General features: G+C 43.2%; 1 long non-coding RNA gene across 1 annotated transcript; it reads right to left on the bottom strand.

The window, feature by feature from the left end:
* Positions 1-39,001: 39,001 nt before the first annotated feature.
* On the bottom strand, positions 39,002-135,460 carry LOC132404901 (uncharacterized). Its single transcript, XR_009515701.1, has 3 exons — positions 135,428-135,460; positions 48,412-48,598; positions 39,002-41,600 (listed from the first exon to the last, which is right to left on the bottom strand). It is a non-coding gene; the product is annotated as an uncharacterized LOC132404901 (long non-coding RNA).
* Between the last annotated feature and the right edge of the window lie 8,719 nt (positions 135,461-144,179).

Below are 144,179 nucleotides of genomic sequence, written 5' to 3'. Positions count from 1 at the left end.
GGATGCAGCCAGCCATGGTGTAGTGTTTACAGCCAGCCAGAGTAGTGGATACAGCCAGCCAGTGTAGTGAATACAGCCAGCTGTGATGTAGTGGACACAACCAGCCGTGGTGTAGTGGATACAGCCAGCTGTGATGTACAGGGTACAACAAGCCATGATGTAGTGTATACAGCCAGCCATTGTAGGGGATACAGCCGGCCGTGGTATACTGGATACAACCAGCCGTGATGTAGTGGATACAACCAGCCGTGGTGTAATGGATACAGCCAGCCATGATGTAGTGTATACAGCCAGCCAGTGTAGTGAATACAGCCAGCCAGTGTAGTGGATACAACCAGCCGTGGTGTAGTATATACAGTCAGCCAGTGTAGAGGATACAGCCAGCCAGTATAGTGGAAACAGCCAGCCGTGGTGTAGTGGATACAACCAGCCATGGTGTAGTGGATACAACCAGCCGTGGTGTAGTGGATACAACCAGCCGTGGTGTAGTGGATACAGCCAGCCAGTGTAGTGGATACAACCAGCCGTGGTCTAGTGGATGCAGCCAGCCATGGTGTAGTGTTTACAGCCAGCCAGTGTAGTGGATACAGCCAGCCGTGATGTAGTGGATACAACCAGCCGTGATGTAGTGGATACAACCAGCTGTGATGTAGTGGATACAACCAGCCGGGGTGTAGTGCATACAACCTGCCGTGGAGTAGTGGATACAACCAGCCGTGGTGTAGTGCATACAACCAGCCGTGGAGTAAGTGGATACAACCAGCCGTGGTGTAATGGATACAGCCAGCCAGTGTAGTGGATACAGCCAGTCGTGATGTATTGGATACAACCAGCCATGGTGTAGTGTATACAGCCAGCCTGTGTAGTGAATACAGCCAGCCAGTGTAGTGGATACAGCCAGCCGTGATGTAGTGGACACAACCAGCCATGTTGTAATGGATACAGCCAGCCGTGATGTAGTGGATACAACAAGCCATGATGTAGTGTATAGAGCCAACCAGTGTAGTAGATACAGCCTGCCGTGGTATACTGGATACAACCAGCCATGATATAGTGGATACAACCAGCCGTGATGTAGTGTATACAGCCAGCCAGTGTAGTGGATACAGCTAGCCGTGATGTAGTGGATACAACCAGCCGTGGTGTAGTATATACAGCCAGCCAGTGTAGAGGATACAGCCAGCCAGTGTAGTGGAAACAGCCAGCTATGATGTAGTGGATACAACCAGCCGTGGTTTAGTGGATACAGCCAGCCGTGGTGTAGTGGATACACCCAGCCAGTGTAGTGGATACAGCCCGCCAGAGTAGTGGAAACAGCCAGCCGTGATGTAGTCGATACAGCCAGCCGTGATGTAGTCGATACAACCAGCCGTGGTGTAGTGGATACCGCCAGCCGTGGTGTAGTGGATACAGCCAAACGTGGTGTAGTGTATACAGCCAGCCAGTGTAGTGGATACAACCAGCCGTGGTGTAGTGGATGCAGCCAGCCATGGTGTAGTGTTTACAGCCAGCCAGAGTAGTGGATACAGCCAGCCAGTGTAGTCGATACAGCCAGCCTTGATGTAGTGGATATAACCAGCCGTGGTGTAGTGGATACAGCCAGCCGTGGTGTAGTGTATACAGCCAGCCTGTGTAGTGGATACAGCTAGCCGGCGTAGTGGATACAACCAGCCGTGATGTAGTGGATACAACCAGCTGTGATGTAGTGGATACAACCAGCCGTGGTGTAGTGCATACAACCAGCTGTGGAGTAGTGGATACAACCAGCCGTGGTGTAATGGATACAGCCAGCCACTGTAGTGGATACAACCAGCCGTGGTATAGTGTATACCGCCAGCCAGTGTAGTGGATACAGCCAGCCAGTGTATTGGATACGGCCAGCCGTGATGTAGTGGATACAACCAGCCGTGGTGTAGTGGATACAGCCAGCCGTGGTGTAGTGTATACAGCCAGCCAGTGTAGTGGATACAGCTAGCCGGTGTAGTGGATACAACCAGCCGTGATGTAGTGGATACAACCAGCTGTGATGTAGTGGATACAACCAGCCGTGGTGTAGTGCATACAACCAGCCGTGGAGTAGTGGATACAACCAGCCGTGGTGTAATGGATACAGCCAGCCACTGTAGTGGATACAACCAGCCGTGGTGTAGTGTATACCGCCAGCCAGTGTAGTGGATACAGCCAGCCAGTGTAGTGGATACAGCCAGCTGTGATGTAGTGGATACAACCAGCCGTGGTGTAGTGGATACAGCCAGCCGTGGTGTAGTGGATACAGTCAGCCAGTGATGTAGTGGATACAGCCAGCCGTGGTGTAGTGGATACAGCCAGCCGTGATGTAATTGATACGGGAAGCCAGTGTAGAGGATACAACAAGCCGTGGTGTACTGGATACAACCAGCCATGATGTAATGGATGCAGCCAGCCAGTGTAGTGGATACAGCCAACCGTGATGTAGTGGACACAACCAGCCGTGGTGAAATGGATACAGCCAGCCGTGATGTAGTGGATACAACCAGCCGTGATGTATTGTATACCGCCAGCCAGTTTAGTGGATACAGCCAGCCAGTGTATTGGATATGGCCAGCCGTGATGTAGTGGATACAACCAGCCGTGGTGTAGTGGATACAGCCAGCCGTGGTGTAGTGGATACAGTCAGCCAGTGTAGTGGATACAGACAGCCAATGTAGTGGATACAGCCAGCCGTGGTATACTGGATACAACCAGCCTTGATGTAGTGGATACAACCAGCCGTGGTGTAGTGGATACAACCAGCTGTGCTGTAGTGGATACAACCAGCCGTGGTGTAGTGCATACAACCTGCCGTGGAGTAGTGGATACAACAAGCCGTGGTGTAATGGATACAGCCCGCCAGTGTAGTGGATACAGCCAGCCGTGATGTAGTGGATACAACCAGCCGTGATGTAGTGTATACAGCCAGCCAGCGTAGTGGATACAGCCAGCCGTGGTATACTGGATACAACCAGCCTTGATGTAGTGGATACAGCCAGCCGTGGTGTAGTGGATACAACCAGCCGTGGTGCAGTGTATACTGCCAGCCAGTGTAGTGGATACAACCAGCCGTGGTGTAGTATATACAGTCAGCCAGTGTAGAGGATACAGTCAGCCAGTGTAGTGGAAACAGCCAGCCATGATGTAGTGGATACAACCAGCCGTGGTGTAGTGGATACAACCAGCCATGGTGTAGTGGATACAACCAGCCGTGGTGTAGTGGATACAGCCAGCCAGTGTAGTGGATACAACCAGCCGTGGTGTAGTGGATACAGCCAGCCGTGGTGCAGTGTATACAGCCAGCCAGAGTTGTGGATACAGCCAGCCAGTGTAGTGGATACAGCCAGCCATGATGTAGTGGATACAACCAGCTGTGCTGTAGTGGATACAGCCAGCCATGGTGTAGTGGATACAACCAGCCGTGGTGCATTGGATACAGCCAGCCAGTGTAGTGGATACAGCCATCCGTGGTGTCGTGGATACATCCAGCCAGTGTAGTGGATACAGCCAGCCGTGATGTAGTGTATATAGCCAGCCTTGGTGTAGTGGATACAGCCAGCCAGTGTAGTGGATACAGCCAGCCGTGATGTAGTGTATACAGCCAGCCGTGGTGTAGTGGATACAGCCAGCCGTGGTGTATTGGTACAGCCAGCCAGTGTAGTGGATACAGACAGCCAGTGATGTAGTGGATACAGCCAGCCGCGGTGTAGTGGATACAGCCAGCCGTGATGTAATGGATACAGCCAGCCGTGGTGTAGTGGATACAGCCAGCCATGATGTAATGGATACAGCTAGCCGTGATGTAATGGATACAGCCAGCCGTGGTGTAGTGGATACAGCCAGCCGTGGTGTAGTGGATACAACCAGCCATGGTGTAGTGGATACAACCAGCCGTGGTGTAGTGGATACAACCAGCCGTGGTGTAGTGGATACAGCCAGCCAGTGTAGTGGATACAACCAGCCGTGGTGTAGTGGATGCAGCCAGCCATGGTGTAGTGTTTACAGCCAGCCAGAGTAGTGGATACAGCCAGCCAGTGTAGTGGATACAACCAGCCGTGGTGTAGTATATACAGTCAGCCAGTGTAGAGGATACAGCCAGCCAGTGTAGTGGAAACAGCCAGCCGTGGTGTAGTGGATACAACCAGCCATGGTGTAGTGGATACAACCAGCCGTGGTGTAGTGGATACAACCAGCCGTGGTGTAGTGGATACAGCCAGCCAGTGTAGTGGATACAACCAGCCGTGGTGTAGTGGATGCAGCCAGCCATGGTGTAGTGTTTACAGCCAGCCAGAGTAGTGGATACAGCCAGCCAGTGTAGTGAATACAGCCAGCTGTGATGTAGTGGACACAACCAGCCGTGGTGTAGTGGATACAGCCAGCTGTGATGTACAGGGTACAACAAGCCATGATGTAGTGTATACAGCCAGCCATTGTAGGGGATACAGCCGGCCGTGGTATACTGGATACAACCAGCCGTGATGTAGTGGATACAACCAGCCGTGGTGTAATGGATACAGCCAGCCATGATGTAGTGTATACAGCCAGCCAGTGTAGTGAATACAGCCAGCCAGTGTAGTGGATACAACCAGCCGTGGTGTAGTATATACAGTCAGCCAGTGTAGAGGATACAGCCAGCCAGTGTAGTGGAAACAGCCAGCCAGTGTAGTGGATACAACCAGCCGTGGTGTAGTGGATGCAGCCAGCCATGGTGTAGTGTTTACAGCCAGCCAGAGTAGTGGATACAGCCAGCCAGTGTAGTGAATACAGCCAGCTGTGATGTAGTGGACACAACCAGCCGTGGTGTAGTGGATACAGCCAGCTGTGATGTACAGGGTACAACAAGCCATGATGTAGTGTATACAGCCAGCCATTGTAGGGGATACAGCCGGCCGTGGTATACTGGATACAACCAGCCGTGATGTAGTGGATACAACCAGCCGTGGTGTAATGGATACAGCCAGCCATGATGTAGTGTATACAGCCAGCCAGTGTAGTGAATACAGCCAGCCAGTGTAGTGGATACAACCAGCCGTGGTGTAGTATATACAGTCAGCCAGTGTAGAGGATACAGCCAGCCAGTATAGTGGAAACAGCCAGCCGTGGTGTAGTGGATACAACCAGCCATGGTGTAGTGGATACAACCAGCCGTGGTGTAGTGGATACAACCAGCCGTGGTGTAGTGGATACAGCCAGCCAGTGTAGTGGATACAACCAGCCGTGGTCTAGTGGATGCAGCCAGCCATGGTGTAGTGTTTACAGCCAGCCAGAGTAGTGGATACAGCCAGCCAGTGTAGTGGATACAGCCAGCCGTGATGTAGTGGATACAACCAGCCGTGATGTAGTGGATACAACCAGCTGTGATGTAGTGGATACAACCAGCCGGGGTGTAGTGCATACAACCTGCCGTGGAGTAGTGGATACAACCAGCCGTGGTGTAGTGCATACAACCAGCCGTGGAGTAAGTGGATACAACCAGCCGTGGTGTAATGGATACAGCCAGCCAGTGTAGTGGATACAGCCAGTCGTGATGTATTGGATACAACCAGCCATGGTGTAGTGTATACAGCCAGCCTGTGTAGTGAATACAGCCAGCCAGTGTAGTGGATACAGCCAGCCGTGATGTAGTGGACACAACCAGCCATGTTGTAATGGATACAGCCAGCCGTGATGCAGTGGATACAACAAGCCATGATGTAGTGTATAGAGCCAACCAGTGTAGTAGATACAGCCTACCGTGGTATACTGGATACCGCCAGCCGTGATGTAGTGGATACAACCAGCCGTGGTGTAGTATATACAGCCAGCCAGTGTAGAGGATACAGCCAGCCAGTGTAGTGGAAACAGCCAGCTATGATGTAGTGGATACAACCAGCCGTGGTTTAGTGGATACAGCCAGCCGTGGTGTAGTGGATACACCCAGCCAGTGTAGTGGATACAGCCCGCCAGAGTAGTGGAAACAGCCAGCCGTGATGTAGTCGATACAGCCAGCCGTGATGTAGTCGATACAACCAGCCGTGGTGTAGTGGATACCGCCAGCCGTGGTGTAGTGGATACAGCCAAACGTGGTGTAGTGTATACAGCCAGCCAGTGTAGTGGATACAACCAGCCGTGGTGTAGTGGATGCAGCCAGCCATGGTGTAGTGTTTACAGCCAGCCAGAGTAGTGGATACAGCCAGCCAGTGTAGTCGATACAGCCAGCCTTGATGTAGTGGATATAACCAGCCGTGGTGTAGTGGATACAGCCAGCCGTGGTGTAGTGTATACAGCCAGCCTGTGTAGTGGATACAGCTAGCCGGCGTAGTGGATACAACCAGCCGTGATGTAGTGGATACAACCAGCTGTGATGTAGTGGATACAACCAGCCGTGGTGTAGTGCATACAACCAGCTGTGGAGTAGTGGATACAACCAGCCGTGGTGTAATGGATACAGCCAGCCACTGTAGTGGATACAACCAGCCGTGGTATAGTGTATACCGCCAGCCAGTGTAGTGGATACAGCCAGCCAGTGTATTGGATATGGCCAGCCGTGATGTAGTGGATACAACCAGCCGTGGTGTAGTGGATACAGCCAGCCGTGGTGTAGTGTATACAGCCAGCCAGTGTAGTGGATACAGCTAGCCGGTGTAGTGGATACAACCAGCCGTGATGTAGTGGATACAACCAGCTGTGATGTAGTGGATACAACCAGCCGTGGTGTAGTGCATACAACCAGCCGTGGAGTAGTGGATACAACCAGCCGTGGTGTAATGGATACAGCCAGCCACTGTAGTGGATACAACCAGCCGTGGTGTAGTGTATACCGCCAGCCAGTGTAGTGGATACAGCCAGCCAGTGTAGTGGATACAGCCAGCTGTGATGTAGTGGATACAACCAGCCGTGGTGTAGTGGATACAGCCAGCCGTGGTGTAGTGGATACAGTCAGCCAGTGATGTAGTGGATACAGCCAGCCGTGGTGTAGTGGATACAGCCAGCCGTGATGTAATTGATACGGGAAGCCAGTGTAGAGGATACAACAAGCCGTGGTGTACTGGATACAACCAGCCATGATGTAATGGATGCAGCCAGCCAGTGTAGTGGATACAGCCAACCGTGATGTAGTGGACACAACCAGCCGTGGTGAAATGGATACAGCCAGCCGTGATGTAGTGGATACAACCAGCCGTGATGTATGGTATACCGCCAGCCAGTTTAGTGGATACAGCCAGCCAGTGTATTGGATATGGCCAGCCGTGATGTAGTGGATACAACCAGCCGTGGTGTAGTGGATACAGCCAGCCGTGGTGTAGTGGATACAGTCAGCCAGTGTAGTGGATACAGCCAGCCAGTGTAGTGGATACAGCCAGCCAGTGTAGTGGATACAGCCAGCCAGAGTAGTGGATACATCCAGCCGTGGTGTAGTGTATACAGCCAGCCTGTGTAGTGGATACAGCCAGCTGTGATGTAGTGGACACAACCAGCCGTGGTGTAATGGATACAGCCAGCTGTGATGTACAGGGTACAACAAGCCATGATGTAGTGTATACAGCCAACCAGTGTAGGGGATACAGCCAGCCGTGGTATACTGGATACAACCAGCCGTGATGTAGTGGATACAACCAGCCGTGGTGTAATGGATACAGCCAGCCATGATGTAGTGTATACAGCCAGCCAGTGTAGTGAATACAGCCAGCCAGTGTAGTGAATACAGCCAGCCAGTGTAGTGGATACAACCAGCCGTGGTGTAGTATATACAGTCAGCCAGTGTAGAGGATACAGCCAGCCAGTGTAGTGGAAATAGCCAGCCGTGATGTAGTGGATACAACCAGCCATGGTTAGTGGATACCACCAGCCGTGGTGTAGTGGATACAGCCAACCAGTGTAGTGGAAACAACCAGCCGTGGTGTAGTGGATACCGCCAGACGTGTTGTAGTGGATACAGCCAAACGTGGTGTAGTGTATACAGCCAGCCAGTGTAGAGGATACAGCCAGCCAGTGTCTTCGATACAGCCAGCCTTGATTTAGTGGATATAACCAGCCGTGGTGTAGTGGATACAGCCAACCGTGGTGTAGTGTATACAGCCAGCCAGTGTAGTGAATACAGCCAGCCAGTGTAGTGGATACAACTAGCCGTGGTGTAGTATATACAGTCAGCCAGTGTAGTGGATACAACCAGCCGTGGTGTAGTGGATACAACCAGCCCTGGTGTAGTGGATACAGCCAGCCAGTGTAGTGGATACAACCGGCCGTGGTGTAGTATATACAGTCAGCCAGTGTAGAGGATACAGCCAGCCAGTGTAGTGGAAACAGCCAGCCGTGATGTAGTGGATACATCCAGCCGTGGTGTAGTGGATACAACCAGCCCTGGTGTAGTGGATACAGCCAGCCAGTGTAGTGGATACAACCAGCCGTGATGTAGTGTATACAGCCAGCCAGTGCAGTGGATACAGCCAGCCGTGGTATACTTGATACAACCAGCCGTGGTGTAGTGGATACCACCAGCCGTGGTGTTGTGGATACAGCCATATAGTGTAGTGGATACAGACAGCCGTAATGTAATGGATACAGCCAGACGTGTTGTAGTGGATACAGCCAAACGTGGTGTAGTGTATACAGCCAGCCAGTGTAGTAAATACAGCCAGCCGTGATGTAGTGGATACAACCAGCCGTGGTGTAGTGCATACAACCAGCCGTGGAGTAGTGGATACAACCAGCCGTGGTGTAATGGATACAGCCAGCCACTGTAGTGGATACAACCAGCCGTGGTGTAGTGTATACAGCCAGCCAGAGTAGTGGATACAGCCAGCCAGTGTAGTGGATACAACCAGCCGTGGTGTAGTATATACAGTCAGCCAGTGTAGAGGATACAGCCAGCCAGTGTAGTGGAAACAGCCAGCCGTGGTGTAGTGGATACAACCAGCCATGGTGTAGTGGATACAACCAGCCGTTGTGTAGTGGATACAACCAGCCGTGGTGTAGTGGATACAGCCAGCCAGTGTAGTGGATACAACCAGCCGTGGTGTAGTGGATGCAGCCAGCCATGGTGTAGTGTTTACAGCCAGCCAGAGTAGTGGATACAGCCAGCCAGTGTAGTGAATACAGCCAGCTGTGATGTAGTGGACACAACCAGCCGTGGTGTAGTGGATACAGCCAGCTGTGATGTACAGGGTACAACAAGCCATGATGTAGTGTATACAGCCAGCCATGGAGTAGTGGATACCGCCAGCCGTGGTGTAGTGGATACAGCCAGCCAGTGTAGTGGATACAACCAGCCGTGGTGTAGTATATACAGTCAGCCAGTGTAGTGGATACAGCCAGCCGTGATGTAGTGGATACAACCAGCCATGGAGTAGTGGATACCGCCAGCCGTGGTGTAGTGGATTCAGCCAGCCAGTGTAGTGGATACAACCAGCCGTGGTGTAGTATATACAGTCAGCCAGTGTAGTGGATACAGCCAGTCGTGATGTAGTGGATACAACCAGCCGTGGTGTAGTATATACAGTCAGCCAGTGTAGTGGATACAGCCAGTCGTGATGTAGTGGATACAACCAGCCGTGGTGTAGTGTATACAGCCAGCCAGTGTAGTGGAAACAACCAGCCGTGGTGTAGTGGATACCGCCAGCCGTGGTGTAGTGGATACAGCCAGCCAGTGTAGTGGATACAGCCAGCCGTGATGTAGTGGATACAACCAGCCATGGAGTAGTGGATACAACCAGCCGTGGTGTAGTGGATACAGTCAGCCAGTGTAGTGGATACAGCCAGCCGCGGTGTAGTGGATACAGCCAGCCGTGATGTAATGGATACAGCCAGCCGTGGTGTAGTGGATACAGCCAGCCATGATGTAATGGATACAGCTAGCCGTGATGTAATGGATACAGCCAGCCGTGGTGTAGTGGATACAGCCAGCCGTGGTGTAGTGGATACAACCAGCCATGGTGTAGTGGATACAACCAGCCGTGGTGTAGTGGATACAACCAGCCGTGGTGTAGTGGATACAGCCAGCCAGTGTAGTGGATACAACCAGCCGTGGTGTAGTGGATGCAGCCAGCAATGGTGTAGTGTTTACAGCCAGCCAGAGTAGTGGATACAGCCAGCCAGTATAGTGGATACAACCAGCCGTGGTGTAGTATATACAGTCAGCCAGTGTAGAGGATACAGCCAGCCAGTGTAGTGGAAACAGCCAGCCGTGGTGTAGTGGATACAACCAGCCATGGTGTAGTGGATACAACCAGCCGTGGTGTAGTGGATACAACCAGCCGTGGTGTAGTGGATACAGCCAGCCAGTGTAGTGGATACAACCAGCCGTGGTGTAGTGGATGCAGCCAGCCATGGTGTAGTGTTTACAGCCAGCCAGAGTAGTGGATACAGCCAGCCAGTGTAGTGAATACAGCCAGCTGTGATGTAGTGGACACAACCAGCCGTGGTGTAGTGGATACAGCCAGCTGTGATGTACAGGGTACAACAAGCCATGATGTAGTGTATACAGCCAGCCATTGTAGGGGATACAGCCGGCCGTGGTATACTGGATACAACCAGCCGTGATGTAGTGGATACAACCAGCCGTGGTGTAATGGATACAGCCAGCCATGATGTAGTGTATACAGCCAGCCAGTGTAGTGAATACAGCCAGCCAGTGTAGTGGATACAACCAGCCGTGGTGTAGTATATACAGTCAGCCAGTGTAGAGGATACAGCCAGCCAGTGTAGTGGATACAACCAGCTGTGATGTAGTGGATACAACCAGCCGTGGTGTAGTGCGTACAACCAGCCGTGGAGTAGTGGATACAACCAGCCGTGGTGTAATGGATACAGCCAGCCACTGTAGTGGATACAACCAGCCGTGGTTTAGTGTATACCGCCAGCCAGTGTAGTGGATACAGCCAGCCAGTGTAGTGGATACAGCCAGCTGTGATGTAGTGGATACAACCAGCCGTGGTGTAGTGGATACAGCCAGCCGTGGTGTAGTGGATACAGTCAGCCAGTGTAGTGGATACAGCCAGCCGTGGTGTAGTGGATACAGTCAGCCAGTGTAGTGGATACAGCCAGCCAGTGTAGTGGATACAGCCAGCCAGTGTAGTGGATACAGCCAGCCGTGGTTTCGTGGATACATCCAGCCGTGGTGTAGTGTATACAGCCAGCCTGTGTAGTGCATACAACCAGCCGTGGTGTAGTGGATACAGCCAAACGTGGTGTAGTGTATACAGCCTGCCAGTGTAGTGGATACAGCAAGCCAGTGTAGTCGATACAGCCAGCCTTGATGTAGTGGATTTAACCAGCCGTGGTGTAGTGGATACAGCCAGCCGTGGTGTAGTATATACAGCCAGCCAGTGTAGTGGATACAGCTAGCCTGTGTAGTGGATACAGCCAGCCGTGATGTAGTGGATACAACCAGCTGTGATGTAGTGGATACAACCAGCTGTGGCGTAGTGCATACAACCAGCCGTGGAGTAGTGGATACAACCAGCCGTGGTGTAATGGATACAGCCAGCCACTGTAGTGGATACAAACAGCCGTGGTGTATTGTATACCGCCAGCCAGTTTAGTGGATACAGCCAGCCAGTGTATTGGATATGGCCAGCCGTGATGTAGTGGATACAACCAGCCGTGGTGTAGTGGATACAGCCAGCCGTGGTGTAGTGGATACAGTCAGCCAGTGTAGTGGATACAGCCAGCCAGTGTAGTGGATACAGCCAGCCAGTGTAGTGGATACAGCCAGCCAGAGTAGTGGATACATCCAGCCGTGGTGTAGTGTATACAGCCAGCCTGTGTAGTGGATACAGCCAGCTGTGATGTAGTGGACACAACCAGCCGTGGTGTAGTGGATACAGCCAGCCGTGATGTACAGGGTACAACAAGCCATGATGTAGTGTATACAGCCAACCAGTGTAGGGGATACAGCCAGCCGTGGTATACTGGATACAACCAGCCGTGATGTAGTGGATACAACCAGCCGTGGTGTAATGGATACAGCCAGCCATGATGTAGTGTATACAGCCAGCCAGTGTAGTGAATACAGCCAGCCAGTGTAGTGAATACAGCCAGCCAGTGTAGTGGATACAACCAGCCGTGGTGTAGTATATACAGTCAGCCAGTGTAGAGGATACAGCCAGCCAGTGTAGTGGAAATAGCCAGCCGTGATGTAGTGGATACAACCAGCCATGGTTAGTGGATACCACCAGCCGTGGTGTAGTGGATACAGCCAACCAGTGTAGTGGAAACAACCAGCCGTGGTGTAGTGGATACCGCCAGACGTGTTGTAGTGGATACAGCCAAACGTGGTGTAGTGTATACAGCCAGCCAGTGTAGAGGATACAGCCAGCCAGTGTCTTCGATACAGCCAGCCTTGATTTAGTGGATATAACCAGCCGTGGTGTAGTGGATACAGCCAACCGTGGTGTAGTGTATACAGCCAGCCAGTGTAGTGAATACAGCCAGCCAGTGTAGTGGATACAACTAGCCGTGGTGTAGTATATACAGTCAGCCAGTGTAGTGGATACAGCCAGCCAGTGTAGTGGATACAACCAGCCGTGGTGTAGTGGATACAACCAGCCCTGGTGTAGTGGATACAGCCAGCCAGTGTAGTGGATACAACCGGCCGTGGTGTAGTATATACAGTCAGCCAGTGTAGAGGATACAGCCAGCCAGTGTAGTGGAAACAGCCAGCCGTGATGTAGTGGATACATCCAGCCGTGGTGTAGTGGATACAACCAGCCCTGGTGTAGTGGATACAGCCAGCCAGTGTAGTGGATACAACCAGCCGTGATGTAGTGTATACAGCCAGCCAGTGCAGTGGATACAGCCAGCCGTGGTATACTTGATACAACCAGCCGTGGTGTAGTGGATACCACCAGCCGTGGTGTTGTGGATACAGCCATACAGTGTAGTGGATACAGACAGCCGTAATGTAATGGATACAGCCAGACGTGTTGTAGTGGATACAGCCAAACGTGGTGTAGTGTATACAGCCAGCCAGTGTAGTAAATACAGCCAGCCGTGATGTAGTGGATACAACCAGCCGTGATGTAGTGGATACAACCAGCTGTGATGTAGTGGATACAACCAGCCGTGGTGTAGTGGATACAACCAGCCGTGGTGTAGTGGATACAGCCAGCCAGTGTAGTGGATACAACCAGCCGTGGTGTAGTATATACAGTCAGCCAGTGTAGTGGATACAGCCAGTCGTGATGTAGTGGATACAACCAGCCGTGGTGTAGTGTATACAGCCAGCCAGTGTAGTGGAAACAACCAGCCGTGGTGTAGTGGATACCGCCAGCCGTGGTGTAGTGGATACAGCCAGCCAGTGTAGTGGATACAACCAGCCGTGATGTAGTATATACAGTCAGCCAGTGTAGTGGATACAGCCAGTCGTGATGTAGTGGATACAACCAGCCGTGGTGTAGTATATACAGTCAGCCAGTGTAGTGGAAACAACCAGCCGTGGTGTAGTGGATACCGCCAGCCGTGGTGTAGTGGATACAGCCAACCAGTGTAGTGGATACAGCCAGCCGTGATGTAGTGGATACAACCAGCCATGGAGTAGTGGATACAACCAGCCGTGGTGTAGTGGATACAGCCAGCCAGTGTAGTGGATACAACCAGCCGTGGTGTAGTATATACAGCCAGCCAGTGTAGTGGAAACAACCAGCCGTGGTGTAGTGGATACCGCCAGCCGTGGTGTAGTGGATACAGCCAGCCAGTGTAGTGGATACAACCAGCCGTGGTGTAGTATATACAGTCAGCCAGTGTAGTGGATACAGCCAGTCGTGATGTAGTGGATACAACCAGCCGTGGTGTAGTATATACAGTCAGCCAGTGTAGTGGATACAGCCAGTCGTGATGTAGTGGATACAACCAGCCGTGGTGTAGTGTATACAGCCAGCCAGTGTAGTGGAAACAACCAGCCGTGGTGTAGTGGATACCGCCAGCCGTGGTGTAGTGGATACAGCCAGCCAGTGTAGTGGATACAGCCAGCCGTGATGTAGTGGATACAACCAGCCATGGAGTAGTGGATACAACCAGCCGTGGTGTAGTGGATACAGCCAGCCAGTGTAGTGGATACAACCAGCCGTGGTGTAGTATATACAGTCAGCCAGTGTAGTGGATACAGCCAGTCGTGATGTAGTGGATACAACCAGCCGTGGTGTTGTTTATACAGCCAGCCAGTGTAGTGGAAACAACCAGCCGTGGTGTAGTGGATACCGCCAGCCGTGGTGTAGTGGATACAGCCAAACGTGGTGTAGTGTATACAGCCAGCCAGTGTAGTAGATACAGCCAGCCGTGATGTAGTGGATACAACCAGCCGTGATGTAGTGGATACAACCAGCTGTGATGTAGTGGATACAACCAGCCATGGAGAAGTGGATACAACCAGCCGTGGTGTAGTGGATACAGCCAGCCAGTGTAGTGGATACAGCCAGTCGTGATGTAGTGGATACAACCAGCCGTGGTATAGTGTATACAGCCAGCCAGTGTAGTGGAAACAACCAGCCATGGTGTAGTGGATACCGCCAGCCGTGGTGTAGTGGATACAGCCAGCCAGTGTAGTGGATACAGCCAGCCCTGATGTAGTGGATACAACCAGCCATGGAGTAGTGGATACAACCAGCTGTGGTGTAATGGATACAGCCAGCCAGTGTAGTGGATACAGCCAGTCGTAATGTAGTGGATACAACCAGCCGTGGTGTAGTGTATACAGTCAGCCAGTGTAGTGGATACAGCCAGCCAGTGTATTGGATACAGCCAGCCGTGATGTAGTGGATACAGCCAGCCAGTGATGTAGTGGATACAGCCAGCCGTGGTGTAGTGGATACAGCCAGCCATGATGTAATTGATACAGCCAGCCATGGTGTAGTGGATACAGCCAGCTGTGGTGTAGTGGATACAGCCAGCCATTATGTAGTGGATACAGGAAGCCAGTGTAGTGGAAACAACCATCCGTGGTGTAGTGGATACCGCCAGCCGTGGTGTAGTGGATACAGCCAGCCAGTGTAGTGGAAACAACCAGCCGTGGTGTAGTGGATACCGCCAGCCGTGGTGTAGTGGATACAGCCAACCAGTGTAGTGGATACAGCCAGCCGTGATGTAATGGATACAGCCAGCCATGATGTAATGGATACAGCCAGCCAGTGTAGTGGATACAACCAGCTGTGGTGTAGTGTATACAGCCAGCCTGTGTAGTGAATACAGCCAGCCGGTGTATTGGATACGGCCAGCCATGATGTAGTGGACACAACCAGCCGTGGTGTAATGGATACAGCCAGCCGTGATGTAGTGGATACAACAAGCCATGATGTAGTGTATAGAGCCAACCAGTGTAGTAGATACAGCCCGCCGTGGTATACTGGATACAACCAGCCATGATATAGTGGATACAACCAGCCGTGATGTAGTGTATACAGCCAGCCAGTGTAGTGGATACAGCTAGCCGTGATGTAGTGGATACAACCAGCCGTGGTGTAGTATATACAGCCAGCCAGTGTAGAGGATACAGCCAGCCAGTGTAGTGGAAACAGCCAGCCATGATGTAGTGGATACAACCTGCCATGGTTTAGTGGATACAGCGAGCCGTGGTGTAGTAGATACAACCAGCCGTGGTGTAATGGATACAGCCAGCCAATTTAGTGGATACAGCCAGTCGTGATGTAGTGGATACAACCAGCCGTGGTTTAGTGGATACAGCCAGCTGTGGTGTATTGGTGCAGCCAGCCAGTTTAGTGGATACAGCCAGCCAGTGTAGTGGATACAGCCAGCCGTGATGTAATGGATACAGCCAGCCGTGGTGTAGTGGATACAGCCAGCCATGATGTAATGGATACAGCTAGCCGTGATGTAATGGATACAGCTAGCCGTGATGTAGTGGATACAGCCAGCTGTGGTGTAGTGGATACAGCCAGCCATGATGTAATGGATACAGGAAGCCAGTGTAGTGGATACAACCAGCTGTGGTGTACTGGATACAACCAGCCATGATGTAATGGATACAGCCAGCCAGTGTAGTGGATACAACCATCCGTGGTGTAGTGTATACAGCCAGCCAGTGTAGTGGATACTGCCAGCCAGTGTAGTGGATACAGCCAGCTGTGATGTAGTGGACACAACCAGCCATGGTGTAGTGGATACAGCCAGCCGTGATGTACTGGGTACAACAAGCCATGATGTAGTGTATACAGCTAGCCAGTGTAGTGGATACAGCCAGCCATGATGTAGTGTATACAGCCAGCCGTGGTGTAGTGGATACAGCCAGCCAGTGTAGTGGATACAGCCAGCCAGTGTAGTGGATACAGCCAGCCGTGGTTTCATGGATACATCCAGCCAATGTAGTGGATACAGCCAGCCGTGATGTAGTGTATACAGCTCGCCGTGGTGTAGTGTATACAGCCAGCCAGTGTAGTGGATACAGCTAGCCAGTGTAGTGGATACAACCAGCCGTGGTGTATTGTATACAGCCAGCCAGTGTAGTGGATACAGCTAGCCAGTGTAGTGGATACAGCCAGCCGTGATGTAGTGTATACAGCCAGCCGTGGTGTAGTGTATACAGCCAGCCAGTGTAGTGGATACATCTAGCCAGTGTAGTGGATACAGCCAGCCGTGATGTAATGGATACAGCCAGCTGTGGTGTAGTGGATACAGCCAGCCAGTTTAGTGGATACAGCCAGCCAGTGTAGTGGATACAGCCAGCCGTGATGTAATGGATACAGACAGCCGTGGTGTAGTGGATACAGCCAGCCATGATGTAATGGATACAGCTAGCCGTGATGTAATGGATACAGCCAGCCGTGATGTAGTGGATACAGCCAGGTGTGGTGTAGTGGATACAGCCAGCCATGATGTAATGGATACAGGAAGCCAGTGTAGTGGATACAACCACCTGTGGTGTACTGGATACAACCAGCCATGATGTAATGGATACAGCCAGCAAGTGTAGTGGATACAACCATCCGTGGTGTAGTGTATACAGCCAGCCAGTGTAGTGGATACTGCCAGCCAGTGTAGTGGATACAGCCAGCTGTGATGTAGTGGACACAACCAGCCGTGGTGTAGTGGATACAGCCAGCCGTGATGTACTGGGTACAACAAGCCATGATGTAGTGTATACAGCTAGCCAGTGTAGTGGATACAGCCAGCCATGATGTAGTGTATACAGCCAGCCGTGGTGTAGTGGATACAGCCAGCCAGTGTAGTGGATTCAGCCAGCCAGTGTAGTGGATACAGCCAGCCGTGGTTTCTTGGATACATCCAGCCAATGTAATGGATACAGCCAGCCGTGATGTAGTGTATACAGCCAGCCGTGGTGTAGTGTATACAGCCAGCCAGTGTAGTGGATACAGCTAGCCAGTGTAGTGGATACAGCCAGCCATGGTGTAGTGTATACAGCCAGCCGTTGAGTAGTGAATACAGCCAGCCGTGATGTAATGGATACAGCCAGCCATGGAGTATTGGATACAGCCAACCTTGGTGTAGTGACATCAGCATCAGTCTTTGTGGTGAGTGGTCCCGAGTTTGAATCCAGCTGGCTCCTTACACACTTTCCACCCATGTTTGGTTGAGCATTGAGCTTGCAACTTGTCCTCATAAAAACCATTCAAATGCTGCAGAAGCACCAGTAGTGCCATCCGATGTACCGCAAGGCATGAAAAGGAACAACCCACAGAGTGGATGTGGAGAGGATGTTTCCTACAGTGGGGGAGTCTAGAATCAGAGGGCACAGCCTCAGAATAGAAGGATGCCACTTTCCAACAAAGATTAGGAGGATTTTCTTTGACCAGAGGATGTTGAATCTGTGGAATTCATTGTCACAGACAGAGATGGCGACCAATTCACTGGGATTATTTAAAGCAGAGTTTGATAGATTCTTGATTAGCAAGTAATTCAAATGTTACGGGGAGAAGGCAGGAGAATGATGCTTATGAAGGATAATAGATCAGCCATGATGGAATGGTGGGGCAGTTCAATGGCCAATTGGCCTAACTCTCCTACTCCTTATGATCTTGTAGTCCTATCATAAAGAATGAGCAGAAGAACCACTTAATTACCCATGTCTGGTTACAATAGAATTTATTTAAAATTTAAAGGTCAAACTGCAACATTTTCACTCCATGAGTTCTTCTGAAATAATTTTGTTCTTCAAATACCAAAGTGCCGTGCTTCCCTACAATCATTTCTCCGTCCTTTCAATGATGAGCAAACCCGCAAGTCATTACCAATCCTTTTCAAGAGCATGGTGGCTAATTCCAATCCTAAAATGCACTATGTAGACTTTCTGGAGTGAGCCCCGTTTCCAGCCTAGTTTTCATGAAGCATCCAAACAGCACAAAAGCTTAATTTCTTTGCCAATATCATTGCCATCCCTCAGAGGCACGAGAATCAGTCTACATTTTCAAAGGATATGAAGACAAACCTTCAGGTATAGAGTTAAATGGAAGCATTAAAACATATGAGTCAATTTAGTACATATGCCCAGTCATTTGCTTATTACAAAATACATCACTTTAAGCTTTAGTTTTCTAAAATAAGTGAACATTTTGAGACAAAAACAGTGAGGGTGCTAACTGTGGGAAAAGATGATAACCATCAACTTATAAAATAGTGCCACCTGCAGGAGTTATGAGTAATGCAGAAAATTAAAATGGAGATTTCAGTTCAATGGATCAAATTTGTCACATAATAGAGAGATATCAAGAGAGAGAGGTACTTACGTAGATCCCCCACTTTTATTGAGTTGATACTGATGTTCACACAGAATCCTTTCAAGTCTAATAATTGATGATTTAGGAGAAAATTACCATAGTATACTCAATTTTTGACTCATTCTTCAATACACATGCCTATATGGGCAAGCACTGCAGTTCATATTTGCAACCAGTATAAACTTGAGTTAATTTCCTCTCAGTATTAAGCCTAAACATAAAATTGACAGTGGAGGTAATGGGTTTATACACATTATAACTCTGAATTGCCAGTCTTCAAATAACATATTGGTTGACAACCAACATATTGAAACTATAATTGAGAGCAAGCAGGCATTACTAATGCATCATGCACTGATTATTATAATGCCCTGTGTCCTGTGAAGTGATTTTATTTTGCTCTGTGATGTTCTACTAAAGTAATATTTCTGCTGCATGCTTGAAAGAAATTGGGATCATTATAAATTTTGCAGATAGTCTCTAAAAAGGTCAAGTTGCAATTTGTCTCACAAAGAAAGGCATTATACGTAAGGAAGCTGTCATATTAAATAAGAGGGAGCAAAAAGAGAGCATTAGAAACATTAGGAACAGGAAAAGACCATTAAACCTACAGGGTTGTCCTCTTTTTGATAAATAATTCCATTTATTCAACATCTTATTACATTCGGCAATGACCTCACTTTAGAAACATATATTTTAGGAAAGATATCCCTCATATTATGAATATTCTTGGGTGAATATTTGAAGAAACTTCTAGTCATTTACTATAACTTAAACATGAGACTGGAAACCCTAGAGGAACAACATAAGCAGGATTTATTCTACCATTCCAGGGTCTCTTTGGTTTTGCTGCCTAAACTGAGAGTGTAACCCACATGGAAATTTGTCCCATCTTTCTTTGTAAGTAATCCAATCATAAGGATAGAATCTCTTTCAGTTTCTGACTCCATTCTGTGAGAATAGCTTGAAGTCCAATGGAGAAAAGACCTGGTGAAAGATCTCTTGTGTCCACAACTTTGCAATTTAGACTCGATCTCTTAGTAAATTCAGAACCTGATACTAAATTTCTCTGCATTTTAGTATATGGCTGGAAACTCTATCACACTTACCTGCCTTGCTAAACAGCCATTCGGGAAGAATTTACAAATCTACTTAAGGAGCTTCAAATTATTTTTGCCTTGGGGTGAGATGACTATTAAACATTTGGACTTCAACCCTGTTTCCCTGCCTTGTGTTTACAGAAGTCTTCAATTTTGCCAGCTCTGCCAATAAGAATCCATTTAAAATATAAATGCAATACTCTTAATACTCCAGCTCTTCTCAAAATATAAAGTATTGTACTGTTGGTCTAGGTCCTGTTCTACATTATTACACACTGCGAGGCTTAATCACAACATAGTTTTCGAGGCTGAAGTAAAGACAAAATTTCTGAATACATATTACAACATTTTGCAAATATTTTCAAAAACTTTACAAGTATTGAATGGTCCATCAACCCACGAACACAATCTCATTATTCTGCTTTTGCTCTAATTCTTTATTTGTTTAATTGTAACTTATAGTGTTGGCGCATGGTCTAGTAGACAAGGTCTAGTGATCTGAAGGTCACTGGTTCGAGCCTCAGCTGAGGCAGCATGTTGTGTCCTTGAGCAAGACACCTGACCACACATTGCTCTGCAACGACACCGGTTCCAAGCTGCTTGGGTCCTAGTGCCCTTCCCTTGGACAACATCGGTAGCATGGAGAGGGAAAGGCCTGCAGCTTGGGCAACTGCCGGTCTCCCATACAACCCTGCCCAGGCCTGCGCCCTGGAAACCTTCCAAGGTGCAAATCCATGGTCTCATGAGACTAATGAATGCCCATAAAATGTAACTTATAGTAATTTTTAATGTATTACACTGTACTGCTGCCACAAAATAACAAACTTCCCAATATGTAATATGTCAGTGATAATAAACCTGATTCTGATTGGGATTGTTATACAGGATGGTGTAAGATGCCAGCTGAGTTACAGGTAATTCTGCACCAACTTTGCAAATTACACCCTTCACAATGAACTCCCCATGACAGTGAGATTATATCCGCATTCCTAATGCTGCGTATTAAATACAGAGCATGCAGGCTGACATCAAACTGTAAAACCACTAGTAAAATATAACCACTATAACACTCACCAAGCCAGGAAAGTTCATAGCTCAAAGAGAATTTTATTATCGAAATATGTGTATGTCAACATATACAACCCTGAGATTGATTTTCTTGTTGGCATACTCAACAAATCTACAGAATAGTAACTATAACAGGATCAATGAAAGACCGTCCAACTAGGATGTTCAACTAGAGTGCAGAAGAGAAGAAACTGTGCAAATGTAAATAGAAATAAATAGCAATTAATAATAAGACCATGAAATGAAGATCCTTGAAAGTGAGTCCATTAGTTGTGGGAACAGTTCAATGATTGGGCAAGTGAAGAAGAGTGAAGTTATCCCCACTGGTTCATGAGCCTAGTAGTTGAGGGGTAGCAACTGTTCTTGAACCTGGTGGTACGAGTCCTGAGGCTCTTCTGCCTTCTACCTGATGGCAGCAATGAGAAGAGAGCATGTCCTGGGTGTTGGGGATCCCTCATGATGGATGCTGCTTTCCTACAACAGCATTTCATGTAGATATGACCAATGATTGGGAGGGCTTTATACATGGTGGACTCTGCCATATCTACTTCCCGTAGGATTTTCTGTTCAAAAGCATTGGAGTTTCCATACCAGGCTGTGATGCAGCCAGTCAATATCCTCTTCACTTCACATTTACAGAAGATTGTCAAAGTTTTAGATGTCATGCCGAATCTCCGTAAGCTCTAAGTAGAGGTGCTGCTGTGCTTTCTTCACAATTGCACTTACATGCTGGACCTAGAACAGGTCCACCTAAAAATCTGAAGTTGCTAACCCTCTTCACCTCTGATCCTTCAATTAGGACTGGCTTATGGACCTCTGGTTTCCCTCTCCCAAAGTCTATAATTATTTCCTTGTTCTTGCTGGCATTGAATGAGGTGGTGTTGTTATGACACCACTTAGACAGATTTTCAATCTTCCTGCTATTTGCTGATTTATTGCCACCTTTGATTCGTCCGACAACAGTGGTGTTATCGGCAAACTTGAATACTGCATTGGAACTGTGCTTAGCCACACAAACATAAGTGAAAAGTGAGTAGAACAGGGTGTTAACCACACAGCCTTGTGGGGCACCTGTGCTGATGAATATTGTGGAGGAGATGTTGTTACCAATCTGAATTGACTGAGGTCTACAAGTGAGGAAATCCAGGATCCCCAATTGCACTGGGAGGTATTGAGGCCAAGGTCTTGAAGGTTATTGAGTTATTTTGAGGGGATGACAATATTGAATAAAGCAATTGATAAAGAGAATCTTGATGTATGCATCTTTGCTATCCAGGTGTTCCAGGATTGAGTGAAGAGCCAAAGAGATTATGTCTGCTCTGGACCTATTGTGTCGGTAGGCAAACTGGAGTGGATCCAAGTCACCTCTCAGGCAGGAGCTGATATATTTCGTCACCAACCTCTCAAGCACTTTATCATTGTGGATGTAAGTGCAACTAGGTGATAGTCATTGAGGCAGGTCACTACACTCTTCTTGGGCACTGGTGTACTTGAAGCCTGCTTGAAGCAGGTACCACACACCTTTTCTACAACTACACCTTTTCCTATCCAACACGAGCATCCCACAAAGACAATGACTATTGCTCTCCCACATGCTGACACCAATACAAAACCAGTACTTCATGTCTGTTGTATTCTTTCTGCAAAAGACCTACCTCCCCCCCCCCCCACCCCCACAATAAGCTAAACAATTGTTTCAAAGCACATTTAACTTAAAATTTTGATTTTGGCTTTGATTCACTTTGTGAGCCAGTGGAAAGGCAGAATTATTCTACTTCCAACCACCTATGGCACCATCACTCTATAAATCTGAATTTCCTTTCTGGAATCTAAATTGTGTTGTCTGTTTGGATACCTAACATTAACGTGGAGGATGGTCAGATAACAATTTATCATCATATCATTGTAATCTTCTTTTCAGTTTATTTATGTAGAGAATTAGGGGCATAATATATAGGAAGATGGGGAAAGGAATGGGTTATTTAGTGCGCACACCTTCCCACCATGTCAATTCTGCCACGGTTAATCTATGATTATTGTCCATATAACAAATTCCTTTCATAAACAGAAATCAATCTACTTCAGACTTAAAATAAACAAATGGTATTGCAAAACTCCTTATCTGAGAAAATAAGTTTCATATTAATAGTTTTTCTTACATCTAACATTATTCCTAATTTCACTCCCGAAAAAAAGAATGCTGGAAATACTCAACAGTCAGGCAACATCTGCTGGAAGAAAAACAATTTGCAGAGAAATTAGAGGAATTGAAGGCTAACTAGTCTTCTCTCTAGGTCGTGTTGGATGTTAATTGATCTGAAGCACTAGCTCTGTTTCTCTTTCTCCAGATGCTGAGTGTTTCCAGCATTTTCGATTCTTATTTCAGACTCCCATCACATGCAGATCTTTTTGATGCCATGCACTCCTATAAAAACAGGATCGAATCTTGCACAGGATTATTATTTCCAGGCATTCCACTCGGTGGAAATAACACTTATTTATCCATCTTAACTATCCCCCCTTGTTAATGAACTCAAAGAATGGAGATGAGCTCCAGCCTGTTGCTCAGAACAACTGTGGGCTTTGGAAGAAGATTGTTTCTTGGCATCAAGAGGTTAATGTGTACACATTGTCTGAGGAGGTTGGACCTACACTGCTTGAAGTTGAGACAATAAAAAGAGGACATATTTAAGGAAAGAAGATATCATGGGGAATTGACAGATGGATGCTAAGTCAATATTTCCTTCAGTGGGAATGTTTGGAACTTCAGCACTTAAGAGGTTCCTTATTTTAAACAAGGGCAAAGAAGAATTTCTTCTCTCAGATGATGGTGAATCTTTGGAAATTTAAATTCCATGGGATCATCGAACATATCTAAGGCAGGGATGACAGATATTTAAACTACAAGGGGAGAGAGAGAGAGAGAGAGAGAGAGAGAGAGAGAGAGAGAGAGAGAGAGAGAGAGAGAGAGAGAGAGAGAGAATAGATGAATTTGAAACCAGGTTTCGACGAACAATGATTTTACTGAATGGTGGAGCAAGTTCAAGGGGCTATGTGACACAGCATTGTTGTCATTTCTTAGGTTCTTAGTTCCAGACCTGGCTCATGAATAAGTAGAAAATGTTGGTGAGATAAGAATGTTATGTATTGTTCATGCCAGATATTGGAGTACTGGGAGACCAGAGTCTCCCAAGAAACTACATCTGCATGAAGTACATCCAGCTGCAGCTACATGAACACTGTTTTAGGGATCTGGAGCAGCTGCTGGATGTCCTTCAGCTTGTAGGGCAGAGGGAGGACATCATCATTCAGTTACAAGGAAGTAGTCACCTTGAAATTGCAGGAGGTGAGTAGCTGGGCTATTGTCAGGGGAATTGGAAATGTGAATAGGCAGTTAGCACAGAGCACCATACCCCTCAAAAATAAGTAATCCACTTTGGATGCTGTTGTGGGGGATGACCTCCAAGTGGAATGTAATGGAGACTGGGTTACTGGCACTGAGTGTGGGTCCATGGTGGGGAAGGGAAAGAAGGAGAAAAGGGGAGTGGTAGTTGTGGTGATATTATGTGTAAGAACGTGATTGGACAGAGTTCGGAGCATGCACAGAAATGAAAGAATGATCGAGAAGCTTGTATGGTTAAAACGCAGTCGTTGTTTGCTGTTAAATAAAAGTTCTAGTTTTAATTCTTCCAGAATATGTTTCTTTGTGAGTAACTCACAGTATGTATAAAGAACACAACATGGTGTCAGTTCCAGAAGTCGGTCTGGAAGAATAATACAGAAACGGGAGAATCGAAAATAATTGAAAAAAAAGAGTGCGAACATTTTTCATTGTCTGCTAGCAGCTTTAAAAATGGAAGTTTTGCAAACCTCATCAACACTTCATCTGACTAGAAACATAGCTGAAAACTGGAAAAGATTTAAACAGCATTCTGAAATTTATTTATTGGCGATCGGAGCAGATAAAAAATCAGAAAAAACGAGAGCTGCCATTCTACTCCACGTGGTTGGGGATGATGCAGTTGAGCTGTATAACCATTTTACAATTGGGAATGGAGATAATTTGAATCTAAAAGCGATAATCAACAAGTTTGAAGTGTTTTGTATACCGAAGTGCAATGTGACGTATGAGAGATATAAATTCTTTACATAAAAGCAGAAAGCTGGTCAAACGATTGAATTGGAATTGAGAAACCACAGTAAAACATGTGAGTTTGCAGAGCTGATGGATTCTCTCATTAAAGACAGAGTTGTCTGCAGCATAAAAAAGAGATTACACAGTTAATGAATGATTTGCAATTTCTTTGCAAAGACCTCAAGAAAGAATCAATTTCAGAGTTTCAGTTGACCGATTCAGACCAGACAAAACATGAAAATTACAACAAAACACAAGAACTGTGTGAACCACTTAGAAGGTCTACTCGTGTTCATAAACCCTCAGAGAAACTGATAGAGGCGTTAAATTATGCATTTTTTTTTGATTAATGTTGCTAATTGTTTTTTCTTTTTAAGGAACGGAAGATGTGGTGATATCACGTGTCACATGAAAGAACGTGATTAGACAGAGTTTGGAGCATGCGCAGAAATGAAAGAATGATCGAGAAGCTTGTATGGTTAAAACATGGTTGCCGTTTGCTGTTAAATAAAAGTTCTAGTTTTAATTCTTCCAGAATATGTTTGTGAGTAACCCACAGTATATATAAAGAACACAACAGTAGTGCTAGGGGACTCAATAGTCAGAGCAACAGTCAGGAGATTCTGTGAACGTGACTGGGACACCCAGATTGTATGCTGCCTAGGTGTCAGGGTCAGGGACATTTTGGATCGTGTCCACATTTTGGAGAGGGATGCTGCCAGGTGTTTTGGTACATATTGGTACTAATGACATAGGAAGGAAAAGCAAAGGGGTCCTGAAAAGAGATTTTAGAGAGCTAGGTAGAAGCTGAGAAGCAGATCCTCCAGAGTAGTAATTTTTGGATTGTTGCCAAGCACCAGTGAAGGCAGAAATGGGACGATTTTGTAGATCAATGTGTGTTTGAGAAGCTGGTGCAAGGGGCAGGGCTTCAGGTTTTTGGATCATTAGGATCTCTTCTGGGGGACGTATGACCTGTACAAAAGTGACAGGTTGCACCTGAACCCGAGGGGGGCCAATATTGCTGTGAAAGGTTTGTTAGAGCTGTTGGGGAGGGTTCAAACTAATTTGGCACAGGTGGGAACCAGAGTGAAGGGATTCAGGTTAGGACAGATGGTAAAAAGGCAAAAATAGTGTGCAGTCAGACTGTTAGGAAGAGCAGGCAGATGATAGGACATAATTGCAGAATCAAAAAGGGGATCAAATACCTGTAATATTACATTCAGGCAGTTATTATGGATTGTCCTATCTGTAATAACGCATCAGTTGTAATATAATTTGTTGGACTCAGACTCTTAAAACTGGATCAGACTTGTATATATAGTAAGTTTGCAGATGATACTAAGATAGGTGGCGTTGTGGATAATGAAGTAGGTTTTCAAAGCTTGTAGAGAGATTTAGGCCAGTTAGAAGAGTGGGATGAACAATGGTGGATGGAGTTTAATACTTCAGAAGGCAGTGGAGGCCAATTCTCTGGATGCTTTCAAGAAGGAGCTAAATAGGTATCTTATGGATAGGGGAATCAAGGGATATGGGGACAAGGCAGGAACCGGGTATTGATAGTAGATGATCAGCCATGATCTCAAAATGGTGGTGCAGGCTCGAAGGGCCAAATGGTCTACTTCTGCACCTATTGTCTATTGTCTATTGATAAGTGTGAGGTGCTACATTTTGGTAGGAATAATCCAAATAGGACATACATGGTAAATGGTAGGGCATTGAAGAATGCGGTAGAACAGAGTGATCTAGGAATAATGGTGCATAGTTTCCTGAAGGTGGAATCTCATGTGGGGAAAAAGGGATAGGCCATGATTCAATGGTGGAGCAGACTCGATAGGCCAGATGGCCTAATTCTGCTCCCACGTCTTATGGTCTTATGGTCTTATTATGCAAAACTGAAATTTAGTGCTCTTGGGAATAGCAGTATGAAAGAAATTTGCACCTGTGATTCAGTGATTTGTGTATTTCTGGGATTTGTAACAAAGCAGAGATTCCTTGGTATATTGTATACAGTTGTGCATCAAGGAACATATTATTTCTATGAGATCATCTGTTTCAGCAAGCAGAGCAGGTACTCAGAGCGTCTGACTGAGCTGTGTTCCTGGTGAACTGCCCATTCAGCCAGGGTTTCACAGGCAGTAATAAACACCAAACTGGGAGGCCTCAGGTCTGTGGTCCCATCCAGACAGTTGTTGATTACTGTGAGTATCTGTTGCCTTGGCTATGTTGGCTCTTCTCATTTATCACTCTCTTTCAACTCTCCAACATCTGTACTCATATACCAAGCACAAATATTGATAAATCTACTCAGTGTGCAAATCGCCGCTGTAGTCCAATTATCTTTAATTAAGTTCAGGATAAAGACAAACAATAACTGAAGTCTTTAAGCATAAATCAATAAAGAGAAATGTGAGTGTGGTCAATTCTGCAATAGCAACTGTTAATTGGCCTTAACAAGTCTGAAACAAGCCAAAGACATGCTGTAAAAGATTTAAATGTAAGGTTGGGGATGTGATGATGAGCATTGTGTCTCTCTAGCCACAAATGGAGAAGCCAAATGAACCCTGAGCTCAGCTTCATAACATATTCACAGACATTCCCCCACGTGCAATCTATAGGTAGTCCTATTTAGGCCGTGAAAATTAGCACTGCTTCAGATCTTTATGAACCATTGGTGTCAGAGCATGGGCTTTATAGCAAAGTATTTGACGTAAAAAAAACATTTATCTGAGATCAATAAATGTGGGAATGGAGTGAAGAGAGCCAAATCCACTAACTTTCACTAATACTAAGTCAATAAATATTTCATTTAAACCAGTTACACCATGCTACAATGCTTTAAACATATATCTTTTATTCCTAGGGTGCAGGTTCCTACCTGAACATAGTTGATTCAAATGATTTAAGGCAATCAAGCTGTATTATGCATGTACAAAGAAATACCCCCAGCCTGGATAAAGATTTAAGAAAGATTAAAGATCAGAGTTATTTGTCACATGTACAACAAAACATGCACTGAAGTATTTCATCTGCATCAAATCAAACTAGTAACTAGTAAGACCGTTAATGGTTATGGAGAGAAGATGGGAAAAGTGTTGGTTGAGAAAATAAAACCGGCATGATAAAATGGTGAAACAGACTCATTGGGCCAAATACTGTTCTTATATACTGGAATGTTATGGTCTTATGGTCTCACACAGTTTGTTCGATGAGTCTTCATTGCTCACCAAAAAAAGTGGAAAATGTTAGCATTCTTTCATATCCTTAATGGAGAAATTCTCTGACATACCACACTCTAGATAATCCACTTTAGCCACCTTAGAAGGATCATCAAGCAATGATAAGACCATTAGAAGCATTAGATTAACTTCATCTTCACATTATTTGGACCATCTTCGGCAGGCTTCAGGGCTTACTTAATTCAAATTATTTGTGTTCTAAAGAACATCTCAGCATTTACTAAAATTCCGACTGCCTCAACAGTGATATCTGCTGAATCTTATGAACTTGCTGTACTTGCATGGTTGACAGTAGAAAACACACCAAAACAAGTTAAGCCCTGTTGTTCCAGACAAAAGGGCTATTTTACAGATATGACATACTCCTTAATGTCATTCAAACCTTCTGGTATCTCATATCATTATCAGTTATTTATTATTGATGGAGCTTCTAAAAATATCAAATTTAAATGTTCTTTTATTTTCAATCTCATCACATTCTTCTCATCTAACATTTCTTTTCCTTTTGCATCATCTACTCTGAGATTAAATGTATCCATTGCAATTTAATTTTCTTTCTTTGTCCTTCTGTTTCCATCTTAATCTTTTTTGATCTGATTAGTTAAGGAAGTACACAAATGATGGTATCATTTACTAACATATAGCATTTATCTGTTCAATGTGACAATTTACAGAGCACTAGATAATACGAGCTTTTATGTATGTTGTGCTTTTACGTCAAGTTGGTGGTTTGAGTGCGTGGCTGCATGCCATTATATTATTCTGAAGGAAGCAACAAGGTGTGCCATCAGTATACGCATGGAATCTGATCCTATGTATCAAGACGATGTCAATTGGAATATAGGAACAGCTGTAGGCTATTCACTACTTAAACTGATTCCTCTAATCAGATTAGGCACTTTTGATGGTATTTTAACTACTTTCCTTGACTTGTAACTCTTAACATTCTTGACCAACATTTTTATTGATCAGTTTCAACACTGAGAAACATCAACATAATTTGTCATGATATCTGTGACATACATTATCCAATATGTAGAAAGAATAGTTACTAATCTTCAACATGCAGGCTGAAACTTTAAGGTTATGGCCTCTCATTCTGCTCTTCACCGTCAGAGAAAATAATTTAATTCAGCAAAACTGAAGATATACAAAACTGCAGATGATGCCAACATGAAATAAGATTTTGAAATGGCCATTTCTGCCTGTCATCTTTCTGGCTCAGCTTTTCTTTCTCTATGCATTTAGTCTGATCTACTAGACATGTCTCACGGTGTTGGTTTTAACAGCACATTAGAAAGATAAAGAACTTCCAGTTCTACTCTAACTGGCCCCATTAGTCCATTGGGGCTCATCCTATCAGACATATTCTCTTTGTTCTACCCATCAGCCTCTACATTCTCTGCCACCGAAGACTAATTTGTTTTTCTCTCATTCCCAATTCAAAAGGAGGGCCCCCCATACCTGAAATGTTTATTCTCTCTTTCCACAGATGCTGACAGGCCTGCTGAGCATTTTTAGCATTTTCTGCTTTTATTATAAATGGCTAAATTCTTTATATTCCAGAACATTTTGGCCATGTTTAACACCTCAATCTATCAATTCATTGCTTCATATTCAAGACTAAACTGCCCAAATTATTTAATTATTTTGCAACATATGTCAGTGATAATAAAGCTGTTTCTAGATTCTGCACTCTAGTAACATTTATACATGTAGTTCTGATTATTTGTGTGACATCTTCTCCAATAAAAGCCTCATCATGCTCCATCTGGCAGTCATCCCTTCCCTAGCTCTATGGTCACGCCTACTTTTTGCAGCATACAACTCCTCATCCACAACAAACAGTGTTGTTATGGCTGTTCCACAACGCAGAGAGTTAGTAAGTTATTACTGAGCCTCAGAGAACACAAGCTAATGTCTGAATCAGGACCAAGATGGTCTTCAGAATGCCCTTATCCACTGCTTCAGAATCTTTCTAGTCATTGATGCAATTATATAGAACATAGAAAAATACAGCATAGGAACAGACTTCACCCTACCATGTCTGCCTCCAAATGATCTGTATCCCTATATTTTCTGCCTGTTCAAGTGTCTATTTAAATGCCTCCTAAATACTGCTATTGGATCTGCCACCTCTCTAGTAGTGTGATCTAGGCAGCCACCGCTGTCTTTATAAAAATTTTGCGTCATACTTCTCCTTGATACATACCCCTTCTCCATTTGAAACAGTTCAAAATATAATTAACAAACTCTTTTGAGCATTCAAGTGATATACATTAATGTATAAATGTTATCAGAATCCAGAATTTAGAAACAGCGTTATTATCACTGACATATGTTGTGAAATAATTAGAAGGTAAAAGGTACACTTACCTTCCCTAGCTTCAGTAATGAAGATTGATGACTTAATCCCAAGAACATAGCTGGTGTACAGATGAGACCCAGCTACAAGTGTATCCAGTCCTCAGTATTCCATGAGTTTTGGGAAGACAGAGGAAGAGCTCAAATGTGCTCCTATCTGACCGGCAGAACAGAAGTGCAAAAATCCAGAACGTGCTGAGACCTGCACTGCACTGTACCTGGGTCATGGTTCTCCAATCATTCAATGGGCATCTGTGTGATCTTCTTTCTGCTGTAGTTTCCAGAATGCACATCATCGTCAAAATGAAGTATACTGTAGTATTTAGTGTCATTTAGTTCTAAAACACAGAAACAGGCCCTTTGGCCCATCTAGTCCATGCTGACCTGGACTTCTGCCTACTCCCATCTACTTGCACCCAAACATTGCTCTCTATAACCTCTCAACCATGTACATCATTAATCAAATTCCCCGTAAATGTTGCAATTAGACCCTCATCCACCATTTTCACTGGCAGCTCATTCCAAATTTGCATGCTAGAGTGAAGAATTCCCTCTCAGGTTCCCCTTAAATATTTCACCTTTTACCCTTAACCTATGATTAATTGTTTCATAACTTACAATTCCAGCTTGCTCAAAGCATAGCTAATGTTCAATTCATTTTCAATCCCTATCCACAAGCAATTACTGAGTTCCTTACATGGATCTTCAAAGGTTCTTTGATCCTCCCTCTCATATAATACTCCTCGCTATTTATATTTCTCTAGCTTGGGGTTTATGGTCTCACACTGAAGACTGAACGCAGAAGAGGTTGAGTGGAATAACAAATCAGCCATGATGGAATATCAGAGCAGACTTGATGGCCAAATGGCCTAATTCTGCTCCTATGCCTTAACGATCTTATGGTTTTATGAACCCTACCTGGCACCATGTGTCATATCAGCACGAGGAGCCAGGATTTTCTTTGTGGAACAGTATCAGTGAATTGCCAATTTCTGACAGAGCTAAAGCATTGTTTTATTTTCCACAGATGCTACCTGACAACCAGGTGGGTTTAGCACTTTCTGTTTTTGCATCAGATTTCCAGCAGCTGGAGGTTTTTTTTATAACTTTAATATTCCCATGAAATTGAGTGCAGCTTTGAGATTTCAATATATGTGGATGAAGATATGAACACAGATACTGCAAGGTAGTTGCCAGTGGTTCACTACTGCTAGAAGACCATGCTGCAATATTGGTAATGATATTTGTTTATTATTGTCACATGTACCGAGATACAGTGAAAAGCTTGACTTGCATTCTCTTCATATAGATCAAATACAGATACTACTGGAATACAGTGACAGAGAGAGACAAACTGCAGCTCAATTTTGGTAACATTCCTGACTAGTAAATGCAACGATAACAGTATAGGAAGATAATATTTCTGTGAATAAGTTTATGTGTCTATTTATTTGTTTAAAGTGCTTTGGTTCCCAAACCTTTTTGGATTACCACCCCTTTGGCTCCCAGACACATCCCCAACTCTCCCTTTCCAGCCATTACATGAAAACTATAAAGAATTTTGATTTACGACGCACAGTGAAAGAAAGTAGGAACTACAAATTTAAAGCAGTGACAAATAATTGCAAAAATTATTCAAATCTACTTAAAGCTACAAATAAATTTATTTCCTATTTAATTACAGTAAAAAACTATTTTCATCAACAATTGTACAGTAGTAGTCCAACTATTCACTACTTCATTGTGCTTTTATCTTTCAATGAGATGGGAGGGCCTGGTTCAGTGATATCAGCGTCTCAACATCAGGCTGAATATCACTCAGAAGGAGTCTCAGATCTCCATGTTCAGTAATTCGCAGTTGCTTTGATTTGTTGCTTTGAAAGAAGTTGGGTGACTGCACTGAAACCATGCTCTATGACATATGAAATTGAAAAGAGAGTAAAGAACACCTTGACCTTTTTCCACCGTACAGGATAATGTTCAGAGATGTCTTTCTGCAACCAAAAGCCTTGATATGATTTTTTTTTTAACCTTAGCTTCAGCTTAAAGTCATTTTGTAGTAAAAATCAGTTCCTCCTCCATCCTTCCTGTTAATTCCTCATTGCAAGTGTTCAGGAATGGATTTTTTACCCAGTTGGATTGAGAGACTATCCTAAAATCACTCTAACATGTCTTTAAACAGCTCACCCAGGTGGGCATAGGATACTTGAAGATCATCATCTAGTATTCTTTTTTGTTCTTCCAACTTAGAGGATTGGAAATTGGAAAAGGTTGCTACGGCCAATGTTGCACTTAAGTAGAGTTACCTTAGACAGAAATGTGGAGATGACTAATTTGATTTTAATAAGATTCACATAATTTCCTTGCATTTGAAAGTTGACTTCGTTAAACTTTGCAAATAATTCTGATAAATAAGCAATGCAATCTCTAACATTCTTGATTTGATTACTGAATAAAACATTTAAGATTTTAGCAAAAAGATGTTGTTTGTGAATTCCACAGTGAATGGTAAATATGCTAGGTACAGATTTTTTCAAGAAAGTAATAATCCTATGGCGGGGTTCTGTCGTTGATGATGCCCCATCTGTTGCACAAGCAAGAACGCTGGTGAGCGGAATGTCCTTCTCTTTGAAAATTTCTCAACAACTCAAAATATTGACTCCCCCTTCATATCTGTTTGTAGTCCACTTGCAAATATCTCTTGAACCATGCTTTCATCCTATATGAAGCCAAGAAACAAAGATTTGATACCTGACAAAGTTGACTCATCTAACTGCACAGCAAATCTGTTGTCCCAAGTAAGTTGCAAAATGTGTCCTCCACACTCCCAGACATTTCATCCATTCATCTTTGAGTTAGCACTAAGTGGAATTATTTGCATTTATCTGGTGACTTATGCAAAACTGTACTCTAAAACTCTCTTACTACTGGCAAAATGTGTTCTTTTCCAGTTGTCTGGGGCTTTCTGGATTTAGCAATGAGCAATGAAATGTTGTACGAAGCAACAAACCATGACTGTTCTGTTGAACCTGGCCCATCATGAACTGCAGTCTGGCTCAGGATGAGCGAGATTTGGCCTTGGACCGAGTTTGCTGGTGCCACTTCTGCCTCATCCAGACATTTCCGTAATCTGAGCAATTGTTTCATAAAGAATGAGGAAATTCTTCCACCTTCGCCCTTCTTGTATAGCAACTTCTGGGGGAATGCAATATGGCATTTATGTTTGGTGCAGCAATGTTTAATCTCATTGGTGAGATGAAATGACCCAATCAGAGAATTTCCTTATTCACCAATCAGTAGTGCAATGGCAGAAGTGTGGAAAATAACTATCCAATCCCCTAAATATCCACTCCCCAGGGTTGTGTGCTCAGTCCACTGCTGTTCACTCTGCTGACCCACGACTGTGCTGCAACACACAGCTCAAACCACATCATCAAGTTCGCCGATGACACGACCGTGGTGGGTCTCAACAGCGAGAACGACGAGTCAGCTTACAGAGAGAAGGTGCAGCGGCTAACGGACTGGTGCAGAGCCAACAACCTGTCTCTGAATGTGAACAAAACAAAAGAGACGGTTGTTGACTTCAGGAGGGCACGGAGCGACCACTCCCCACTGAACATTGATGGCTCCTTGGTAAAGATCATAAAAAGCACCAAATTTCTTTGTGTTCACCTGACGGAGAATCTCACCTGGTCCCTCAACACCAGTTCCATAGCAAAGAAATCCCAGCAGCGTCTCTACTTTTCGCGAAGGCTGAGGAAAGTCCATCTCCCACCCCCCATCCTCATCATATTCTACAGGGGTTGTATTGAGAGCATCCTGAGCAGCTGCATCACTGCCTGGTTCAGAAATTGCACCATCTCGGATCACAAGACCCTGCAGCGGATAGTGAGGTCAGCTGAGAAGATCATCGGGGTCTCTGTTCCCGCCATCACGGACATTTACACTACACGCTGCATCAGCAAAGGAAACAGCATTATGAAGGACCCCATGCACCCCTCGTACAATCTCTTCTCCCTCCTGCCGTCTGGGAAAAAGCACCGAAGCATTCAGGCTCTCACGACCAGACTATGTAACAGTTTCTTCCCCCAAGCTATCAGACTCCTCAATACCCGAAGCCTAGACTGGCACCTTGCCCTACTGACCTGTTTAATGTTTGCACTGTTTTTGTGCACTTTATGCAGTCCAGTGTAGGTCTGTAGTCTAGTGTAGCTTTCTCTGTTGTGTATTTTTATTACGTAGTTCGGTCTAGTTTTTTGGACTGTGTCATGTAACACCATGGTCCTGAAAAACGTTGTCTCATTTTTACTATGTACTGTACCAGCAGTTATGGTTGAAATGACAATAAAAGTTGACTTGACTTGACTTGAAATACACAGAAATTTGAACAAAACTATCGAAAAATTCTTCTGTTGAAATCTAAAATCAAATCATTGCAGGCCTGTTTGTTGAGCTGGTGCCCTTCTTTGCTTCTGTTATTGATGCCTGACACACTTTATACAACTGTAGTTAAATACTGGAGAGTGTCAGCTTGTATCTGATAAGAACAAATCCAACTCTCAGCTTCTGCTTGCAGTCGGTCAGAGTAAAGTTTAACTTGGTGCAGGTATAAATCTATATTTCAGACACTTCTTTTCCATTTACTCTGCTTCTGCCATTTTCATTATGGAATATTGATCATAGTCAATTGCTTACTGAGCACCTGGGCCCAACCTTAAGTGCTACGATCAATAAAGAGGGGAGTTCTAATGTTGTCATAAATACAAGATATTCTGCAGATGCTGAAAATCCAGAATAACAGACAAAGAATGTTGAAGGAATTCAACATTAGGTCAGGCAGCATCCATGGAAATGAATAAACATTTGAAGTTTTTGACCAAAACCCTTCTTCAGGACTGGGAAGGAAAAGGGAAAGTTGCCAAAATAAAAACAGGGAAGGGAAAGAGGACTAGCGAGAAGGTGAAAGGTGATGGCAGGTGGGTGGGAAAAGTAAAGAACTGGAGAAGAAAGAATCTGATAGCAGAGGAGAGCGGACCATGGGAGAAAGGGGAAGGAGCAGCGGACCCAGGGGGAAGTGATAAGCAGGAAAAGAGGAGAGATAAGTGTCACGGTCCAGTCGGTTGACTCGTCAGGAAATTTCTGAGCGCGAGTCAAGCTCCAAGCCCGAGTCAAGTTCTGAGATGCCGAGAATAAGGGACCGTCTTCATGAGCTTCTCTGTGTCTAGATTCGTATTGTCAGTCATTAGTCGGTTTAGTCATCTTGTTCCCAGCTGAGAAGGTCTGGCCATTTGCCACTACTCCGAGTTGGGAATTCTGTCTCTTTGTATCTAGCTGAGGATTGCTGGCCATTTGCTGCTCCTCTGAGCCAAGATATGAATTGTCTGTCTTTGTTTGGTGTTGTTTCCGTGTTCCAAGTTCCATGCTCCATGTTCCAGTTTCTGGCTCAGAGTCCAAATCAAATCCAAGTCCAGGTTCAATCCAGGTCATCAGGCTCTGAGTCCAAGTTCAGTCCAGGTCCAGGCTCCGAGTTCCAGTCCAGTCAAGGCTTTGTGTTCCAGTCCAGTCCAAGTCATGTCCAAGTCCATCTTCGTCTCAAGTCTCCATGCCTGTGTCCTGAACTTGGGTCCGCTTCCTCAGCCGCCCATTGCACCAATAAGAGGCTAAAGTGGGGGCAAAGAAGAAGTGGGAAGGAGGAGGGGAAAAGTTGCCAGAAAGAGAAATGTTCATGCCATCGGGTTAGAAACCACCTAGACATTCTGGGAGTGTCCTCATCATCGGAAAAGAGGAGGCCATGGATGGACATGTCAGAACGGGAATGGGGATTAGAATTTAAGTGGATGGCCACCGGGAAATTCCACGTCTGGCAGATGGAGCAGAGGTGCTCAACAAAATAGTCCCCCAACTTATGTAACCAATGTAAAAAAAAGCCTCATTGGGAGCACCAAGTACAATAGACGACCACAGCAGATTTGCTTGTGCAGTGTTGCCTCGCCTGGACGGATTGTTTGGAGCCCTGAACAGAGATAAGGGTGGAAGTGAATGGGCAGGTGTAGCATTTTTGTCACTTGCAGGGATACATGCTAGGAGGGAGGTTAGAGGGGAAGGACAAGTGGACAAAGGAATCATATTGGCCAACCATTCTAATTCCTCTCCTATTCCCGTTCTGATATGTCAGTCCGTGGCTTCCTCCTTTGCCACGAGGTGGGAGCGGGAAATGATAACTCAGACTTTGGGAAACACTGGTTTCGAGATACAGCATGGCAACAGACCATTCTGGCCCACCAAGCCCACACCATCATAGTCCACCATCGTAGCTGATGACCTACTAACTATGTGCATTTCTGAAATGTGGGAGGAAACCCACGCAGTCACGGGGAGAACGTACGAAGTCCTTGCAGACAGCGGCGGAACTGAACCCAGTTCACTGGTGCTGTAATAGCGCTGTGCTACTGTACCCGATAGCATAATGGCTAGTTGTTACATAAAATCAGTGAGATGCAACCTGGATTGGGAAGTAAATAATTCTCCTTTCAGGACCTCTGATGTGCTAATGTACAGAGGTACCAGGAACTATACAATGACATCCAACAGTGTGCAAGCTGGGCACTTCCCGTTGTAAGCATACAGCTATCCCAAACTTTGCTAACGAGTCTCAGCTCTGACTGCCAAAGCTGAATTGCCTCCAGACTTAGCCATTCAAAATGTGAGAATCGAATCATTTTAAACACTGGTAAGAGAGTGCCAAACTTTGGTATAATTTGTGTAAATTATTCTGATGAGACTTCGGTGGAAAAAGTGAGAGCTTCCTTTTCAAGAGTAAGATGTTGAGGCATAAGCTGAGTAAAGGACAAGATTTCTTACAGCTTTTTTTTTTACCTCTCTCCCAAGGCGGAGAAAGCATCAGACTTGAAAATGTAATTGATTTGTCTGGGTGCAATTACCCTGTGATTCTTGCTTTTGGGTATTTCCTTCGACTGATTTGTGACATCTGTCACCTCTCAGGAAGCAGTAGGAAGAGCTCTTGGGAACTCCGGAGTATTCTACCAGATATCCAGGAACATCGGCTATTATTGTTGGGTCCCAGATGGAAGATACAACCAGCAGTGTTCACCTCTACTAATTGGGATCTTAGGCAATGATTAAACTGAGTAGAAATCTTAGTGTCACAGGCTCCACCCAAATGTGTTTCTTAGCAACCCCGAATGGAATATGTTAAGCATTATTGATAATTCAAAAAGCAATTTAATATAGTCTCGTTCTTAAAATTTCAAATATTCCCTGAGAGAAAATGCCTTATGACAAATAATATTTTGTCTACATATCAGAAGATTTTGGTTAAACTATTGACTCAGCAGCAAATCTCATTACTGCAGTTCATCAGACTAAATTCAATAAATCTGTTCATTTGTGGACTAACACCAGGACATGAGTTTTTAACTTCACAGCCTGAGCTGTAATCTTAAAATATAGATTGATTAATAAGGTGTGGGTTAATTTGAAATCATAATTTTGGCAGAAATGAATGAAGATCAGATGTGTTCTGGGGCAAGGAGAACCTTTTGTCTGTTTACAACCCAAGTTGCAAAGCTGAAAATTAACTGCAGGAAAAATGTTATTGAAATTGTATTGGATCATCATAATAAAAAACTATCTTTAGGCTCGCCTAAGTATATATTTGCAAAAGTAAATACGCTTGATGTAGAATCCACTAAATTGTCAGAGTATCTAAAAGTGTTAGTGATGCTAGTTTTCCAGCATCATTCTTATCATAAGAACAACAAGATCCTACAAGTCCTAGCAGGACACAATTTTATTTCATCATTGAACAATTGATCTACCGCAGATTATACATAATTGCCCAGAATTTGCAATCATCTGTGAGAAACTTCCACTTGCTGTTGACCACAGAGCGAAGGTCAGACTAATCTAGTGTGGTTACCCAGCAGGAACTTACAGCTCAGAGCCAGCACAATCACTCAAAGTGAAGCCTTGTGTGTTGGCACATTGTAATGGGATCAAATGGAGGGAGCAAAGCAAGCACTACCCACAAAGATGTCAGAATACATTTTGACAGCCAACTTAAACTACCCTTGGCTTAGCTGGCTTACAAAACTGAAAAGCACACTAAATATGTTTAAATGTTTCTGACAGTTAAAAATATTTGTAAACATTCACAAACTGTAAGAATTTAGAACTTAATTTAAGAATTTAGTGCTTAAAATAATCAAAATTCCTTAGAGAGCTTAACAGCAAACAAGCAGATAAAGGTACTTAATCACTTTAGCCCCATGCAATGCACACTTCTGCTCAAATCATGGTCTCAGCATCAAAATGCCGGGGAATTAACGTTGACTTCCTTGATACCAGGATGCCCATCGTCAAAGCATTTGGAAGAACAGGAGCAAATTATTAATCACAACTTTGAGACTTCCATATTTGCTTTTAAATCCTAAGGTTGTTTACACTTATTTGGGGAATGTAGTCAATTACACAATATAGCCAAGAGGAGGATGCTTAGGTTAAAAATAAAATTTTAATATATGAAAAAGGACAAAAGAGAGATCATTAAGCAGCCAAAATCCAAAGAACATGGTTCAATGTATTTAACACGATTGCATTTGGTGATCAAAAATTGAATGCATAGTTATTTCTTCATATCAAAGGTTTCAAAGGTACACTTAGCATCAGAGAAATGTATACAATATACAGTATATCCTGAAATTGTTCATATTCTCCATAATTCACCCCAAACATTGATCTATTGCTTCTGTTTTTGCTGTCCCCAAACAAGGTAATTCAAAATTGCCAGTCTCCCTTAAGAAAACCCTTTGAAATAAAAGATTTTTTTAAAAGAAATCAGTCATTCCATAAATTTAAGTTGTTTGAAAATACATCAGTGGCATTACATATGTGGTGATAAATTAACAGCAGATTTAGCCTCAGGCAAAGAAAATCCATGTGACTACAATATTAAAGCCAGTTTCTGAAGCATTCTATTTTCTGTGTAATAATTTTGGTAAATAATAAATGTGCACCCTCAGAAATTACACTACCATTTTAAAAATGTTGAAGTAATCTGAAAATCTTGAAATGAAACTGATTGCTAAAGCAAAACTATTTAGCAATAAAACTGTTATATGCCAGGTGGCTTGGAGAATCCTGGTATTGGAACTTGGTGGCAAAGCAGCTAAAGATCAAAAACAAACAAACTCAACCAAGTACCCACTTCTTCATTTTGAAAACAGTTGATCAATATGTATTAAAAAGTTATGAATAAATTGCAGTTAATTTTGTTTTATTAGAGTGTAAAATATTTGCAGGTTTCCATTTTCTAAGGTCTAGAACTTTCTCTCAAAACTGCTTTCACTTCCTTCACTAGGTTCCTTAAAACCAGCCTCTTTGATTGATTAAAGCTCCATCACTGACTTTGTGCCAATATATGATGATCATATTTGTGTTCTAGCTTTGGAATATTTGTTGTATTGAAGATGCTATAAAAATTCAAGTTCACCAAGTGAGTTAGAAGTGACACAATATTGGAACTGTCACATTCAGGTGTCAATTAGATGTGGATTTTTTTTCAAGACAATAGTCTTACTAGTCATGCTAAGACAAAATAAATCTGAGTCTATTAGAGAATAAAATATTCATATTGGACATTATTGATCGTTTAGAAGGCTTGTTTCCAATATGAACTGATTTACAGTCACTTTCTGTGTGTTAGCATGATATATGTCAGAGTTACTTTGCACAGATTTCCTCTTTCTTTCCCTTATCCCTTCATTCTTTCCTGACACAATAAGAATTAAATAATAGCTTACACAAATTAAAGAGTTTTAAAATTACTTTTAATGTTTACCAAAACAGAAGAAAATTGCAGCATTTCAGTTGAAAGTGCACAATAAAATTATGGCAAAAAATTTGTTGTATGAGTTTTAGCAGTAAATGATTCAGCTTCAACATGAGCAGACAAAAGTCCCAGTTACCTTTTTGATGTATGTTGCAGTAAAGTTGTACCCACTCATTATAGACAATGTTTATAGTATGGGGATAACATTAAATTACAACCATAAGTTGGGGCCAAGAAATTGTACAAGGCCATGTGTTTCTAATTAATACTTTTGAAGTACTGGAAATATTTATATGCTCTGGGTTGACTGCATAGAATGATTAAGGTTGGTCTTGTTAAGAGTTTTACATTTATTGATGCTACAAATGATGCCAGAATGTGTTTAAAACGAAAAGGTTATTCTTTATAAAGATTGGTTAACTTCCAAAAATGTCTTTGACTGCAATTTTGTTTATAGGAAATCCTGTATAATACTGTTTAGTGGTTCCATATGGAATTCTCAATAGATTTCTGGGTGGGTCCAAAGAAAGTACACTTACATTCCAAAGATTTGTAGTCATTCAAGATCAAATTCAGTAGGTTTTGGCGACAGTTTAAATACGCAGATGTTTTATACTCTCCCACTGTTTGGCCTCCAGCTGTGTGTCTGGCAAAAAGTCTTTGTAATAATTGGGAAGCCTATTAAATTCTTGAAACATGATATACTGTATTCTTGTATTAAATTCCTATTAATGTGCCTATGAAAGAATAATTGAGCTTGCTTTACGTCTTCAGTCTTTTATTCATTTTGCATGGTCGTCCACTGTGATTTTTCTCACACTCTGGCCTTTATTTTTGTACATGATGTGGATTGCTGTCTATACCAATTATCTGCAGATTTAAAAAGGAGGAATTTATACAATTTTACTTTTGTGTTTGTTTTTAGTGGGAATGTGAAGTATAAGTGGAATAATTAATTGTGAAAAGGTGGCATTCACATGTACATTTGTACTTCAATCACTCTATGACACAGAATATAGAGGTAGTATTTCCCACACCACACTTCTTTAAAGAACCAAGTGGCGAAATACTAATCCACCATGAATCCAGGGTACTAAGTTGTAGAACTCAAGTTTAGCAAGGTATTGTAGCAATGGGAAGTTCATGACTTCAATTAGGGAATTCGGAAAGAGTATCCTGAAGAAGAAAAGGATAATTAGAAAATAAGTCAATTTTCACCCCTTTATTGGTGAAATAAAGCATCTTTATTTCATAGCATCTTTATTGAACAGTGCTTGACATAACTTTTAGGGTGACATGATAGCATAGTAGTTAGCACAACACTTTACAGTATCAGCCACCTGGGATCAATTCCCACTGCTGCCTTTAAGGAGTTTGTACCTTCTTCCCATGAGCACTTGGGTTCCCTCTGAGTGCTCTGATTTCCTCCCACAAGCCAAAGATGTACCAGTTGGTAGGTTAATTAGTCATTGTATATTGTCCCATGTTTAGGCTAGGATTACATCAGGGGATTGTTGGGAAGCATGGCATATACACAACCTCAGAGTTGAGGAATGTCCATTTAGAAAGGAGATGAGGAAAAATTTCTTAAGCCAGTGGGTGATGAATCGGTGGAATTCATTGCCACAGATGGTTGTGCAGGCCAAGTCATTGGGTATATTTAAAGCAACACACTCTTTTCCATAAATGCTGCCTGGCCTGCTGAGTTGGGAAGCATGGCTGGAAGAGCTTATTCTCAAAGTTCAAAATACAAAGTAAATTTATCATTAAGGTCACGACATATAACTCTGAGATTCATCTCTTTCTGGGCATACTCAATAAATCTATAGAATAAAGTAATAACATAATCAATAAAAGACTGTCCAACTTCAACCAGAGTGTAGAAGACAACACACTGTGCAAATATAAAAAGAAATAAATAATAATAATAAATAAGTAAGCAATAAATATTGAGAATGTGAGATGAAGAGTCCTTGAAAGTGAGTCCATTAAATGTGAGAACATTTCAATGATGGGGCAAGTGAAGTTGAATGAAATTATCCTCTTTGCTTCAATAAATAAAGTAAGATCATAATAGTTTGGTAGTTTGTGATTTCATGTTTGCAAAATCCTCAAATAGTCTTTTAAAGCAGTGAATGAAAAAAGGCATATATTTCATCAATAATGCCAAATTTCCAACATAACACTGCTGTAAATCAATAAATACGAGAGAAGAGAAACAATTTAATGGTTTTCAATTGGAAATATCCACAATATAGTTTGGAAGGAAAGCAGCTAATGATCTGGCTTTTCATTTGTTATGAACCTAAGTTCGGACGTCTCTCTTTGTATTTAACTACTTAGAACTAAAGCTATAAGTCTCAAGAGGATGTCGATCAACCCCAGGAAGAGAATGATATTGTCCATGGTGCTGACACAGGCTATGGATATCCTTTTAGCTATTCCAGTCAATCCTCACTGTGCTGCCTATGGTGAAAAACTCTATCCAATTGTCTTTATTCTGTTAATTATCTGTAGAGAGCTACCTCAGCTAACTGTCTATAGATAAAGGGGATGGACCAATATTATTTAAATGCATCCATTTATAAATAGTATCAATGTATTCCAGTTGTATTTATTTGGACCAAACAACCTGCCATGAATTCAGATTTTTCTGCCATTACTTAACCCTAACATCCACTGGAATGACCAGAGAATTAAAAGGATATAAGCATGTCAAATTTCAGACTTTCACTACAGTTTAGAATTGTGTTTTTGGCCAGTGAAACCTCTACCTACTCTAACAAGACTACAGGAATCCAACAAACGAGGTTCCCAAAAGTAGGTGTTCAAATGAACAAACCATTAGGGCCCAGCATGGTGGCCAGAAATGACTAAAGCAGACACGCCTCCCAACTGCTCATCATTAAAGGGATCCAAAAGGCTGAGATTTAACTTAAATATTCTCTAAAAGTATTAGAAGCAACTCTTTGATACAAAGGGACAGAATCTTACATTTTAATGATGAAATCCAGGATGGGTAGTTCGAATAGAGTTACAGGTCTTCACAGCATATACAAAACTCATCAATGACCTATCCTTTAGGGTTAACATATGAGGAGCATTTAATAGCCTGGAGCCTGTACTCGCTGGAGTTTAGAAGAATGAAGGAGGATCTCATTGCAATCTATTGCGTATTGAAAGGTCTGGATAAAGTAGATGTGGAGTGTTTGTTTCCCATAGTGGGGGAGTCTGGGATCAAAGAACACAACCTCAGAGTTGAGGAATGTCCATTTAGAAAGGAGATGAGGAAAAATTTCTTAAGCCAGTGGGTGATGAATCGGTGGAATTCATTGCCACAGATGGTTGTGCAGGCCAAGTCATTGGGTATATTTAAAGCAACACACTCTTTTCCATAAATGCTGCCTGGCCTGCTGAGTTCCTCCAGCATTTTGTGTGTGTTGCTTGGACTTCCAGCATTTTGTCTTGCTTGGGTATATTTAATGTGGAGGTTGATAGGTTGTTGATTAATCAGGGCATCAAAGGATACGGGGAGAAGGCAGGAGAAAGGAGTTGAGGGAGATAATGAATCAGCTATTTTAGATTGGCAAAGCAGACTCAATGAACAGAAGGGCCTAATTCTGCTCCTATGGTTTATGGTCTTTAGTTGCCTCCTCTTAAGATCTTGAGCAATACAGTAGCCAATTTATTTTCTTCTAGCTGGCCTAGAAAAATGCTAAGAGTACTAAAGGCTGTGGCACTCAACAATTCAGTACTTAAACTTGGTGAGCAAACACGAGGAAATCTGCAGATGCTGGAAATTCACACAACACACACAAAATGCTGGTGGAACACAGCAGGCCAGGCAGCATCTATAGGGAGAAACACTGTCGACATTTCGGGCCGAGACCCTTCATCAGGACTCAAACTTAAACTTGGTGCTTGTGCTCCAAATGAGCCGCGCCTCTGGCTAAGCTGTTCCAGTACATCTGCTAAACTTGGATCTGCCAACAAAGTGGAAAGTTGCCCAAGGAAGCTGCTCAGTGGAAAGCTGTCCAGAAGAGCCTACATAAATCCAATTCAGTTATTTTTTGCCCCACCAATCTACTCTCAATCACGGGCAAAGTGATGGCAAGGTGTTGTCATTGGAGTTATCAGGCAGCATTAACTCACCAGTTTAAATTAGCAAATGATCGATGAACCCATTGAAATCGAGGTATACAATATTTTTCATCTGGCTTAAATCAGTTAATTGAAAATGAACTTAATTCTTAACTTTGCGCAAAGTATCTTAGTTTAAATTTCTATAAAAATAAAATAATTTGACATTTTTAAGAATTTCTAATGTCACTTGAGTGTTTTTAATATTCATATGATCAACATACAGTAAATATGTGGTGTAATTGTGTGATAAATGTGCATATACACTGTGGTAAGAGTGAAATAACCAATGAATTTTAATATTGCATAGAATTTTGGACAGTATATGCAACTGAAATAAAATTTCAAATGTATATTATAAATTGGCAATGAGAGTGTGAAGTGAGGATCTTGTGTAAAGAAATCAAAACAAACTTTGTAATGAGCTATGAAGACATGACAATAATGCAATGGGCAACACTTAAGTACCAGCAGTATAGCTGTGGTAGGTAAAAAATTGAATTATAATTTCTGTTAATCGGTTTTTTTGAAGAGATGACCAAGAATTTGACAAAGGAAGACTGGTAGATGATGCCTGCATGGACTTTAGCAAGATTTTAACATCTATCTGCACCTGGACCAGATCTTTCCAAATCCCCCTCATCCATGTACTTGTCCAAACTTCTCTTAAAAGCTACAATTGAACCCACATCTACCACTTCCACTGGTAGCTTGTTCCATACTTGCACCATCCTCTGAATGAAGATGTTCCCACTCAGGTTCCCCTTAAATATTTTACCGTTCACCCTCAATCTATTACCTCTAGTTCTAACCTCACCCAACCTGAGGGTGGGGAATCCCGCATGAATTCACTCCTCGTCATTTGATATACCTTTATAATTTCTCTCCTCATTCTCCAGCACTCAGGGAATACAGTCCTAACCTATTCAACCTTTTCCTATAACTCAGGTCCTCAAGTTCCCACAACATCTCTATAAAATTTCCCTGCACACCTTCAAGTTTATTGATATCTTTCCTGTAGATAGGTGACCAGAACTGCACACAAAACTCCAAATTTGGCCTCAACATCTTATACAACTTCAGCATAACATCCCAGCATTAGTATTTAGCACCCTAATTTATGACGGATAATGTCCCAAAAGCTCCCTTTATGACCCTATCTACCTGTGATGCTACTTTCAAGGAATTATGGATCTGTATTCCCAGGACTGTTTGTTCTGTCAAGCACCTGTTAGCCTTATCTCACAGTATAGATTCTATTCTGGTTTGTTCTCCCAAAGTGCGACACTTCACACTTGTCGACATTAAATTCCATCTGCCACTATACAGCCACTTTACACAGCTAGTCAAGATCATACTGGAAGTTTTGATAGCCTTCTTTGCTGTCCACAGCTCCCCAATCTTGATGTCAGCAGCAGAGGGTGTTAGTGAAGTGTTGTTTATCTGACTGGAGGCTTAAGACCAGGGGTGTGCCCTTTATTGTTTGTCACTTATCTTAATGATTTGGATGAAAATGTAAGTCTAGGATCTAGGAATAATGGTGCATAGTTCCCTGACGGTGGTATCTCATGTAGATAGGATGGTGAAGAAAGCTTTTGGTATGCTGGCCTTTATAAATCAGAGCATTGAGTATAGGAGTTGGAATGTAATGTTAAAATAGTACAAGGCATTGGTAAGGCCGAATTTGGAGTATTGTGTACAGTTCTGGTCACCGAATTATAGGAAGGATGTCAACAAAATAGAGAGAGTACAGAGAAGATTTACTAGAATGTTACCTGGGTTTCAGCACCCAAGTTACAGAGAAAGGTTGAACAAGTTAGGTCTTTATTCTTTGGAGCGTAGAAGGTTGAGGGGGGACTTGATAGAGGTATTTAAAATAATGAGGGATAAAATCGAGTTGACGTGGATAGGCTTTTTCCGTTGAGAGTAGGGGAGATTCAAGTAAGAGGCCATGAGTTGAGAGTTAGGGGGCAGAAGTTTAAGGGTAACACGAGGGGGAATTTCTTTACTCAGAGAGTGGTAGCTGTGTGGAATGAGCTTCCAGTAGAAGTGGTAGAGGCAGGTTCGGTATTGTCATTTAAAGTAAAATTGGATAGATATATGGATAGGAAAGGAATGGAGGGTTATGGGCTGAGTGCGGGACAGTGGGACTAGGTGAGTGTAAGCGTCAGCATGGACTAGAAGGGCCGAGATGACCTGTTTCCGTGCTGTATTTGTTATATGGTTATATGTTATATGGCTATAAGTAGCATAGCTCAGAAATTTTTGGACGACACTAAAATTAAATCAGAATCAGAATCATGTTTATCACTGACATGAAATTTGCTTCATGGCAGCAGTACGGTGCAAAATATTAAGCACCCTATAGGTTACCATAAATAAATACATATGTACATAGTGTAAGAAATAAGATCGTGGGTTGGCCATCAAGCCCTTTGAGCTGGTCTGACTAGTCAATACAAATCATGGTTGTTCTAACTCTGCTCTATCTACCTGCATTTTCCCCATGACCCTTAATTTCTCCAATATGTGAAGCTGCGTCTCAAATATATTTAACGAGGAAGCCTCTAACTGAGTTGAGGTGCCTGTCCTATGCTGCACTGCTCTGTGTTCTATGTTCTAATGCTAAAAAGGGATCTGCTTACAATGTAAAATCCAGAAAATGGCAAGGTTGTGCAGTTGAACTCGGAAAAGAAAAGCGGCATGACAGACTTATAACACCGTAAATCAGCGAGTTGTTTTGTTATGTCTCCCCTCTTGCTGTGAAAGGAGACACCTCTTTCCCCCTTTATTAGGGAGAGACAGAGAGCCTGTGGTATGTCGAATTGTTGGGTGAATGATTAGTTTTTGTTGTATCTCTCATCATGGTCTTTGTTGGGGCCTTGCTATTGCTTACTAGGTGGGTGGAGGGTGCTGATGCTTTTTTGTGGATGTGGGTGGGGGTGGGGGAGGGTTGAGGCTTTGCTGCTGCTTGTGTGTGGAGTGGGGAGTGGAGGGGCTTTGGGTTTCTAGTGTTTTTACTGTCACTCATTCTATGGGGCACTCTTTTTTGTGAAAAAAGTAATTCAGGATATATATTGTATATATTGCTCGGATATTAAATGGAACAATTGAACTATTGGTGTTCTTTCAGCCTCTTTAAAATGCGAGATTGGATGGTGCTGGATTTTCCACCCCTGAATCTGCAGGAAGTCCAGGATTTTTACACGTGTGCTGTGAAACTAGAAGTCTGTGGCTTTCTGATGGAATCAGGGTACTAGGTTTATCAGTCTGCTCCACCACCAGATTTCCCATTCTGTACGATGGTTGGCAATTTGCCAATGAGACCTGTCAATCTCTTCTAATTTTGATGGGGATTTTAAGTTAATATCAAAGTCAAAGAAGAAGACAAGTTACTTTTTCAAAAATTACTTTGCTTTATTTTAATTTTTTTTAATTATTGAGCATAATGAGCAGTTAGTCAACTTTATTTTTAATATTATTAATTATTTAAAATATTTATTTGAAATATCAGAGATATTTATACAATATTAAATGAAGATTTCTGTAGCTGATAAAGGTTTGTGTCCCCACCCCCCCCCCCCCCCAACAACACCTCCCCCAGATCATGCTGCTCCACTGAATGTAAATGACAAATGAGATAAATGATTTGCATCTAACCCAAATTATGCAGGTATGGTGAAGGATACAAACAGCAATTTGGAACAGGGGCTCCAGACCAGCTCTATCTATTCCATGATATCAACAGTCAGCAATCACCTTAAACAAGTTCAAACAATAGCCATTGCGAACTCACTTCCATTTTTGATGAAGGCTCTTCCCCTGAACTACCGACTCTGCAACTTACCCCACGGATACTGGCCATCCCGCTGGGTGTGTCCAGATTTCTCTGTTCTTTTCTTCCATTTACAGTGTCTTCAGGATTTTTATTTCTTGCTCCAACAAAATTAGATTGTGGTTGCCCATGAAGTAATTGTATCAAACCTAACTTGCATGCTGAGTCATTCCATTGCAATGATACGGGAAGTCCTTTTCTACAATAAAAAAGGTAGAAGCAGTCTGAATTTTCCATCAATATTGCATTAATAAGAAGCCAAGATAAACTTTTTAACTTCCAGACTTCTAACTAGATTGGTATTTCAAACAAAATTGCTAAATGCTGCTTACAGAACATATACTACTGGAATACTTCATTCCTTTAAATGACTAACATTGAAACACACGTAATTAAACCCTGCACAATATATTGTCTTTCATGTCAAGTGTGTATCACATACAGCTGACAAATTAATATTTACTTAATGCGCAGATCAACAGAAAATGATTGTGTGACATTTGAAAATTTGTATCAAGAATAAAACCAGGAAAGTATTGCAAAAATGAAGCAAGTTCATCAGCATCTGAAAATAGCAAGTAGATTAATATCTTAAGCAAGTGAGAGCAACAAAAATATCAATTTAGCTGTCTCTTACAGATTTATTAAGTAACTATTTAGACAATGAGAATTACAGGCCAATTTATCAAGCCTCAGGCCACAAAATGTACGTAACAAGTTTAAACAGCAAATGACTTGACAAACTGGAATCAAATAAGTTCTAATCAGATGGATCTCTCATGTGGTATTCTTTAAAATGTCAATTAGTAGAACAGGTCTTTCTTTTCTCTTCCATCTGTTTTTCAGCTTTCTAACAGCGCTGTGTTGCTCTTTCAAGTCATAGAATAGATTGAAATCAATGCTTTTAAGAAAAGGTAATTTTTCCTCCTCAGTAAATTAGGAACTGCTTCACAAACACTTGACCCAGTGAAGTACTTTACAATCTGACTTTCAAATTCTCAGTCTCTATACTTGTCATGACACCTCTGTGGCAGTTGATTAGACATTCCCTCGGTTTTATATTTGGTAGTTTTGTTTCCAGAAAATGAACCGTTAGTTTCCAAACCTATAAAGTATCATGCTTACAAACTGAAAAGTTTGAATATACATGTCAAACAATACCAAAGTTGATAGCTGTAAATGTGTGTATCTATTTACTTTAGAGCAATGACACCCCACCCCCAACACTAACTTTCGATCTGTTGTCTGCTCACTCTGTGTTGTCTATGCATGCACATTGTTCCAACTCTCTCTCACTGCAGTCTGAATACACCAGTTAAATTCATCACCTGCATGTGTGCCTTTATTTAATTGATAACGTGCACAGACTCAACAAGTTAGCAATGAGGACAAACCTGAATGTCAGTAACTCTCATAAACTTCACCAACACTTACAGCAACAATTATGGGACAAAACAGTGACAGTTAAACAGTACAGAGAAGGCCGTCACAGACACTAAGAAAGGCATGAGTAGTAGTGAAAAATGTGCTGAATTTAAACTGAAAATAATGTGCTGATGGCTTCAGTCGGGAAAGTTGATGAATTCAATAATGCTAATGAAGGCTGGGAGTCATATATTGAGAAGGTTGAACTGTATTGTAACGTGAACAATGTGGAGTACAAAAGAAAGCCCCTACACTTCTCAGCTTAATGGGTGCAAGGACAAACAGTTCCTTACGCAATATAGTACCCCCTGAAAAGTCATCAAGCAAGACTTTTGAAGGAATTTTTAAAATTTTACATAATCACTTGACCCCTAAACCACTGGTATTAGCTGAGAGTTTAGATTTTACAAAAGGAACCAGTCAAAAGATGAAACCATTTCTGAATACATTGAAGAACTGTACAAGCTTTTCCAGTACTGTAACTTTAGAGATGGACTTTTTGTCACACATTATGAAGGATAGATCGGAACGCCTGATTGCTTCCAAGATCAGTGTTGAGTGCAGAACACAACTAGGCACCAATCGACTGATAAGCCCTTAGTCTAGTATGGGAAATAAAGAAGTTCCACCACTACTTCTATGGACAAAAATTTACACTAGTGACAGATCACCAGCCCCTTGTGTCCATTTTCAATCCTAGGAAGGGAATCCCAGCCAGTGATGTCTGCTACAGGATTACAACATTGGGCACTATTCCTAGGAGCCCACTCCTATGACATAGAGTTCAGGGGAACCAAACAACACAGTAATGCTGTTGCTTGTCATGTCTTCCACTATTGGCAACTGAAGAAGAAAAGTCTTCATACTGTGACCCAGCGGAAGTGTTCCACACCGTATTGGTGGACCAGTTGCCAGTAATGAATTTGAAAATACAAAGGGAAGCAAGGAATGACCCAACATTGTCAAAAGTCTGTGAAATCCCCTTGCAAGGATGGCCAGCTTATTGTAACTCTATGAAGATGAGATGAAATGTCAAGTCAGATGTCAGTATATCAAACTATACTGATGTGTGGATCTCATGTCGTGGTTCCCTCTAAACCGTGTACCAGAATATTAGAAAATCTATATGAAGGACACCTGGGTACAGTTAAGATGAAGAGCCTCACCTGGAGCTACTTGTGGTGGCCAAGAATAGATAAGCAGATTGAAAAATTGGACAAAAGCTATTCCGGATGCCAGAAAGTTCAAAATGCACCCTCACAGGCACTGTTACACCCCTGGGAGTGGTAACCTTCACTATGGTAACGAGTACATATTGACGTTGTTGGGCCATTCATGGACTCCATGTTCCTGATTGATGCGGATGCTCATTCAAAATGCCTGGAGGTTATGCCAATAAAGACAATTACCTCAGCAAAGACTGTCTCTGTCCTGAGGATTATCTTCACCAGAAATGCCTTACTAGAACAAACTGTGAGTGACAGCAGACCACAATACATGTCAGAAGAATTCCAAAGTTCATGAAGATAAATGGCATCAGCTATTTCAAGACAGCTCCTCACCACCCAGAAACAAATGGATTAGCTGAGTGATTTACCCAAACCTTCAAGAACTCCATGAAAGTGTTGGCCAAGGAGGACATTTCTCTACAATACACGTGGACACCTTCGTTTTTGTGTTTTGGAAATCTGGTCATGTGATGATAAATCAAACACATGTAATGCTGTTCATGAGCAGGAATCTGAGATCTCACATAGACCTCCTGCAACCAGATCTTCGCAGGGAAGTGCAGAATAAACAGTTCACCCCGTTGCCAGGTGAAGCAGAAAGGAGCTTCGAGATTAGACAGGAAATCATGGAACATGATTGCTGAGAAGACAAGTGGACACCCAATGAGATAGCTCCAAGAATGACGAGTCAGCTTACAGAGAGGAGGTGCAGTGGCTAATGGACTGGTGCAGAGCCAACAACCTGTCTCTGAATGTGAACAAAACAAAAGAAATGGTTGTTGACTTCAGGAGGGCACAGAGCAACCACTCCCTGCTGAACATCGACGGCTCCTCAGTAGAGATCGTTAAGAGCACCAAATTTCTTGGTGTTCACCTGGCAGAGAATCTCACCTGGTCCCTCAACACCAGCTCCATAGCAAAGAAAGCCCAGCAGCGTCTCTACTTTCTGGGAAGACTGTGGAAAGTCCATCTCCCACCCTCCCCCATCCTCATCACATTCTACAGGGGTTGTATTGAGAGCATCCTGAGCAGCTGCATCACTGCCTGGTTCGGAAATTGCACTATCTCGGATCTAAAGACCCTGCAGAGGATAGTGAGGTCAGCTGAGAAGATCATCGGGGTCTCTCTTCCCGCCATCACGGACATTGACACTACACACTGCATCCGCAAAGCAAACAGCATTATGAAGGACCCCATGCACCCCTCATACAAACTCTTCTCCCTCCTGCCATCTGGGAAAAGGCACCGAAGCATTAGGGCTCTCATAACCAGACTAAGTAACAGTTTCTTCCCCCAGGCTATCAGAATCCTCAATACCCAGAGCCTGGACTGACACCTTACTGCCCTATTGTCCTGTTTATTATTTATTGTAATGCCTGCACTCTTCTGTGCACTTTTTGCAGTCCTGTGTAGGTCTGTAGTCTAGTGCAGTTGATTTTTTTTCTCTGTGTTGTTTTTTACGTAGTTCAGTCTAGTTTTTGTACTGTGTCATGTAACACCATGGTCCTGAAAAAAGTTGTCACATTTTTATGATGTACTGTACATAGCAGTTATGGTCAAAATGACAATAAAAGAACTTGACTTGTACACAGTGGATGTTGGAGATCAGACCAGGAGACATCATGTGAACCAGATATTGGATGCTCAATTGAAGAATGCACCTGAGATGATTGCATCCAATAAGATGGACACATTACAGTCACCAGACTTACCTCTCAATGATGATCATGTCACTGACAGCAACATGAGACAAGAGACTGAGAATATTGTCTTAGACAAGACACCTACCAAACCTGATGCCACTCCACAGGTCCAGAGGTGCGATGAGAACTTTACCATTGAGAGGACAATGGCCAAACGATGCCACTCCACAGGTCCAGAGGTGTAATGAGAACTTTACCATTGAGAAGACAATGACCAAACGATGCCGCTTCACAGGACCAGAGGTGCAATGAGAACTTTATCATTGAGAAGACAATGGCCAAACAATGCCACTCCACAGGACCAGAGGCACAATCCTGAAATAAACTGAGTCCCACCCAAAAGATTGAATCTTCAGAACTGTGAAACTAGTTATGGACTGTTATTATGAAAGCATGTTTATTTGGAATGTGGTTTTATGAAACAGAAATTGAATGTTTTTTACATGTACAGTATTATGTTGCATTAATCTAAAGGGGAGGAAGTGTAATGTATGGATCTATTTCTTTTAGTGCAATGACCACCCCACCCCCAGCACTACATATTGACCTGCTGTCTATGCTTGCATATTGCTCCAGCTCTCCCTCACTACAATGCAAATACACCATTTACATCCATCTCCCATGTACGTGCCTTTATTTAATTGATACGTAGTTGAATTCAGACACAACAATAGCCTCACTTGGCAATAGCTCCCCTCAGCCAAACTTATGGCCAGTCCATAACATATGCTGGGATGGACATTTGATTACTGCGGGGAGTGTGAGGAAGAGACACCCACAATGATATTTATGGGACACAGGGACTCGTAAAAAAAAGTTTGTACTTTAGTCTGGTGGCCTGAGAAACAATAAGGTGGATATACAAAATGTTTCAGGAACGCAGCAGGTCAGGCAGTATTTATGGAAATGAATAAATTTCCTGGGCCCTGATGAGATCTATCCCAAGACATTGGTGGAAACAAAGGAGGAGCTTCCAAGGGCACTGACAGAGTATCTTCATTATCCATCAGTGAGGAGCCAGGACATTATGGAACAACAACCAACATTGTTCTTTATAAAGAAGGGCAACAGAGGCAAACCAGGGCATTTTAGGCTATTATAGACAAGTGTCAGATCTGCAAGCTATGTTCTTGGAGTTGCACAGTATAATATGAAAGTGGCCTCATAAGCAAGCCTGCAGATGACACAGAAGTTATGTGTAGAGAGTGCAGCCAGATGTCTCAGTACCAATGACATAAGAAGGAAAAGCAAAAAGCACCTGAAAAGAGAATTTAGAGAGCTAGGTAGAAAGCTGAGAAGCAGGACCTCCAGGGTATTAATTTTTGGATTGCTGCCTGTGAGGGTAGAAACAGGATGATTTGGCAAATTAATGCATGGCTAAGTGGCTGGTGCAGGGGGCAGGGTTTCAGGTCCTTGGATCATTGGGATCTCTTCTGGGGGAGGTGTGACCTGTACAAATGTGACGGATTGCACCTGAACCCAAGGGGGACCAATATTCTCATGGACAGGTTTGTTAGAGCTGGTGGAGAGAGTTTAAACTAAATTGGCGGGGTTGAGGTGGTGAGAACCAGAGTGAAGGGACTCAGGATAGGACAGATGATTAAAAAACAAAGATAGCATGCAGTCAGACTGTCAGGAAAGACAGGCAGACGACAGGACAAAATTGCAGACAGCAAGGTGAGTATCAGTGCATTAGGGATGCAGAATCAAAAAGGTGGAAATACAGTACTCAAAGTGTTACGTCCCAGTCCAGTATAAGAAATAAGGTGGATGACCTTGCTACACTATTACAGATTTTCAGGTATGATGTTGTGGCCATCACTGAATCACGGCAGAAGGATGGTGCAATTGGGAGCTGAATCTCCAAGGTTACACATTGTATCAGAGGGACAGGAAGGTAGGCAGAAGGTGTGATGTGGTTCTGCTGGTAAAGAATGGCATCAAGTCATTAGAAAGATGTGACATAGATTCAGAAGATGTTGAATCATTGTGGATAGAGTTAAGAAACTGCAATGGTAGAAGGACCCTGATGGCAATTATTTACAAGCCTCCCAACAGTGGCTAGGATGTGGACTACAGATTACAACAGGAAATTTGGTGAGAAGCCAAGTGGTTAAGGCGTTCGCCTAGTTATCTGAAGGTCGTTAGTTCGAGCCTTGGCTGAGGCGTGCGTGTGTGTCCTTGAGCGAGGCACTTAACCACACATTGCCAAGCTGTATGGTTCCTAATGCCCTTCCCTTGGACATCATTGGTGGCGTGGAGAGGGAAGACTTGCCAGTCTTCCATAAAAAAAAACCTTGCCCAGGCTTGCGCCCTGGAAACTTTCCAAGGTGCAAATCCATGGTCTATCGAGACTAACGGAGGCCTACACACACTACACAACAGGAAAGAAAAGGCATGTCAAAAGGACAATGTTATGATAACATGCAGGGCAATGGGGAAAATCAAATTCATAATTGATCTCAAGAGTGTGAGTTTGCTGAATGCCTATGAGATGGATTTTTAAATCAGGTTGTCATTGAGCCTACTATACTCAGCTATACTGATCAGCTATACTGGATTGGATATTATGTACTGACCTAGAGGTGATTAGGGAGCTTCAGGTAAAATAATCTTTAGGGGGCAGTCATCTCAATATGATTGAGTTCAACTTGAAATTTGATAGGGAGAAAGTAAAGTCTGATGTAGCACTATTTCAGTGGAGTAAAGGAAATTACAGTGGTATGAGAGAGGAGTTGGCCGCAGTAACTTGGAAGGAGATGCTGGCAGGGATGACAACAGAGCAGAAATGGTGTGAGTTTCTGGGGAAAATGAGGAAGGTGCGGGATAGATATATTCCAAAAACAACAAGATACACAAATGGTAAAACAGTACAACAGTGGCTGACAAGAAAAGACAAAGCTCTGTAAAAGCAAAAGAGAGGGCATACAACAAAGAAAAAAATAGTGGGAAGACAGAAGATTGGGAAGCTTTTAAAAACCTACAGAGAGCAGAATCAGAATCATTAGGAGAGAAAAGATGAAATATGAAAGCCAGCTAACAAACACTATCAAAGTGGATAGTGAAAGCTTTTTCAAGTATGTAAAAAATAAAAGAGAGATGAGTGTGGATATAGGACCACTAGATAATGAGGCTAAAGAAATAATAATGGGGGACAGATTATGGAGAATAAAGGAGATGGCAGATTAACTAAATGAGCATTTTGCATCAGTCTTCACTGTTGAAGACACCAGCAGTGTGCCTGAGTTGAAGAGTGTGAGGGAAGAGAAGTGAGTGCAATTACTATTACAAGGGAGATGTGCTCAAAAAGTTGAAAGACCCAACGGTGCATAAGTCACCCAGGCCAAATGAACTGCACCCTAGTATTCTGAAAGAGGTAGTGATAGAGATTGTAGAGTCATTAGTAATGATCTTTCAAGAATCATTGGACCCTAGGCTGGAGCCAGAGGACTGGAAAATTGCAAATATCACTCCACTACACTCTTTAAGAAAGGAGGGAGACAACAGAAAAGAAATTATAGACAAGTTAGCCTGACCTCAGTGATTGGGAAGATGTTGGAGTCAATTGTTAAGGATGAGGCTATGGAGTACTTGGTGACACAGGGCAAGATAGGAAAAAGTCAGCATGGATTCCTTAAGGGGAAATCTTGCCTGACGAACTTGTTGGAATTCTTTGAGGAGATTACAAGTAAGATAGATAAAAGGGATGCAGTGGATGTTGTATATTTAGACTTTCAAAAGGCTTTTGACAAGGTGCCACACATGAGGCTTCTTACCAAGTTAAGAGCCCATCCTCCTATACAAAAGTTAAACTGGCATGGTTAGAGCAGTAACTGACTGGTAAGATGCAGCCCTTCATCTTCCCTACAGCAGCCACACTGTAGCTTAAAGCAAAATGACTTCAGAATTTGAAACTAAAGCACAGTGACCAGTCCTTTATTCCAGACCTGGCACTTAATAAGATCATTCAACCTTAGCACTACCTCCTGCATTGGAATTGGTGTATTATTATGTGCCGAGATACGATGAAAAGCTTGTCTTGGATTTGGTTCGTACAGATCAAATTGTTAAACAGCATATTGAAATAAAACAATGTAACAAAAATAAAAATGCAGAATAAACAGTAATAGCTACAGAGAAAGCTGTAGTTCAAGTAAACAAGATCATAACAAGATAGATTGTGAAGTCAAGACTCCATCTTAGTGTACTAGGAAACCAGGTAACAGTCTTATAGCAGCAGGGTAGAGCTGATGATAGGTGCTTCCAGGCTTTTGTAACATCTACCCAATGGCAGAGGGGTGAAGAGAAAATGTCTGGGTCTTTCACTGAGGCAGTGAGAAATATAGACATACTGCAGTCCATCGAGGGGAGGCTGGTATGTGCTGAGCTGTACCCACAATTCCCTGCAGTTTTTTGCAGTCACACGCTGAGCAGGTGACCGTACATCAATCCTATAACCTTATAGTCTTTTATGTCTAAAAATCTATTGACCTCTGACTTCAGTGAAGTTTAGATAGGTATGTGGATGAAGGTCAACAGGACCAGGCAGCTTAAGTGGTTTGGCACGGACTAGATTGGCCAAAGGCCTGTTTCTGTGCTGGAGTTTTCTATGACTATGACTCCAATATACTGAGCAAATTTCCACAGCTCTCTCTCTCTTGGGCGGAGAATTCCAAAGACCTGCCAGCCCCTGGCTGAGGCATTACTTTGGATCTCGGAGTGTACACAAGGCACACCCAGTCAAATCCCATGAGAAGTTTGAATACACAAATGATTCTTCAGCATGATGACATGTGCCATTCACATATTTTTGTATATATAAACTGTAGTGGATTATTTTAACAAACAAGAATACATAATCAACAACATACAAGATTACTCAAATATTACTTAAATATTAAACACACAACACTCCTCCCTCCTTAGCTATAAACTTCAACTCAATAGAGAATGCATCTCAACTACATACACAGTGTACTTTATAATACACAAGAGAAAACATACAGATGCTGGGAATCAAAGTTACGAACACAAAATGCTGGAGGAACTCAGCAGGCCAGGCAGCGTCTATGGAAAAGAATAGACAGTCAATGTTTCGGGCCGAGACCCTTTATCAGGACTGGAGAAAGAAATGAGAAGCCTGAGTAAGGAGGAGATGAAGAAGTACAAGATGGTAGGGAGAGGGGGGCGGGTGAAGTAAAGAGCTGTAAATTCACTTGGTGAAAGGGATAAAGTAATCTAATAGGAAAGGACAGAAAGCCGTGGAAGAAAGGGAAGGGGAAGGAAGACCTGAGGGAGATGATGGACAGTTAAGGAGATAAGGTGAGAGAGGGAAAAGGGAATGGTGAGAGGAGCAATTAGCAGAACTTTGAGAAATCGATTTTCATGCCATCCGGTTGGAAGCTACTCAGACAGAATACATAAGGTGTCATTCCTCCAACTTGAGTGTGGCCTCATTGTGGCAGTAAAGGTGGCTATAGACTGAGATGTCAGAATGAGAATGTGAAGTAGAATGGTAAATTACCCTCAAATTTACCTGGTCCATTTCCAACAACTCCCTCCCTTTTCTCAATCTCTCTCTGGAAACAGTCTACCTACTGATACCTTTTATAAACCCACTGATACTCACAGCTACCTGGACTGTACCTCTTCACACTCCATCACTTGTGAAAATGCCATCCTCTTCTCTCAGTTACTCCATTTTTACCGCATCTGCTCTCAGGATGAGGCTTTTCATTCCAGAACTGATGAGATGTATGAGATGCCCCCCTTCTTCAAAGAAAGGGGCTTTCCCTCCTCCACCATCAAAGCTGCCCTCACCCACATCTCTTCCAATTCACATATGTCTGTCCTAACCCATCCATCCACCACTCCAGCAAGGATAGGGTTCCTTTTGTCCTCACCTACTACCCCACCAGCCTCCTCATCCAGCACATAATTCTCCATAACTTCCACATCTCTAACGAGATTCCAACACCAAGCACATCTTTCCCTCCCCCACACTTTCCACTTTCCACAGGGATCACTCTCCTATGTGAGTAGCTTGTCCATTCGTCCCTCCCCACTGATCTCCCTCCCAGTACTTATCCTTGCAAGTGCTACACCTGCCCTAACACCTCCTCCCTCAATACCATTCAGGGTCCTAAACAGTCCTTCCAGATGAGGCGACACTTCACATGTGAGTCTGTCAGAGTCATAAACTGTGTCCGCTGCTCTTAACGTGGCTTCCTGTATACCAGTGAGATTGGGAGACCACTTCGCTAAGCACCTATGCTCTGTCTGCCAGAAAAAGCGTGATTGCCTGATGGTCACCCATTTTAATTCCACTTCCTACTCCCCTTCTGACATGTCAGCCTATGGCCTCCTCTAATGCCACGATGAGGACACACTCAAGTTGGAGGAACAAAACCTTATATAATCTGAGTAGCTTCCAACTTGATGGCATGAACATCAATTTCTCAAAACTCTGGTGATTGCTCACCCCCACCATCTCCCATTCCCTTTTCCCTCTCTCACCTTATCTCCTTAACTGTCCATCACCTCCCTCTGGTTTTCCTCCCTCTTCCCTTTCTCTCATGGCCTTTTGTCCTTTCCTATTAGATTCCCCCTTCTCCAGCCCTTGTTGATTGGTGAAAGTTGATTGGTGAAAGAGATAATCAACTTCCCAGCTCTTTACTTCACCCCTCTCCGTCTCCCAGTTTCACCCATCAGTTACACCGTTGTAATTCTTTCTCCCCGCCCCCACCTTTTCACTCAGACTTTTCATTTGTTTCTCCTGTCCTGATGAAGGATCTCGGCCCAAAACATTGACTGTTTACTCTTTTCCATAGATGCTGTCTGGCCTGTTGAGTTCCTCCACCATTTTGTGCTTATAATTTTGATTTCCAGCATCTGCATATTTTCTCTTGTGTATTATAAAGTACTCTGTGTATATAGCTGAGATGTATTCTCTATTGAGTTGGAGTTTATAGCTAAGCAGGGAGGAGTGTTGTGTATTTAATATTTCAGTAATATTTGAGTAATCTTGTATATATGTTGTTGATTAAGCATTCTTGTTTGTTTAAATAATTTACTACAGTTTATATATAAAAATATGTGAATGTCTTATGTCATCACGCTACCATAAGATATGGGGGTGCCTCGTTTAAAGTAAACATGAAGTTAGACTCACATTTGTGACTCCAATGTCTTCCTTGGAATTAGTTTAATGTTTTGAAGTTACAAACCATGGCAGCACCATTCTCTGTAAACTCTAGAGACTGCTGTATGTGAAAACTTCAGAAGATCAGCAGTTTCTGAGATACCCAGATCATCCTGTCTGGCACCAACAATCATTCCACAGTTAAAGCCACTTAGATCACATTTCTTCCTCATTCTGATGTTTGGTCTGAACAAAATCTTAACCTCCTGATCATGTCTGCATGCCTTACTATACATTGAGTTGCTGCCATATGATTAACTGTTTAGATATTTGCATTAATGAGCATGTGTACAGGTGTACCTAATAAAGTGGCCACTTAGTGTCCACTTCTTTTGATCTTAGATAAATAAGAGGTAATCTCACTGAAACATACAACATTCTTCAACCACCTACCTTCCCCTTACCTGTTTTCACTTACTCTGTTATGTGTGTTTGGAATGACTGTATCTAATCAGTAAGTTGTTTTTGATTGCTTATCCTATATTATTATGTCCAGATGGTTATAATAGATTGTCAGCTGTAATAATAGATCAGTCGTATTATAATTTGTGAGACTGACTCTAAAACTGGACCAGTTTATACTTATAGTAGGGTATAGTGTCTTTTATGAGTTTGTATTTTAAAGCAAGATTCTGATTAATGCTATTTCCACTTGATTTTGCCTGTGTAAATAATCAGATTGAGTTAAACTGCTACAGGATCCTGCAAGTGTAGGATTGTTTCTGGTTTCTTTTGGCATTTTCTGCATTTATTGTCTTGAATTTGTTGGTTTCTTGATGTATTTTTGATTATTTTTTGTGTTAACCACCTGGTCCTGTTTTGTGTCAAGGAACCGCTCTGTTTCTGGGAAGAGGGCTCCAATTCTGAGCCAGGCGTTCGATGCTTCCTTGTCAACATCTAGTGCGCACAGCTTGTTGGGACGTCTTCCATGGAGAATCATGCTCTTCTGTTGGTTAACTTTTTTCTTCCGTAGTGATAATTTCTTCATTTTTCTGAAGTTTAGTGGTGTGTACTTCTTCTTGCGTGGAGTGCTGAATTCTGTTTTCATTGATGAAAATATATCCTTAGAAGTTTTATCTGACTGTTATGCAAATTTTTCTGTCTGTTTTCCTCTTCCTCCTTTGGTCCTAGGTGGTATTAAGCTAAGTGCACTCATGTGCACATAATACTTCCTAAAATTTGTCATTTCATTTCTTAGTTTTCTTTGTAACTGTTCCAGATCAGTTTTGGACCAAGATATTATGCCAAAAAAAATGTTAAATATGGGTATAATGAAAGTTTTCATTGCTTTTGTAATGTTTTTACCATTGGGCTCTGATTGGCAGATTTTCTTAAGCCTTGAAGTAAATTCTGTCAAATGTTTTCCCTTTATCGCACAATGATCTATCTTCTTTGCTTGTTGATGCTTTCCCAGATGCTTATGTTTCATTTTCATCTATCAGTTGTGTTGTATCCTGCTGCTATTTTATAGTCCACTAGCTCTATTGCACCTTTCTTTATGTTTAATTTTCTGCACATTATCAAGTCCAAAGTTCATACTTGTAAATTTAGAAAATAGTTCTATGATATGAATTAATTGCTTTAACTTTACTGAAGACTATACTTGCAATGCAGTACAGAACAGTAAATGTTGGGTTGGATCTAAGATGACGTTCTAAATGCAATAGAGCCAGGATGTCCGAAGCAAGAGTGCAGGCTCTTTTCTAGTCTAACATACATGCACATAATGACTTCTCAATATTCTTTAAGTACACAATAGTTACATTTTCATTTTTAAAAGTGCAGAAACTACCAAGGAAACTCACAGAAAACAGTGATTTTATGGGGCTACAAACACCTCTGGAGACTTAACAACTAATAAGAAGTGAAGAGGATGTATTCCAATCAGTGATTAAAAAGGGCTGACACTTTGTGTGGTGCACTGCATGAGGCTCTGGGAAATGCTGAGTGAGTCATGGAATAAATAATTTACAAATTACTGCCTCCCAACACTGTGGAAGTGTCATAGGCGTAGGAATTTCAGGGAGTCGTGGAAACAGCACACCATTGCCATCTCAAGGTCAAGTAAGAACAGGTGCAACAAAGTCAGCTCCAGGGAAACATAAATCCTGTAAGTGAATCAACGATGGTAACATATGATACCCTCATTGCTTGCTTGATTTTATCTAGAGTATTTGTCCCGTCTTCATACTTACTGTGCTGTAAGATAAATGAGAACACCCAAACATTACAGTCTTGAAACAATGATAATTATTTGAGATAATCAGAGTCATATTCATCACTGCGCGTGTTTCATCCACAGGATGTGTATGCCAAATATTTTTTGCTTATTTATAGACCAGATATGCCCATGACAAGAACACTGCCACAAGAGAGCAGCACCTATCATCAAGAACCCCCACCAGCCAGGCCATGATCTCTTCTCACTGCTGCCATCAGGAAGGAGGTACAGGATCCTTGGGTTCCACACCACCAGGTTCAGGAACAGTTATTACTCTTCAATCAACAGGCTCCTGAACAGAGTGGATATCTTCACTCACATCAGCATAGAACTGATTCCACAACCTATGGACTCACTTTGAAGGACTCTACCATTCGTATTCTGAGTAGTATTTTTTTGTTGGTATTTTTCTTATTATTATTATTATTATTTGGATTTTTTGTATTTTTGGTTTGTTTTATTTTGCAATTTCATTGCTGTGAGCCTTTATATATAGTTTTCCATTGATTCCATTGTATTTCTTTGTTCATTCTGTGAGTTCTTGCAAGAAAACAAATGTTGACATAAATGTCCTTTTGTAATCAATTATCTTTGAACTTTGAGAGTTCTTTCTCTTCATTATCAGTCGAAATCAATTTAATCCTCAGCAAACCTGCAATTCAAACTGTGTTCATACATATTCACTGTGCAACTAAGAGACATTGCATTCTGAGAAACATCTTGTGAGGTAACGCTGAGCTATTCATGGATTTTAACTTGCAAGAGATGACACCAACATTTGCTTATGCAGTATATAAATATCTATATACAACTGGAATATCTTACCGCCTGCAAAGATACTCCACAGATGTCTCCTAATTTTGAGAATAGTTGGCAATGTCACTCTGAGAATTAAGAATGATAATGGATTAATTGATCCATTTGGATATTGACATTGACATTGAGGGATATTGACATTAGTGTATCCGGGAGGGATTAGTTTAATTAGACATTTAATTGCCAATTTAATTAGTCTGACACAACATTGTGGGCCGAATGACCGGTTCTATGCTCTACATTCTACATTAAGCTGTAGCAGCAGGGTAACAGGCTGTCCTCAGCAGAAGATCAAGCTCCTTTCAGGAGCAGATGACTGGAGAGTTTTCAACCCAATGTCTCGATACTCCCTGAGTTGGTAGTATAATGGATTGAATTTGATGGCCAAAAAATAAAGTTTTCTATTTGCAACACTGTCATCTTTCATGGTGATAAGTTTACTTTTGAAAGAAGATTTAACTGTACCAAATAAAACAATTATAGCTATTTGGGGATCAAATCATAATTGGTATTAAGGGAATGTAATCAGTAACTCATTACACAATCCATGTCACAGGAACATTAAATCAGCAATCCAATACACTCCTAGACAATCTTCTGTGATCTACTTTCGATAAACCTGAAGTCATCCTAAGCCATGTTGTTTGTGCACTAATGCATACCATCTCCTCGGTGTCATTTTTTTAAATTTACTGTGAAGTGATTATGTTGTCAGGTTAAAGATGCAATATATGTAATTTTTTTGTTCAAAGCAGAACTTATTTTAATCATTGTCCAAATATGCAATAAACTGTCATGTGATCTTAAACAGCTACCATCTGCTTTAATAAGCATTGTGACCTTTGAACTTTGGGTTTGATTTGGCTGTTATGAGTTCTACTGCACAGGATCGAAATAAGTTACAGAACCCCCACCACCCAAGACATGTCCTCTCTGTCACCTTCAGGAGGGAGGTACAGGAGCACGAAGGCACACACTCAACATTTCAGGAACAGCTTTTTCGCTTCTGCCATCCGATCTCTGAATGGACATTGAACCCATGAACACCACCTCAATACTTCATTCAAGTTTTATTTTTGCACTGCTTATTTTAAATATTTAATAAACATATATAATTACTGTAATTCAGTTTTTTTCTCTATAGTTATCAGGTATTGCATTGTACTGCTGCTACAAAGTTAACAAATTTCATGACACGTGCTGGTGTTATTAAACCTGATTCTGAACAGATACTGAACATTAAAATCATTCTCACGTCTCACATAACAAAATGCTGCAATTTTTGCAAGCTGTTAATCAGTAAATGTTGTAACAATGCAGGCTCTAAAATGAATTGTTATTGTTTGCATAGTTAAATAATGAGGTTGTTCCAGGAGCCACTTATATTGCGCACCACTATTTTTGTCGCAGCGAGACCCACACTACCATTCAAGGATAGATCAGTTCCATGACCTTAGAAGAAGAAATCAAAATACCGGTAATTCTAAAATATCTTTTTTTTTCTTTTTTTTTTACTTTTTTTTTCTTTAAAAAAACACTAAACTAAACTAACATGGGCAATAATAATAGTTTACAAGTATATGATAGTGTCAAAGAACTCCGGAACTCCATACCTGAACATGAATAAACAGAAAGAAGGTCTGGAAAAGGCCAAATTAATTCATATGAAAATGTCGAATGAATGGTCTCCAAGTTTCTTCAAATTTAATTGATGAGTCAAAAATAGTGCTTCTAATTTTTTCCAGGCTCAGATAAGAAATAGTTTGAGAAAACCACTGGAACGTGGTAGGAGGATTTACTTCTTTCCAGTTTTGTAATATAGACCTTCTGGCCATTAATGTTACAAAAGCAATCATTCGTCTGATTGAAGGGGAAAACTGATTACCATCCTCATTTGGTATGCCAAAAATTGCAGTAATAAAATGAGGTTGTAGATCGATATTCGAAATTGAGGAAATGGTAGTAAATATGTCCTTCCAATAGTTATGTAAAGTGGGACATGACCAAAACATGTGGGTCAATGAAGCCACTTCTGAATGACATCTGTCACATTGAGGGTTAATATGAGAATAGAATCGAGCAAGTTTATCTTTAGACATATGAGCTCTATGTACAATTTTAAATTGTATTAAAGCGTGTTTAGCACATATAGAAGAGGAATTGACCATTTGTAAAATTTTTTCCCATTTATCTGTTGATATGTTATATCGAAGTTCTTTTTCCCATTCTTGTTTAATTCTAACTGATATTTCTGGTTGTATCTTCATAATCATATTATAAATAAAAGCTACTAATCCCTTCTGACAAGGGCTTAAGGTAAAAATCAAATCTGCAAAATCCACTAAAGTTGAATTAGGAAAAGATGGTAAAACTTTATGTAAGAAATTTCTAATTTGTAAATATCTGAAAAAATTAGATTTAGGTAATTTAAATTTGTTGGAAAGTTGGTCAAAGGACATCAAAGTATCTTCAAAGAAAAGATCACGAAAACATTTTATACCTTTCCTTTTCCATATGTTAAAAGCTTGATCTGTCCAGGAAGGTTTGAAAAAAAAAATTAAGTAAGATAGGGCTATCAAGAACAAAGTTTTTCAGAGTAAAAAACTTACAAAATTGAAACCAAATTCGTAATGTATGTTTGATAACAGGATTAGATATTTGTTTATTAAATTTAACTAAATCAACAGGAAGACAAGAACCAAGAACAGAGAATAGAGAATATCCCTTTACCTCATTACATTCCAAATTTACCCACTGTGGGCACAATGGTGAATCCAAATCTAGTTTCCAATACATTAAGTTATGAATATTATTTGCCCAATAGTAAAATCTAAAGTTAGGTAAAGCTAAACCACCATCTTTTTTTAGATTTTTGTAATTGCCTTTTACTTAACCTAGGGTTTTTATTTTGCCACACAAATAAGGAAATTTTTGAATCAATGTTATCAAAAAAAGATTTAGGAATAAAAATTGGTAAGGCTTGAAATAAGTATAAAAATTTTGGTAAAATCATCATTTTAATAGCATTAATCCGACCAATTAATGATAAAAATAAAGGAGACCATCTTGTAGTAAGTTGTTGAATTTGATGAAGCATAGGTAAAAAATTCAGTCTAAGTAAATCTTTATATTTCTTGGTAATTTTTATACCTAAATAGGTAAAGTTATCAGTAACAACTTTAAATGGTATCTTATCATTCAATAAAGTTTGTGCATTTAAGGGAAATAATTCACTCTTATCCAAGTTTAGTTTATAACCAGAAAAATTACCAAATTGAACCAACAAGGATAAAATAGCGGGAATAGACCTGTCAGGGTCAGAAATATATAACAGCAAGTCATCAGCATTAAGTGATAATTTGTATAACTTCTCATTACGGGCAATACCAAAAATATTAGGAGATTCACGAATAGCAATGGCTAAAGGTTCTAATGCGATATTAAATAATAAAGGACTTACGGGACAGCCTTGTCTCGTACCACGAGATAATTGAAAAAAAGAGGATCTATAATTATTTGTAATTAATATATTATAAACCTGTTGCTTCTGTTCTAAAATATCTTAAAGCAGCAAGAAATATAATGAGCTCCCTACATAGCACCTGCAGGTTCATGTTGTGGAGCTTCTCACTCTAATAGAAGATGGAGAATAGCTAAGGTCAATTACTGAGATTATTTTATAATTCAAGATAAAGTGCTGGGAATGCTTGAGCAGCGAGGTTATGCTAGATAATTATGGCAAAATGTTCTGGTACTTACAATGCCTCAAGGTGGAGGACATTGGATAAAATTATTGGACAACTGTTTTTGCTTAATTATACAAATACTCCAATCACAGCATTGAGATTAAAATTATTTTTGGTCTTTACTCAGAACCTACACACAGATGCTATTAAAAGCATAGTTTCATTCATGATTGCAAATGAAATTATATTAATGCACCATCACAGAATTCCTCATTTTGCTATGAAACTATATTAGGCGAGGCCTGTCTCACCAGAGCTCACTTGTGGTTGCTTCCCAGAGAAATGCTAAATTGAATTTGGAAACTACTTTTAAAGTTATCATTCATCTGGGATCTCCATTACAATCATAAAATGCTAGAATGTGGTTGAGCAGTTTATGGACATCACTGAAATACTAAAATAAAAGAAACCAAAGTGAAATTAATTGGATAACTTATTATAAACGTTTCCAGGGAAAGGTGGGGTCATAACAGCTGCCCCACACCAACACCCCTTACCTCAATCTTTATCACCCTCTGGGAATTGCATCAGGGACTGGCCATTTATATTAAAGTTTTCATTGATTTTAGGAAACAAAGGAGAAAGTGATTTTCATTTCTTAACTTGCTTTAGTGTTGTGTTATTCATTAATTTTAAATATTTGTTTGTGTGCTATCTGTAGCATTATTTTTCCCACAAAAATCACAAGGTGGTGACCAAACAGCATATAGGAAGGAGACTGAGAATCTGGCTGAGTGGTGCCTTAACAACGATCTCTTGCTCAATGTCAGCAAGGCCAAGTGCTGATTATTGATTTCAGGAGGGAGAAGCTGGCAGTCCATGAGCCAGTCCTCATCATGGGATCAGAGTTGGAGAGGGTCAGCAATTTTGAATTTCTTCTTATCATTTTGAGGGCCTGCCCTAAAACTTTGACGAACTTTTACAGATGTGTGGTGGAGAGTATATGGACTGGTTGCATGCCAGCCTGGTGTGGAAACACCATGGCCTTGAATGGAAAATTCTACAAGAAGTACTGGATACAGCTCAGTTCATGATGGTTAAAGCCCTCCCCACCACTTAGCACATCTGTATGAAGCATTGTCACAAGGAAGTACCATTCATCATCAAGGACCCCCACTACCCATGTCATGCTCTCTGCTTGCTGCTATCATCAGGACGAAGGTGCAGGAACCTCAGGACTCTCACCACCAGGTTCAGGAACAGTTATTACCCCTCAACCATCAGCCTCTTGAACCAGTGGGGATAACTTCACTCAACTTTATTTGCTCCATCACTGAACTGTTCCCATAACCTACAGACTCACCTTCAAGGACGCTTCATCTCATGTTCTCAATATTTATAGTTAGTTTATTTATTTATTATTCTTATTTACACAATTTGTTGTATTTTGCACATTGGTTATTTGTCCATCTTGTTGGTACAATCTTTCATTGATTCTATCAACACACACAAAATGTTGGTGGAATGCAGCAGGCCAGGCAGCAGCTATAGGAAGAAGTACAGTTGATGTTTCGGGCCAAGATCTTTCATCCAGTTAGTCCTGACAAAGGGTCTTGGTCTGAAACATCGACTGTACTTCCTCCTATAGATGATGCTGCCTGGCCTGCTGTGTTCCACCAGCACTTTGTGTGTGTTGTTTGAATTTCCAGCATCTGCAGATTTCCTTGTGGTTGCATTTCATTGATTTTATTATGGTTCTTGGATTTACTGAGTATGCCCACAATAAAATGAATCACAGTGTAGCATACGATGACATATACTGTTTGTACTTTGATAATAAATTAACTTTGAGCTTGAAATTTAACTTCATTCAACCTTGAAAGTTAGAAGTTTTTGAAAACTATTCAAATAAACATTCAACAAAGCTCTTCTTAAGTTTTATTTGCTGTTCAAGGATATCAGAGGCATTTTGGAGGCAAGGCCCATGTATACACCCCAGTCAACATCCAAATCATGCTGCCGGCTGCCCAGGTTTCAGTGAAGGAATCTTTCCATATGGCCCCATGCAAGTGCAGGTATTGATGGATCATAGTGATGACTGTAGGCAGAAGACCAGGAAAGCACTACTCAGCCCAAAAAAAGCAGCCCAACAACGTATATCTGATAACAACACACACAAAATGCTGGTGGAACACAGCAGGCCAGGCAGCATCTATAGGGAGAAGTGCTGTCGACGTTTCGGGCCGAGACCCTTCGTCAGGACTAACCGAAAGGAAAGATAGTAAGAGATTTGAAAGTAGTGGGGGGAGGGGGAAATGCGAAATCATAGGAGAAGACCAGAGGGGGTGGGATGAAGCTAAGAGCTGGAAAGGTGATTGGCGAAAGTGACACAGAGCTGGAGAAGGGAAAGGACCATGGGACGGGAGGCCTCGGGAGAAAGGGAGAAAGAAGGGGGGGGGGGAGCACCAGAGGGAGATGGAGAACAGGCAAACAACTAAATATGTCAGTATGAAGGGGTAGGAAGGGGAGGAGGGGCATTAACTGAAGTTGATGGCATGAACATTGACTTCTCTAACTTCCGTTAATGCCCCTCCTCCCCTTCCTACCCCATCCCTGACATATTTAGTTGTTTGTCTGTTCTCCATCTCCCTCTGGTGCTCCCCCCCCCCCTTCTTTCTCCCTTTCTCCCGAGGCCTCCCGTCCCATGGTCCTTTCCCTTCTCCAGCTCTGTGTCACTTTCGCCAATCACCTTTCCAGCTCTTAGCTTCATCCCACCCCCTCTGGTCTTCTCCTATGATTTCGCATTTCCCCCTCCCCCCACTACTTTCAAATCTCTTACTATCTTTCCTTTCGGTTAGTCCTGACGAAGGGTCTCAGCCCGAAACGTCGACAGCGCTTCTCGTTATAGATGCTGCCTGGCCTGCTGCGTTCCATCAGCATTTTGTATGTGTTGTTGTTTGAATTTCCAACATCTGCAGATTTCCTCGTGAATGTATTTCTGATATTCATTTCACCATTACATCACGTTTTATGTATTTATCTTGTAGTTGATTAAATTAATTTTGAATTTGTAACATGGATGCACAAAGATCTTCTGCTTTTTGGTGTGTTTATGCTTACAAAACTAGCTTGGCCCTAAGGAAACAATGAATTTATATCAGAATTGAGGATCTGGAATATCATTGAAAATGTATATTACAAACATAGAATTAATTAGTATCTGTAAAAGCTGCCTCAATTATAAATAAATTGAGCTTTGCTGTGTAATATTAAGATTCAAGATTCAGATTTGTTTAATGCCATTTCCAGTACTCAAGTGCAAAGGAGAACAAAATAATTGTTAGCCTGCAGCACAAAAAAGCAACACAATAAAATAAAGAACACAATGCTGAAAAAAACACAATAGAGACAACTTGTATACTGTACATAGATTATTTGGATGTACTGTACATAGAGTGATGCTAGGCACGGATGAGTCTGTATATAAGATGACTCTAACAGGAAATTATAAAAAGTTGGTGGTGGGGATTATGGCGGGGTGGGTTAGTGGGTGAAGGTGTAGATCTGCTTGGAGAAAATAACTGTTTTTGAGTCTAATAATCCTGGCATGGATGCTACATAGTCTCCTCCCTTATGGGAGTGGGACTAACAGTCCATGAGCAATCAGGGTGGGATCCTTCATGATATGAACATATTCATGACATAACATTTTCCGGCGCTTTTCTGTATATGTGTTCTTGATGGTGGTTAGGCTGGTGTTGGTGATGCACTGGGGAGCTTCGACTACACATTGCAGAGTTTTCCCTTCTGCCATAGTGCAGTTTCCATTCACATGCATTGCAGCAGACAGGTGACATTAAAGGTTCTCTCTAAATTTATACTTTCAGTCAATATCACAATTTATTTCACCAAGAACAGGAACTTTCCAAATAAAAATACAGATTGTACTCTGTTAAGCAAATCAAAACAGGGGGAAATCGATATTGAACATGCACTTTCTTTCCTCGTCGAATTGTCAAAGTTACCAGTATTTTCTTCCAATAGTGCCATCTTCTGGTCACAAGGAAGTACTTCAGGAGAGCCACGAGTTTAAACTAATGTAAAAAGATTTAGATACCAATCCTTGAAGAAAGACAAAGCAAATGGCTGGAGGAACTCAGCATCTGTGAAGGTAACTGAGACAGATGATACATGAGCCCTGATGAAGGGTTTCAGCTGTTTATTCTCCTCTAGAGATGCTGTCTGACCTGCTGAGTTCCTGCAGCATTTTGACTATGTTGCTGCAGATTTCCAGCAACTGCAGAATCTCTTCTATTTATGGAAGGATAGTTGATGTTTTTCTTGAGCCCCTGCAACAGGATACAGAAAATGTAGAGGAGAGACCCAGGATAGGGTGGAGGGGTAGTGAAGTGAGAAGGAGCTCACAGAACAAAAGTAGATGCCATTTTAATGGTTCTTCACTCAGCCTTAGAATATCAGTACAGTGAAGATGCATACATCAGGATGCTCTTCATTGATTGCAGCTCTGTATTCAAAACGATCATCCCCTCAAAAATAATCAATAAGGTTCAAGACCTAGGCCTCGATACCAATATAATTGAATCCTTGATTTCCTCAGTTGCAGACCCCAGTCAGTTCAGATTGGCAACGTCTCCTCCACAATCTCCACCACCACAAGGCTGTATGGTTAGCCCTCTGCTCTACTCACATTATATGTGTGACTTTAAGGCTAAGTGGAGCTCCAATGCCATAATCAAGGTTGCTGATGACACCACTGTTGTTGACAAATTAGCATATAGGAGGGAGATTAAAAATCTGGTTCGGTGGTGCTATAACAGGCATGGGCAAACTACGGCCCGCGGGCCATATGCGGCCCGTTAAGCTTTTTAATCCGGCCCGCAGAACTTGATGAAATTATATTAATAAACCTTGTTAACGTTTTTTCCCCGCAATTCTGGTGTTTTCCCAATAGATGACGCACTCTATATACATTTGTGGCGACCCATTTCCTGGCACATCCGAACCGGCTCACAATTAGCCAGCATTCCGGCTAAGGGAGATAGCCTGCGGGGATTTGCGAGCACAGAGCTTTGGAGCCTCTGCGCCACGGGGGGCAGGTTGAGGGAGGCTTAAAAGTGAGGCTGGGGATTTCGAATAAAGTTTTTTTCTTCGACTGCAGTTACCGACTCCATGTCGTAATTTTAGCGCTGCATGTAGCACACTGCTATACATTGACCTTTGTTGAGGTGCAGCGTATTACTCCACATTTGCACTTTACTCTTTGTTTGGCTCGACCTACTTGTGTGAACAGGCGTTCAGCGTCATGAACATCAACAAAGCCAGCCACAGATCCAAGTTAACTGACCAACACCTCAGATCCATTCTGAGAATCGCCACAACAAAACTAAATCCAGACTTTGATGCACTGGCTAAAAAGGGAGACCAACAACACTGTTCCCACTGAAATTAAAAATAAGTTTCTTCGTTGTGTTATGTAAAAAATGCATTTGAAAATATTTTTTTCAATAAGCCTTACATGTTACATGTCATTTCTGTTAAGTGATGGACATGAGTAGTGCGCAGGTGCACGTACGTTCTCAAAATAAAAAATGTGCTCCAGATCAAATAACGCGCTCCGCATACTGGCGCACTCTCACTGTTCTGTCTTTGTGCTGGTCGTTGTTGAGTTTTGGCACAGGGGACAATTGAATAAGAAGGAGCAGGACAAGTAGACCTGCATCTCCTACCGTTTTTGAAATAAAGACAGTCAGGAGGAGAGTGATGATGATAATATCTTAAAGGATAACAGAATTTTCAGTGCTTTAAAATAACTGTTACTATTAAAAAAAGCTGTATTTTATTCATTTAATTTTCAGTGTTTTAAAAGTCATTTCAATAAATAGCTAAATACCATGGGACTTCAAAGACAGATATTTTGTTGTAATGCATTTGTTAATTTTCAATTGAAATTAAAGCACATGTTTTCTACATATCCCATGATATTTTATTTTCTCTTATGAGGTGTATTACCAAAACACTCTGTCCATCTGCTCCTGGTCCGGCCCCCCTGTCAAATTTTAGAACCCTTTGTGGCCCACAAGTCACAAAGTTTGCCCACCCCTGTGCTATAACAACAACCTCTCACTCAATATCAGCAAAACCAAAGAGTTGATTATTGACTACAGGAGGAGAAAAATTGACATCCATGAGCAAGTTCTCATCAGGAGATCAGAGGTGAAGAGAGTCAATAACTTTAAACTCCTTGGCATTATTTAGGAAGGAAAAGATGAATCATGAAAGGAAGCTGGTGACTAATATCAAAGAAGATACTAAAAGCTTTTTTAAGTATATAAAGGGTAAAAGAAAGTAAAGGGTAGATGTAGGACCATTAAAAAATGATGCTGGAGATATTGTAATGAGAAATGCAGAGATGGTAGAGATGCGTATTTTGCATCAGTCTTCATGGTAGAAGACATCTGTTGTATACCGGACATTCAAGAGTGTCAGGAAAGTGAAGTATGTGCAGTGAAAATTATGACTGAGAGGTGCTCAGGAAGCTTAATGGTCTGCGGGTGTATAAATCTCCTGGACCTGATGGAATGGACCCGTGGGTTCTAAAGTAAGTAGCTGGAGATATTGTGGAGGCATTAATGATGATCTTTCGAGAATCGATAGATTCTGGCATTGTACTGGAAAATTACAGATGTTACTCTGCTGTTTAGGAATGGTAGGAGTTAGCAAAAAGGAAACTATAGTCCTGTTAGTCTGATTTCAGTGTTTGGCAAGTTGATGGAATCGATTGTTAGGGATGAGATTACAAAATACCTGAGGCACATGACAAGATAGGCCAAAGCCAACATGGCTTCCTGGAAGGAAAATCCTGCCCAGCAAACCTACTGCAATTTTTTCAGGAAATTACAAGCAGGTTAGGCAAAGGAGATGCAGTGGATGTGATGTACTTGGATTTTCAGAAGGCCTTTGACAAGGTGCAGCACATGAGGCTGCTTAGCAAGATCACAGACTATGGAATTACAGGAAAATTACTAGTAAGGGTGGAGCATTGGCTGGTCAGCAGAAAACAGAGAGTGGGAATAAAGGGATCCAATCCTGGCTGCTGGTTACCAGTGGAGTTCCACAGGGGTTGGTTATGGGACTGCTGCTTTTTACAATGTATGTCAATGATATGGACTATGGGATTAATGGATCTGTGGCTAAATTTGCCAATGATACAAAGATAGGTGGAGGAGCAGGTAGTGTTGAGGAAACAGAGAGCCTGCAGAGACACTTGGATAGTTTAGCGAAATGGGCAAAGAAGTGGCAAATGAAATACAATGTTGGAAAGTGTATGGTCATGCACTTTGCTGGAAGAAATAAATGAGCAGACTATTATTTAGATGGGGAGAGAATTCAAAATACAGAGGTGTAAAGGGACTTGGGAGTCCTTGTGTAGGATACCTTAAAGGTTAACCTCCAGGTTGAGTTGGTGGTGAAGAAGGTAAATGCAATGTTGGCAGGGATGTGATGCTGGCAGGGATGTGATGTTGAGGCTCTATAAAGCACTCATGAGACCACAAGTCATTGGGTGTATTTAAGGCAGAGATAGATAGGTTCTTGCTTAGCCAGGGAATCAAAGGGTATGGGGAGTGGGGATGACTGGAAGAATTGGATCAGCCCATGATTGAATGGTGAAGCAAACATGATGAGCCAAATAGCCTACTTCTGCCCTTTTATCTCATGGTCTTATGACAATAGACAATAGACAGTAGGTGCAGGAGTAGGCCATTCAACCCTTCTAGCCAGCACCGCCATTCACTGTGATCATGGCTGATCATACACAATCAGTACCCCGTTCCTGCCCTCTCCCCATATCCCTTGACCCTGCTATCTATAAGAGCTCTGTCTAACTCTCTCTTGAATGCATCCAGAGTCTTGGCCTCCACTGCCTTCTGGGGCAGAGCATTCCACATATCCACCACTCTCTGGGTGAAAAAGTTTTTCTGCATCTCTGTTCTAAATGGCCTACCCCTTATTCTTAAACTGTGGCCTCTAGTTCTGGACTCACCCATCAGCGGGAACATCCTTCCTGCCTCCAGCGTGTCCAATCCCTTAATAATCTTATATGTTTCAATCAGATCCCCTCTCATCCTTCTAAATTCCGGTGTATACAAGCCCAGTTGCTCCAATCTTTCAACATATGACAGTCCCACCATTCCGGGAATTAACCTTGTGAACCTACGCTGCACTCCCTCGATAGCAAGAATGTCCTTCCTCAAATTTGGAGACCAAAACTGCACACAATACTCCAGGTGGGGTCTCACCAGGGCCCTGTACAGCTGCAGAAGAACCTCTTTACTCCTACACTCAATTCCTCTTGTTATAAAAGCCAGCATGCCATTAGCTTTCTTCACTGCCTGCTGTACCTGCATGCTTGCTTTCATTGACTGATGTACAAGAACACCTAGATCTCGTTGTACTTCCCCTTTTCCTAACTTGACTCCATTTAGATAGTAATCTGCCTTCCTGTTCTTGCCACCAAGTGGATAACTTCACATTTATCCACATCTGCCATACATTTGCCCACTCACCCAACCTGTCCAAGTCACCCTGCATTCTCATAACATCCTCCTGACATTTCACACTGCCACCCAGCTTTGTGTCATCAGCAAATTTGCTAATGTTACTTTTAATCCCTTCATCTAAATCATTAATGTATATTGTGAACAGCTGCAGTCCCAGCACCGAACCTTGCAGTACCCCACTGGTCACAGTCCGCCATTCCAAAAGGGACCTGTTAATCACTACTCTTTGTTTCCTGTCAGCCAGCCAATTTTCAATCCATGTCAGTACTCTGCCCCCAATACCGTGTGCCCTAATTTTGCCCACCTATCTCCTATGTGGGACTTTATCAAAAGCTTTCTGGAAGTCCGGGTACACTACTTCCACTGGCTCTCCCTCGTCCATTTTCATAGTTACATCCTCAAAAAAATCCAGAAGATTAGTCAAGCATGATTTTCCCTTCATAAATCCATGCTGACTTGGACTGACCCTTCTACTGCTATCCAAATGTGTCGTAATTTCCTCTTTTATAATTGACTCCAGCATCTTTCCCACCACTGACGTCAGGCTAACTGGTCTATAATTCCCTGATTTCTCTCTCCCTCCTTTCTTGAAAAGTGGGATAACATTAGCCACCCTCCAATCAGCAGGAACTGTTCCTGAATCTATAGAACATTGGAAAATGATTACCAATGTGTCCACGATTTCTAGAACCACCTCTTTAAGTACCCTGGGATGCAGACCATCAGGTCCCGGGGACTTATCAGCCTTCAGATTCAACAGTCTATCCAACACCGTTTCTTGCCTAATATAAATTTCCTTCAGTTCATCCTTCACCCTAGTTCCTTTGGTCTTATTATCATTTCAGAAGATGTGTCCTGGGACCAGTACGTAACTGCCATTACAAAGATAGTATGGCAGCACCTCTGCTTTCTTAGAAGTCTACACAGATTCAGCATGTCATGTCAAACATCTTTGTCAGCATCTCTGACAAACTCTACAGATGCACAGTAGAGAATATCCTGAATGAATGCATTCAAGATTCAAGATCGTTTAATGTCATTTCCTGTACACAAGTGTAAAGGAGAATGAAATAATTGTTACTCCAGATCCGATGCAGCACAAAAAAAACACAAAACATAAAGAACTGCTATGATCCCAGCCCCCTCCTTTGTGAGAATCGCAAGAGCATCCATCGAAAGGGGGGGGGGGGGAGTCAGTAGACCCAGTCGGAGAGAGAGAGAGAAATGTGCCAAATTGCATGTCCCACCAGGGATACAGAATAAAGAGGACAGCGACTATTGTCTCATGGAGACCACGTGAAAAGCCCTCGGGCAAGGTGGGCTGGTTGAGAGAGAGATTGCATCATCACAACCTGATTGACACCTGCGACCCCGTGAGGAAGTATAAAGGAGGGTCTCAGGGGGACAGCCCCCTCAGACGCACCCAGAAGACACGAGAGAGTGTCCCCGCAGCAGCGGGATGCCATTCTGAAGGAAGCCACGTGCGTTAGATTCCGGGATTGGAATTTGCGGCTGGAATCACAGAAAAACCACTTTTAACTAACATCGGGGAGAGGAAACCAACGCTCCCCCTGATTTCACAGAAGATTCATCGAGACTCGGCAAGTTCTTTCTCTTCTCCCCCAATCTCTCTCTCTCGGTCGCCCCACGGAAAACCCAGCGATTTTCAAAGGCCTGAGACTTTCTGAGTGACTTTTATATTTCCAACGGACAATCTATTAACCCCTAGACACCAGCAGAGCTCACTTCTTAATGATGATTATTACTATACCCACGCTTTAGATTGAGTGTTGACGATGTGCACTATTTGAATGTTTGTATTAACCCTACTTTTGTGTCCCTTTATCAATAAAAACGTTTGAAAATAGTGACATCAGACTGCAACGGACCTCTCTATCTTTGCTGGTAAGTTCTCCAGCTACCGGATTCATAACAGTTGGGGTTCTCGTCTCGGGATTTGACACCAAATTGGGAGGCCAGTGAATCGGGCTTGTAAATCAAAAACTTGAATCTGGTTACGCGGGTAGCCAGACGGGAAACCAGCAAAGATGGACGTGGGTGAATTTATGGAAAACCCGACGGTGAGGCCGCCACAAAATCAGACTTGTTAAATTTAGCGAAGGGGTTGAACCTCACAGAAGTGAGGTCGTCCATGAAAAAGCGGGAGGTACGAAGGGCCATAACTCAGTATTACATTGGGAAGAAGGTGTTTGAAGCTGAGGTATTGGGAGATATCCCTGAAGAGGTACCATCAAGTGGGACGGTTCAGTTAGAGGTGGAGAAATTGAAGTTGGAACGTGAAATTAAGTTAAAAGAGCTGGAAAGGCAGGAGAGAGAGGGGGAAAGGCAGCATGAAATTCACCTAAAGAAGCTAGAAGCAGAAGAGAAACAGAGGCAACATGACCGGGAAATTGAGAAGATGAGAAACGAGCGAAGAGATCAAGGGTTAGACCAAGCAGAGCGGTTTAATGTTAGTAGGGAATTGAGATTGGTGCTCCCGTTCAAGGAGGCTGATGTTGAAAAGGTGGCAGTAAATCAGGAATGGCCAAAAGAGCAGTGGGTGGCATTGTTACAAAGTGTGTTAAAGGGAAAGGCCCAACGAGCATATGCGGCCTTGTCCCTGGAGGAGGGAGAAGTGGAGAATTATGATGTAAAAAAGATCATTCTCTGGACTTACGAATTGGTACCTGAGGCCTATAGACAAAGGTTTAGAAATCTAAGGAAAGGATGGAATCAAACGTATACCGAGCTAGCCCATGAGAAGGGGGTGCTCTTGGACCGTTGGTGCACCGCAGAAAGAGTGGGCGAGGATTATGGGCGTCTCAGGGAGTTGTTTTTGATTGAGGAATTTAAAAGTTGTGTTCCGGAGGAGATCCGGGTGTATTTGAATGAAATCCGGATGTCCATTTCAGAATTTGCCAAGTTGGTGGACGAATATGCCCTAACCCACAAGACAAAGACTCCCTCGAATAAAGGTCCCCAGAGAGACCGTGGGAACGATCAAGAAAGTCCGACGAGTGAGGCAGAGGTCCCACCGGGAGCTAGCGGTAAGGTTGAGGGGGAAAGGCAAGACGGCCAGCGGGTTCCGGGTTTGACCTGTTTTAATTGTGGAAAGGAGGGGCACATTGCATCTCGATGCTTTGCTCTGAGGAAGGAGATAGGAAGAGGGAAAGCCGCAGTCCCTATCGGGTGTGCCGTGGTAATCAGCAAATCGACCAGAGAGCCGAGGGTAGACAGAGTACGAGAAGGCTCTGGGAGTTGTCTGTCACACGGTACGGTGTCTGTGATGGAGGGAGACACACCAGTTCCTGTACAAATCTGGAGGGACACGGGAGCTGAATTATCCCTGGTTAGCCGTAAGGTACTAGAATTTGGTCAGGAAACGGGCATGGTAAAGGTGGAAGGAATAAATAAACAGATAGAAATGGTGCCCTTATATCAGGTCATTCTGGATTGTGAGCTGGTGTATGGATCAGTTGAAATAGGGGTGCCCTCAGAATTCCCGAGAGCTGATGTGAACATCCTGCTGGGAAACGACTTAGCAGGGGGTAAGGTTTGGTCAGCCATGCTGCCGACCTGGGGACCGGTGAGTGTGGTGGCCCCGTCCCTAACGCCCAAGGACCATCTCGCCGGCGCGGTCACTCGCAGCCTGTCGAGAGAGAGAGCTGTGAACAAGAGCAGTTTAAATCTGACCAGTTTTGATTTGGCCGAGACATCTTTGCTGACCCTGTGCCATGAGGGTTTCGAGGGTGGTAAGACGAAGAGTAGTAAGGTGAAAGGGGGTAAGGGAGAGGAGATAGATCTGCCTTTAGCGAAGAGAAAGGTCCTAAAGGTAGGAAATAAAGATGAGAAACAGATAAAGCTATTAAAAGGTCCAGAGTTGGACATGGATGATCTGTCTAGTTTGGCAGAATTGTTTGAAGAACTTGAGAGTTCTAAAGGTGTTCCCGATAATGAGAGGAGGGCAGTCCTAGATGGAAAGGATACCCTTGCCTCGAAGGGGTCTGCTGAAAAGGCCGAGGAGGTTGTTTCAGCTCGCGGGGTTGCGCCTTCCCTGGGTGGGAGCTGCCCAGAGAGTAACTGGGAGGATCGGGGGAAGTTAGAATGTGAAAAAGGTACGGGTGTTGAAAGCCTGGAAGAGGCCAATGTCCCGTTGGAGTGTGTCCGAGATGGGGATGCACGAGGTGCTGAACCTGGTAACGGAGCTCAGAAGAAGTCTGAGGTATCTGATTCAGTGGAACGGGGTGGCCGTCCTTGTGGGTCAGATAGACTTGGTTCAGTGGGAAAAGGGTTAACCTTGGTAACCGGGGGAAGTGGGAGTGAGCCGGGGAATAGCGGGCTATTGTTATGCCAGGATGGGGTGTGAAAAGGCTGCCTTCGACAGGCTATTTGAGTGAAGAGTTCGAATCAAACACCAATAGGCTGAAGGGGACTGATAAAAGGGCCAGCCACCTGGGTAAAATCGAAGAATTGGGTGAAAAGGGTCTAAGTTTGGGGCATGGTGTTGCAAAAATAACCCCGATGAACGAGGCTGGCGGGAGTTCACCACGAAAAATTACTCAAGTTCCCCACGGGGGGGTGCTCGCCGAAAAAGAGGCGATGGTTAATGGAGATGCCATTGTTAGACAGCCAGGCAGGTTGAACGGGTTTGCGCCAAAGCCCGTGAATAATAAAGACAGCCCCTTTGGAGACCTGCCGGTTAAGTAAAATGACTGAAACGATTAGTATTCGCATAAACTTTTGTAAATGCACCTAAGCTAAGGTCACACCTCCTTAGTTTTGTTGCTTAAGAAAAAAAAGTAAATAGCTGGTTATTGAATTGAAGTCTGATGTACGGTTCCCAATGGTAAGATATTAAAGAAAAGGACACTGTAATCGTTAACTATTTAGATACTGACTTGAATGTATAATGGTAGTATTTTGTGAAAAGAAAAACTTGTGTATTGTGTTAGATTCAAAACTCCTGTAAAACTGTGGACCACTCCGTTTTAACTGCTGGTAAAAACGTTTTTTAAGAGGGGAGGTGTTATGATCCCAGCCCCCTCCTTTGTGAGAATCGCAAGAGCACCCGTCGAAAGGGGGGGGGGGTCAGTAGACCCAGTCGGAGAGAGAGAGAGAAATGTGCCAAATTGCACGTCCCACCAGGGATACAGAATAAAGACAACAGCGACTATTGTCTCATGGAGACCACGTGAAAAGCCCTCGGGCAAGGTGGGCTGGTTGAGAGAGAGATTGCATCATCACAACCTGATTGACACCTGCGACCCCGTGAGGAAGTATAAAGGAGAGTCTCAGGGGGACAGCCCCCTCAGACGCACCCAGAAGACACGAGAGAGTGTCCCCGCAGCAGCGGGATGCCATTCTGAAGGAAGCCACGTGCGTTAGATTCCGGGATTGGAATTTGCGGCTGGAATCACAGAAAAACCACTTTTAACTAACATCGGGGAGAGGAAACCAACGCTCCCCTGATTTCACAGAAGATTCATCGAGACTCGGCAAGTTCTTTCTCTTCTCCCCCAATCTCTCTCTCTCGGTCGCCCCACGGAAAACCCAGCGATTTTCAAAGGGCTGAGACTTTCAGAGTGACTTTTATATTTCCAACGGACAATCTATTAACCCCTAGACACCAGCAGAGCTCAATGATGATTATTACTATACCCGTGCTTTAGATTGAGTGTTGACAATGTGCACTATCTGAATGTATGTATTAACCCTACTTTTGTGTCCCTTTACGAATAAAACGTTTGAAAATAGTGACAACAGACTTCAACGGACCTCTCTATCTTTGCTGGTAAGTTCTCCAGTTACGGGATTCGTAACAGAACCGAATAATAATGAAAAAAATAAATATGTGTAAATATACATATACATAAATGGCATATATGCATAGATTAATGGCATTTAAAGTGACACTATGCTGTAACATAGGATGATTGACAGGAAATGATATAGTAGTGACGGAGTTAATGGCTGGAGTTGATCGGCCTTACTGCTTGGGGAAAGTAATTGATTTTAGTCTGGTGATTCTCTCATGGATGCTGCGTAGCCTCCTTCCTGGTTGGAGTGGACAGACACTTCATGAACAAGAGGGGTGTGATCCTTTATGATTTACTGGCCCTTTTCCAGCACCTTTCTGTGTCTATGTCCTTGATGGCAGGTAGACTGGTGCTGGTGATGTATTGGGCAGTTTTGACTACCCAGTGTAGAACCTTCCTGCCCACTGCAGTGCAGTTTCCGTACCAAGCAGTGATGCAGCTTGTAAGGAAGCTCTCTACCGCACAACTGTAGAAATGATGTGAGTATGAATGTGCAATGTCCAGCTCTTTTCTGTCTCCTCAGAAATTAGAGATGCTGGTGAGTGTTCTTGACTGTGCAGGATGTGTTCTGGGACCACGAGAGGTTGCGTGTGATGTGCACTCCCAGGAGTTTCAAACTGCTCACAGTTTTCACTGCTATGCTGCCGATGTGAAGAGGGGTGTGAGCGATGCTTGTTCTCCTGAATGTGATAACCATCTCCTTCGTCCTGTTGACATTGGGGAAGAGGTTATCTGCCTGGCATCAGGCCTCGAACTCCTCCACCTTCTCTCTGTAGGCCGTCTCGTCTTTGTTGCTGTTGAGTCCCACCACTGTCGTGTCATTGGCAAACCTGACAGCGTGATTGAAGGTGTCTGTCTGCCCAGTCAGGTGTAAGCAGTGTACAGTAATGAGCTCAGTACGCAGCCCTGGAGGCACCTGAGTTCAGGATGACAAGGAAGGAAAGGGGTCCTGCATCATGACCATCTGAGATCTGTTGGTTAGAAAGTCCAACACCTCGTAGCACAGTGCTGAATTTAGAACGAGGAGTAGGAGTTTGTTCACCAAGGCCTGTGAGACAATGGTGTGGAATGCCAAAATGAAATTCAAAAACAGCATTCTGGCATAAACGTCCTTGCTATGGCATCTGTCATGGTTCTGTCAGTAAGCTTATTGGTGATTGTCCAATGTGGCCCAAATTAAGTTTTTGATGTGTGCCATTATCAGTCGTTCAAAGCACTTCATGATGTTTGGCATCAGTTCAAACAGGTGGTAGTCATTTAGTTCTGAAGGTGCAGCGTTCTTTGGTACAGAGGTGATGATGGATGATTTGAAGCATGTGGGGACAGCAGCCTGGATAAGTGAAGTGTTGAAGACATCCTTGAAGGTGTCAGCGAGCTGATGTGCACACTCACTGAGTACTTCGCCTGGGTTATCGTCTGGCCCAGCCACTCCACAGAGTCCTTCTTACATCTACTGCTGCCACAGATGGTGGAAGCTCACTTGGGAGGGCGGTAGCCCTCATGGCCTGGGTTGAGTTGCATGCCTCGAAGCATGCATAAAAATTGTTTAGAGCATCAAGGAGGGGGAAGTCACTGGTACAGTCAACCCTGTTTTTCCTTGCATGCTCAGTAATGTACTTGATGCCCAGCCACGTACACTAGGGATCATTATTGGACAGGTTTTCCTGAATTTTTTGTGCATATGCCTGGTATGGATGCAGCAATGCCCATGAACAGAAAAGCCTACACAAAGCAGTGAATACAGCCCTGTCTGTTGTGTATTTAATATATCTGTCATACTTGAATAGTATTGTAAATATATTGTTTGATTAGCATCCTTTGTTGTTCACGTAATTCATTATAGGTTTTATGTAAAAGTATATGAATGGTGCATGTCTTTGCACCACTATGTCACATGCGCACCTGACTAGAGTGAAACTAAATGTACTCAAGTTATGCCCAGCTACTTTTATGTCTTGGAGTTATAAAACAAAAGTGACAATGAGTGAATTTTAACATAAACCCGAGATAACTACGGTACCTGACTGTTGAAGGTTTTTTTAATTATTTTTAGGGTGGAGACAGACATTTGAGTTTAAATAAAAAGCACAGCACATTTTTCTGTTCACCAAGTGAAAAAGACAGTCAAGTTAAAAAAAAGGCAGAAAACAGACAAAATTCACAGGTTTGTAAACAATGAGTACCAGGTGATAATAATAATAAATTAAGAACAGCAGATGTGGCTGGCTGCATCAGAAAAAGCTGTTCAGTTGCACAGCAGATAAGTGGATCATGTACACAGAATTAATTGAACAGTATTTTAAAGGAAATGCAAAAGCCCAGTTAGAAACAAGAAACAGTTTTGCTGAGAGTAATAGGTGGAAAAGCATTCAGTTTGGCCAGAAGTTTGACTGCTCCAACCAAACCAGCCAAAGTGAGCTTTGCAGATAACGTGAAAATAATGTAGCAACATTTAAAACTGAAACCACTGTTGTTTGCAGAACACTTTTGGGTTTCATAAGTAGAATCTAAAGGAAGGGGAGTCCACCTCACCTTATATGGCTGAATTGAAGAAATGGTCCAAGCATTGTCATCTCGGTGGTGGGCTTAACGATGTACTGAGAGATCATTTAGCTTGTGAAATCTCACAAGAAAGCATTCACAAAACAACTCCTACTGAAGTACAACCCGCACTTAAAAGAGCAGCTGAAGCCATTGTACCTATAGAAACAACAGCCAGAGACACATTTGAGTTGCAGTCAGGAATGAAAGTGAGTGTGAGCAAAATTGCAATGTCTACACAGAAACCTGACTGGCTAAACAAAGTGTGTTACTATTGATAAAGAGGGTCATGTACAGGTTTAAAGGAAAAAACGTATGGCAAACACAACAGAAGCAGGACACGTACAAAGAGCATGTGAGGCAGACAAAAGTAAATGTTCTGCAAAGGGAAGAGAAAGCGATAAAAAGTCAAGCTGCAGTTTCAAAAAGAGCACTAATCTGCAAGCCGTTGATATAAAATTGGATAATGATGAGAATGGCATATGATTGAGTAGCGTTGAGAAAACTAACAAGAGACAAGCAATGTGGCTTATACCAGAAGTAAATGGCAAATTAATTAACATAGAATTAGACACTATATAAGACCATAAGACACAGGAGAAGAATTAGGCCATTCAGCCCATTGTGTCCTCTCCACCATTTCCTCATGAAAACTCCTATGGGAATGACATTTGTAACAGTGAAAGACAACAAGCGGCAAGCCACATTGGGCTTGCATGTTGTTAAAACACTGCCACAGCAGTGTTCCAGGATAGCATTGGAATTCTCAAATATTTCAAGGGTAAAATAGTGCTAAATAAAAATGCCACACCCAAGTTTAGAAAAGCCCATCTGGTTCCTTATACCATCCGTGATAAAGTAGCCAGTGAGCTAGAACACATGGATATCTTTTCAAAGTTGAGTGGAGTTGAGTGGTCCCAGTAGCCAAGAAGAATGTATCTGTCAGGATCTGTGGTGATTTTAATGTTACCATCAACCCAATATGAAAGTAGATCGATACCTTCTGCCCAGGATAGAGGATATCTTTGTAAACCTTTGTGGAGGGAAATACTTCAGTAAAGGGGATTTGGCTGAAGCCTACCTACAGATGGAGATGGAAGAAGAGTTCAAAGTACTTCTCACCATAAGCACTCACAAAGGGCTTTATCACTATAGTAGACTTATGTTTCGAATAGCATCTGCACCTAGGAATATAAAACATGTAAAAAGAATCTTAAGAAATAAATTAGAAAAGCTAAAAGAAAATATGAGGCTGCTTTGGCAAGTAAGGTGAAAATAAATCCAAAGGTTTCTGCAGTTATATTAATAGCAAAAGGATATTGAGGGATAAAATTGGTCCCTTAGAGAATCAGAGTGGACAGTTATGTGTGGAGCTGAAAGAGATGGGGGAGGTTTTGAACAATTTCTTTTCTTCAGTATTCACTAAGGAGAAAGATATTGAATTGTGTAAGGTAAGGGAAACGAGTAGGGTAGTTATGGAAACTATGATGATTGAAGAAGAGGAAGTACTGGAGCTTTTAAAGAATATAAAAGTGGATAAATCTCCAGATCCTGACAGGATATTCCCTAGGACCTTGAGGGAAGTTAGTGTAGAAATAGCAGGGGCTCTGACAGAAATATTTCAAATGTCATTAGAGACAGGGATGGTGCTGGAGGATTGGCGTATTGCTCATGTGGTTCCATTGTTTAAAAAGGGTTCTAAGAGTAAACCTAGCAATTATCGGCCTGTAAGTTTGACGTCAGTGGTGGGTAAATTAATGGAAAGTATTCTTAGAGATGGTATATATAATTATATGGATAGACAGAACAGTCAACATGGATTTGTGCATGAAAGGTCATGTTCAACAAATCTTATTGAATTTTTTTAAGAGGTTACGAGGAAAGTTGACAAGGGTAAAGCAGTGGATGTTGTCTATTAAGCACAAATTGTGGAAGAGGCCTTGAGTCTGATTTGGGGTGTAAATGTTTCAAACAGTATCTTTATGGGAGAGAGTATACCCTCATTACTGATCATCAACCACTAGTATCCATTTTCAATCCATAGAAAAGTGTTACACTAACAGCAGCAGCACAAATGTTGAGATGGACCTTGTTTCTTGGAGAACACAATTACAAGACTGAAATCAAGAGAATGACTAGTCATGGAAATGTTGACAGATTGTCACATTTACCTTTGGAAAAGGAAATAACTGAAGCATTTACAAAAAGAGGACATTCCTCTTGACATGTTCTCCCTAATGCAAATCAAAGAACCAAAGGGAAACCAGCAAAGACCCACACTGTCTCAGGCCTACATGGCCACTCAAAATGGCTGCAACGTACAGCAGAAACTCCAGTTCCACTATTTTTAGGAGCACTGACCCCACCAGAATGAATTTGTCCCTGACAGGGATTAACTAATGCGGGGAGTGTTCTTGCACCAGCTAAGTAAAAGTTAAATCGGTGAAAGAGCTACCTGCTGGTCATCTGGCATGGTCAAAATGAAAGCACTGTCTCGAAACTATGTCTGGTGGCCTGGGACTGATCGGCAGATTGAGCAGCTTGCCATGCACTGTTTAGGATGCCAACATGTCCAGGAGAATGGTATCCAGAGCTGTCAGATCCACTTCCTGCGGTCCCAGAGTCAACTACTACAACCACCATGCAGGAGGCCCCAGGACCTGAGATTGATTTACAGCCACAAGCTTACCTGCCAGGCGGATTGACTTCACCGGTCAGGAAAGATGTTATCCCATAAGAGTAAAAAAGCTTCCACAGCAATTAAATCTTTTGGCTTGAATGGAACAATTTAAACTTTACTATGCAGTGGAGTCTATATAGCTGTTGTTTTATACTGTATATTATGTATATAGGTGAGATGCATTCTATATTGAGTTGGAATTTATAGCTAAGTGGAGAGGATTGTTGTGTATTTAATCCATCATAGGCAGCCATCGATCCCAGGGGATCATGGGTTTGCGCCTCTGGTGGACTGTGTCCTCTCCAGGGTGAACGTCTGGGCAGGAAGATTTGAAGAACCAGCTGTTGCCCATGCAGAGGGCTCCCCCTCTCCACGTCACTGATGTAGTCCAAGGGAAGGGCAAGTGCTGATACAGCTTGGCACCAGTGTCGTCACAGAGGTTGCCAGAGTGAAGTTGTAAACAACATCAAACTGCCTTGGGGACCCCGGCTCTGGATTTCTTCCTCAGGGTTTACTCCCGAAGCCTTTCCCATGGGTGGGTGTGGCCACAAGGCAGCAGAGGTTTAAAATCAGAGTTTTCCTTCTCCTCGGCGGGCTGCTGTCCAAGGCTGATGAGCTCCACCTGCCTGAAGCAGCTGGTTTTGAGACGCCAGAGGTCCACCTTTGCCCCTTCTCTTGTCAGTAGAAACAGATCTGCCGGGCCTAGTAGCTAAGCCACACGTGAAGGCCAAGAGTTGGATTTGGTTGTCAAAGGCTGTTAGAGTCGAACACTGTTTGCAGTACTTTAAAGGTAGTGGGAGCTTACCCCCACCACCATCCCTGGCTACGGCAACCTTAGGAATCTGTATTTAATATATCAGTAATATCTGAGCAATATTGTAAATAAATTGTTTAATTAAGCATCCTTAGTTGTTTACATAATTCATCATGGATTACATGTAAAAGTACATGAATGGCATCTGCCATTCAAATGTGCACTTCTCACTAAGGACAAACTAAGTGTACACAAGTTATCTCCTGGCTTCTGTGCTTTTCTTTCAATCAGTTTCATGTTTTTGGAGTTACAAAACATAATACAATCCATCACAGGAATAGCCCTCCCCACACCTATACTGAGCAATGCTAGAAGAAAGCAGCATTGATCCTCGAGGACCCCCACTATTCAGGCTGTGCTCTCCTCTTGCTATTGCCTACCAGTAGGAAGTGTAGCAGCCTTAGGCCCCACACCACCCAGTACGGGAACAGTTGTTCGCTTTCAACCATCAAGCTCCCGAACCAGCAAAGATAACTTCACTCACGTCAACGTTGAACTGACTCTACAATTCATGTTCTCAAATTATTTTTTAATTAATTTACATTGGTTATTATTTGTATTGCACAGCATTTTACACATTGGCTGTTTGACCATCTTTGTGTATCGTTTTCCATTCATTCATTGTATTTCTTTGTATTTTCTGCAGATGCCAACAGGAAAATGAATCTCATGTTAGTATATGTGACATATATGCACTTTGATAATGAACTTAATTTCAACTTTGAACTTTGAGATGATAGATGAGGGAAGGGAAGTGATGGGCAGATGGAGGGATGTAGGAAGAGATGAGAATGAGACAGGCTGGAAGTAGAGATAGCGTCCAAGGCTGGAAGGTAATAACAAAGGGTTGCGGATTGTGGAATCTCCAATGTGGGGGGGTGGTAAGCGGTAAAGGAGAGGCAAATGGAACCCATGGGTGAGCAAACAGGACACTAGGTGAGTTAAATGTATCAGTGATGGGCAGATGGGCCAAGTGAAATTAGTTAACGTGCACATCACCCCCACACTTAATTCATTTTGCCTCCTGCATACTCGCATCTGGTTCCATCTGCCCTGGTTCCTCCCTTATCTGACTCTATTTAACACTTTTGCTACTTATCTGATTCCGGCACCTTTGTCGTCTCCACTAATTAACTTCCAGCCTGAAGTTTACATTTGGTGTAATTGTTCAAAAATATTTAACTCCTCGGAATTGGGTTCTTCTACCTTTCCTTACCACATGATGGCGTAGTAACTGATGGTAGTTCAGAAATGAGTTCCATTGCATCGTAACCCAGTCCTTAAAGCATTCTATCATATTCACAGCTAGTGCATGTTTTTCAAGAAAAATATTTTAAGATTAGAAAAATGCGTCTGGTATTTATTAAGATGGCATAGTAACAGAAATGCTTAATACGTTTTTTACTTGGACAAGGTGCCATACATGAGGCGGCTTAACAAGATAAGAGCCCATGGTATTACTAGCATGGATAGAAGATTGGCTGACTGGCAGAAGACATAGAATGGGAATAAAGGCCTTTTCAGATTGGCTGCTGGTGACTGGTGGTGTTCTACAAGGTTCGGTGTTGGGACTGCTTCTTTTCAGTCATTTGGATAACAGAACTGATGGTTTTGCAGCTAAGTTTGTGGACAACACGAAGATAGGTGGAGGGGCAGGTAGTGGTGAGGAAGCACGGTGCCTGCAAAAGGACTAAAATAGATTAGGAGAATTAGCAAAGAATAGGAGATAGGATATAGTGTAGGGAAGTGTATGATCGTGCACTTGGTGGAAGAAATCAAGGGATTTTCGAAAGAGGGGTAAAATTCAAAAGTCAAAGGTGCAAAGGAACTTGGGAGTCCTTGTGCAGGATTCCCTAAAGGTTAACTTGCATGCTGATTCGATGGTAAGTAAAGCATATGCAATTTTAGCATTCTTTTCAAGAGGACTAGAATATAAATGTAAGGATGTAAATCCAAGGCTTTATAAGGCATTGCTCAGACCACACTTGCATTGTGAGCAGTTTTAGGTTCTTTGTCTATGAAAAGATGTGTTGGATTTGGAGACGGTCCAGAGGCGGTTGAAGAAAATGATACGTGAAATAAAAAGGTTAATGAGAGGAGCATTTGATGGCCTTGGGCCTATACTCACTGGAGATGAGATGAATGATGGGTGATCTCATTGAAACCTATCAAATATTGAAAGAACTAGACAGAATGGATATGAAAAAGCTGTTTTCTAGGCAGGGAGAATATAGAACCAAAGGGCCTCAGAATAGAGGAACATCCATTTTGAACAGAGATAAGGAGGAATTTCCTTTGTCAGTAGGTAGAGAATCTGTGAAATTCATTGCCACAGATGGCAGTGGAGACCACGTAATTGAGCATATTTAATGCAGAGGTTGATAGGTTCTTGATTAGTCAGGACGGCAAAGTTTATGGAGAGAAGGCAGGAGAATGAGGTTCAGAGGGATAATGAATCAGCATTGGTGGAATGGAGGCGAAGACTTGATGGGCCAAATGGCCTAAATGTCAATAGCGCTTCTCCCTATAGATGCTGCCTGACCTGCTGCGTTCCACCAGCATTTTGTGTGTGTTGCTTGAATCTCCAGCATCTGCAGATTTCCTCGTGTTTGCTTTTTCATTATGTTCCTATGTCATATGGTCTTATGGTCGTAAATGTAAATGGCAAAATAATCAAAGGGGAGTTGATGAGCACCTGAGGGGAAATCAGGACTACAGGGGTGAATGGGAACGATGGGAGCAAGCATAAATCTGATGGGCTGAATGGCCCCTTCTATACTGAATTTCTGGCAAAGAAGGATGTCCATTATATCTATTTCAGCTGAAGTATAAACTGTTTAGAATTTTTTCTCTTCCAACTCCCATTCTGTGACAAGTATACACAAAATGCTGTAGGAGCTTAGCAGATCTGGCTCCATTTGTGGAAAGAAATAGTCAACTTTTCAGGTTAAGGTTCTTCACCAGGTCTGTAAAGTATTGTGTATTTAATATTTCAGTAATATTTGAGTAATCTTGCATATGCATTGTTTGATTAAGCATTCTTGTTTGTTTAAATATTTCATTACAGGTTCAATGTAAAAATACGCGAATTGCAAACGTCATCACGGTACCACATGATATCTGCACACTTCCCTCAAAGTAAACACGAAGTTAGACTCACATTTCAACTCCTGTGTTTCCATTTGAATTAGGTTAATGTTTCAATGTTATCAAACATAGCAGAATGGAGTTTAATGCTGATAAGTGTGAGGTGCTACATTTTGATAGGAATAATCCAAATAGGACATACATGGTAAATGGTAGGTGTGCTGTCTTTACGACAGTTATTTAGTTTATAATATTTTCGCTTAGTAATTCATTCAATAGTATTTTCTAGTTAGAATTAGAAGTGTTTAAAGTATATTCATTGCATGTAAAATATATCGGCATGCGATGACGTCACATCCGGTTTCGCCGTGTCTTGTGGGAAAGTACCGGTTTGAAATTAGCGCGAGGGTGGGGGCTCACCACGAGGCTCACCTGAGCACAAGCAGTTTTGCAGGCATGAGAAATCACAGTGAGAGCAACGCTGTAAGTTAATAGATAATCGATATATTGAACTAAGATATTAATGCTGATCCTGTTAGAGGTAACGACGGTAGATAATGTTTATGCTTTCGTTAGTTAAAGAGTCGCGGATAGTTTGCATGGAAGTGTATTTAAAGTAGTCAATGGAGCAGGTAAACTCTCCCTGTATACTGCACCTTAGTGTAATGTAGTTATAGTCACCTTTGCAAGTATTTACACTTGAAATGTGATATTAAGGAAGGAACAAATACTGTATCAATCTTGTATTGTTTTATCAACAGTTTTCACCATATGTTAATGTGAAGAGTGAACAGTAAATGGTTAATCTTACTGCGATCTGGTTCTTATTAACTGTGGTTTATCCGGACGTTAAATTCGGCGTTTCATTACACCCGAAGGAGAACGTGACAGTAGGAATGCAGTAGAACAGAGTGATCTAGGAATAATGGTGCGTAGTTCCCTGAAGGTGGAATCTCATGTGGATAGGGTAGTGAAGGAAGCTTTTGGTACGCTGGCCTTTATAAATCAGAGCATTGAGTATAGGAGTTGAGATGTAATGTTAAAATAGTACAAGGCATTGGTAATACCAAATTTGGAGTACTGTGTACAGTTCTGGTCACCGAATTATAGGAAAGATGTCAACAAAATAGAGAGAGTACAGAGGAGATTTACTAGACCGTTACCTGGGTTTCAGCACTTAAGTTACAGAGAAAGGTTGAACAAGTTAGGTCTTTATCTTTGGAGCATTGAAGGTTAAGGGGGGGACTTGATAGAGGTATTTAAAATTATGAGGGGGATAGATAGAGTTGACATGGATAGGCTTTTTCCATTGAGAGTAGGGGAGATTCAAACAAGAGGACATGAGTTGAGAGTAAGGGGGCAAAAGTTTAAGGGTAACACGAGGGGGAATTTCTCTACTCAGAGAGTGGTAGCTGTGTGGAACGAGCTTCCAGCAGAAGTGGTAGAGGCAGATTCGATATTGTCATTTAAAGTAAAATTGCATAGGTATATGGACAGGAAAGGAATGGAAGGTTATAGGTTGAGTGCTGATCAGTGAGACTAGGTGAGAGTAAGCATTCGGCACGGACTAGAAGGTCCAAGATGGCCTGCTTCTGTGCTGTAATTGTTATATGGTTATTTGTTATATGGTTATAGAAAGGACAGGGGAAGAAGCTCTGTCTGTGATTGTGACTAGTCTGTGACTGTCTAAGTTTCTGCCGAGAGCAATCTGCCCCATTTTTAGGCACATCAGAATGTAGTTACAATAATAGTACAAATCAAACAGAAGTATCTACCTTAAATACAGTATACAAACAATATATACACATTTACACCTCCCCATTGACATCTTCCCTGTAAGTAGGTGACCAAAATTGCACATAATACTTCAAGTTAGTCTTCACCAATGTCTTATACAACTTCAACATAACATCGCATCTCTTGTCCTCAGCTCTTTGATTTATGAAGTAAATGTGAGATCCTAACAACCTGTGATGCCACTTCCAAGAAATGAATAGAGATTCCCAAATCCTTTTGTTCTACCACACTCCTGACTGCACTACTGCTCACCATGTAAGCCCTACCCTGATTTATCCTCCCAAGGTGCAACATGTCACACATATCTGCATTAAATTCCATCTACCATTTTTCAGTCCATTTTTCAGTCCATTTTCCCAGTTGGTCCAGATCTCACTGCAAGCTTTGATCTAATTAACCACATTAGCATCCAGATCAGTAATAGAGATGACAAATAACTATGGACTCACTACTGATCCCTGCGACACTCCACAAGTCACAGACCTCTAGTGAGCGAGGCAACCGTCTGCTACCACTCTACAGCTTCTCCCAATTTCCTACCTCATCTTGAATACTAAAAGTTCAAAGGAGATTTATTATCAAAGTACGTATATGTCACCATATAAAACAGTGGGAGTAATTTTTTGCAGGGCCATTCAATTAATCCATAATAGAATCAATGAAAGACGGCAACAACCTGGGCATTCAACCAGTGTGCAGAAGACAACAAACTGTGCAAACACAAAAGGAAATAAATCATAATAAAAAATATAATACAATATATATTGAGGACGTGATATAAAGAGTCCTTTGAAAATGAGTCCATAGGTTGGGGGAACATTTCAATACTAGGGCAAATGAAATTGAGTGAGGTTACTCCCTTTGGTTCAAGAGAATGATGATTGAGGGGTAATAACAGTTCCTGGACCTGGTGGTGTGAGTCCTGAGGCTCTTGTACCTTCTCCTGATGGCAGCAGTGAGAACAGACAAGGCCTGGGTGGCGGGGCCGGTGATATTGGATACTGCTTTCCTGCAACAGTGTTTTATTTAGATGTGCTCATTGTTGCGGAGGGCTTCACCTGTGATGGACTGTGCATATCCACAAATTTTTGTAGGATTTTCAGCTCAAGGGCATTGGTGTTTCCATATCAGACTGTGATCTCCATGTAGATAACACCCACTGCTTTGCCTTCATCAACTTTCCTGGTAACTTCCTCGAAAAACTAAGAGATTGGTCTACCATGACTTGCCATGCACAAAGCCATGTTGACTGCCTCTAATCAGTGCCTGTCTATCCAATACTTTTATATCTGGTCCCCTTGAATACTGTCAACTATTTTACACACTACTGATATCAGGCCCACCAAACAGCCTATAATTTTCTGGCTTATTTTTAGAGTCTTTTCTTAAACAACAGAATGTTCGCTATCCTCCAATCGTCCAGCATCTCACTCCTGGCTAAGCACATCTTAACTATCTCTGCTACGGCCCCTGCGATTTCAGCACTTGCCTACCACAGGGTCAAAGGGAACACCTTCTCTGGCCCTGGGGATTGATTCATCCCAATTTGCCTCAAGACATCAAACACCTCCTCTGTAATCTGAATGTAGTCCATAACCTCACTGCTGCTTTGCCTCACTTCTATAGACTCTGGGTCAGTCTCCCAAGTACATACAGATCCAAAAAAATCCATTTCAGATCACCCCATCTCTTTTGGTTCCATTCATAGATAACCACTCTGATCTTCCAGTGGACCAATTTTGTCCCTTGCCATCCTTTGCCCTAATACATCTGTAGAGACCCTTGGGATTCTCCTCCAACTTGACTACTAGAGCAACTTCATGCTTTGTTTTAGCCCTCCTGATCTCCTTCAGTGTTCTCTTGCATTTCTTATACTCCTCAAGCACCTCACTTGTTCCCAAGTGCCTATACCCGCTATGCATCTCCTCATTTTTCTTAACAAGGGCCTCACTATCTCTCAAAAACCTAGGTATCCTAAACCTGTTATGCTTGCCTTTTATTCTGACAGGGACATACAAACTTTGTACTCTCAACTTTTAATTTTCAAAGACCTCACACTTCCCAGGTACACCTTTGCCAGAAAACAACTCGCCCCAATCCATACTTCCCAGATCCTTTCCGATGCCATTTAAAATCTTAATCCACGAAACCAGCCCTGTCTTTCTCCATAATTATCTTGAATCTAATGGCATTATGATCACTGGATGCAAAGTATTCCCCTACACAAATGTCTGTCACCTCCCCTGTCTCATTCCCTTATAGGTGATTTAGTACCGTATTCTCTCGAGTTGGGACCTCCATGTAGTGATTACAGGAACTTTCCTGAACACATTTGATAATCTTTATCTCATCCAGCCTTTTTACAGTATGGGATTCCCAGTGAATATGCGGAAAGTTAAAATGACCTACTATCACAATCTTGTGTTTCTTGCAACAGTCAGCTATCTCTCAACAAATTTGCTCCTCTAAATCCTACAGATTGTCAGGTGGCCTATAAAATAATCCCATTAACATGGTCATCCTTTTCTTATTCCTCAGTTCCACCCAGTCTCTCCTGTCTGAGCACTGGCTGACAAGTAATGCCACCACTCCCCCTTTAATCACCTCCACTGTATCATGTCTAAAGCAATGAAACCCTGGAACATTGATGTGGACCACGACCTCTGGCTGCTCATCCTCCCACTAACGAATGTTGTGGACTCAATCAGAGACATCCCTGACCCTGGCACCCAGGAGACAAATCACCATCCATGAATCTCATTCTTGTCCACAGAACCTGAATCTCCCTCGAGTCAATTAATCCCCAATCACAACAGGAATTTTTTTTTCTCTCTTTCCTTTCTAAGCCATCGAGCCAGACCCAGTGCCAAAGACCTGAACCCTGGGGCTTTTCTCTGCTAAGTCATCACCCCCAACAGTATCCAAAGCAGCATACTTGTCATTGAGGAGAATGATCACTGGGGTATTCTGCACTGCCTGCATATCCTCTTTTCCCCTCCTGACTATCACTTGGTTACCTGTTGTGGTGAACTATGTGCCTGTCGGGACACACCCCTGCTGACTGCTCCTGTGGCTCCTCCCACAGGCCCCTGTATAAAGGAGACCTGCGGCCTGAAGATCGGCCTCAGTCTCCAGGACCTTGTATGATAGACACTCACTCCTGGTTCCTTCTTCCAGTCAATAAAAGCCGATATCTCGCCTACGTCTCAGTGTGAGTTATTGATGGTGCATCAATTTTATTGACTGGAAGTTTTAAAACATGGAACCCGTTTTGCGTCCGGACCGGTTGGATTTGGACCCTCAAGACCCTGACGCAGCTCTCGCTTTTGAACACTGGCTTGCATGCTTCCAATCGTACTTGGCGGAGCTTCGTGCGACTGAACCCGCCGTTATGCACAGAATCCTACTCTCGAGGGTCTCCTCCAAAGTTTACTCCTTTATCCGGGACCTGCCAACCTACGAAGGGGCACTGGACGCCCTCAAACGACAGTACCTGCGGCCGGTGAACACCGTCTACGCAAGACATCGCTTAGCTACCCGGCAACAGCGGCCTGGCGAATCGTGCGCTGAGTTTCTCCGAGCACTACAGACACTCGTCCGAGCTTGTGACTGCAAGACGCTCACGGCAGAACAGCATGCGGAGCTGCTGGTGCGAGACGCCTTTGTGACGGGACTGAGGTCAGTGTACATGCGCCAGCGGCTGCTGGAGAACTCGGATCTTACCTTAAGCTCGGCGATAGAGAAGGCCAACGCTCTAGAAGCTGCGCGGCATAACGCCGACGCTGTCCAGTCGCGCGATTCCCCGCCGGTTTCGTGGACGCCTCAGACCCCGCCACCGCCGGCTCCCGGGAGCGAATTCGCCAACGCCGCCGCCAGTCGCTATTCCACGAGCTCCCCGACCCAGACCACGGCTGTGGCCCGTAAGAAACTCGTGCCTTGTTATTTCTGTGGCCAAAAGAAACATCCTCGACAACGCTGTCCAGCGCGAGAAGCGACCTGCTCCAGCTGCGGAAAGCGGGGCCACTTCGCCAAGGTCTGTAAGTCTCAACCTCGAGCGGAGTGCAGCGCTGCGGGTGAAACGTGGGGGCCGCCATCTTGCATGCCGGGATGTGGGCGGCCATCTTTGTCGACGTCAGCACGCCCCGCCCCCGATCCTCGGATGCTGACCGGGTACCCCGGATGTGAGCGGCCATCTTTGTCGGCGTCAGCATGCCCCGCCCCCGACCCTCCGATGCTGACCGGGTATCCCGACGGCGATCCAACTCTGGCCACTGTGACTCTCGACCAAAGCGCCCCACACCAGCTTGCAAGATCCATGATGGACATCCAGGTGGAGGGGCATTGGACTGGATGCCTGTTTGACACGGGCAGCACTGGGAGTTTTATTCACCCGGACACAGTGCAACGCTGCGGACTTGCAACGCGGCCGGTCAGTCGGAGGTTCCATTTGGCCTCTGGGTCGCAGTCCGCAGACATCCGGGCGGGTTGTGTAGCGACTTTGGTGGTGCAAGGCACAGTATATCGGGACTTTGAACTGCTGGTCATGCCTAATCTGTGTGCACCTGTGCTATTGGGGCTGGACTTCCAGAGCCATCTCGAAAGTGTGACTATGGTATACGACGGGCCCCTCCCACCACTCACTGTCAAGAATCCTCAGTTTTGTGGGACTTCTTCACATACCCCGCTACTGACCACACACACACACGGACACACACATCCCATCCAGAACCAGGCCAACAGCTGCGCTACCGACACTTGCAGCCTCTCCACTCTCAAGATCCCTCCCCCACCGCTGTTCGCCAACCTGACCCCCGACTGTAAACCTGTGGCAACCAAAAGCAGGAGGTACAGCGCGGGGGACCGGGCCTTCATTCGGTCGGAGGTGCAGCGGCTGCTCAGGGAGGGGATCATTGAGCCGAGCACAAGCCCTTGGAGGGCCCAGGTGGTTGTTGTTCGGACTGGGCAGAAAAATAGGATGGTGGTGGACTATAGTCAAACCATCAATAGGTTTACGCAGCTTGACGCATACCCCCTACCCCGCATCGCGGATATGGTCAACCAGATTGCTCAGTATAAGGTGTACTCGACAATAGATCTGAAATCCGCTTATCACCAGCTCCCCATCTGCCCAGAGGACCGCCCCTACACCGCCTTCGAGGCGGGCGGCCGGCTCTATCACTTCCTGCGCGTCCCTTTCGGTGTCACGAATGGTGTCTCTGTCTTCCAGAGGGAAATGGACCGGATGGTGGACCAGTACCAACTGCAGGCCACATTTCCCTATCTGGATAACATCACCATCTGTGGTCATGACAGGCCAGATCACGACGCCAACCTCCAACGGTTTCTCCAAGTGGCCGCAGCTCTGAACCTTACTTATAACAGGGACAAGTGTGTTTTTGGTACCACCCACCTTGCTATACTTGGGTATGTCGTGGAAAACGGGGTTATTGGGCCTGATCCCGAACGTATGCGCCCCCTGTTAGAGCTCCCTCTTCCCACCACTCTCAAGGCCCTCAGACGGTGCCTGGGGTTTTTTTCCTATTACGCCCAATGGGTCCCCCATTACGCAGACAAGGCTCGCCCCCTGGTCAAGTCTACCTCGTTTCCCCTCTCTGCTGAGGCCTGCGCGGCCTTCAACTGCATTAAAGCGGACATTGCCAAAGCTACGATGCATGCAGTGGACGAGACCGCTCCCTTCCAAGTGGAGTGTGATGCCTCCGATTTCGCTCTGGCTGCTACCCTTAATCAGGAAGGCAGACCAGTAGCATTCTTTTCTCGCACCCTCCAAGGCTCTGAAATTCGGCACTCCGCGGTGGAGAAAGAAGCCCAGGCCATAGTGGAGGCTGTTAGGCACTGGAGGCACTATCTTGCTGGCAAAAGATTCACTGTGCTGACCGACCAGCGCTCGGTTGCGTTCCTGTTCAGCAACCAACAGCGGGGCAAGATCAAAAATGATAAGATTTTGTGGTGGAGGATAGAACTCTCCACCTACACCTATGATATCCTGTACCGGCCTGGCAGACTCAATGAGCCCCCTGATGCCCTATCCCGGGGAACATGTGCTAGCACACAGCTCGACCAGCTGTACGCCCTTCATGCACAACTTTGCCATCCGGGGGTCACCCGATTTTACCATTTTGTGAAAGCTCGGAACCTGCCGTACTCCCTGGAGGACATCAGGACGATGACCAGGGACTGCCAAATTTGTGCAAACCGCACTTCTACTGTCCTGACACGGCACAACTTGTCAAGGCCACCCGCCCTTTTGAACGCCTGAGTGTTGACTTTAAGGGCCCCCTTCCCTCCACTGACCGCAATGTCTATTTTCTCAGTGTTATTGACGAGTTCTCACGGTTCCCCTTTGCCATCCCCTGCCCCGACACCACTGCCACGTCCGTCATAAAAGCCCTGCGCCAGCTCTTCACTCTGTTCGGGTATCCCTGCTATATCCACAGTGATAGAGGGTCCTCCTTTATGAGTGAAGAGCTGCGCCAGTACTTGCTAGCTAGGGGCATTGCTACCAGTCGGACCACGAGTTATAATCCCCGGGGTAATGGCCAGGTAGAGCGGGAGAATGCCACAGTGTGGAAGGCCACACTTTTAGCCCTCAAGTCCAAAGGGTTGCCGGTCTCTCGATGGCAGGAGGTCCTCCCTGAGGCACTGCACTCTATCCGCTCTCTGTTATGTACGTCCACCAATGCCACCCCTCACGGACGCCTATTCTCTTTTCCCAGGAAGTCTGTCACTGGGACCACCCTACCAGTTTGGCTGACGTCCCCGGGGCCAGTGCTGCTCCGGAAACATGTGAGGAGCAATAAATACTCCCCGCTGGTGGAGAGGGTTCACCTTCTCCATGCGAACCCCCAGTATGCTTACGTGGTCTTACCTGATGGGCGGGAGGACACGGTCTCCATCCACGACCTGGCACCCGCAGGTGCAGCAGACCACTACCCTGAAGGCTCTCCGGTAACTGTGAACCCTGCACCAGAGGTGACACCGTACTCACCAGGCCCTACACAGACTCCTCACGACACTTGTATACCGGGCGTTTCGTACGCATTTATACCAGGCGCCTCGCACATGCATGAGGGATCACCGGCGCCTAGTGGGCAAGAACACGCGCAACCCCCGTCCCCTGTGCAATCGCCAATGTTGCCGGCACCTATGCGGTCACAGCCGGTGCTACGTAGATCGCAGCGACAGATTCGACCGCCTGATCGGCTTGACTTGTAAGAACCTTCGCTACATGAGGACTTTTTCAAACGAAGGGGGGGTGAATGTGGTGAACTATGTGCCTGTCGGGACACGCCCCTGCTGACTGCTCCTGTGGCTCCTCCCACAGGCCCCTGTATAAAGGAGACCTGCGGCCTGAAGATCGGCCTCAGTCTCCAGGACCTTGTATGATAGACACTCACTCCTGGTTCCTTCTTCCAGTCAATAAAAGCCGATATCTCGCCTACGTCTCAGTGTGAGTTATTGATGGTGCATCACCTGTGTCTTGCACCTTTGGTGTAATTACCTCCTTGCTTTGTTGTCAATCAATTCCATCATCCCCTTAAATGACCTAGAGTTCATCCAGCTCAGCTCCAATTCCTTTGCACAGCCTGAAAGAAGCTGCAGCTGGATGCACTTCTTGCACGCGCAGTTGTCAGGGGTGCCAGAGGCCCCCCTGCCTTGCCACATCCCGCAAGTGGAGCATTGCACTATCCTACCTAGCTTCCCCACCATTATAACCAAACAATAAGAAAGAAAGAACAATTAAAGTCTAGTGACGTGGATAGGTGACGAAGGAAATCTGGAAACCAGGCCTCACATCACAGGTCAAAGTGCACGTGGGGACTTCCAGAGTCGAGGCCACTGCTCCGCACTCAAAGGCTGGTGACGTGGATGGATGACAAAGGACATCTGTGGATGTCAGGTTGCCTCAAGATGCCTGTGCGAGCAGGAGGCATGAGGACCTGTAGATCTCACCTGGCAGTCAATACCAAATATTGAAACCCAAATGTCGATCAGAATTCTGAAAGTCGCATTTCACTGTATGTTTCCATGTCTGAATCTGTTGGCTGTTGGCGCAAATGTCGGATTGCACTATATGTTTTGATATTTCAATGTGCATGTGACAAATAAAGCTAATCTCTCTTTTTAAGCTCTGCCTGAAGATATTCATGGTTCTTATCACCAAAGATTCAGGAAAACCTAGCTTCCAGGTGCACTGTTTCTCAGAAATGTAAATCAGAATTTAGCTCTCTTGGACAACAGAAACAACGAACACAAGCCTTTCCTCCACACCCCCCACATTTCTTCCTTCTGAGATGTGACAGCCAATAACTTCTCCTGGAGCTCCAGTTTAAGAAAAACGCATAGGGAAACCACACAGATATACCCAGGAATAGCAACAGTGCTACTGATTTAAAGGAATGTTAACAAAGCAGTACTGGAAGCATTAACTATGAATGTTAAAATGAGAGATTGCATGGTTTATTATTGTAAATATTTTTATTATGAATAAACTTTATGATGATAACTAAAGAACTGTTAGAGTGCTCTACCCACAACATCAGAGAGTTTTCTGTAACCTCCTGACACAAAGCAGAGCTCACTGCAGTGAAAACTGTCTAAATAGCATAGCTACAAAAACTCTCCTTTATGATGATCCATTTCACTATAATTGCCACTTGATGCTTAGAAAGCAAAAAAAAACTCAATTTAATTTCAAACGCCAACGTTAAAAACGATATCTGCATGACTACTAATGTAGTTCTGATTTTACGTTGGCCTTGATAAAAATCCGTAAAACAGCTAACGGGAATGAATCAAGGACAGTGCAAGAAGACAAAACAACTGATGCACCATCAATAACTCACACTGAGACGTAAGGCGAGATATCGGCTTTTATTGACTGGAAGAAGGAACCAGGAGTGAGTGTCCATCATACTATGACCTGGAGACTGAGGCCGAGCGTCAGGCCTCAGATCGCCTTTATACAGGGGCCTGTGGGAGGAGCCACAGGAGCAGTCAGCAGGGGGCATGTCCAGACAGGCACATAGTTCACCACAACAACTATCTTAGCTGTTGCCGCATAGTGGAAGAAGTGAACATAACAAAGCCTCTACTGATAGCCTGCTGCAGACTTATGAAAGAACAGTCTGTTTCTGAACAGAAGAATCCTGAGCATTGTGTCTGACTTGAACTGGCTGCAGCTGGTTTGAAGTGGACTGACTCGGGGAAAAGTAGGAATGACATCGGAGGCAAGTCTTGACAGTGAGAAGAGCAATGAGGTAACGTTACCTGTAGCCTTGGGCCAGAGCCAATGAGAAGTGTACACAGGCTAGAGAGATAAGCTAGAATAATGATACAGAACTGACTGAAAGATAGAATAATTATGATGGATATGGGGTGCCCAGGAGTGAGGACTCCAGAGACTAACTATTGCCAGATGCAGGAGAAAGAACTGATAAGATCATCTTCATAGATGTAGACAAAGAAGATTCAAGATTGTTTATTGTCATTACATAAGTAGTCGTCAGAACATAAGTGTAAAGGATGACAAAATGATTGCTACTCCAGATCTGACGAACCATTAAAAAACACAATAAGCATAAGGAACACAATAACACAATAAAAAACTCAATAAATATAACTATAAAAACAATCATATAGAATACAATGCACTTGTGACTGTTTGAATGGGGCCATACGTACATAAGATTAGCTTACATACAGAGACGGACTTTATGTTTTGTACATAAAGTGACACTAAGTGCATAAGACATAGGAGCAGAATTAGGCCATTCAGCCCATTGAGTCCACTCCGCCATTTCATCATGGCTGATCCTGGATCCCACTCACCATACCCCTTGATGGCCAATCAGGAATCTATCAACTTCCGCTTTGAATGTACCCATGGACTTGGCCTTCACCAAAGTCTGTGGCAGAGCATTCCACAGATTCACCACTCTTTGGTTAAAAAAATCCCTCTATACTTCTGTTTTAAAAGGTCACCCCTGAATTTTGAGGCTGTACCCTCTAGTTCTGGATACCCCCACCAGAGGAAACATCCTCTCCACATCTACCTTATCTAGTCCTTTCAACATTCAGTAGGTTTCAATATGATCCTCACGCATTCTTCTTAAATTCCACTGAGTATAGGCCAAAAGCTGTCAAACACTTCTCATATGTTAACCCCTTCATTCCCAGAATCATGGACTCTCTCTTATGACAATATATCCTTTCTGAGATAAGGACTGCAAAACTGTTGACAATACTCAGTGCGACCGTACTAGTGTCTTTTAAAGCCTCAGCATTATCTCCTTGCATTTATGTTCTATTCCCCTTGAAATAAATGACATTACATTTGCCTTGTTTACCACAGATTCAACCTGTAAATTAACCTTCTGGGAGCCTTGCATGAGGATTTCTAAGTCCCTCTGTACCTCTGATGTTTGAATTTTCTCCCCATTTAGATAATAGTCTGCACTATTGTTCCTTTTACCAAAATACATTATCATACATTTCCCAAAACTGTACTCTACCTGCCACTTTTTTGCCCATTCTTCCAATTTGTCTAAGTCCTGCTGAAATCACATTGCTTCCTCAGGACAACCTACCCATCCTCTGTCTTCATATCATCCACAAACTTTGCCACAAAGCCATCAATTCCATTATCTAAATCACTGACAAACAATGTCAAAAGTAGCAGTCCCAGTACTGACCCCTGAGGAACTCCACTAGTCACTGGCAGCCAACCGGAAAAGGCCCCCTTTATTCCCACTCACAGCCTCCTGCCGGTCAGCTATTCCTCTATCCATGCCAGTATATTTCATGTAACACAATAGGATTTTAGAAACATAGAAAACTTACAGCACAATACAGGCCCTTCGGCCCACAAAACTGTGCCAAACATGTCCCTACCTTAGAAATTACTGGGCTTACTCATAGCCCTCTATTTTACTAAGCTCCATACACCTATCTAAAAATCTCTTAGAAGACCCTATCATATCCGCCTCCACCACTGTTGCTGGCAGCCCATTCCATGCACACACCACTCTCTGAGTAAAAACACTTACCCCTGACATCTCCTCTGTACCTACTCCCCAGCACCTTAACCCTGTGTCCTCTTGTGGCAACCATTTCAGCCCTGGGAAAAAGCCTCTGGCTATCCACACAACCAATGCCTCTCATCATCTTATACACCCCTATCAGGTCACTTCTCATCCTCCGTTACTCCAAGGAGAAAAGGCCGAGTTCATTCAACCTATTCTCATAAGGCATGCTCCCCAATCCAGGCAACATCCTTGTAAATCTCCTCTGCACCCTTTCTACGGCTCCCACATCCTTCCTGTAGTGAGGTGGCCAGAACTGAGCACAGTACTCCAAGTGGGGTCCAACCAGGTTCCTATATAGCTGCAACATTACCTCTCGTTAAGCAGCCTCATTGAGGCACCTCATCAAACGCTTTCTGAAAATCTAAGTAAATGATATCCATTACCTCTCCTTTGTCCACCCTGGTTGTTACCTCCTCAAACAATTCTAACAAACTTGGCAGGCAAGATTTCCTTTTACAGAAGCCATGCTGACTTCGACTTAGTTTATTATTAGTCTCATTTGTGTTATTGTGTTCTTTATGCCTATTGTGTTTTTTTATGGGTCTTCAAATCCTGAGTAATAATCATTTTGTGCATAAGGTGACTGAGAGAAAAATGTAAAGTTCTTGTCGAGACAAATTGTTCTAGGTAGGACAGTGGCTGTGTCAGAGTATGTATGAAGTATGGAACGCAAGCATGAAGTTACAGAGTATGGGGGAACAAAGAGTGCTGAGGGGCTGTGGAGCAGTGTGTCTGATGTGCTTGGTGGGTGGTGGGTGATGGGCCGAGTTAATGGGTGGTGAGCTGATCATCAGCTTGATGGTTTGGAGGAAGTAACTGTCTTTGAGTCTGGTGGTCCTGGCATGGATGCTGTGTAGCTTCTTTCCTGATGGCAGTGGGACAAACAATCCACGAGCAGGGTGGATGGGATCCTTTGATCTAGCCAGCAACGGTGGTGTCTTCAGCAAACTTAAATGTGGCATTGGAGCTGTCCTTAGCCAAACAGCCATAAGTATAAAGTGAGTAGATCAGGGGCGTAACAACACAGTCTTGTGGTGCACCTGCACTGATAGTGATTGTGGGGATGCTGTTGCCAGACGGAACCGATTGGGTTCTGTAAATGACGGTATCGTGGATCCAGTTGTACAGGGAGGTACAGGGATTACAGTTTGAGAAACCTTGGAAATCACTGGAATTTTTGTTGATATGCTCTCCACATGCTGAATATTTATACTTATTTATTTTATTTATTTAGCGATACAGTGTGGAATAACACCTCACAGCAACCACCACCCCCCCCCCCCACTGCCCCGATTTAACCCTAGCCTTATCAAGGGACTATTTACCAATTAACCCACCTGGTACGCCCTTGAACTGAGGGAGGAACCTGGAGGACATGGAGAAAACTCACGTGTTCCATGCGAAGGACGTTCAGGGATTCCTTACAGAGGACGCCAGGATTGAACTCCAAACTCTGAGGAGCTGTATTACTGCAGCACTAAGTGCTGTGCTACCACGGCATTGACATGTGCATAATGAATATCTTACAGCATTCCTGTGTCTAAGAGTCTTAATGTATAAATGTTTTCTTTAGGTATGTATGGTTGAACTTGTCTAAATCTTTAAATCTTAAAAGTTATTTTATGGAATTTCTTTAAGTGTGAATGGATTGCAAATTTAAAATGTTGCACAAGCTGTGGCCATGAAGGAAAGGCAGTGGATGTGGTCTACATGGACTTTAGCAAGGCCTTTGACTGAGTCCCACATGGAAGGCTGGCCAAGAAGTAGCTTAGCTTTCAGGATGAGACGGTAAATTGGATTCAACACTGACTTTGCAGAAGAAGCCAGAGAGCCGTATGAGGTGGTTGCCTCTCTGTCTGAAGGTCTGTGATTAGTGGTGTGCCACAGGGATCAGCACTGGGCCCGTTGCTGTTTGTCATCTATATTGATAATGTGTTAAACTGGGCCAGCAAATTTGCGGGTTACACCAAGACTTGGGGGGGAAGCAGTGTAGTGGACAGCAAGGAACATTATCTAAGCTTGCAGTGGTATCTGACCAGCTAGAAAAATGGGCTGGAAAATGGCAGATGAAATTTAATGCAGATAAGTGTGAGGTGTTGCACTTTGGGAGGACAAACCAGTGCAGGACTTACGCAGTGAATGGTGGGGAACTGAGGTGTGCAGTAAAACAAAGGGTCTTGGGAATACAGATCCATAGCGGTACCACAGGTAGACAGGATCATAAAGTGAACTTCTGGCATATTGGCCTTCATAGGTAAATCAGGGCATTGGGTGCAAGCTGGCCTTTTCCACTGGAGTTGAGGGAACACAAGAACTAGACTTCACAGGTGAAATGTCAGATACTTAAGGAGAAACTGAGGGTTAACCTCTACACTCAGGAGTGGTACAAGTGTAGAACAAGGTGCCTGCAGTGGTGCTGGATGCACCTTTGATTCAAGAGAAGTACATGCACAAACAAGAGAAAATCAGCAGGTGCTGGCAATCCAAGCAACACACGCACAAATGCTAGAAGAACTGAGATGCTTCATCAGGACTGGAGAAAAAAAGATGTAGGTGATCTTTTTTCCCTCCGGTCCTGCCAAAGGGTCTCAGTCCGAAATGTTGACTGTACTCCTTTCCACAGATGCTGCCTGACCTGCTGAGTTTCTCCAGCATTTTGTGTGTGTGTGTGTGTGTGTTGCAAAGTACATGGATTGGGAGGGGTTTGGGGGGCTACGGTCCATGGGACTGGATAGAGTAGTATTGGAGTATAAAAATATTATGGAGTATAAAAATTGTATTATTTGCTGTGTAACCAAAACTATGTAGTCAGCTTGCTATGCATGTAACCAAAATGAAATCCTAGGAAAGTAGAAGACAATGGTGTGTTAAAGGTATCTAAAGAGATGTAGCCAGCTTTGAAACTTGCTATTTGCTATGCATGTACCCAATTTAGCAGGAGAATGAGGTATTAAGAATGTAAATTTGCTATTTGCTAGAGAATGAAATCTTAAGAATGTAAAAGACAATGGTGTGTTAATGAGAGGTAGCTAAAGAGATGTAGATTAGAACATTGGTCAGTTCTGAGTTTGCTATTATTTTGCTCAGTTCTGAGATTGCTATTTGGAATGCATGTACCCAATTTAGTAGGAGAATGAAATCTTAAGAATGTGTGTTAATGAGAGGCAGCTAAGAGATGTAGATTAGAACATGATTAAGTCAATGGGACATGTGGTACGTGTGAAACTGGACCAGGAGATTGCTATAAAAAAATGCTGTGTCCTGGGATCGGTGGGCAATCAGCGACTAGCTCAATGACTGTCTCAGCTTTGATTTGCAAATTAAAGTTTAACCCTTCTTGAAGAATCTTCTGCGTCTCTTGGTCATTTCTGGGGCACGAGAAACCACGACAGTAGCAGTTTGGCTCCAACTAGATGGGCTGAATGTCCTGTTTCTGTGCTTGTAGTGCACCACAACTCTATCACTCTATAACTCCATTTTTAAATTTACTTGAGAAAAAGAGAAAATGTGTGTGTGAGTGAAAGGCTGTCATGTGCATTTTGCGGTTGTTTAAATTGATCATACTGATTACCTAACAAATTCTGCAGCCCCATTTGAGCCAAATTTGTAAGCCCTGAAAGTTCTGTGAATGCAAGTGTGTGAGTGTGCGAGGGTGCCAGTCATTCATCAGTTCTTTCCCTAAAATCTTTGGAAAATGTGTTATAAATTTTCCACTGTGTAAATTAACTGTTGATTTCAAGTATTCCAGTTATTTGCTAAAAGTTCTGATGGAAGAAAAGTGCAGGCACAGATTTTATACAATGTTGTGACTGACTAAGCTGTAACTGGAAAATATAAAAGACTTTATTCACAGCAAGCCTCCAGGAAAGAGAGTTAAGGAGTATCCAAGAGAATCTTACTCTCCTGACGATATACTTTATACTTTAACTCAAAGAGAACCATAAACAATTAACTATTGTTTCAATTGTTATGATCACCTACTGAACTTTTACAATAGTAAGGTAAATTTACAGAATTGCATATTTACAATGGTAGCACGTCCCAATTAGCAACTAGTGTCTGTTCCAAAAGCCTCTGAGTACAAACTGCAGATTAAAATATACCCCTTTTGTTGCAGTGTTGAAGATGACTGCATGAATATACTACTTAACCGGTGCTTAAGTGACCAAACAGAGTCTGCCCTGAACTGTGCCTTTAAGTGGCAAGGATACCCCCTTACTAATGTGCTGATAGCAGGAGCATTCATCGGTTGCCTTGTACTTGCAATGTATGTAGTACAATATGCAGTTGCAGTGGGACAGAGAATGTCCCACACCCAGATGATTATTTCACCAGCCACAAAGTATCAGTTGGAAGTTAACTTGTGTACAGGTTTCATCAGTCTTCCTGAAGACTGGTTCTCATATTAGTTAGTCCAAAATTATGCTATCCATAATGTCATAATTCCAGAATGATACTTCACAATTTTGTCTTTGTTGTTTGATTTATTTGGAATTGATTTTGGAGAGAAACCCAGATTGCAAACTAGCCAAGTAGAATCCAGACTAAGGTAATAGAAATGTGAGTGATTCTATTTCAGATATGAGATGCCCGCATTTCAGAGGGAAACAGGCATCTGGGAGCATGGATATATGCTTGAATTTGGAATTTGAAATTAGTAGTTTGGAGGTTGGAATATTAGGGGAACAATCCAAAAAGTTACTTCTGCCATCAAGAATGATTCAATTTTACATAGTCAAAGATTTTGCTGAAGATTTATGACATGCTGATTTTGAGTTCTGAGTTCCTTTGGGAAAGTTACTTTGATGTAATCACAGCGTTTGTTCCGTAAAATGCACACTGGAGCTCAGTTTAACTAATGGACTCTGTGTGAGGGAAGGTTGTATGAATTTATGAAGAAGTTAAATGAACTTCTCTAAAGCAATAAGATTCGAGGGCTGTTGATTGTCAGGACTGAGTAGCAGTCAGGGAAAAGGATGGAAGTGCCAGGATTACAGTGGGAACTCACTCTTTCACAGGTCCTACTGCAGGTAATCAAGGGCTCATCACTCATTACGAAAGCAATGGCAATGTTGGTGTAAGTATGAATTGATAAAATATGATCAAATGAAGACCTGGCAACACCATTCCTTTTGCTTTGTTTCCTGGAGACTTTACCCCAACGCCAAACCCCACAATAGAACTGACATCAGCTGATACCACAACCATTGCAGAACCAACAACTGCTCGTCATTTATCAGACTCTTGTTATTGAAACCAGAACACTGGGCAAGCCCAAGGGATTGAGTGTAGACTGGACTAAAAGATTGTGGTTTTGATTGTTATGATATGATTTTTGTTTATCTTGCCTGGCAGTTACAGGGCTTTCTGAAAAACATACATAAAATGATGAAGGAAGCTTGCAGGTGATAGATACCTTCCGGTAAGATGGCACCATTAAATGGTGACTCTATGTGCAATTCCAATGAGAATCATGAAATCTTCCTGTTAGGACTACTACAGCTGAAATCTACAGTCACAGCCTTGGATACTTCAGTAAGCAGAATCCTCTTAAGGTGTTTAAAAAACTTATCAATATTCAAAATGGTTGAATCTCAGACAGCAGACGCAGGTTGTAAGAAAACAGAAGCAGAGATGCTGTGCTGGTCTACAGGTACGATTGAAATGCAGGGGTCTTAGGCTTCCACTCCCAGCTATCCTGCTGGCAAATGTAATTACTGGTAAATAAAACTGAAGACCTCAGAGCAAGATTGCTGTATCAGAGGGACATCAGGAACTGCTGTGCATTCTGCTTTCTGGGTACATGGCTCACACTGGCAATTTTGGATATAATGCTGCAGCTCGATGGCTACACCATTCTCTGCAAAGACAGGACACCTCAGTCTTTTAAAGGCAGAGGAGGTGAAGCATGCTTTATCATTATCTCATCATGGTGCACAGACGTGGTGGTTCTGTCTCAGTCCTGCATATCCCACCTGGAACATCTAATGGTCAAATGTCATCCATTTTATCGTCCAAGGAAGTTTTTTGCCATCATCCTGGTAGCAGAATACACTCCACCCCAGGCCAATGTCAGACAGGCTTTAGAGGAGCAGTCAGCAGGCACAAAACGGTGCATCCAGATGCTTTCATTATCTTTGCAGGAGATTTGACCCAGGCCAGCTCGAAGAAGTCCCTGAACAAATACCACCAACATATCACCTGTGGAGCTACAGGAACCAAAACACTTTGACCACTGTTATACCACCATCAGGAACACTTACCCTGCCACCCCACACTCACACTTCGAAAAGTCCAATCACGTGCCTATACTTCTACTCCCAGAAGTACTGGGATATATAAAGGTTCAAAAGTTAGTTTTATTATCCAAGTATATATGCAGAATACAACCAAAATGCTGGAGGAACTCAGCAGGCCAGGCAGCATCTAGGGCAAAAAGTACAGTCGACATTCCAAGCCGAGACCCTTCTGCAGGACTGGAGAAAAAAAGCTGCGGAGTAGATTTAAAAGGTGCGGGGAGGGGAGAGAGAAACACCAGGTGATAGGTCAAACCTGAAACGGGAGAGAACGAAGCAAAGAGCTGGGAAGTTGATTGGTGAAAGAGACAGAAGGCCATGGAAGGAAGAAAAAGGGGGAGGAGCACCAGAGGGAGGTGATGAAAAGGCAAGGAGATAAGGTGAGGGAGGGAGGAGGGGATGGGAAAAGGTGAAGGGGGGGGTTATTACTGTAAGTTGGAGAAATTGATATTTATGCCATCAGGTTGAAGGCTACCCGGAGAGAATGTAAGATGTTACTCCTTCAACCTAAGTGTGGCCTCATCACAACAGTATCAGAATGGGAATGGGAAGTGGAATTAAAATGAGTGGCCACTGGGAGATCCTGCTTTTTCTAGCAGACAAAGCAAAGGTGCTCAGCAAAGCGATTTCCCAATCTACGTCGGGTCTCACCATTATGCAGGAGGCCACTCCGGGGCCACCAAGCACAGTGTATGACTCTATAAGACTCACAGATGAAGTGTTGCCCCACCTGGAAGGACTGCTTGGGGCCCTGAATGGTAGTGAGAGAGGAGGTGTAGTGGCAGATGAAGAAGTTGTTCTGCTTGCAAGGGTAAGTACCAGGAGGGAGATCAGTGGGGAGGGACAAATGGACAAGGGAGTCGGGTCAGGAATGATCCCTGCGGAAAGCAGAAAGTAAGGGGGAGGAAAAGATGTGCTTGGTAGTGGGATCACATTGGAGAAGGTGGAAGTTGTGGAGAATTATGTGCAGGATGCAAAGGCTGGTGGGGATTCCTAACCCTGGTAGGGTGGCAGGAGGATGGGGAGAGAGCAGACATGTGTGAAATGGAAGAGATGTGGTTGAGGTGTTACAATATGGCTGTGCAGCCTTTATGGCAGTTATTTAGTTTATAATATTTTCGCTTAGTAATTCGTTTGTTAGCATTCTAGTTAAAGTTAGGATTGTTTTAGGTTGTCTGTGAGATATCGCGGCATGTGATGACATCACATCTGGTTTCACCGCGTCCTGTGGGAAAATACCGGTTTGGAAAAACAGAAAGGTGGGGGCCGACATGTGCGAGCAAGCAGCAGTAACGTTTTCTCTCTACGCACCAGGAACATTGTGAAAGCAACGCTGTGAGTTATGAGATAATTGATATGTTGATTTAAAATGTTAACGCTGATCCTGTTAAAAGTAACGACGGTTGATAATGTTTATGTTTTCATTAGTTAAAGAGTTGCGGATAGTTTGCGTTGAAGTGTATTTAAAGCAGTCAATGGCGTAGGTAAATTCTGACTGTATGCTGCACTTTAATGTAATGTGGTTGTTGTAGTTTTACTTTTGCAAGTATTTACGATGTAATTGTAATATCAAGAAGGAAACAAATGCTATACAAATCTTGTATTGTTTTATCAACAATTTTCACCATACGTCAATGTGGAAGAGTGAACAGTAAATGGTTAATCTTACTGCAATCCTGTCGTTATTGACAAAGGTTTAACTCAGTGTTTAACACAGCGTTCTGTTACACCCGAGCAAGAACACTACAATGGCAACAATGAATATAGAATCGAGACTGATTTTTTATAAACAAAATAAAAAAATTATTTAAAACTCAGCTCAACGACAAATGAAAAGTAAACAAACGACTAACTTAACTGGAAGTTAACTGCTATACAGCAACTCGAACGGTTCTTATAGTGATAAATGCAAAAGTCCAAAAGCCTTACACAGACAATTAGGAGAGACTTTCCTGAAGTAACAAATCCCTCGATGATATGACATTACTGCTGATTCCAACCAAAATATGCCTTGCCTGAAGGATTTACGATGAAGGAAATAAAACGGCTTAAAGGCACTGACCTTTCCTTGGTGAAACACTGTATCCAACTCTTTCTGCTTTCACAATGCAGGAGCCATCTCAGATGCAGGTTACTAATTCCTTCTGAATGAGGATTCAATAAGGTTGATCATTAATTACCACTGACAACACCAACTTTACTCGATCCTTCAGATCACCACACTTAAATAAATTCTTCACTCTCCGACTGAAACTGGCAGCGTTGTAAAACTCTGCCAGTAATAACTTTTGAGACTTAAGATAGAAAATAAAACTCCACTCTAAAACAAAACTGCGTCATGAGACGAACACGCAGCACAATGGAGTCACTGATGAATTAAATCATGAACTGACCTGCGTCACAGCAAGGCTTTCCCCTTTTATACCTGTTGAAACAGGGCATCACATGACCTCTCACTGATGGAAAAATTACATCATGTGACCTCACATTGGCAGGAAATTACATGACCCCTCCATCACAAGACCATTACATCATGCTCACCAGATACTCAATTACATCATGGTCTTAAGACAGTCACAAGATGGGTATGTAACAGAGGGCAGCATTGACTGTGGAGAAGAAGGAGGACAGTTCTCTAATTCCAACCTCACTCCTTCCAAACGCTCTGCTCTCCATTCCATCCACACCAATCCCACCCCCACCATCAAAACCACAGATAAGGGAGATGCTGTAATAGTCTGGCGAACTGAACTCTACCTTGCCGAGGCCCAGCGACAATTTTCAGACACCTCCTCTTACCTACCCCTCGAAAAGGATCCCACTAAGGAGCATCAGGCCATTGTCTCCCACACCATCACTTACCTTATGGGCTCGGGGGATCTCCCATCCACTGCTACCAACCTCATAGTTCCCGCACCCCGCACCTCCCGTTCCTATCTCCTATCCTCCTAACAAGGCCTCAAAGCTCTCTGTTTCTCTCTGGACACCAGACACAACCAGTTCCCCTCCACCACCACTGCATAGTGGAACTTGTCCTCAATCTAAACAATTTCAACTTTGGCTCCTCCACTTCCTTCAAACCAAAGGTGTAGCCATAGACTCTCACACGGGTCTCAGCTATGCCTGCCTTTTTGTCGGCTGCACGGAACACTCTATGTTCCCATCTATGTGCCCATCTCACACTTTTCCTACACTACGTTGGTGTTGCTTCTTGCACCCATACAAAACTTGTTGATATCATTCACTTTTCCTCCATCTTCCACCTTGCCCTCAAATTTGCCTAGTCCATTTCCAACACATCCCTCCCCTTTCTCGATCTCTCTGATTCTATCTCAGGAGACAGCCTATCCACTGATGTCTATTACAAACCCATGGAATCTCGCAGCTACCTGGACTATACTTCCTTGTTGCTTATAAAAATGCCATTCCCTTCTCTCAATTCCTCCGTCTGCTGCATCTGCCCTCAGGATGAGGCTTTTCATTCCAGATGGGTGTCCTTCTTCCATTCCTCCACCATTAACGCTACCCTCAACTACATCTCTTCTATTTCACACACATCTGCTGTTAGCCCATCCTCCTGCCACCCTACCAGGGATAGGGTTCCTCTTGCCCTCAGCTACCACCCCACCAGCCTCCATGCCCAGCACATAATTCTCCACAACTTCCTCCATCTCCAACGGGATCACTCCCCTATGCGATTCCCTTGTCCATTCTTCCCTCCCCATTGATCTCCCTCCTTGCAAGAAGAACAAGCGCTACATCTGTCCCTACACCTCCTCCCTCACCACCATTCAGAGCCCCAAACAGTCCTTCTAGGTGAGTCGATACTTCACATGTGAGTCTGATGGGGTCATATACTGTGTTTGGTGCCCCTGGGTTGGTCTCCTGTATATTGGTGAGGCCCGACATAAATTGGAAGACTGCTTCGCCAAGCCCCTATGCTCTGTCTCCCAGTGGCCACTCATTTTAATTCCACTTCCCATTCCTATTCAGGTATGTCTATCCATGGCCTCCTCCACTGTCGTGATGAGGCCACAATTCAGTTCAAAGAACAACACCTTATATTCTGTTTGGGTAGCCTCCATCCTGATGGCATGAACATCGATTTCTCATACCTCCAGTAATGCCCCCACTTCACTTTCCCACATCCCCTTTTCCCTCTCTCTCCTTACCTCCTTGCCCCCCTATCACCTCACTCTGGTGCTCCTCCCCCCTTTTCTGGTCTTCTGTCTCTTTCACCAATCAACTTCCCAGCTCTTTACTTCATCTTCTCCCCTTTCAGGTTTCACCCATCACCTTATGCTTCTCTCTCCCTTCCCCCACCATTAAAATCTACTCCTCAGCTTTTTTATTCTCCAGTCCTGCCAAAGGGGCTTCGGCCCGAATCGTCAACTGTACTTTTTTCCTTAGATGCTGCCTGGCCTGCTGAGTTCCTCCGGCATTTTGTGTGTGTTGCCCGGATTCCAGCATCTGCAGACTTTCTCGTTTGTGATGCAGAATACATCTCTGAGATTTGTCTTCTCCAAATAGCCATAAAATAGAAAAAATAAACATTGAAGTAGTTGAAGGAAAAAACATCAACCACCACCCCCCCCCCCCACACCACAGGTAAAGAAAAAGATACATAAACTCGCCAATCCCAAGCCCTCCAACTCCTCCCTCACACAAAAACTAACAGATTGCCACTCGGAGAAACAACAAACAAGAGCATCAAACCCCAGCCTGCCAATCGGTAGCAAGAAGGAATGTGCAAGAATACAAAAAGAAGCTTAGAAATGAAAGAGGCCAATACGAACTAGAGTTAGTTTGAGCTGCAGTCTAATCCTTAAATCTTAGAACTTTGATACCATCCCCGAGAGCTACTGCCCAAACGCAGAGGCCTTTCTGAGGGAATGACTCAAAACCAACGGCCTCTGCAAGAAGAGCTACTCAAACCCGGTGGCCTGTTTGAGGTGAGCGGCTTGAACTGCGGACGTGATAGCCATTTGATAAGAAGAGAAGGAGTAGAGGGGACCCAGAAGGGAGAAGGATGATAAATTGCTGGAAATAAGAGAAATTGATGTTCATGCCATCAGTTTGAAGACTACCCAGATGGAGTATGAGGGGTTGCTCTTCCAACCTGAGTATGACCCCATCGTGACCATATAGGACCAACATGTCAGAATGAGAATGGTAGGATAAAGTAGAGGAGGCAGCAGTAGATTCAGTAGTTGATCCCAACAGACTCACAACTGAAGTGTCATTTCATCTGTCTGGACTGCTTGGGGACATGAATGGTGGTGAGGGAGGAGGTGTACAGGCAGGCGTAGCACTTGTCCCGCTTGCAAGGAAAAATTCCAGGAGAGGAATCAGTCAAGAGGAGCGAGCAGACAAGATTGTCATGTAGAGAGCATTCTCTGCAGAACGCAGAGAGTCAGGGAGAGGGATGGTGTGCTTAGCGCAGGGTCCTGTCATAGGTGGCAGACGTCAGGATGGGTGAGGGCAGATATGTGGGAAATGGAGGAGATGTGGGTAGTGGCAGCATTGACTGTGGTGGAAGGAAACCCCAATTTTTGAAGGAGCAGGAAATTTCAGCTGTTCTGGAACAGAGAGATTCCTCCTGAGAGCAGATGCAGTGGAGACTGAGAAACTGAAAAAGAGAAAAGCATTAATTAAAATTGCATTGGTGAATGACACTTTATTGTATTGTCACTCCAAGTACACATGATTAAAAAAAAAGGCTCTTTAAATTGCAGTTAAAATAGCCTTATCATTGCCATCTCCAATGTTTCAAGAGATTTAGTTTTGGCTGGACAATATTACTCAAACTTGTTGTAAAACCATACATTTGCTTTAGTGTCCGTACCAAGGATACTGCTGAAGACTTACTTTGATGTGTATCCCCTGTCTTCCCCCCATTCCTCATTTTACAGCAAATCGAGATAACGATAATCTATAATCATTATTAGTCAGCAGGATGAATAATTTAAGGCTATTCTATGTTGATTTAGTTAATATTTCACAGGATTCCTCCCTTTGGAATATGGTTTGAGTCTGAATTTTAACGTATACCCATGGATTTGAATTCTTTGGTTATTATTGTGCTACTCTTTATTCAACTGATTAGGCAATATATTTTAAGTGTTTTTCAGTGTCTTTAGACAATCGAGAGGCTAGCATTCTAAATGCCATCCTAATTTTTATTCCCAGTAATTTTATCTGATCTTTTACAATAATTTAATTATATTTTATTAATCATTAATGCATGATATGAAATGAGGTACTGTATACTTCATGATGTCTGGTCGCCTAGACCAGATGGTGTACACCCAAGGTTTCTGAAAGAGGCGGCTGAAGAGATCATGGAGGCCTTAGTAATGACCTTTCAAGAATCACTAGGCTTTGGAATGGTTCCAGAATACTGGAAAATACAGGCTCTGGGCCTGTATTCACTAGAATTCTGAAGAATGAGGGGTGGCGTTATTGAAATCTATCGATTGGTGAAAGGTCTTCATAGAGTAGATTTGGAGAGGATGTTTCCTAGGATGGGAGAGTCTAAGACCAGAGGACAGAACCTCAGAACAAAGGGGCATCCTTTTAGAAATAAGATGAGGAAGAATTTCTTTAACCAGAGAGTGGTGAATCAGTGGATTTCTTTGCCGCAGGCAGCTGTGGAGTATAAGTCTTTATGGATATTTAAAGCAGTGGTTCATAGATTCTTGATTGGCCAGGGCAAGAAGGGATGTGGGGAGAGGGCAGGAGACTGGGGCTGAGAGGAAAATTGGATCCGCTATGATGAAACAGCGGAGCAGACTCAATGGGCCAAACAGCTTAGTTTTGCTCCTATATCTATGGTCTTATGGTCTTATCTATCTCTTTGTTCTAATGTATTTATAGATACTAGTATAGTTTTAAACCTAGGTTTAATAACCAACAATATTTTATTAATATTTCTATTTTATCAAAATTGGTTGATGTAGTCCTGAATGCTTACGTTAGTATTATTCCGGAGTTTTATGTAAATTAACCGGGAGGAGAAGCTGACTGCAAAAACATTAAAAATCCCTAAAACGGCAAACCAGAATGAGTCAAGGACAGCGGAAGTAGATAAAATAATTGTCTTCATTGTTGCGACATGGTGGAAGACAGGGAGGCCAGTATTTTGTGATGCTGTTCATGACTGACATTTTGCGAATTATTTGCTGAACTATGGTTCTTTCTTAGGGATGCCTGGATCAGAGCAATTGAAAGTGAACATAACAGAGCCCTTACCAATAACCTGCTCCAGACTTATGGAAGAGCATTCTGTGTCTGAACTGAAGTAGCCTGAGCCTGGTGTCTGACATAACCTGGCTGTAACTGATTTTAAATGACCTGACTCCGGGAAAAACAGGGGAATGTCAAGCCTTGATTTGGGAGTAGAGCAGTGAGGTAGCTTCAGGCCAGAACAAAAGAAAGGTGGACACAAGCTAGTCAGATTAGCCACAACCAAAATAAAGAGGCATCATAATGCAGAACTGATAAGAAAGAGAATAATAATGACAATGAAGAACACTGAGAACTCCAGACGAACTATTGCAAAGAGTTCCATGCCAGAGGCAGGGAAAAGAAACATCAATAATCAGCAGAAGATCCCCTGAAGTGTGATAACGTGGAGCAGGAATCTGGATGATTACTGGTAAAAAGGAACAATAGCATTCTTGGAACTGGTCCAGGGTCAATTGTAACAGATTTACATAGATACTTATGTTGATACAATAAAGTGCGAATTTCATTAAGATTCTTGTGGTTGTTTACCTATATGAAGTTTGTTCATCGAATTGAGGGGGTCAACAACATATGGCAAAAGTCAAACACATAACACCTTATCATTTGCACAAAATGTCAGGGTGGAATTTTGTGAGCTCTGCAAATCACGTTTGCACTGAGAAGTATGCATTTGCTGACACAAAAAGCTGAATGAGTCTTGAAAATGCATCTTGGCCTGAAACATCAACTATTTACCCTTTTCCATAGATGCTGCCAGACCTGCTGAGTTCCTCCAGCATTTCATGTGTGCTGATTAGTTTCTTACCTTTTTTCAAGGGATACATGAACATAGAATGGTGCAATACAGAACAGACCCTTTGGCCCATGATATTGTACCAACCTTTTAACCTAACTTTATCTAATCTTCTTTCACACACAGCCCTCCAATTTCTTTCATCCATCAGCCTACCTAAGAATCTCGTAAATATTCCTAATGCATCTGCAACTACCTTCTGCCCTGGCAGCGGGCTCCATGCACCCACCATTCTCTGTGTAAAAAACTAATTCTGATCTCCCCAGTATAATTTCACCAATCCTTAAATTTATACTCTCTCATATTAGTCATTTCCACCCTGGATTTCTTAAGCTATCCTCAAAAGATATTTTCTCTAATCCAGGCAGCATCCTGGTAAATCTCCTCTGCACTTTCTCTAAAGCGTTCACATCCTTCTTCTACCAGAACTGAACACAGTACTTGCACAACAACTTTGAGGGATCTGTGCTCATGGATCCAAAGATCCTTCTGTTCCTCCACACTGCCAAGAAACCTGCCATTAACTCTATATTCTGCCTTCAAAATGTATCACTTCACACTTTTTTGGGTTGAACTGCTTCTGTCACTTCTCAGCTCAGCTCTGCATCATGTCAATGCCCCACTGCAACAACAACAACAACAACCCTCCACTCTATCCACAACTCCACCAATCTTCATGTCATCTGTAAAGTTACTAACCCCCCACCCCCACTTACTCATCTATGTCATTTATAAAAATCACAAAGAGCAAGGGTTCCAGAACAGATCATTGTGGAACACCACTGGTCACCAACTTCCAGACAGAATGCTTTCCATCGACTATCAATCACTGCCTTCTATTGGCAAGCCAATTCTGTATCCACGTACAAGAGAAAATCTGAAGATGCTGGAGATTCCTCCCACTTCCTTCAAACAAAAGGGGTAGCCATGAGCACTCGCATGGGTCACAGCTATGCCTGCATCTTTGTTGGCTATGTGGAGCAGTCTATGTTCCAAGACTGAACTGGTGACCGTCCCACACTTTTCCTATGCTACATCGGCAACTGCATTGGTGCTTCCTGCACCCATACAGAACTCATCAACTTCATCCACTTTGCCTTCAACTTCCACCCTGCCCTCAAATTCACTTGGTCCATTTCTGAAATCTCCCTTAACTTTCTTGATCTCGCTGTCTCTGTCTCCAGAAACAGCTTATCCACTAATGGCAATTACAAGCCCATGGACTCTCACAGCTACCTGTACTATACTTTGTCCCCCGCCCCCCCACTACTTGCAAAAATGCCTTCCCCTTCTCTCAGTTCCTCCGTCGCCACCGCATCTGCTGTCAGGATAAGGCTTTTCATTCTAGAATGAAGGAAATTTCCTCCTTTTTCAAAGAAAGGGGTTTCCCTTCCTCCACCATCAATGCTCCCCTCAGCTGCTTCTCTTCCATTTCACGCACTTCTGCTCTTACTCCATCCTCCCGCCACCCTACCAGGGATAGGGTTCCTCTTGTCCTCACCTACCAGTCCACCAGCCTCTGCGTGCAGCACATAATTCTCTGAAACTTCCACCATCTCCAACAGGATGCTACCACCAAACACATCTTTTCCTGCCCCCTGCTTTCTGCTTTCCGCAGGAATCACTCCCTATGTGACTCCCTTGTCCTTTCATCCCTCCCCACTGATCTCCCTCCTGGCACTTATCCTTGCAGGTAGAACAAGTGCTACACCTTCCCCTACACCTCCTCCCTCACTACCATTCAGGGCCCTGAACAGTCCTTGCAGGTGAGACAACACTTCACCGGTGAGTCCTGACGATGGGTCTCGGCCCGAAACGTTGACTGCTCATTTCAACGGATGCTGCCCAACCTGCTGAGTTCATCCAGCTTGTTTGTATGTGTTGGTTTGACCACAGCATCTGCAGTATACTTTGTGTTTACTTCACCTGTGAGTCTGTTGGGGTCACTTACTGGGTTTGGTGCTCCCGATGTGACTTGCTGTATAACAGTGAGACCCGACGTAGATTGGGAGACCGCTTCACTGAGCATCTACGCTCCGCCCGCCAGAACAAACGGGATTTCCCAGTGGCGTCAGCCTCAAAAAATTCAATCAGGCTCATAAGGCACGACCTGCCCTTGACAAAGCAATGCTGACTATTCCTAATCATATTATGCCTCTCCAAATGTTCATAAATCCTGCCTCTCAGGATCTTCTCCATCAACTTACCAACCACTGAAGTAAGACTAGAGGTCTACAATTTCCTGGGCTATCCCTACTCCCTTTCTTGAACAAGGGAACAACATCCTCAACCCTCCAATCCTGCGGAACCTCTCCCGTCCTCATTGATGATGCAAAGGTCATTGCCAGAGGCTCAGCAATCTCCTCCATCACCTCCCACAATAGCATCTCGTCCGGTCCCAGTGACTTATCCAACTTGATGCTTTCCAAAAGCTCCAGCACGTCCTCTTTCTTAATATCTACGAGGGGTGATTGATATGTTCATGGACTGAGGTAGAAGGAGTCAATTATAGAAAATCTAGCAGATTTATTTTTCAACATAGTCCCCTCCTACATTGACACACTTAGTCCAGTGGTCATGGAGTATATGGATCTCTTCTTTGTAGAAGTCGGAGTCTTGGACCTCCAGAAGTGGTCAGCAGCCGGGGTGATTGATAATTTCATCGCCTAAGGTAGAAGGAGATAAGCTATTAACTTCACACTTTCTGCATAATCACTCAAAGAGTTGAAATGCATGTGCATGTAATGAGAGCTGTACAACTCATCTCCTTCTACCTTAGGCTACAAACATATCAATCACCCCTCGTAAAAGGTCACTATGGCCAATGTTGCATTTAAATAGGGTTAACTTGGACTGAAATGTGGAGATGATCATTTTGACTTTAATAAGTTTTGCATTATTTCCTTGCAACTGAAGATTAATTTCATTAAACTTTGTAAATAATTCTGACAAATCGGTTATGTCATGCCTCATATTCTTGAGTTGATTTGTGAACGAAACATTTTTTTGTGCAACAAGATTTACACAGTGAATGGTATTATGTACAGTTTTATTTCAAGAAAGTAATACTTCCAGGGTGCATCCTGTTATTGATAGTGCACAACTGTGGCACAAGCAAGAATACTGCTAAGTGGAATGTGCTCCTCTTTGAAAAAGTTCTCAACAGCCAGAAATATTTTCTCCACATCATACCCGTTTCTAGTCCCCTTACAAATAACAACTCTTGAACCATGCTTTCATCTTTTATGAAGTGAACATAACCAAAAAGCGAAGATTTGTGGCCTTGTCCAGTAAAGTTGACTCATCCAATTGCAGAGGAAATTTTGTTGTCCTAATTATGTTGCACAACATGTCTTCCACATTCTCAGACATTTCATCTATTTGTCTTTGAGCGGAGATGTCACTGAGCAGAATTAATTTTCTTGGTCTGGTGACTTATGCAAAACAGTCATCAGAACCTTTCTAGATGCTGACAGAATCAGTTCTTGTCCAATTGCATGGGGGTTTCCAGCTTTAGCAATGAACATTGAACTTTTGAAAGTAACACTCAAACAACACACACTGTGGTGAACTACATATACCTGTCTGGACACGCCCCCTGCTGACTGCTCCTGCGGCTCCCACAGACCCCGGTATAAAGGCAATTGAGGTCTGAGTCTCCAGGATGTAGTATGGTGGTCAACCACTGCTTGTTCTTTCTTCCAGTCAATAAAAGCCGATATCTCGCCTTTACGTCTCAGAGTGAGTTATTGATGGTGCATCAATTTTATTGACTGGAAGTTTTAAACCATGGAAACCATTTTACGTCTGGAAAGATTGGATTTGGACCCCCAAGACCCGGAAGCAGCTCTTGCCTTTGAACTCTGGCTTGCATGCTTCCACTCATACTTGGAGGAGGTTCGTGCAACTGACCCCGCTGTTATGCACCGAAATCTCCTCTCGAGGGTCACCCCAAAAGTTTACTCATTTATCAGGGACCTGCCAACCTACGAAGGGGCATTGGATGCCCTCAAAAGACAGTACCTGCAGCCGGTGAACACCGTCTACGCAAGACATCACTTAGCTAAGCGACGGCAGCAGCCTGCAGAGTCGAGCGCCCAGTTTCTTCGAGCCCTACAGACACTCGTCCGAACTTGTGACTGCAAAACTCTCACGGCAGAACAGCATGCAGAGCTGTTAGTACGAGGCGCCTTTGTTACAGGAATTTGGTCAGTGTATGTGCGCCAGCGGCTGCTGGAAAATGCCGATCTTACCTTACGCTCGACGATCGAGACAGCCGACACTCTGGAAGCTGCTCTGCACAATGCTGACGCTGTCCAGCCACAAGATTCCCCGCCGGTTCCGTGGACACCTCAGAACCCGCCGCAGCCGGTTCCCGTGAGCGAACTCGCCAACGCCGCTGCCAGTCGTGATTCCACGAACTCCCCAAACCCAACCACGGCTGCGGCCAGGCAAATGCCTGAACTGTGTTACTACTGCAGACTCGAAAAGCACCCCCAAAAACGCTGCCCGGCCCGAGAAGCTACCTGTTCCAGCTGCGGAAAGAAGGGCCATTTCACCAAGGTCTGTAAGTCTAAACTATGAGTGGGGTAAAGCAGCGCTGCGTGTGAGACATGGGGGCCGCCATCTTGCATGCCCGGATGGGGGTGGCCATCTTTGTCGACGCCAGCATGCCCCGCCCCCTACCCACCAGTGCTTACCAGGCACCAAGCTGGCAGTTCAACTCTGGCCACCGTAACCCTTGACCAAAGCGCCCCACACCAGCTTGCAAGGTCAATGATGGACATCCTGGTGGAGGGGCACAGGACTAGCTGCCTGTTTGACACGGGCAGCACTGAGAGTTTTATTCACCCGGACACGGTGCAACGCTGCGGACTCGTGACACAGCCGGTAAGCCAGAGGGTCACCATGGTTTCTGGGTCGCATTCCACAGACATCCGGGGGGGTTGTGTAGTGACATTGGTGGTGCAGGGCACAGAATATCGGAACTTTGCGCTACTGGTCATGCCTCAACTGTGCGCACCTGTGCTATAGGGGCTGGACTTCCAGAGCCATCTCGAAAGTGTGACTATGGCATATGACGGGCCCCTCCCACCACTCACTGTCAGGAATCCTCAGTTTGGTGGGACTTCGCCATATACTCCGCTACTGACCACACACACACACACCGAACCACACGTCTCGCTCAGCACCATGCCGACAGCTGCGCTACCAACACCACTTGCAGCCTCTCCACCCTCAAGATCCCTCCCCCATCGCATTTCGCCAACCTGACCTCCGACTGTAAGCCTGTGGCAACTAAGAGCAGGAGGTACAGCGCGGGGTACAGGGCCTTCATTCAGTCAGAGGTGCAGCGGCTGCTTGGGGAGGGGATCATTGAGCCAAGCACAAGCCCTTGGCAGTCCCAGGTGGTTGTTGTTCGGACTGGGCAGAAAAATAGGATGGTCGTGGACTATAGTCAAACCATCAATAAGTTCGCGCAGCTTGACGCGTACCCCCTACCCCGCATCGCGGATATGGTCAACCAGATAGCTCAGTACAAGGTGTACTCGACCATAGATCTGAAATCCGCTTATCACCAGCTCCCCATCCACCCAGAGGATCGCCCCTACACCGCCTTCGAGGCGGGCGGCAGGCTCTATCACTTCCTGCGCGTCCCATTCGGTGTCACAAATGGTGTCTCAGTCTTCCAGAGGGAAATGGACCAGATAGTGGACCAGTGCCAACTGAAGGCCACATTTCCCTATCTGGATAACATCACCATCTGTGGTCATGACTGGCCGGATCACAACGCCAACTTCCAACGATTTTTCCAAGAGGCCGAAGCCCTGAACCTTACTTATAACAGGGACAAGTGTGTGTTTGGAACCACCCGACTTGCTATCCTTGGGTATGTCGTGGAAAACGGGGTCATTGGCCCTGATCCCGACCGTATGTTAGAACTCCCTCTTCCCACCACTCTCAAAGCCCTCAGACGGTGCCTGGGTTTTTTTTCCAATTACGCCCAATGGGTCCCCCATTACACAGACAAGGACCGCCCCCTGGTCATGTCTACCAATTTTCCCCTCTCTGCTGAGGCCTGCGCGGCCTTCAGCTGCATTAAAGGGGACATTGCCAAAGCAACGTTGCATGCGGTGGACGAGACCATTCCCTTCCAAGTAGAGAGTGACACCTCCAATTTCACGCTTGCTGCTATCCTCAATCAGGAAGGCAGGCCAGTAGCATTCTTTTCTCGTACCCTTCAAGGCTCTGAAATTTGGCCTCTGAAATTTGGCACTCCGCGGTGGAGAAAGAAGCCCAGGACATAGTGGAAGCTATTAGGCACTGGAGGAACTATCTCGCTGGCAAAAGGATCACCTTGCTGACCGACCAGTGCTCGGTTGCATTCATGTTCAGCAACCAACAGCGGGGCAAAATCAAAAATGATAAAATTTTGCGGTGGAGAATAGAACTCTCCACCTACAACGATGACATCCTGTACCGGCCTGGCAGACTCAATGAGCCCCATGATGCCCTATCCCGGGGAGCATGTGCTAGCGCACAGCTCGACCAGCTGTATGCCCTTCATGCACATCTTTGCCATCCGGGGGTCACCCGATTTTACCATTTCGTGAAAGCCCAGAACCTGCCGTACTCCCTGGAGGACATCAGGACGATGACCAGGGACTGCCAAATTTGTGCAAACCGCACTTCTACTGTCCTGAAACGGTGCAACTTGTCAAGGCCACCCACCCTTTTGAGCGACTGAGTGTTGACTTTAAGGGCCCCATTCCCTTCACCAACCGCAATGTCTATTTTCTCAATATTATCGACAAGCACTCGCAGTTCCCTTTTGCAATCCCCTGCCCCAACAGCACTACCACGTCCGTCATAAAAGCCCTGCGCCAGCTCTTCACTCTGTTCGGATATCCCTGCTATATCCACAGTGATAGAGGGTCCTCCTTTATGAGTGACAAGCTGTGCCGGTACTTGCTAGCTAGGGGCATTGCTACTAGTCAGACCACGAGTTATAATCCCCGGGGAAATGGACAGGTGGAGAGGGAGAATGCCACAGTGTGGAAGGCCACACTTTTAGCCCTTGTCAAAAGGGTTGCTGGTCTCTCAATGGCAGGAGGTCCTCACTGAGGCACTCCACTCTATCCGCTCCCTGTTATGTACGTCCACCAATGCCACCCCTCACGAGCGCTTATTCTCTTTTCCCAGGAAGTCTGTCACTGGGACCACCCTACCAGTTTGGCTGACGTCCCCAGGGCCAGTCCTGCTCCGAAACATGTGAGGAGTAATAAATACTCCCTGCTGGTTGAGAGGGTTCATGAACCCCCAGTATGCCTCTGTGGTCTTGCCTGATGGGCGGGAGGACACGGTCTCCGTCCGCGACTGTTGTGGTTTTTCGTGCCTCGCAAATGACCAGGAGATGCAGAAGATTCTTCAAGAAGGGTTAAACTTTAATTTGCAAATCAAAGCTGAGACAGTCATTGAGCTAGTCACTGATTGCCCACCGATCCCCGGACACAGCATTTTTTATATCAATCTCCTGGTCCAGTTTCACACGAACCAGGTACGTCCCATTGACTTAATCATGTTTTAATCTACATCTCTTAGCTACCTCTCATTAATGCACCATTGTCTTTTACATTCCTAAGATTTCATTCTCTAGCAAATAGCAAATTTACATTCTTAATACTTCATTCTCCTGCTAAATTGGGTACATGCATAGCAAATGGGTTCTTGCTGGTGTGTGACAGGCCATAGTGTAAACAGACAATCTCTTCTCATGTGACCTGGCTGATTACATTCCCAGCACAATCTCTCTGCCTCTCTTTCCCCTGGTTTCCTCACTGGTCCCCTCTGCCCTTAGCTCCTCTGTCCCCCTCCTTGGGACTTCCAGTCCTGTCTGGGCTGTTTGAATTTAGTCTGTTCCTGATAGGGCATTTGTGGGAATGCTCCCCCAAAGACGATTATTGGCATGGGGTTTTCCAGCCCTCGTCATTGCTTTGTCCAGTTCGATGGCTTTGCTCGGACCGGTGGTTGCTGGCAGCATCTTTTTGTTTTTCTCTTTTTCCTTCTTTTTGAGCTCTTCGAGCTGCATTTCTATTAACTTTCTTTGCACCTCTTCCTGCTGCTCAGCCAACCTTAGTTTTTCCAGTATTTCTCAACCGCATGGACTACATGGTCTCTAAATTCTTGTGGGGTCTTTGACATTAACTCAACCACTTCCTCCAGTTTGGATTTTACTTGCGGAGGCATTGCATCCAAAATGCTATGTCGGAACAGTGAGGTCATAAATAAGCTATTCTCCACCTCTTGCTCAGTCTCCAGTCTCCACCTTTTCAACTGGTTTTCTACGTAGGCTGCTGGGTTTTCAGGGTCCACTTTGGGTGGATAAAGTTTTCTGAGGGCCTGGCATACCCTCTGCCTCACTCTGTCAAACCCGTCTCCATCAGTTCTTGGGTTGTTCGAGTTTACTATGCCAGCCATTTCCATTAGTTCGTTAAATTTGGTGGTTCCCATCAACTTTATCAACAGTGCCTTCAAATCTCCCATAGCCAATAATTGTCCCACTGTTTCTTCTTCAAAGGCTCTAATCCATTTCCCTGCTCCTTCATGTAGTTTGGGCAGAGTGTTTTTCAGCCCTTCTAGGTCCTGGGATCCCCAAGGGATATACTGCACTTGTCCTGATCCTTTTACTAACAACGGCATAATTCTTCCTCCTTCTTCCCACCAGCCCTGGCTCTCCTTCTCACCCGACTCCCCATCTGTCTCAGGGTATGTCTTTACTGCCTCCCACACAAATGTCTCCGGGGTCCTCTTCTTCCCTCGGTCTCCCTGTGGAGTCCTTCCTTTCTGTCCTGATTCAATACTTGGTTGGCCCCTGGAGTATTTTTCGCATCTCCTCTGGCAATCCCCTCTCAGTAACTTATCTGGCTCTCTCTCTACTTCCGCAAGTCGCTTCCCTACCGCCTCCTTCTGCTCTTCTAGGCTTCTGCCTCCTACCTCTTCCCCACAAATTCTCACATCCTCTCTCTCTCCACTTAACTCTTGCTCCTCCAATGAGTCACCTTCTTTTCTAGTCTGTTTATTTCTATAGTATAACCGATACTCCTTATATTCCTTTTCCTCTCTCAAGTATTTCATCCGTTCAATCCCTTCTTTCATTTCTCTCTGCGCCTGTTCCACCTTTATCCTTTCTGCCTGTATCTCCTTCCATATCACTGCTTTTTCCTTCTCGTATTGTTTTTTTTCTTCCTCATTATCCCAAACTTGTACCTCTCCCTGCATGTTTACTGTCCCCGTCATCAGGGGGCACTGCTTAGGGGTTCCTTCCTCATAATAGGGAGGGGGCTTTTCTGTTTCTTTCGCATCCGGGTACGGAGCTGAAGCCAGCTTCTCACTGTACCTTCCTCTCTCTCTAACAGGCCGATTCTCCAGCACCTTAGTGTCTTCCTCGCTTGTAATCAATATTCTACCTGTCCCCCTCAGCCTTTCTCCCTCCGTTCTGAAGAGTTTTAGCACTTCCATTTCTTGTTCTCTTTTTTGCCCTCTTTTCTTAGATTTATCTTTTGGTTTGTAATTTTTAATTAGTCCCTCCATTTCTTCGCACAAGTGTACATCAAACGTTCCTTCTCTTGGCCTCTTTGTGACCATTAGCGGTTAACATAAAAAATGCATTTCACTGTATGTTGCCATGTACATGTGACATTTTGCTAAGTCAATTAAGCATCCAGAATCAATGATAATGTGGGTTTTCAGATTTTATATTGCTTTAAAAATAAGAACCAGTAGGCAAGGAATTAAATATCTTTTTTCTCCAGCCTCAGCCTGAAACGTTAACTGTACTCTTTTCCATAGATACTGCCTGGCCTGCTAAGTTCCTCCAACATAGAAACACAGAAAACCTACAGCACAATACAGGTCCTTTGGCCCACAAAGCTGTGCTGAAGATGTCCTTACCTTAGAAATTACCTAGGGTTATCTATAGCCCTATGTGCAGGAGTCTCTTAAAAGACCCTGTTGTATCCATCTCCACCATCGTTGCCGGCAGCCCATTTCACGCACTCACCACTCTCTGAGTAAAAATCTTACCGCTGACATCTCCTCTGGACCATCTTCCAAGCTCATTAAAACTGTGCCCTCTCGTGCTAGCCATTCCAGCCCTGGGGAAAAAGCCTCTGACTTTCCACACAATCAATGCATCTCATCGTTTTATACACCTCTATCAAGTCACCCCTCATCCTCCATCGCTCCAAGGAAAAAAGGCAAAGTTCACTTAACCTTTTATCATAAGGCATGCTCCCCAATCCAGGCAACATCCTTGTAAATCTCCTCTGCACCCTTCCTATAGTGAGGCAACCAGAACTGAGCACAGTTCTCCAAGTAGGGTCTGACCATGGTCCTATATATCTGCAATATTACCTCTCGGCTCCTAAACTCAATCCCACAATTGATGAAGGCCAATGCACCATCTGCTTTCTTAACCACAGTGTCAACCTGCGCAGCTGCTTTGAGCATCCTATGGACTCAGACCCCAAGATCCCTCTGATCCTCCACTCTGCCAAGAGTCTTGCCATTAATACTATATTCTGCCATCATATTTGACCTAGCAAAATGAACCACCTCACACCTGTCTGGGTTGAACTCCATCTGCCACTTCTCAGGCCAGTTTTGCATCTTATCAATGTCCCACTGTAACCTCTGACTATCCACAACATCCCCCAACCTTTGTAGCATCAGAAAATTTACGAACCCATCCCTCCACTTCTTCATCCAGGTCATTTATAAAAATCACAAAGAGCAGGGGTCCCAGAACAGATCCCTGAGGCACACCCCTGGTCACTGACCTCCATGCAGAATATGACCTGTCTACAACCACTCTTTGTCTTCTGTGGGCAAGCCAGTTCTGGATCCACAAAGCAATGTCCCCCTGGATCTCATGCTTCCTTACTTTCTCAATAAGCCTTGCATGGGGTACCTTATCAAATGCCTTGCTGAAATCCATATACACTACATCTACTGCTCTACCTTCATCAATGTGTTTAGTCACATCCTCAGAAAATTCAATCAGGTTCATAAGGCAGGACCTTCCTTTCACAAAGCCATGCTGACTATTCCTAATTATATTATGCTTCTCCAAATTTTCATAAATCCTGCCTCTCAGAATCTTCTCCATCAGCTTATCAACCATTAAAGTAAGACTCAATGGTCTACAATTTCCTGGGCTATCTCTACTCCCTTTCTTGAATAAGGGAACAACATCTGCGACCCTCCAATCTTCCGGAACCTCCCATCCCCAAAGATCATCAGCAGTGGCTCAGCAATCTCCTTCTTCACCTCCCGCAGTAGCCTGGGTTACATCTCATCCGGTCCTGGCGACTTATCCAACTTGATGCTTTCTAAAAGCTCCAGCACATCCTCTTTCTTAATATCTACATGCTCAAGCTTTTCAGTCCACTGTAAGTCATCCCTACAATCGCCAAGATCCTTTTCTATAGTGAATACTGAAGCAAACTACTCATTAAGTACCTCTGCTATCTCCTCCAGTTCCATTAGTCTTGTGTATGTTGCTCAGGTTTTCTAAATTGATGCTTGAATAGCAAATTCTCTGAATAAGTAAAATGTACTTGGCACTAACCCTAATGTACTAACCCTAATGTACTTGGCACTTCCTACAGTTCTTTTGAATTTTCTCTGCATCCTCAAGACTACAACGACTCAAAACAAACACTTAACCCTCATGAAAAGCGACTGCAGCTGATGAATAGGATGAAGGAAATCAAAATGAGCAAATGCTGCTTGACTGTTGTGAGATAGCTCATATAAAGCACATCAGGACACAATATCAGAAGTAGTAGTTCGACCATTTAGTCAGTTGCTGATTTATTTAGTCGCTGTGTCCTGATGAATGATTGTTGTTTTAAGCTGTGAAAAGAAGTTCTTTGCCAAATGAAGTGCAGGATTCAAGCCCAATCGCAAACTCTGAAATGTTTCCCTTGGGAATTCATTCATCCTCAAGTGAAGTAAAAAGGTCAGCTGTCACCCGTGATTCTTCCTTCTACGTTAGTATGCACCTCCACATCACCATCATGAGACCCTCGGTATCTGGGCAACAAATGACATTATTTTGCCAATTGTCAACAATTCCGTTTTGTTCATTTCAATTACTTCATAGCTCCGTAACTGGTATTTAGTTACACTAGTTAAGCAGCAAGGATGTTTGTAGAATAACTTTGGAAGAGGACAGCGAGGCTTGAGAGGAAGTGCGGCGGCTGCCATTTTCAAATTGTCCAATTGCTTCTCAGATCGGAGTTCTGAGAGGCGGGACTGCGCAGGCACGTGAAGGAGGCCCGGGAAGGAGGGAAGATATATAAAGAATGCCGCCTTAAGAAGCGGGCAGCTTCGTTTGCGGGCAGCGGAGTGAGCCGGGCGCAGAGTGTAGGGCTTGGTGGAAGAGGGCATAGTAGGCTTATCTTTTAGTTCTTGTATTTTCAGTTATTTGGGAGGTATGAGTGTGAGGGCAGCTTGTTGTTCTCGGTGTCGGATGTGGGAGATCCTGGAGTCTCCGAGCCTCCCGGACGTCCACATCTGCGCCAGGTGCGCCGAACTGCAGCTCCTGAGGGACCGAGTTAGGGAACTGGAGCTGCAGCTCGATGACCTTCGCCTGGTCAGGGGGAGTGAGGAGGTGATAGAGAGGAGTTACAGGCAGGTGGTCACTCCGGGGCCACGGGAGGCAGATAGGTGGGTCACGGTCAGGAAGGGGAAGAGGCAGGTTCTAGAGAGTACCCCGGTGGCTGTACCCCTTGACAATAAGTACTCATGTTTGAGTACTGTTGGGGGGGGACAGCCTACCTGGTGGGAGTGACAGTGGCCGAGCCTCCGGCACAGAGGACGGCCCTGTAGCTCAGAAGGGTAGGGTTAAAAGAAAGAGGTCCATAGTAATAGGGGACTCAATAGTCAGGGGCTCAGACAGGCATTTCTGTGGAGGTGACCGGGAGTCCCGGATGGTAATTTGCCTCCCTGGTGCCAGGGATCGGGACGTTTCTGATCGCGTCCAAGATATCCTGAAGTGGGAGGGTGAAGAGCCAGAGGTCGTGGTACATGTAGGTACCAATGACATAGGAAGGAAAGGGGAAGAGGTCCTGAAACGAGAGTATAGGGAGTTTGAAAGGCAGTTAAGAAGAAGGACCACAAAGGTAGTAATCTCGGGATTACTGCCTGTGCCACGTGACAGTGAGAGTAGGAATAGAATTAGGTGGAGGATGAATGCGTGGCTGTGGAATTGGAGCGGGGGCAGGGATTCAAGTTTCTGGATCATTGGGACCTCTTCTGGGGCAGGAGTGACCTGTTCAAGAAGGACGGGTTACACTTGAATTGTGGGGGGACCAATATCCTAGTGGGGAGGTTTGCTAGGGCTACAGGGCGGACTTTAAACTAGTAAGATGGGGGGGTGGGAGACTATTTGAGGAGACTATGGGAGAGGAGGTTAGTTCACCAGTGGAGCAAGTAAATAGACAGTGTGTGAGGGAGGAAAGGCAGGTGATGGAGAAGGGATGCGCTCAGCCTGAAGATGTAGGGGAGAAGAAAGAAAAGGATAATAAATTTGAATGCATTGTTAGGGATGGAAAGAGAGGAGGAGATGGAGAGAATCTTAAATGTATCTATTTTAATGCTAGGAGCATTGTAAGAAAGGTGGATGAGCTTAAAGCGTGGATTGATACCTGGAATTATGATGTTGTAGCTATTAGTGAAACATGGTTGCAGGAAGGGTGTGATTGGCAACTAAATATTCCTGGATTTAGTTGCTTCAGGTGTGATAGAGTAGGAGGGGCCAGAGGAGGAGGTGTTGCATTGCTTGTGCTTTGGAAGGATAGATTAGAGAGCTCCTCTAGGGAGGCCATTTGGGTGGAATTGAAGAATGGGAAAGGTGCAGTAACACTGATAGGAGTGTATTATAGGCCACCTAATGGGGCGCGTGAGTTGGAAGAGCAAATGTGTAAGGAGATAGCAGATATTTGTAGTAAACACAAGGTGGTGATTGTGGGAGATTTTAATTTTCCACACGTAGACTGGAAAGCTCATTCTGTAAAAGGGCTGGATGGTTTAGAGTTTGTGAAATGTGTGCAGGATAGTTTTTTGCAACAATACATAGAAGTACCGACTAGAGATGGGGCAGTGTTGGATCTCCTGTTAGGGAATGCGATAGGTCAGCTGACAGATGTATGTGTTGGGGAGCACTTTGGGTCCAGTGATCACAATAGCATTAGCTTCAATATAATTATGGAGATGGACAGGATTTTTGATTGAGATTTTTGATTGGAGAAAGGCTAACTTTGAGGGGATGCGAAGGGATTTAGAGAGAGTGGATTGGGTCAAGTTGTTTTATGGGAAGGATGTAATAGAGAAATGGAGGTCATTTAAGGGTGAAATTATGAGGGTACAGAATCTTTATGTTCCTGTTAGGGTGAAAGGAAAGGTTAAGGTTTGAGAGCACCATGGTTTTCAAGGGATATTAGAAATTTGGTTCAGAAAAAGAGGGATGTCTACAATAGATATAGGCAGCATGGAGTAAAGGAATTGCTTGAGGAATATAAAGAATGTAAAAGGAATCTTAAGAAAGAGATTAGAAAAGCTAAAAGAAGATACGAGGTTGGTTTGACAAATAAGGTGAAAGTAAATCCGAAAGGTTTCTACAGTTATATTAAAAGCAGGAGGATAGTGAGGGATAAAATTGGCACCTTAGAGAATCAGAGTGGTCAGCTATGTGTGGAACCGAAGGAGATGGGAGAGATTTTGAATGATTTCTTCTCTTCGGTATTCACTAAGGAGAAGGATATTGAATTGTCTAAGGTGTGGGAAACAAGTAAGGAAGTTATGGAACCTATGACAATTAAAGAGGTGGAGGTACTGGCGCTTATAAGAAATTTAAAAGTGGATAAATCTCCAGGTCCTGACAGGATATTCCCCAGGACCTTGAGGGAAGTTTGTGTAGAAATAGCAGGAGCTCTGACGGAGATCTTTAATATGTCATTAGAAACAGGGATTGTGCCGGAGGATTGGCGTATTGCTCATGTGGTTCCATTGTTTAAAAAGGGTTCTAGAAGGAAGCCTAGCAATTATAGACCTATCAGTTTGACATCAGTGGTGGGTAAATTAATGGAAAGTATTCTTAGAGATAGTATTTATAATTATCTGGATAGACGGGATCTGATTAGAAGTAGCCAGCATGGATTTGTGCGTGGAAGGTCATGTTTGACAAACCTTATTGAATTTTTTGAAGAAGTTACGAGGAATGTTGACGAGGGTAAGGCAGTGGATGTAGTCTATATGGACTTCAGCAAAGCCTTTGACAAAGTTCCACATGGAAGGTTAGTTAAGAAGGTTCAGTCATTAGGTATTAATGTTGGAGTAATAAAATGGATTCAACAGTGGCTAGATGGGAGATGCCAGAGAGTAGTGGTGGATAATTGTTTATCAGGATGGAGGCCGGTGACTAGCGGGGTGCCTCAGGGATCTGTTTTGGGCCCAATGTTGTTTGTAATATACATAAATGATCTGGATGATGGGGTGGTAAATTGGATTAGTAAGTATGCCGATGATACTAAGGTAGGAGGTGTTGTGGATAATGAGGTGGATTTTCAAAGCTTGCAGGGAGATTTATGCTGGTTAGAAGAATGGGCTGAACTTTGGCAGATGGAGTTTAATGCTGAGAAGTGTGAGGTTCTACATTTTGGCAGGAATAATCCAAATAGAACATACAGAGTAAATGGTAGGGCATTGAGGAATGCAGAGGAACAGAGAGATCTAGGAATAACTGTGCATAGTTCCCTGAAAGTGGAGTCTCATGTAGATAGGGTGGTGAAGAGGGCTTTTGGAACGCTGGCCTTTATAAATCAAAGCATTGAGTACAGAAGTTGGGATGTAATGCTAAAGTTGTACAAGGCATTGGTAAGGCCAAATTTGGAATATTGTGTGCAGTTCTGGTCACCGAATTATAGGAAAGATATCAATAAATTAGAGAGAGTGCAGAGACGATTTACTAGGATGTTACCTGGGTTTCAGCAATTAAGTTACAGAGAAAGGTTGAACAAGTTAGGTCTCTATTCATTGGAGCGTAGAAGGTTGAGGGGGGATTTGATCGAGGTATTTAAAATTTTGAGAGGGATAGATAGAGTTGATGTGAACAGGCTGTTTCCATTGAGAGTAGGGGAGATTCAAACTAGAGGACATGATTTGAGAGTTAGGGGGCAGAAGTTTAAGGGAAACACGAGGGGGTATTTCTTTACTCAAAGAGTGATAGCTGTGTGGAATGAGCTTCCTGTAGAAGTAGTAGAGGCCAGTTCAGTTGTGTCATTTAAGGTAAAATTGGATAGGTATATGGACAGGAAAGGAGTGGAGGGTTATGGGCTGAGTGCGGGTAGGTGGGACTAGGTGAGATTAAGGGTTCGGCACGGACTAGGAGGGCCAAGATGGCCTGTTTCCGTGCTGTGATTGTTATATGGTTATATAATGCAAATATGCTATAAATGTATCTTAACTGATGGTTTTCTGAAAGCACCACATTTTTTGAATTATATGTAGTAGAACCTAATAAATCTGCCATTTAGTTACATAATCATAAAAGTCCACGTCAATAGTGTTCAAAGTCATTTCTCACTAGGAAACAGAAAACAATTACCTAAGGCTCAGAAGTATTTTGTACTTCTAAGTTCCAAGGAGAGGTTGCACCTCTGGTGGTGAGCTTGTCATGCTCTGCCCAGTGGTAGCCAAACCACATTTGGTTCCCACTTACCACCCAGCTCTCACCCCTGGCTCCAAGTAACTGTTTGCATTCAACAGTGGCCGCACCGAGGTATACTGCTCCAACAGGTGGGCTAAACCAGGTGAGGCTACCTGGGAACCTCCAACACCGGTGCGATAGGGTATGTTTTGAGGCTGTGAGAGTGTTACTTCCCCAGCCCGATGGCTTTTTTACCAATAAACTCCTCCCACGCAGTTGTTTTCCAGAACAATACTTTGTTGAGGAGCAGTTTCAATCATTCCTGAATAATAAGATATATCACATTTGCACCGCACCACCAAGCTACAAATGGTTTGGCAGAAAGGTTTGTCCAGAGTCGAAAGAACACACTGTGAGCAAAGTCAGCAGAACACTGACATTGAATACGAAGCTCACCAATATTCCTCCTTGCATATCGCAATTCACAACACTCAACAACCAACAACTCACCAGCTAGGATTGTAGACTTCAGGAAGGGTAAGACGAGGGAACATGAACCAATCCCATAGTGGGATCAGAAGTGGAGACAATGAGCGATTTCAAGAAAGCGCACCAATGAGTGAGCAGGACTGCATAGAACATCCTCAGGACACAACTACTGTCGTGGTTTATCGTGCCCCACAAATGACCAGGAGACACAGAAGATTCTTCAAGAAGTATTAAACTCTAATTTGCAAATCAAGGCTGAGACAGTCATTGAGCTAGTCACTGATTGCCCACCGATCCTTGTACATAGCATTTTTTATAGCAATCTCCTGGTTTAGTTGCATTAGCATATCCAATTGGTCTACAGTTGCGTCTCACAAGTACATCTAAAACGTTCTCCTTCGGGTGTACTAATAACGCCGAATTCAACGTCGAGATAAACCACAGTCAATGAAACCAGATCGCAGTAAGATTAACCATTTACTGTTCACTCTTCACATTAACATATGGTGAAAACTGTTGATAATACAATACAAGATTGATACAGTATTTGTTCCTTCCTTAATATCACATTTCAATTGTAAATACTTGTAAAGGTGACTATAACTACATTACACTAAGGTGCAGTATACAGGGAGAGTTTACCTGCTCCATTGACTACTTTAAATACACTTCCATGCAAACTATCCGCAACTCTTTAACTAACGAAAGCATAAACATTATCGACCGTCGTTACTTCTAACAGGATCGGCATTAAGATCTTAGTTCAATATATCGATTATCTATTAACTTACAGCGTTGCTCTCACTGTGATTTCTCATGCCTGCAAAACAACTTCTGCTCAGGTGTGCCTCGTGGTGAGCCCCCACCCTCGCGTTAATTTCAAACCGGTACTTTCCCACAAGACGCGGCGAAACCGGATGTGACGTCATCGCATGCCAATATATTTTACATGCAATGAATATACTTTAAACTAATTCTAACTAGAAAATACTATAAAATGAATTACTAAGCGAAAATATTATAAACTAAATAACTGTCGTAAAGACAGCACAACATCCACCACTATTGTTTCTACCCATTGACTTAATCATGTTCTAATCTACATCTCTTAGCTTCCTCTTATTAGCTCATCATTGTCTTCTACATTCAATTGGATACATGCATCGCAAGTAGCAAACTCAGACTACATTATTTTGGTTACACAGCAAACAATGCAACTTTTATACTCCAATACTACCAGACAGGGAAACCATCTGCAACTCATGCTGTCTACAGTGGACTGGCAGCATGGTGATATGCTCGCACCCCCCCGCCCCACCACCCCAGTAATTACCCGATCAATATCCTATCACCCAGCAGGAGATACAGAAACATTTCTGCACTGACATCCAGACTGAAAACTGGCTTTTTCCCCAGGGCTGTCGTGCAAGTGAGCAATGCCCCCCCCACCTCCATCCACCCATAGTCCATAGGCACTATGGACAATCACGAAATGGGCATGTGCAATATTTGAGATTAAATGGGACAGCTTCCTCCTTTTGATTTCAAAGTGGGTATGAACTTGAATGAAGCAGCCACTGTTTCTTTTAATTGTAATGTCATTTGTTTTTAATTCAGATGTAACCTAGATGTCATTCTAAATAACTCGAACATTATTTTAAATGTAGTCATTGTGTTTTTAGAAATTGAATTGTCACGATGTTATTTTGTACTGAATGGAGTAGCACTGCTATTTCATTGACCTGAGCAATGACAATAAAGCTCTGAAAAGAAGAGATAACACACAATTTCAGTACAGATCCAGGACTGTTTTCTCCTCCCATTTCACACAGGACCAGATAGAGTTCATTAACAATGAGTGGCTGAATACTACCCACAACTATCTAACAGACAAAAAGGACAAAACATAAAGTGGGCAGGGAAAGCCCAGATAGTTCTCAGCTCTCTCTTTCCATGTCTCTTAATCACAAATCTGCACTTTACCCAATCAACACCAAGATGTTACTAAATCCAGGTCCATGTGAGTACAAGGCTGGTGAAACACATGTTCACAAAGAGAAAAATATCCTGTCCAGTCATTGTAGCACACAGGATTTTGTTCTTATTGTCTTGTTGTCCAAGCTTATCTTTTAGTTACACACCTAAAATGTAAGTTTTGGCTTTCCTGCAATTTTTTTTAAAAAAATTTTATTAGTTTTTTTAATACATTTTACAGATTAAAAAACTCCAAATCCCAATGAGGAACATTAATACAGTGCAAAATTAAGCATACAATGACAAAATGATACAGAGAAAGAGAATTTTAAAAAAAGCTCCTAAATTGAAGACGTAAAATTAGTATCCTCCCCAAGCCCCACAACACAAAAAAAAACTCCAGACCAACCACAACACAATATAGAGAATATAAGTCAGGACAGCCAAACTCCCAGACTGTGAATACACTCAGCAACAGAGGATAATAATGCCTTCTACCAGAAAAAAAGGAGCTGTAAGCAAAGGACCAAAAAGAAAAAAAACCCTAGTCAAGAGGAAGGTTATGAAAGTACTCGATAAAAGGTCCCCAGACCTTATGGAACTTTAGATCCGAATTAAGAACTGAATAATGAATTTTTTTGAGGTCCAAGCAGGCCATAATGTAATTAAGCCATTGAGCATGAGTGAGTGGGGCAACATCTCTCCATCTGAGGAGGATCAAGCGTCTAGCCAGGAGAGAGGCAAAGGATAATATTCGGCATTTAGTCGGACTCAGATGTAAATCTGTCTCGCCCCAGAACAAGGCAATTAAGGGGTTTGGTTCTAGGTGCTGATTCAGAATATACGAATAAGTAGTGAAGACATCTTTCCAAAATTTCTCCAAGCTAGGACAGAACCAGTACATATGAATGAGAGAGGCCTCACCCCTCTTGCATTTATCACAGAGCGGACTAATGTCAAGGTAGAATCGAGATAGTTTAGATTTAGACATACGGGCTCTAGGAACAATCTTAAACTGTAAAAGGCAATGGCAAGCACAAAGAGAGGTTGAGTTAACCGATTTGAGAATCGAGTCCCAGCTCTCATCAGATAAGGAGGTATTTAAATCATGCTCCCATGCCATTTTAATTTTATCCACAGGGGCCCGTCGTAAGGCTGCTAACTTATTTTGGATAATTGATACTAAACCTTTACCTAGTGGATTAATGGAAAGAAATAAGTCCATAGCATTTTTTGCAGGCATTTCAGGAAAGTTAGGAATTAAAGGAGCAATAAAGTGTCTAATTTGGAGATATCTAAAAAAATGAGCATTGGGCAGATTGAACTTAACAGAGAGCTGCTGAAAAGAAGCAAAGCGATTATCAATGAAAAGATCTTCAAAACGTCTAATGCCCTTCCTATACCAAACATGGAATGCTGAATCGTATGTGGTAGGTAAAAAAAGGTGATTATGTACGACAGGGCTGGAAACGGAAAAACCATGGAAACCATAGCATTTCCTAAACTGAGCCTATATACGCAAAGTGTGTCTAACAAGAGGATTAGCTATTGATCTGGGCAGACTACTAGGGAGTGCAGAGCCAAGAAGTGCAGAGATAGATAATTCTTTAGTGGAGCTCAACTCCATTGCCACCCAATTAGGCCACTCGGGTTGGCCATGGAAGAAAGACCAAAAGGTAGCACAACGTATATTAGCTGCCCAATAATATAAACGAAAGTTAGGTAAAGCCATGCCACCCTCTTTTTTAGATTTTTGGAGATGGATTTTATTAATTCTAGAGCGCTTATTCTTCCACAGATATGACAAAATAATAGAGTCTAAGGAATCAAAAAAAGATTTAGGAATAAAAATTGGGATAGATTGAAATAAGTATAAAAATTTGGGAAGAACATACATTTTAACAACATTAATACGACCTACCAAAGACATAGATAGAGGTGACCATTGTACCAGACTCTGTTTTATAGTATATGAAAGATTGGCAAAGTTTTCATGAAAGAGATCTTTAAACTTCCTTGTGACTGTAATTCCAAGATAAGTAAATTGATTATGGACTACTTTAAAAGGGAGATCACAAAATGTTAATTCTTCTGCTTCTTTATTAATTGGGAAAAGTTCACTCTTATGTAAATTAAGTTTATAGCCAGAGATCTGGCTAAACTGGTCAAGAAGTGAAAACATTGGAGGTAAGGATGTAGACGGATTTGAGAGAAAGAGTAATAAGTCATCAGCATAAAGAGAAACTTTATGCTCAACACCCCCTCTCCAAATCCCGGTCAATTCAGGACAATTTCTAAATGCTATTGCCAAAGGTTCTATAGCCAAATCAAAGAGAAAGGGACTTAAGGGGCATCCCTGACGGGTGCCACGTTTGAGATTAAATACCTGGGATTTCTGAAAATTAGTTAAAACAGAAGCAGTAGGATACAGGTACAGCAATTTGATCCAAAAGAAGAAACTTTGACCAAGGTCAAATTTTTCTAAGACTGCAAAAAGGTAGTTCCACTCTATACGATCAAATACTTTCTCCGCATTGAGGGAAATAACACATTCAGGAATCCCAGTTGGAGGTGAGTATAAGATATTAAATAAACGCCGAATGTTAAAAAAAGGGAGACAGTTTTTAATAAAACCTGATTGGTCCTCAGAGATAATGGAGGGAATAACGGTTTCTAATCTATGAGCCAAAACTTTAGCTAAGATCTTTACATCAACATTGAGCAAAGAAATCGGCCTATACGAGGAACACTCTGTTGGGTCTTTGCCCTTTTTTAATAGAAGAATAATAGATGCCTCATTGAAAGAGGGTGGCAATTTGCCGTAATTAAATGAATCAGATAATACTGAAAGTAACTGAGGAGAAAGAAGTGAAGAGAATGATTTATAAAATTCTACAGGGAAACCATCAGGTCCAGGAGATTTCCCTGAGGACAGTGCAGAAATTGCAAAAGATATTTCTTCTGATGATATAGGCGCATTTAGTTTGGCTTTAGAATCAGATGAAAGTGAAGGAATATTCAGATTCTTTAAAAATTTATCAGCAGAGATATTGTCATTCGAAGATTCAGAGGAATAAAGCCGAGAATAAAAATTTTTAAATGCATCTTTAATTTCTAAATGATCCGATGTAAAGTCTCCATTCTCCTTCCGGATCTTTGTAATATGTTGTTTGGCCTTGGAACGCCTCAGCTGATTGGCTAGAAATTTACCAGACTTATCCCCATGAATGTAAAAGCGACTCTTGCTTTCGAGAAGTTGGCGTTCGACAGGTTGAGTAGACAGAAGGTTAAGTTTAGTTTGGAGTTCTACACGCTTCTCGTATAGTTCAGGGTTCTTAGTTTGAGCATATAGTTGATCCAATTCTTTAATTTGGTTAATGAGGTCTAATCGATCTGCACAGGATCTTCTGTTGAGATTTGCTGTGTAAGAGATTATTTGACCCCTCAGATATGCTTTCATGGGATGACACTTCAGGTGATGTATTAGTGTTAAAATAAAGGGTTATCTGATCCTTAATAAATTTTTAAAAATCATCATCCGATAATAAAGTTGAATCAAACCGCCAGTGTTTATTCCTCTGAGGGAGACCAGGAAAGTTTAGCGAGAGAGTAATTGAGGCATGGTCAGAAATCAGTATACTCTGATAGTCACAAGAGTAGGCCAATGGAATAAGTTGGTTATCGAGTAAGAAATAGTCAATTCGAGTGAAGGTATGGTGAACATGTGAAAAAAAAGAATAATCTCTCTCAGTAGGATGAAGGAAACGCCATATATCAGAGATACCAAAATTAGAGAGAAACGATTGGATAGCTAAGACAGATTTAGTAAGTGATCTGGTAACAGAGGACGATCGATCCAGATTAGGATCTAACCAACAGTTGAAGTCACCACCCAGTATAAGAGAGTATGAGTTTAAGTCTGGTAGTGAGGAAAAAAAACGTTCAAAAAAGTTAACATCATCAAAGTTGGGGGCATACAGGTTTGCTAGTACAACTTTAGTGTTGTATAGTTTACCAGAAACAATAAAAAAACGGCCATTTGTATCAGATATTTTATTATGGAGTTCAAAGGGAATATTTGAGTTAATAAGAATGGAGACTCCCCTAGCTTTAGCGGCAAAAGATAAATGAAAATGCTGACCTGCCCACTTTGACAGAAGCCGGGAGTTATCAAAACAACGAATATGAGTTTCTTGAAGGAAAGCAATGTCAGCTTTGAGTTGTTTAATATGTGAGAATACCTTCCTCCTTTTAACAGAGTGATTCAATCCCTTTACATTCCAGCTCACAAATTTAAGTGCACTAGCCATTATCAATTACTAATGCATAAAAGGCAGCAGGCATATAAAAAGTCAAGCAATACGATAGCAGTCTGGGAGCAGAAATGTAAGCATAGATTCGTGAAATCAAAACATAAACATGTCCTGAGCAATAAAGACAAACAATAAATACAGTGAGTGATGTTGGAACTGGAAAACCCACCCCACCCACACAACCCAAAATTAGATGGCTACCAAAAAAAGCAGCTAGCTCTACCAAAAAAATTAACCCAAATATAACTTCCAGATCTGTGTCATTAACAGCAGTTCCGTATAAATACTATAGCAAATAGTAACTAGTTTATGCACTAGAAAACATAACTACAAATTGGAACATCTTCTGCAGAAATATAAAACTTAATACAGAGAAAATTGGAAGGAAACCAAAAGTAACCTACCCGCGAAAAATTATGGAAGAATAAAGTAAGAGAAAGGGGAGAAAAAAAAGGGAGGAAGGGGAAAATTATAGATTCAAGAAGAGTACTTATCAACCATTTACAGAGAGGAAAAAAAATCAAAGATTAAAAGAAAAGGTGAAAAAAAAATAAATAAAAAAATAAAAAATGATCAGCAGTTAAACTGTGAACCAACAGACAGGGAGGCCTTCAATAAAGACTTCAAACCAAAACAAGGTAGAGACAATTGTAGAACTCTAGATAAAGTTATACAAGAATAAAATAGATTACACAAGTACTATTTAAACGTCCATAGGGAAACATTAAGCACAGAATGTCTATTTAAAAAAGACACACCAAATCCAGGGAGAGATTGTCAATAGCCCTTAGAGTTTCAATAAATAGTGTCTGAGTGATTCAAGTAAAGTCTGAGTCTGGGAAAAGTAATTTTACTACGAGAAGTACTTATCCACCATTTTAGGAGGTCCAATTGGGTTCCGAAGATGGCTGGATAGCCGGAAGACTTGCAACAAATGCCTCAGCCTCCTTCACTGACTTAAACCACTTATATTTTCCAGTATTAAGCGTGATTCGTAAATCGGCAGGATTGCGAAGCGAGGGTCTAAAACCACGATCAAAAAGCACTTTCATTACGCCTTTAAACTCAGCGCGCATCTTTAAGGTCTGGGGTGCAAAATCTTCCACAAAGCGAATGATTGTATTTTGGAAAGTAAAAGTACCTCTGCGACGTACCTCCATAATCAGACGGTGTTTTACCTGGTGTTGATGGAAGCACAGAATTACCGGTCGCGGGCGGGAGCCCAGAATTCCGGGGGGGAACGTAGACCTGCCCTTTCGAGCTCAGGCAGGTTCGGAAGCAAATCTTTCCCGAATATCTCACAGAGAAACTCGGCGAAAAACTTCACGGTTGATCCCTGTTCCGTGGCCTCTGGCAACCCAAGAATTCGAGGGTTACAACGTCTGCTCCAATTTTCAAGATCGACCATTTTGAAAAGGAGTTTATTATTTTTTTCTTCTAGGCTGGAACAGAGAGTCTCCAAGTATCGAACACGACTTTCTAAATTTTCAGAAGTCGAATCGATGCGAGATAAGTGTTCAGCATGTTCGTCCACTCTATCGTTGAATCATTGATCTGATCCAGTTTGGCTTCCAGCTGTTTGAAAGCGGTTCTAAATTCCTTTAAAATATCGTCTCGGTGTTGTTCCAGCGCAGCGAGGGTCTCTGAAGGCAGAGCTGGAACTTCCTTTCTTCCGGTTTTAGAACTCTTGCTAGACATTGTAAGGTAGATGTGTTCACAGGCCAGTAAAAGAAACCAAATAAAGTTCCTAATTAAGGTTTAAAAAAATGGAGACATTTAGTGCAAAGATAGCGAAAATAACGGAACAAAAGTTCAGAGCAACTAAGCAATCGCCATCTTACCGGAAGTCCCTCGCTTTTCTGCAATTTTAAGATTAACAAGATTAACATTGTTAACATTAACGATGTTAAGATCTCTGCACATCACAAAAGCTTTTCTTTGTACCTTGTCTTGCCATTGAAGCAGCTTGTCATTCTGGAGATCTGGAATCAGGGTAACATGCTATCATAATTTCTTAAAGCTCTTTTTGAAATGTCCCATTCACTTAGTCTTTCAAATTGCTGTTTGTAGTCCACTTTTACAAAATCTCTTCCCAGTCTTTTAAAATTGGTGCTCATCTAGGCACTCGGATAGTCCTAAATCTTGCTGCTAACATGCCTGGTGGATGGTTCACAGCTTTTTGTAGACAGAACATACCCGTGGAGTAATTTATTACTCACACAGTCATAATCATAACTGCAATTGTCTCACAGATATGTTTATGGCAGTGTAACTAATAAATTGATTTAATTTCATCAGAGGCAATAAATTTTATTATTTTTACTTGTAGAGTATTACGCAAAGTCTAAATGTTGCTGTCAAAGACATTCCATTCATTAATCACCAATTTGTTTAACTTTAAATGGACATCATTTTGAAAATAAAAAAGTTAACACCTTTGGGATATAAAGCAGAGTGACAGTACATTATTCTGTTTCTTGTTAAGCAGTGAAAAGCTTCTGGAACTAAATGAGATCCACCAAATAAAGAGTTTAAGAACTTGTCTGCAAATATCATGCTTAGCATTGTTTTATAGTTTGGAATTCACTCGTAATCACTCAGAGATTTGGACAAAACACTCTTGGGGTTATTCATTACTTTACAAATCAAAATGCATAGAGATTTTCCTGAAATTTCAGAGAATAATCAAATTTTAATTGCAGTTAAAATAAGTTTACGTACCTATTAAAGGATAAAAATATCATTCAAACTGAAATGGGGAATTTAATGAAACTTTACAACTCCATAACAAGTTATTTTAAATAATTAACAAAAATGACAAAGGGTAACACCACAGCAGTGTAGCAGCTAGAACAACACTTTTACAACAACACGTACAACAAGCTGGAGGAACACAGCAGGTCGGGCAGCATCCGTGGAAACGAGCAGTCAACATTTCGGGCCAAGACCCTGCATCAGGACAGCTCAGGGCATCAGAGTTCAGAGTTCAGTCCCAACGGCCTCTATAAGGAGTTTGCACGTCCTCCCCAAAGAATGTATGGGATTCCTCCAGGTGTTCAGCTTTCCTACCATAGTCCAAATATGTATCAGTTAGTAGGTTAATTGGTCATTGTAAATTGCCCTGTGATTAGGCTAGGGTTAAGTTGGTGGGTTGCTGACAGTGTGACTCGAAGAGCCTATTCCACTCTGTATCTCTAAATAAATAAATAATATCGTACACAGTATAGGGAAATATTGAAATAAATCTAGGATTTTC

Source organism: Hypanus sabinus, chromosome 14 (genome assembly GCF_030144855.1).
Source record: "Hypanus sabinus isolate sHypSab1 chromosome 14, sHypSab1.hap1, whole genome shotgun sequence".
NCBI classification, from domain to species: Eukaryota; Metazoa; Chordata; class Chondrichthyes; order Myliobatiformes; family Dasyatidae; genus Hypanus; species Hypanus sabinus.
The sequence above is the reverse complement of the archived record's forward strand: the minus strand, read 5'-3'. Positions and strand labels throughout refer to the sequence as shown.